Source organism: Ovis aries, chromosome 12 (assembly GCF_016772045.2).
Source record: "Ovis aries strain OAR_USU_Benz2616 breed Rambouillet chromosome 12, ARS-UI_Ramb_v3.0, whole genome shotgun sequence".
Lineage (NCBI taxonomy): Eukaryota > Metazoa > Chordata > Mammalia > Artiodactyla > Bovidae > Ovis > Ovis aries.
Genome location: NC_056065.1, coordinates 71,292,053 through 71,403,773, shown reverse-complemented (window position 1 = coordinate 71,403,773; position 111,721 = coordinate 71,292,053). Strand labels below are relative to the sequence as shown.

At 47.1% G+C, this 111,721-nt stretch overlaps 1 protein-coding gene and 2 long non-coding RNA genes across 6 annotated transcripts; 1 reads left to right on the top strand and 2 right to left on the bottom strand.

Moving 5' to 3' along the window:
* Positions 1 to 42,703: 42,703 nt before the first annotated feature.
* SLC30A1 (solute carrier family 30 member 1) lies at positions 42,704 to 50,316 on the bottom strand. The gene is made up of 2 exons (XM_027975969.2): positions 49,231 to 50,316; positions 42,704 to 47,463 (listed from the first exon to the last, which is right to left on the bottom strand). The coding sequence occupies exons 1-2, from the start codon at positions 49,844 to 49,846 to the stop codon at positions 46,559 to 46,561; spliced, it is 1,521 nt and encodes a 506-aa protein (XP_027831770.1). The 5' UTR covers positions 49,847 to 50,316; the 3' UTR covers positions 42,704 to 46,558.
* Positions 49,137 to 75,720, top strand: LOC121816105 (uncharacterized). Of its 2 annotated transcripts, XR_009595758.1 has the most exons (3): positions 49,137 to 74,078; positions 74,832 to 74,988; positions 75,187 to 75,720. It is a non-coding gene; the product is annotated as an uncharacterized LOC121816105 (long non-coding RNA). The 2 variants fall into 2 exon arrangements; XR_006055573.2 differs by having other exon boundaries at positions 49,137 to 74,988.
* Positions 75,721 to 83,075: 7,355 nt separating this feature from the next.
* Positions 83,076 to 97,383, bottom strand: LOC132657479 (uncharacterized). 3 transcript variants are annotated; one of them, XR_009595755.1, is made up of 4 exons: positions 91,851 to 97,383; positions 90,505 to 90,589; positions 87,761 to 87,952; positions 83,076 to 84,544 (listed from the first exon to the last, which is right to left on the bottom strand). It is a non-coding gene; the product is annotated as an uncharacterized LOC132657479 (long non-coding RNA). The 3 variants fall into 3 exon arrangements; XR_009595757.1 differs by having other exon boundaries at positions 87,599 to 87,967; positions 91,851 to 92,107; XR_009595756.1 differs by having other exon boundaries at positions 87,761 to 87,967; positions 91,851 to 92,094.
* Positions 97,384 to 111,721: the final 14,338 nt, after the last annotated feature.

The window sequence follows — 111,721 nt, the reverse complement described above, 5'->3', positions numbered from 1 at the left end:
TCAAAAAAGGAGGAGGAGGAGAGGACTGGACAAGGAGAGGAGGGAGGGCTGGATATCATCCCTGAACTGCCGAGCTAATCAGCCAATTAGAACTTAAGTATTTGGAGAATTAAATGCAAAACAATTGCCTCAAGCCACATGAATATTCTTTGGAAGGACTGATGCTGAAGCTCCCAACACTTTGGTCACCCGATGCGAAGATGCGACTCACTGGAAAAGACCCTGATGCTGGGAAAGATTGAAGGCAGGAGAATAAGGATGAGATGGTTGGATGGCATCATCGACTCAAGGCCATGAGTCTGAGCAAGCTCCAGGAGACAGGGAAGGACAGGGAAGCCTGGTGTGCTGCAGTCCATGGGGTCGCAAGGAGTGGGACACAAGTTAGCAACTCAACAGCTACCTGGAGTAGTTTCACAGACACAGGTTCTTTTAGTGAGCTGCCTGGGGCCCAGCCTGCCTTGAAGGGACAGCAGTGGAGCTCTGCCCCCTGTTCTCAAACCACCGGGCTGGGCGGGTCCCTCTGCCCCCATCCCTAGTCCGTGACTGACCCCTGTCCTGCCTCCTCCCCAGCCCCTTCTCCGAACTGGAAGAAAAGCTCTCACACCACAGTCTTCCCAAGCTTGGCTGAGACTCAGACTGGATCTGGCGACAGCTCTGGGGTAGGGAGGAAGCCCAAGGACCTGTTAGCCTGACGCTGCCCAGGACAGGAAAGACTTCAGGCAGTTTCAAAGGCTCCGTAACCAAGGGAAGGAAGCCACTTAGGGTGGATTCCAAGGGCAGACCAAGGTCCATGCAGAGCAGGGAATAAATGAGAATGCCAGGCCTGGAGCCTTGGGGAAAGGATCCCAGAGCCTGCCTGAGGCTGGACTATAGAGTCCAGATGGAGTTGGGAAGAGGACTAGATCTGCCCTTGAACCCAGCGCTCATGAACCATTGAACCCACGGCTGCCACACTGGCTATAGCTTCACGGCCTGGCCTCCAGGGTCAGGAGACCAGTGGCTGTAAGCAACTCCACCTCGGGAATCATTCCTGTGACTCCAAGTAGTACTCTATCCCCAAACCCCAAAGGGTGAAATTCTCTTCTCCATTCGGACTCTTATTTGTCTATTTATTTAAATTGGAGTAGAGTGGACTTACAATATTAGATTAGTTTCCGGTGTATAACATAGTGATTCAATATTCTTATAGATTGCATACTCCATTTAAAGGTATTATCAAATATTGGCTGTATTTCCTATGCTGTACAATACATCCTTGTAGCTTATTTATTTTGTACATACTCTTGGGGCTTCCCTTGTGGCTCAGACAGTAGAGACTCTGCCTGCAATGCAGGAGATCAGGTTCAATCCCTGAGTCAGGAAGACGCCTCTGGTGGAGAAGGGAATGGCATCCTACTCCAGTGTTCTTGCCTGGAGAATCCCATGGACAGAACAGCCTGGCCAGCTGCAGTCCATGAGACTGCAAAGAGTTAGACAGGACTGAGAAACGAATATAACACTTTGTATCTCTTAATCCCCTACCCACCTCTTGCCCCTCCCTGCTTCCCTCTTCCCACTGGTAATCACTAGTTTGCTTCCTAAATCTGTAACTCTGTTTTGTTATACTCATTCCCTTGTTTCATTTTTAAAATTCCACATATGAGTGATAACATGTAGTATTTGTCTTTGTCTGACTTCACTAAGCACTCTAGGACCCTAGAGGTCCATTCATGTTGTTTCAAAAAGCAAAATGGCAGTCTTTTTAATGGCTGAGTGGGCTACCATCATGGGGTCACAAAGAGTCAGACACGACCAAGCAACTGAGCATGCATGCAGTGAAAGTGAAGTGAAGGTCACTCAGTCTTTGGGACCCCATGGACTATATATACAGTCCATGGAATTCTCCAGGCCAGGATACGGGAGTGGGTAGGCTTTCTCTTCTCCAGGGGATCTTCCTAACGCAGGGATTGAACCCAGGTCTCCCGCACTGCAGGGGGATTCTTTACCAGCCGCAAGGGAATCCTGCACACATGCAGTATTCCATTGTATCTGTACACCACCTCTTCTTTATCCACTTGTCTGTTGATGGGCACTTAGGTTGCTTCCCTATCTTGGCTATTGTAAAAAGTGCTGCTATGAACACCGGGGTGCATGAATTTTTTCATATTAGTGTTTTCATTTTCTTCTGATATATACCCAGGAGTGGAATTGCTGGAAAGTATGATAGTTCTATTTTTAATTTTTTGAGGAGTCTCTGAATTGTTTTCCCCAGTATATGTACCAATTTACATTCCCACCAATGGTGTACAAGTGTTCCATTTTCCCCACATCCTTGCCAGCCCTTGTTACTTGTGGTCTTTTTGATGATAGCCATTCTGACAAGGGTGAGATGATATCTCATTGTGGTTTTGATTCGCATTTGTCTGGTGATTAGCGGTGTTAAGCGTCTTTCCACAGTGTCAAAGACTTTCAGAACAGTGACTCTGCAGCTTACCTCAGTATCCACCCTTTGATTTATGTCTCACTGTAGTACCCTTATGGCAGAAAGCGAAGAGGAGCTAAAAAGCCTCTTGATGAAAGTGAAAGAGGAGAGTTAAAAAGTTGGCTTAAAGCTCAACATTCAGAAAATGAAGATCATGGCTTCAGGTCCCCTCAATTCATGGGAAATATATGGGGAAATAGTGGAAACAGTGTCAGACTTTATTTTGGGGGCTCCAAAATCACTGCAGATGGTGATTGTAGCCATGAAATTAAAAGACGCTTACTCCTTGGAAGAAAAGTTATGACCAACCTAGATAGCATATTCAAAAGCAGAAATGTTACTTTGCCAACAAATGTCCATCTAGTCAAGGCTATGGTTTTTCCAGTAGTCATGTATGGATGTGAGTTGGACTGTGAAGAAAGCTGAGCGCAGAAGAATTGATGCTTTTGAACTGTGGTGTTGGAGAAGACTCTTGAGAGTCCCTTGGACTGCAAGGAGATCCAACCAGTCAAGGAGATCAGTCCTGGGATTTCTTTGGAAGGAATGATGCTAAAGCTGAAACTCCAGTACTTTGGCCACTTCATGCAAAGAGTTGACTCATTGGAAAAGACTCTGATGCTGGGAGGGATTGAGGGCAGGAGGAGAAGGGGACGACAGAGGATGAGGTGGTTGGATGGCATCACCGACTCGATGGACATGAGTTTGAGTGAACTCCGGGAGTTGGTGATGAACAGGGAGGCCTGGCGTGCTGCGATTCATGGGGTCACAAAGAGTTGGACACGACTGAGCGACTGAACTGAGAGGAGGATTGGGAAAGATGGAACAAGACCAGATTCTACTGTGGCAGGTGGGTTTCCAGACGTAAATTCATTCCAGAGTAAATACCACTACCCACCTTTTATTTCAAGGCAGATTGGACCTGTTACCCTGACACTAGCACAACCCACTGGGGTCTCAGGAGCCCCTGGGCTCTCCCACAGGCCAGTCCCTCAGACCCCCACCCAGCCCACTGGCAACCCCCAGCCTCCCACCCCCAGGCCTCCAGGCTCTACAAGCAATCCTTGATTCTCACTGAGAGTTTCACCGAGACATGGAGACCTTGATGAATACCCAATATTTACAGGAACTTCCCTGGTGGTCCATGGCTAAAACTCTGCACTCTGAAAGCAGGGGGCCTGGGCTTGATCCCTAGTCAGGGAACTAGATTCCACATGCCGCAACCAAGAGTCTGCATGCCACAACTAAAAAAAGATCCCACATCTACAACCGAGACCCAGGCAGCCAAATAAATAAATACATTTTTTTAAAGTTTATTTAAAAAATACCCAACATTTCCAGTCCTATATTCTGGGAAATGGCCAGGAGAGTTGGAGGAGGAGAAAGCATCAATCCTGTTGTTAAAACCTCTCCAATCTGTCGGTGGAGGTATAAATGGGTTGAACCTGGAAATCTTTTTTGACAAATCTACTAAAGCTAAATATAAGCCTACCCTAGCAAAGTCATTTCTTGTATATAATTAACAGAAATTAGGATTTATGTTCTCTAAAAGGCATATACAAGAGTGCTCATCAGAGTTTTTTTCATAATAGCTTCGAACTTAAAGTAACCCAGATGCCCATCAATAGGAGAATGGATAAATGAACTGAATACATGCTGTAGGGCAGTGAGGGGAAAATGAACAGCTACATATGGCAAGAAACATGAACCTCAGAAGCCAGACATAAAAGAGTGCTTATGATATGATTCCATTTCTGTGAAGGTCAAGAACCGGCAAAATAAAACGTAGCAGTAACCTCTGCCTGGGAAAAGAGTGTTTTCTAGGAGAGTTCTTGAGAAGGCTTCTGGGGGTGCTGGAAATGCTCTCCATGTTTATCTGGGTTGGGTTTTCACAAGTATATATATATATTGTGCATGTAAAAATCCATTTGGCTGTACACTTGAGGTCTGTAAACCTTGTTATGTAGGTTATGTCTATCCACCTACCCACCAACCACCCCAAAAGAAGGCAATAAAAATACTGGATGATTTTGATTTGATTTAGTTTGGTGGGTTTTTTTTTTCTTTGTTTCTGATTAATTTTCTCTTGGGAAAAATTAACGGGTTGTCTCATGTCTAACCTAAGCCCATCTTATTATACAATAGATGGATACTATTTCATCATCTATGGCGCAGGGAGAGACTAAGTGTTCCCTCAGTGTCTTGGCTGAGTCAGAGACTGGTTTCCTGTGAATGTGTGCGTGCGTGTGTGTGTGTGATGTTCAGTTACACTACAAACCGCTATAGGGCAGAGGTGGTATGTGTGAAATTCCCTTTAACACTGTGCCACCCACAGAGAGATTAATTTCAACCAAATGTATGGGGTGCCTACTATGCACTATTCTGGGAACTGGGGATATAACAGTAACACTGACAAAAATCCCAGTCCTAGTGATACTAATCAAGGCTTGTAGACAGCGGTAATGGGGAAACACAGATCCTGGGGGCCCTCACATCCTCGTGGGCCACACCTTTTCCAATAGAGAACCAGAAGCTGCTCCTCTGTGGGCTGAAAAGGAGGGCGGGACGTGTCCCAAGAGATCTGATGTCAACAGCGGTTACCAGTCAGTGCTGGCACATGGCTAGAGGCAGCTGGAGCCGGGGTGTAAGGTGGGTCACGCCCACGGATCAGGAAGGAACAGTCCCTACCACGTCAGGCCATCAGGGAGGCAGGTTGATTGGCACATTTTGGTCCACTCCTGGTCCTCCTGCCTCTTTGAATCATTGCAGGCAGGTCATTTAATCCTCGGAGTCTCCTTTTTCTCATCTGTAAAATGGGATGGTCGTACCTACCTCAAAGGGCAGGTATATATTTATCGTGAAATAAATAGTAGTTATTTAGATTACAGTTGACCCTGAACAACATGGTTTGAACTGCATGGACCCACTTATGAGCAGATTGCTTTTTCAATAGCAAACACAAGAGTTGTGCACAATCCACGGTTGGTTGAATCTGTGGGTGCAGAACTTTGGCTACAGGGGAACTGGGGCTACAGAGTGCCAACTGTAATATTCAATTTTAGCTCAAATGTGCAGAGGGTCGGCACCTCTAACTCCCACATTGTTTATGAGTCAACTGTAACTGGAGAGACAGAAGGTTCGCGTGCAGGTGGAGTCCTTCACCCATCTCCCACTCCAACCTAGAGCAGGCTTGGTCCCACGTCCCCAGCCTTGCACCCGGCAATTCAAACTCCTATACCCTCTGTCAAGTCAGCAGGCTTCCCACCTTAGGAACAGGAGACGCTTTCTTCAGCAAGCCTCCCACTGGTCCCTTCATGGCAAATATCCCCACTTCAGACCTCCATGTCTCTGCTGCCCAGGGCAATGCCGCCTTCATGGTTGAACTCCCGTGGTTTTGCCCATCAGACAAAGAGATGCCTGTGGGCAGGGACACATCTCTTGACCAGATTAGGATCCAGACACCAGCCCCTTTGGAATCTTCCATGCAATAATCTTCAGAAGTCACACTCCTTTCTAGCTCAAGATCTTAGCAGGTGCAACTCCCTGGCCCTGAAATGCTTGTCACTCAGCCCTTCTCATCCCCTTCTCCCAGCTATTCATCAAAGGAACTCTCAGAAACCCTCCAAAACTCAGCTTAAATACCACTTCCTCCAGGAAGCCTTCCCAGACTGAAATTCCTTATTTAATCCTCTTGTGATATCCAGTAATTCTCCTTCAGAGAACTGACAGCTAAAACTAGTTGAATACAAGCAAGTCTCCTCTGTGAAACTGAAAGTTCAATGAGGATAGAAACCACGGTTTCCCTGGTATATTCTCAGCCCTTAGCTCTGTGTGTAGTACACAGTAGAAGGGTAATGAATACTTTTTAAATGAATGAATGAGCAAGTGAGTGAGTGATGAATGAATGAATGAATATAGTCTCTCCCCACCATTCCCAGATCCTAGCAGGAATCTATCCACAGAATGCCCTCAAGGACCAATGAGAAGGACAGATTTAAAGGCCTTTCTCTTCCAGCTGAGGTCTATTTCTTCATGGGAACTTGCTGACCTTTCTTGGTTGAGCCTTGCATCTCCCCTATCCTCCCAAGGAACACATTCCGCAGTCTGAGGAAAAGGCTCCGAAGGGTTCCCCCACAAGGAGGGACTGGGCAGCGATTGCTACCGCAGCAGAAACCACAGGCTAAATATACCCTGTTTCGCATCCTGTTTGCTTTGAAGCGCACCTGGCAGACACGCATCACAGGCTGGGAATCGCATCTCACCCGCTCACCACTCCAGCTCCAAGAGGCAGCCCACTGAAAGAGCCCACAGATCCGTGGGTCCACTCCCAACTCCCACCCTGGGCTCTTATTTCCCTTTGCTCCATTCTAAGAGGTGGGGGTCACACCAGAGCCTTGAGCAGCAGCTTGAGCCTGGAGAATTACACAGCATGGGTCTGCAGCCCAGCACACTGTGGCCCAGAAGGTGCTGACCCAGGAGGGTCTGGTCACCGTCTGCTCCTCCAGCTGCAACCCGTCATGTCTCTTCCCTGAGCCTGGTCCCTCACTGGTACACGGGGCTGGGTTGTGATCACACCAGTGCTTCCTGCCTCCCCGGGTGGTTGTACAAGCCAACCAGGGACTCAGAGAGGAGGCCCTGCAGTGGGCTGGCCACCATACAGGGTGCTGAGAAATAAAGATGAAAGACGTTGGTCCCTGCCTTCAGAGAGATTATCAGCAGTAAATGGGCAAGTGAAGCTGAAAGTGAAGTCATTCAGTTGTGTCCAACTCTTGGTGACCTCATAGACTGTAGCCCACCAGGCTCCTCTATCCATGGAGTTTTCCAGGCAAGAGCACTGGAGTGGTTGCCATTTCCTTCTCCAGAAATGGGCCAAGAGACACTCATAATAGAGTGTGACTGAGGAGTGGGGCATGACACATACGAGAAGAAAAGACCCCTGTGGAGTGTGTAAGACTATCCACTGGGAACTCAGATCGACAAGATGGCAACTTTTGCCTGCTAGCTGTGCGACCTGGCAAGCTACCTACCCTCTCTCTGCTGTTCTGGACCTCACAGAGGTGTGGTGAGGATCAGCCTATGTAAATGAACCTGTGTAGAGTGCTCTGCAGAGAAGGCAATGGCACCCCACTCCAGTACTCTTGCCTGGAAAATCCCATGGGCGGAGGAGCCTGGTAGGCTGCAGTCCATGGGGTCGCCAAGAGTCGGGCACGACTGAGCGACTTGACTTTTGCTTTTCACTTACATGCATTGGAGAAGGAAATGGCAACCCGCTCCAGTATTCTTTCCTGGAGAATCCCAGAGACAGAGGAGCCTGGTGGGCTGCTGTCTACGGGGTCACCACGACTGAAGCAACGCAGCAGCAGCAGCAGAGTACTCTGAGGCAAAGTAGGTGCTAAATAAGTATTAGTTGTCACTGTTGTTATCATCATTAATTCATTCAACAAAGTTGCCCAAGGCTCTCTTTTAGGCATGGGGACATGTCAATAAAACAGACTGGAAAGACCTGCTCTCGTGGAGCTTACCTTCTGGAAGGGGAGCAGACAAAAAGAAGCACGTTATTTAACTGGGTGACGAAAGAGCTTTGAGGAGAAAAAGCAGCAGAAAAGGGGAACAGAGAGTTCCCCCAGGCGTGGGGGAGGGTTTCTGTCTTAGGTATGGTGGTCAGGGAGGGGCAGGTGGGAAGGTGAAGGTGCGCAGAGGCCCGAAGGAGGTGAGAAACAGCAGCGCCAGGAGGAGCCGGGGTCCAGACGGTGGCAGCAACGACTTCTATGCTGCTGTGACTGTATCATTAGCGGCAAGCACGTGTGTGTGTGTGTGTGTGTGTGTGTGTGTGTGTGTGTGTGTGTGTGTGCTCAGTGGCATCCTGCTCTTTGCGACCCTTTGGACTGTGGCTCGCCAGGCTCCACCGCACTGAACATGGAGTGGTGGCCCCGCCCTCCTTCCAGAACAAAAGCTCCACGAGAGCAGGTCTCTCCAGTCTATTTTGTTTACGGACATGTCCCCGTGCCTAAAACAGAGCTTTGGGCATCTCTGTTGAGTGAATTAATAATGATAACAATAGCAATAACTGATCGAGGCACTTTACACAGGTCTATTTGCTGCTGTTGTTCAGTTGCCAAGTCATGTTCAACTCTGTGATCCCGCGGATTGTAGCCCACCAGGCTCCTCTGTCCATGGAATTTTCCCAGGCAAGAATACTGCAGTGGGTTGCCATTCCCTTCTCCATGGGATCTTCCCTACCCAGGGATCGAATTTGAGGTCTCCTGTGTTGCCGGCGGATTCTTTACCGTCTGAGCCATCAGGGAAACCCACATGCCGTGTTTAGTGAGGATTAAATCAGATAACTCGTGAAGGGAATGGCAACCCACTCCAGTATTCTTGCCTGGAAAGTTCCACGGACAGAGGAGCCTAGTGGGCCACGGTCCATGGGGTCACAAAGAGTCAGACATGACTGAGTGACCCACACAACAACAACAACACAAATCAGATGACAAATATCAGGCATCTACGAGGTGCCGAGTACGTGTGAGCTCCTCCCCTCCCCCATTCTTCCCACAGCGCTCTCTCCAGCTGCTGGAGAAGCCAGGATATCCAGAGCAGAACCCGCTTCCCTCCCAATCCCTTCTGTCACCTCTGTGCCTCTGCCCGGGGGCCCTCGCCAGCTGGGATCTGAGTCAGGTGCTGGGGGTCCTTGAGAAGACTTGGGAGCCCAGACCCAGAGTTTGGAAGGTGAGTGGTGGCCTGTCACCTTCTAGATGTGGGGTCTCAGCCAGGGACACTAATAACAGCTGTCGCTTATACCAGCCACACTGTCACTTCATCCTCCCACCAGCCCTGCGAGGTGGATGAGGAACATGAATCCCAGGGAGGTTCTCACAGCCAGAAACTGGGGAAGCTTTGACTATATGGACCTTTGTTGGCAAAGTGATGCCTCTGCTTTTCATATGCTGTCTAGGTTTGTGATCGCTGTTTCCCTGGGTAGGATACAAAAGGTTCTTCCCCATTACAGCGCTGGTGGCACTGCTGGCCCTTGAGACACAATTGGAGACAGGAGAGGGAAGAGAAGGAAGGTGGGCCGCAGTCTGGGAACACTTTGTCCACGCTGAGCCCCATAAAATCCAGTGCACCCCGCTTATCTCTGCTTTCCCCATCCCTCACCTCTAGGTTGCTAAAGCTGAACCCCACAGAGGGGCTGAAGAAAGGGGCTGGCCAGCTCCTCCTCCCTCCGCCGGGGGTCCTCTAGGACCCCTCCCTCCCTATCCCACGACCACCCCTGAGGCTCCATCTGCTGCCTTCCCTGTGGCCTCCGCATCTTCACAAAGTTTGCTTTGCTCAAGAAAGCCCCAAGGGCACCCACCTCAGAGGTGGGCTGGAGAGATGGGCTAGTGTTCCCTCTGATCTAGAAAAGTCTGATCCAGCCAGCCCCAAGCTGGGATGGTGAAACACTGGCCAGCCAGGAGGGTAGGTCAAGCAGGAGGCAGACATGAGGGCAGCTAGGAGCTCAAACGCCCTTCTGAGCCTTTCTAGAACTCTGCAGAGAACACTGTTCTCTCCTGGAGGAGCTTCTTGGCAGGATTGAGGCAAACAGTGAGGACGGTAAACCCCTACCTGTGGGCCCCAGACTGCACAGGGGGCCCTTCTGTGGGTGCCTCCCAGGCCCCCATCAGTCCCTCAATCCTGATGCTGAGCTGGTACCTGCAAAGTGCCTAGAACAGTGCCTGGGACTTGTAGCATTCAGCATGCTGGCCGTTATCCTTGTCATCATTTACTGCACACGGCACCTGATGACCCATTTCTAAGCTCATCTTCCCCATGGAATGGTGAATTCCTACGGCTTGTGTTTTAGTTCATCTTAGTGGTCCCAGTGTCTGCCGTGAACCATTATGTGCTCAGCAAATGCTAGTTTAAGGAAAACGATAGTATTTGATCTTTCCTTTTTTTTTTTTTTTGGCTGTGCTGGGTCTTCCTTGCAGTTCATGGGCTTTGCTTAGTTGTCCCAAAGCATGTGGGATCTGAGTTCCCCAACCAGAGATCAAACCTGCGACCCCTGCATTGACAGGCAGATTCTTACCCACTGGCCCACCAGGAAGCTGATCTTCGCTGTTTTATGTGACGGAATTTCCCCCAGTCCTCGCGGTGTTTCATGCGCACGTGGACCATAATGTCACTGACGCACTCTTGTTGCGCTCCCTTCCTTTCATGAGGCCTCAAACCCCTGCCAGCTCTCAACACCCCCCATCCCCTGCCCCCACCCCGGATGCCTCCTCCAGGGTTTCTGCCTCCCCAGTGTACCCCGCTGGATGTCACCAGCCACAGCTGCCAATTGCTTGGAGCTTGGGTGTCAGCGGACCTGGACTGTGAGAGTGGACACGTCTCCCCTTGGGCTGCACTTGATTGGAGGGGCCAGGGTCTGCATGGAAATGGTCTTCTGATGTACACACTGCAACGTTTTAGATTGCTAACCAACAAGGACCTACTGTAGAGCACATGGAACTCTGCTCAATGTGGTGTGGTAGCCTGGATGGGAGAGGAGTTGGGGGAGAATGGATACATGTGTATGTATAGCTGAGTCTCTTTGCTGTGTACCTGAAACTCACAACACTGTTAATGGGCTGTACCCCAATACAAGATAAAAAGTTTAAAGCTTAAAAAAAAAAAAGAAATGGTCTTCCTGGTTTTTTGATTTTTCCCTCTGGGGCTCAGATAGCATCAGACTACACTGTCCACTTCTATGATGAGATGCAGGTCGCTTCTCCCCTCCCCTGCCTCCTCGCCAGGGTAAATCCTGTCCACAGTGGTTCCAGGAACTCGGAGCAAAATCTCTATAGGTCAGCGCCACCAGCCAGACACCTCTAAATCCTGCCTTAGGGCCCCTGCATGGGGGACCCCTGCCATGGCTACCCTGGGGAGTCACATGCACACACAAGCACTCATTCGCACACCCTCATCCCTACACACTCACACCCTTACCCTCACATGCACACAATAACACAGCCTCAGCTCTCTCACCCACACAGCGTCACCCTCACACACACAGCCACACAGCCATACACACAACACAGGCTCACAACCACTCACACACACACACACACACACACACACACACACACAGCTTCACCCTCACACACACAGTCACACAGCCATACACACAATAACACAGGCTCACAACCACTCACACACACACACACAGCTTCACCCTCACACACACAGTCACACAGCCATACACACAATAACACAGGCTCACAACCACTCACACACACACACAGCTTCACCCTCACACACACAGTCACACAGCCATACACACAATAACACAGGCTCACAACCACTCTCACACACACACAGCTTCACCCTCACACACACAGTCACACAGCCATACACACAATAACACAGGCTCACAACCACTCACACACACACACAGCTTCACCCTCACACACACAGTCACACAGCCATACACACAATAACACAGGCTCACAACCACTCACACACACACACAGCTTCACCCTCACACACCCCCGCTCACACACTCACACCCTCAACCCCTCTGAAATCCTCTACTGTCAGCAGCTCGCAAATGAGCTACAATGCAACCAACCCACAAAGCACATGCTGTAGAAAGAGTTGTTTACTACTCAGGAGCTCCCGTGAGTGGGGTCCACAGAAGTTCTTAAGATCTCTAAGTTTGCCCATGTCAAGATCAGCCCTGACCCTCTACACAGCCTCCTTCTGGACCCCAGAGTCCCTCTGCTCCCCCTTCTCTCTTGGCCCAGAACTTTCTTGCTGGTTGCACCCCATTAATGCCCCCAAACATCCAGAGCGGGGAGACCCAACTCCGCTCCCCAGGGTGGGCTGAAGGGCACAGACAGGCTGGGCCTGTCCCCCTGCCGCCTCCAGACGCGTCACCGGGTCAGTGGGAGCATCAGACGGGCACTTGCTGGGCACGCACAGATTTCTGGGTCCCTGGCTCAGCTGGGGCGCCGCTGCCAGCCCCGCATGCTGTCTCCCTCTTCGCCTCTTCTCCTGTCTCTGCCCAGGCCCCCCGCGGACCCTGCAGGTCCAGTCTTGCCCTGCTGACACACAGCACCCCACAACCCCCACTCCACCCCTGCCTGCACCTGCTCCTCTGGCCCCTCTGCTCCATCCTGCTGGCTCCTCTGTCCTCTCCTGGCCTGGCAGCTGGTGCCCCCTCCCGCTGGCCCTTTAAGGAGCTCCCTGCTGAGAGAGCCACCCTCAGGCCAGGGGATGGGAGGGGCAGGCGGGGGAGGGGTGGAGAGCAAAAATAGCTCCTTATCTGAGCCTCAGAGGGGCCAGAGCCCAAAGAGCAGGAGGGATTCCGAGACCCAAAGAGAGGGTGAAGGACCTGCCGCCTGGGTGTGTGCCTGGAGTGGGACCCTGCAGCCAGTCCTCCCGGCCTGGGCCTGGAATTCGATCTTCAAAGTATTGGGACCTCCTGGGAGCCTGGACTCAAGGCTCCTAATCAGGGTTCTCAAGAGCAAGATGATGGGCCCCAGGGACCCTGTGGCAGCTCTCAGAGCAGTCAGACCTGAGTCCACGTCGTATTCATTCCATTCCTCCATTTGGGACTTAAACCCACGGTCTTTTAACCAAGATCATACATCTGGTCTCAGGACTTCATGAAGTTCAGGTTCTATGATGTCTCCTTGCAGAAAGAAATCAGTGAGCCACAACGTGGTAGACGTGGATTTACTTAGAAACAGCCCGCAGTCAGAGTGCGGACCATCTCAGAGGGCGGCAGCAGCACCGAGGTACGGGGTGGCCAGTGTTTATAGGGCGGGTAATTTCACAGGCTAGTGAGCGGGAGCGTTATTCTAACTATTCTGGGGAAGGGGGCAGAGATTTCCAGAAATTGGGCCGCTGCCCAATTTTTAAAAATTAATTAATTATTTTAATCGGAGGACAATTACTTTACAATATTGCTATGGGTTTTGCCATACATCAACATGAATCAGCCTCAGGTATACATGTGGCCCCGCATCCTGAACCCCCTCCCAGCGCCCTCCCCACCCCGTCGCTCTGGGCTGTCCCACGGCGCTGGCTTTGGGTGCCCTGCTTCATGCATCGAGCTTGCACTGGTCATCTGTTTCACGTATGGTAATATACATGTTTCAGTGCTGTTCTCCCACTCATCCCACCCTTGCCTTCTCCCACTGAATCCAAAAGCTTTTGGACCTTTATGGTCAGTCTTGGAAGTGTCGTGGCACCTGTCATTTAGCTTGATGACAAGTTACAGTATGTTTTACTGAGGTTCAAGGTCTAGAGAAAATCAATCATCTGCCCTCTTGGACCTAGCTGGTTCTGATCCATTTATGTCATGTCCGCCGGCTGTGTCTTCCTTTTACCGGTTGAGCCCTACCCCCTTCCCTCCTGTTTTAATCTGACCCCACTCTACCTATCTTGCCGACCTCTTGCCCACTGTGCCCCCAACCACACCCCAGTCCACAGCTCTCTAATCAAGCTGGTCCCATTGGTCCCTGGGCACTGACCTCTGTGATGTCCTTCCCTTCATGGGATTGTCCTGTCCCTCCTGTCCACCTAACTCTCCACATCCTTGTGGACCCTCTGTGCAGGCCCAACTATGAGAAGCCCTCCCTGGTCCCCTGGCTTCTCAGTTCCAGCCCGTGTTCCGCAGGCATGGATGGAAGCCCGTTGGTCTACGAGCATCCTCCCCAGCTGCTGTGATGCTGCCCAACAAGAAGGACGTGCCTTAGATACTTTTTTTTTCGGCATCATCATCATGTTATTATTTTATTTAGATTATCATTATCATGTGTATGAACTCTCCCACAAAAAGAAACTCCCCCTTGTTAAGAGCTCTCAATGTACCTATGATGGCAGAACATGATTTCATCTTCACCACACCCCTGGGGAGTGGACATTGTAACTCCTGTCTTACAGGGGAGGGGAACGGCAGCTGTAGGCAGAGCAAAAACTGTGAGGTTTGATTCAGCACCACTTGATACAGCTGGTCCCTTCCTCCGCTTTGAAGCTCTCTCTTCACGTGGCTCCAGGGACACCCGTCTTCTTGGGTTCCCTCCTACTTTCCTGTTGCTTGTTCCCTTCTCCTCAGCTTCTCAGCACCGGAGTCAGCCCTTGTCCTTTGTCTGTCTGCACACACACACCCCAGGATCTCATTCAGGCTCATGGCTTCAAACACCATCCACGGGACAACACGTGCATTTGCAGCCATGACTCCTAAGCCCAACTTCCTGTCTGCCTGGTCCAGCAGGAGCGACAGATATCCCTAAGACTGGAGCTCTAAGACTTACTCCTGTCTTCCCTGCCCCTGCCAACAAGCCTGCTCCTCCCTCAGCTCCCAGTCTCAGTTGATGGAAGCTCCATCGATCGCTCAGGTGAGTGCCCTGAGGTTTTTCTCTGCCTCCTCTTTTTCTCTCACTCCCTAAATCCAATCTATGGTTGCTGTTGCCATTCAGTCACTCGGTTGTGTCCGACACTTTGCGACCCCATGAAGTGTAACAGGGAAGCCTGGCGTGCTGCAGTCCAGGGGGTCGCAAAGAGTTGGACACAACCAAGCAACTGAACCAAACTGAACTGGACTGCAGCATGCCTGGCTTCCCTGTCCTTCACCATCTCCCAGAGTTTGCTCAAACTCTTGTCCATTGAGTCAGTGATGCCATCCACCCATCTTGTCCTCTGTCGTCCCCTTCTCCTCCTGCCCTCAATCTTGCCCAGCATTAGGGTCTTTTCTAATGAGTCAGTTCTTCACATCAGGTGGCCAAAGTATTGGAGCTTCACTTTCAGCATCAGTCCTTCTAATGGATATTCAGGACTGATTTCCTTTAGGATTGACTGGTTTGATCTTGCTGTCCAAGGGACTCTCCTTACTATCCAATCTATTGAGAGGTCCTATTGGCTCTTCTCTTAGCTATATCAAGGATCAACTTCTCCTCCACCTCCACGGCATCTGCCCTTCTCCCAGCCTTCTCATTTCTCACTTGCACAGCCCACCAGGTTACAGCTGGGCTCTGTTTCCGCCTCCACCCTGCACAGCATCGAGAGGGGCTTTTACCTACCGTATAGCACGGGACCTCCACTCGATGTTATGTGGCAGCCTGGATGGGAGGGGAGAATGGATACCTGTATATGTACAGTTGATTCCCTTCACTGTTCACCTGAAACTGTCACAGCATTGTTTTTTTTTTTTTAACTTGTTTTTTTTTATTATTTTTAAATTTTAAAATCTTTAATTCTTACATGCGTTCCCAAACATGAACCCCCCTCCCACCTCCCTCCCCATAACATCTCTCTGGGTCATCCCCATGCACCAGCCCCAAGCATGCTGCATCCTGCGTCAGACATAGACTGGCGATTCAATTCTTACATGATAGTATACATGTTAGACTGTCATTCTCCCAAATCATCCCACCCTCTCCCTCTCCCTCTGAGTCCAAAAGTCCGTTATACACATCTGTGTCTCTTTCCCTGTCTTGCATACAGGGTCGTCATTGCCATCTTCCTAAATTCCATATATATGTGCTAGTATACTGTACTGGTGTTTTTCTTTCTGGCTTACTTCACTCTGTATAATCGGCTCCAGTTTCATCCATCTCATCAGAACTGATTCAAATGAATTCTTTTTAACGGCTGAGTAATACTCCATTGTATCACAGCATTGTTGATCGGCTATACCCCACGATAAACAAAAAGTGTTTTTTAAAAAGAGGGTTTTTTATACATAGACATCAGCTCTGTGACCTCTGCCTGTGGCCCCTCCTTGGTTGCCCTCCTGCCTGTCCAGATCCTGAGAGACCCAGAGGAGTCTGTCATGCAGAGAGATGGTCACTTCTCTACTCAGAAATGGCCTCCACTTTCCAGCCCTGGATCCCCCGTCCCTGCCTCATCTCTGTCTACTCTTCCCGTCACCCCACCCCTCCAGCTCCTGTTCTCCTGCTGATGCTCAAACACACAAGCTGGTGCCTCCTGCCTTGGTTCTCAACCTGGTGGTTCCCTCTGCCTGGAACACGCTTGCACTGGAGCTAAGAGATAGCTTCTCCACTTTGATGGCCGCCTGTTTCCATGGTAGTCAGGTCTACCCCCGACCCAGTCACGCATGCATTCCTGGCCCCCCTTTTCTGCTTCCCAGGGTCTTTATGTCACAGCCTTTGTGACCTGGTTGACTTGTTTCTCACGGGTATTACCTACAGTCTCCTCATTGCCCACCAGAAACAACCAGGGGGCAGGCTCTCCGTCTTTTTAGTCCTCTGCCGCATCCCAAGCAACGATGGTACCTCGCATACATAGGGGCTAGGTACCCTACCAGCCAGACGATTCCTTTCTTCCCTTCCACTTCTCTGCGTGTCGGAACCTTATGAGGCTTATCTGGGAAGCTGGCCAGGCAGACAGAATGCATTTTCTTAGCCCAGTAACTTAGGCACAAGGAAGAGAAGGTCGTAGAAAGCCAGGAAACTGCTGGGGCGAGCGAGTTTGGCTGGTCCAGCTAAAAACAACTGCTCGGGTTGGGCTGAGCTCTGTGACCTCTGCCGGCGGCCCCTCCCTTGTTACCCTCCTGCCTGGCCAGAGCTTGAGGGGCCCAGAGGAGTTTGTCACCCCACCTGCCCTTGTCACCCAGCCTGTGTGCACCCCACCTGTCGCCCCAACCTGCTTCCTCTCACTCACTCCTCACAGCTTCTCCAAACACCTCCCTGTCATGCGGAGCTGCCTCTCAAGTGCCACGCACACGCACGCCTGTTTGATGTGGACGCGCTCAGCACCGAGTACAGGCAACGTAAACACTGCCACACCCACACACATGTACACCCCTGCAGCGTCTGATACCACGGGAACTGCAACGGAGGCAAATGGACTCCATGCAAATCCCAGCTCCACCGCTAACTAGCTCTGTGAGTGTGGACACATCTACTTATTTCCTTCATCTGTAGGGAGGGAATCGCTGCTGTCCCTTAAGGTTGTTGTAAGGGACTTTCCCAGTGGCTCAGCCAGTAAAGAATCTGCCTGCAATGCAGGAGACCTCTGCATTCAATCCCTGGGTGGGGAAGATCCCCTGGAGAAGGGAATGGCTACCCACTCTAGTATTCTTGCCTGGAGAATCCCATGGACAGAGGAGCCTGGTGGGCTACAGTTCATTGAGTCTCAAAGAGTCAGACACGGCTGAGTGACTAACACTTAGGGTTGTTGTAAGAGTTAAAGAGGTTATGTTTGCAGAGACTCCAGTGCTGCACCCAGCACCTAATGAGTCTTTAGTAATGGCTACTACTCTCATGAATGCCCACTTCTTGGATGTCTACCGTGTGCCAAGCACTGTTAAATACATCTAGGAAAGCGCCCCTCTTAATGGGCAGCATCAAGATGACAGGCTGCAGCTCAGAATGGCTGCTGGAATTCTACCTTGGATGACAAGCAAACCAAAGACATGGTGTGTGTGAGTTGTGGCAGGGTGGGGAAGGACCACCAGAAACTATTCTGACTCCTTGATGTTGGCGAAATGAGTGACATTTAGTACGGGCCAGTACCAAGTGGGGCTAGAAAAAAACGTGTGGGTAATCTGCAAAACCCATGGAGAGAGAAAGGGTTTAGGGGTCAGGCAACTCTGGTTCAAACCTCAGTTCCACGGAAAAAAGACTGGAAGGATACGCACTTCTCTGGATAGGGCTTGCTTTCTCTCCCCAGACCTTTTTATCAACATGCCGTTGGTGATGGTGTCACAGTAGGCTGCCACCTCTGCGTCCCAAGCATCTTTGACATCGGTGGGCAGTGCTGCGAGGATGGCCGGTCACCAGAGAGTGACTGGGCATTGAGACCATCATCTGCAGAGGTGCCTTTGGGCTCTGTCTCTGCTTCCTGGCACCACACTCCACGCCTTGGTTATGCTATGAAACTTCCGACTTCCCAGCTAGCTGAGCTAGGTGAGCTCTGCCTAAAGGTCAACACTTCCAGATACCTTTAAAACAACAACAATAAATAAATAAATAAATAAAGGAAAAAAGCAAGAACAATCTCTGAGGCTATGAGCCTCCAGGCAAAGTTCTGGAGGCCAAGCTGCCTTCCCCATCCCTGTCTGGCTTCCACAACTCTGCTTCTCACTCTCTTCCTCCCCAGGATCTACATTTAAATCACATCCTTAAATATTCAGTTTGGCCTGAAATAGCCGAGAATCATGAAGCTTGTAATGTCTCCCAGGGATTAGCAAAATCCCTTAATCCCTTTCTTTCTTATAATATCATATAGGGGAACTGGTTATGCCAAACGCATTTTTGAATTGCACAAGCGTTCTCAAAAATATGGCTCTACAGTATGTCAAGGAACATTTTCTGAACCGAAGCATCAACTGTAGTCAGACTTTTGCACCAAATTGTGTGTGTGTGTGTGTGCGCGCACATGTATGTTTAAATCCCAACTGCCTCACTGATCTTGGGGCCTGGCACAGGTGCTCAGCACCCCTAGCCTCACCCATAACGGCCGTGTGACGTTCCTTTAAGAATCCACCGAGCCCCTTCTGTGGCAGGCACTTCTCCAGGCCTTGGGCACAGAGCAAACGAGACAAATGAGACTTAATCTTTTGTGTGGAGGGGCCAGTCAGTTATGCATCTCGGATCATTTTAAGCATTTAGAAGAAATATAAAGCAAAGTAGGGGCACAGCGATGTGCCTGATAATCTATTGTGTGGACCATGTTAGGGGGTCTAGTTTTCTGGTCTCACCGCATCACCCCCTGCAGCGCCCTGACCAGAGATGGAAATGCCCCACCCACGTGCCTCACGTTATGACATCTTTTTCCTTTTTCTCCTCGCTAGCTGACACCAAGATAGAAATGGCAGTGGGCATCGGTTTGAGCACGTGAAAAGACTTCAGGAATATTTTTCTTTCTTCCACAATTATTTATAAAGCCTACTGTGTGCCAGACAGCTGGTCTGCATAATGTTTTTTAAAAATCGGAATGCTTTACATAAACAGCCTTAGTTCTGGAACTTCTTGACAAATTGGAAGCCTCTGGCAGTCCTGGGCAGGCCTTTCCTTGGGACAACACTTAGCCATGCCAAGAGGTGGCTGCTTACTTCAGAGAGTGATTATTCTCTGGTTCACTAGCCTTTATGGTCTCTGATTCCTGGCCAGCTTCACTCCTGGCTGGCTCTGGCAGTCATTGATTTGAGTTTGCAAGCCCAGACTCAAGCTCTCCGCCTAATGAGGACATAGAAACTAAGATAAGAATACCGAAAGAGATGATTGTTTAAGTCTGTGACATTCGGTCCTTGGAGAAGTGAAGTCTGTGTCCCTCCCTTGAATCTGAGTGGTTTCTCTCTGCTTTAGCCAACAGTCAGTGGAAGTATTGATGTGTGACGTCAGAGGTTAGAACGTAAAAGGCCGTGCACTTCTGCTTACTTATTTATTTTTGGCTCTGCTGGGGCTTCACAGCTGCACGGGCTTTTCCCTAGTTGCACCAAGTGGGGGCTCCTCTTCGTTGCAAAGCTCAGGCTTCTCCTTGCAAGGAGTGGATCACAAGCTCTGGGGAGCGGGCTTCAGTCACTGCAGCACGTGGTCTTAGTTACTCCAAGGCATGTGAGACTTTCCTGGACCGCGGATCACACCCGTGTCTCCTGCATTGGCTGGCAGATTCTTTGCCAGTGAGCCACCAGGGAAGCCCCAGGCACTTCTGCTTTATTCTCCTCAACTCTCACTTCTGGAGCCCTGAGCTCTGGAAGGAAGAAGTCCAACTGCCCTGGCATCGCCATGCTATAAGGAAGCCTGAGCTGTGGGGAGAGACCGTGTGTTGGCACTCTAGTCCACAGTCCCAGATGAGCCCAGCTTGTAGCCTTTCTAGTCGAGGCAATAAATACATGTGTTAAGAAGTCTCAGAGGGAGAGGCTATATGTATACCTATGGCTGATTCATGTTGATGTATGGCAGAAACCAATGCAGTTTTGTAAAGCAATTATCCTCCAATTAAAAATAAGTAACTTTTCAAAAAAGAAGTCTCCAGCTAATTCCAGCCTTCAGCCATTCAAGTCGCCCCCCAGCTGTTCAAGTCTTTCGACCAGAGACAATTACCCCCACTCGGCCTTGTCCAGATTCCTGACCCCGCTAAAACATTGACTGTTCACATCACATTTGGGGATGGTTTGTTATGTAGCAATAGATTATTGGAACAATGTCCATTAGGAAGCAGCAGTTGACTCAGAGCTCAAGAATAACTGGGTAAGAAGTGGAAAATTTGGGCAGAGCATTTCAAACAGGAGGGACAAGAGGTACAAAAGTCCTATGGTGAGAGGAATCTGGTAAATTAAAGAATTAAAGAACCAAAAAAAGAGAGAGAGAGAGAGAGAGAGAGGAAACAACAACAAAGAAAGAATGCAACCAGAAACCTTTCCAGGCATTTCAAGCACAGACTTTTGTTTTGTTTTGTTTCCAGTTATTTACTTTTGGCTGCCCTGGGTCTTCATTGCTGAGAGCAAGCTTTCTCTGATTGCAGCGAGTGGGGGCTCTTCTTTGTTGCAGTGAATGGGCTAAGTTGCCTCATAGCAAGCAGGATCCTAATGCCTTGACCAGGGATAGAATCCATATCCCTTGCATTGGAAGGCAGATTCTTAACCACTGGACACCAGGGAGGTCCCTCCAATAATGCTTCAGTCTCCTGAGACTTGCCCGTCTTTCTTTTTTCTTTCATCTCTCCAATGCCCTTCTTACCCAGTTTAGATGACCGACTCAGTCGTTACAACCACTCATTTGCATATACCCTCAACTCCCTTGTCCCTCTCTTCCTCCACTGAACTCTTCCGGAAAAACACCAACTTTGGTTAATTCCAGCTCTCGATCTTTTCAACACCTGCCCTGCCAACAGCTGATAAGTGACCTTACTTTAAATTCACAGCCAACTGAGGTCAAGTGGATGCTTGCTGCTTCCAGAGCACTCCCATCTCATTTCCCTGGTCTATCCATCCTCCCATCCTTCAAGAGGGCTATTTTCTATGTTCCCCTCTCTTCCAAAAACTCCAACACCTCCTTCTCTGTCATCAACTCTCAACTGCTGCCTTTACTTCCCATTTTATGGAGAAAGTACAAGAAAACTTCCACGTGCTCCCACCGCGTCTGCTGGCTCATGTCTGGACCCCTTTATTATGCTTTTCCTCTGGTTGCTATGGATGAGCTGTTTATGCTTCTGCCTGCAGCCAAAGTCTGGGTAAACTAGAAACCATCCTCTCTCATCTATCCAAGGCCTTAGACTCCAACAGTTTCTCTCTCCTTCATCATCAAGTTCTTGCCCATCACCAGATCACTCCCATTAGCCTGTGACTATATTGCTATTTCTCCTCTTTCAAAAATAGCCCAGCTCTCTCCTAATCCCACATACCCTACCAGTGGCCGCCCCATCTCTCTGCTTTACTGCACAGCAAAACTCTTCAGAAGAGTCACCTGGACTGCCTTTGATTCCTAACCTCCACTCTCCCTTGATCCCACTTTGATCAGCCTCATCCCCCTCACCTCTCCGCAAAACACACCTCTAGGTGGCCAATTCCTTGCCAGGTAACTGAGTCCCACTTCGCATCTCACTTGGCCTCTCAGGACGTTTTAACCCCACTGAGCATTCCTTCCTTGAAACACTTTCCCCTGTGGCCTCCAGCACACCACGTGCTCCCCACCTCCCTCTTGCCTCACTGGCTGCTCCTTCTCTGTGTCTTTTACTGGTTTTTCCCATCTCTCGACCCCAAACACTGAAGTGGCCCAGAGCTCTGTCCTTGGCCTTCTCTCCTCTATCTCCTTAAGAGCCCACTGAGATTTGTGGTCATGATTCTAATTTAGGCTGATTTTCAGCCAGGCTCATGGCTTTAAATACCGCCTGTAGCTGCCGACTCCTAAATTTATTTTTTTCAGCCAGAATTACTCCACTGAATTCCAGACTTGAACATCAAAATACCTATTTGATATGCAACCCAGCAATGCCACTACTGGGCATACACCCTGAGACAATCATAATTGAAAAAGACACACTACCCCGGTGTTCACGGCAGCACTACTGACAATAGCTAGGGCATGGAAGCAACCTAGATGCCCATCGACAGAGGAAAGGATAAAGAAGTTGCGGTGCATACATACAATGGATATTACTCAGCCACAAAATGGAATGCATTTGAGTCAGTTCTTGCAAGGTGGATGAACCTAGAGCCTGTTATACAGAGTGAAGTAAGTCAGAAAGAGAAAAACAAATATTATATACTAACACATGTATATGGAACCTAGAAAAATGGTACTGACGTGCCTGTTTGCAGGGCAGGAAAAGAGACATAAAGAAAGACTTACGGACACAGCAGGGGAAGGGGAGGGTGGAATGAATTGAGAGAGTAGCTTTGAAATGTGTATATTACCACGTGTAAAATAGATAGCCAATGGGAAGTTGCACTATAATGCAGGGAGCTCAGCTTGGTGCTCTGCGATGGCTTAGAGGGGTAGGAGGTGGGAGGGAGGTTCAAGAGGGTGGGACACATGTATGCCTTTGGCTGACTCATGCTGATGTATGGCAGAAACCCACCCAACGTTGTAAAGCAATTATCCTCCAATGAAAAATAACTAAATTAAAATAAATAATTAAAAATACCTCGTCCTCCCAAATACCTATTTGACACCTTCTCTGAAATGTCCAACATGTCGCAACACCAAATTCCAGATCTGGTCCCCCAAACCTGCTTCTCCTGTACTTTCCATCTCTCTACGTGGCAAATCCATCCTTTCAGTTGTTGGGGCCAAAAGTTTGGAGTCATCTTTGACTACTCAGTTTCTCTCCTACCCCATCCAGTCTGTCAGACAATCTTGACGACTCGGTCAAGTGCGTCTGGACCCTGGCTACCACTCACCTCCAGCGCTAGGACAGTGTCAAGGTCCCATCAACCCTCTCCTGAATGGTCACCAGAGCTTCCTAACGGATCTTGTCCTCACCCTCCTTCATGCTATTCTCAAGAAAGTAGTGAGAGCGTCCACTTAAAACAGAAATCAGATCATAGATTACAGTACTCAGCTCAAAACACTCCACGTCACTCAGAATAAAAGTCAAAGTGCAAACGCCCTGGCACTGCTTTGCTTCCACCTTCTAGCTCCTATTCTGTTCTAGTCTCACCGGCCTTCTTGTCCTTGAGCAAGGAAAGTGTGTTCCCGCCTCAGGACATTTGCACTTGCCAGTCTCTCTTCCTGCCATGCCCTTCTTCCATATATGTCTGACTTGTTCTTTGTCTTCTTTTAGGCCTTTGCTCACACAGCTCAAACAATCAAGGAAAGTGAGGTTCACAAGGGTATCCTCAAAGTCTAGAGCAATGCCTAGTTCATGCTAGGCATTGGATGCTATTTGTTGCCTTAGTTTAGAGACCAGGTATGAAGGTCACAGGTGCTAGAAGAGGCTGAGAGGTGGGCAGGAGCCAGACTGGCAGGCTTGCAGGTCTTGCTAAAGATCTGGAGGAGGGCTGACATGATCACGAGAGTGTTTAGAAAAACTGCCCTGGGCTCCAGGAGGGGAGAACGCCCCTTCGAGAGAGTTGACTCCTGTCTTTGTGGGGAGATAGGAGGATTTGCTTTCTAGAAAGGCCTCTTCCACTTAAAAGGAGCAGGGGGCTCTGGGACTAAGGAGATCTCTGCTTTTTCACAAGACTCAACACTGCATGGGGCTGTAATTATGGGTAATCAGCCCTGTGCTTCTGAGTCAGCAGCTCAATCAAGCCCTTTACAGACACAGGTTGAGGCTCTGTCCCTCCCACCACCCTGCTGAGACCTCACTGCTCCAGGAAGCCTCGGAAACTGCCCCCGGCATTCTCCCCTCTCCCTCCTCACCCAGCCTCACCCCTCCTTGTCTTCCTGCACTCCTCGGCCTGGAGAGACTTCCGTGGTCACGTCCAAGGGTCGAGAGGCCAGCTGAACCGCTCTGGCCTCCAGACTGTAGGCGAGGAGGCTTCTAGGCACCAGGAAGGTGTGGGGTCTGAGCAGGGAGCAGATGCCGCCCCCAGACCCTCTGAGGATGGCGCCCCCCAGGGAGCCAGGATGCTCAGCCCTGGGGCAGCCCTCCGTTTAAAGCTCCCTCTTAACTACTCTCCAGCTATCCAAACAACTAGACTATTTATTCAGCTTCTCTTCAGCCTACTGGGCTCCTCAAACTCAATGTGCCTTCTGCACATTCCTTGAGGGTTTTTAATAACCTACCAGTAAGAACAAAAAGTCCATTTCTACTAAACTCAGAAATCAAGCCGAGGTGGAAATACCTTTCAAGGACCCCTCCCTTCCCAACTCAGCTGGACTTCGCTGCAGAGGGAAGTAAAATTAATTTTGACTTTGCTGCCAAGATGCACCTAATTATTTAACTTTGCCTAGGAAGCGGGAAGGGAAATCACAGTTAGTGAGGCAGAAAGTTCCACCTCCAAGTACCCAGGAGTCAGGAGTCTTTCTTACCTTCTCACATGCGGGGTTGCAGGGTTCTTGCCAGCGGCTGACCTCCCAGGGCCTGCTCTAGTCACCTTGCCAGGCACACACCAGCTCGTAAGGTTGCAAGGGCCTCATGGAGGGTGTCTGGCTGAGCCAGGGGCGGCCAGGTTTGCTCCGCGACCATCCGCAGGTCACAGGCCAATCCCAGATCAGACATCCTACGAGCGCAGGGTTACTGGCAACAGAGATCAGATGAGAGGGAGCTCCCTGGAGATGCTGGGCCAGACAAGAGGATCAGCAATGCAGACAGCCAACAGCCCCTCTTTGGGTCTTCCATCTCCTGGCTCAGAACTCACGACCATTCATCATTTCCACTTTCTCCTGAGAAAAGTTCCTCTTTCCCCTGTTCCTACTCTTAAAAGTCTAAGTACAGTGAAGTTGATTCATTGGCTGATAGATTGACCTGAGGGGAGAAACATTTCTGTCCATTTTTGGAGATGGGAGGAAGATGGCACAGAAGGAAATTAACAGCTGAGTGCCTTCTGTCCACTTTCATAGGGTTGCCTGGTATTCTGAAAGGTGAACTTAGAACAAGAAGGAGTTGGGTTTGAATCCCAGTTGCCTTGCTTTAACTATGTGGCTTTGGGCAAACTGCTTAGCTTACCCAAGCCTCTGCAGCTACAGCTGTCGCATACGGATAACAGTACCTCCCTTCAAGGGTGTTTGCAAAGACAAAAAAAGATGTTAAGCGGAAATAACAGAACTTAGAATTCCTTTTCCAACCAAACTAGAATCTCTCAAATTGTCTATGGAATTCTCCAGGCCAGCATACTGGAGTGGGTAGCTGTTCCCTTCTCCAGGGGATCTTCCCAACCCAGGGATCGAACCCAGGTCTCCCGCATTGCACACAGATTCTTTACCATCTGAGCTACCAGAGAAGCCACTCTGAAATTAAGACATATTCTAAAAAGAAGAAAAATGAATCCAGGAGGAATAAATAAGTTTCAAGAAGTAGTAAGCTGAAACATAGATGTGTGTGTATGTGTACATACACCAAAGTGTATATACATATATATGTGTGGGTATCTTTTGGTACATGTATTTTGTATGTTGCATCTATATTTAGGTATATACAAATGTTTACTCTAAAAATGAGCAAAATCAAACAAAACTTTCTAGAACTAGACCTTTGATAAATTTGATGATTTCTCTTTGTAATATTAGCATGGATGGCTTCACAGGTGGCTCACTGGTAGAGAATCTGCCTGTCAATGCAGGAGACTTAGGAAACGTGGGTTCAACCTCTGGATTGAGAAGATCCCCTGGAGAAGGAAATGGCAACCCGCTCCAGTTTTCTTGCCTGGAAAATCCCACAGACAGAGGAGCCTGGTGTGCTACAGTCCATGGGGTCGATAGGAGTTGGACACAACTTAATGAATGAGCACTTATGTGCCTGACATGGAAAGACAGCCACGCTCATGGATAGAAGACTTAGTTATTAAAGTTGGTTTGATTTCTCCCAAGGCCTCTCTCTTTGACCTGCAGGCATTCATCTCCTCGCTGCTGTGGCCTGTTCTCTGTGAAAACACATCCTGAACATCTCTTTCCTCTGATGTGGACATCAGTCCCAGTGTATTAGGGCCTCACTCTATCAGCCTTGTTTTAACTTAACCACTTCATTGAAGGTCTTATCTCCAAATATGGCTGCATTCTCAGGTACTGGGTGTTTGGACTTCAACACATGACTTTGGGGGAATGGGCACAATTCAGCCTATAAAATCATTTAATGGGAGAATGGACAGTCTTTTCAACAAATAGTTCTGGGAAAACTAGTTATCTGCATGCAAAGAATGAGATTGGATCCTTACCTTACACCATATGCTAAAACAATTCAAAGTGGATCCAAGACCTAAATGAAAGACCTAAAACTAGCTTAGGATTAAACATAGGTGAAAACTTTATGACACTGGATCTGTGAGGATTTCTTGAATATGACACAAAAAGCATAGCCACAAAGGAACAAATAGATAACCTGGACTTCATCAAAATTTAAAAGCTTTTGTACGTCTAAGGACACTATCTACAGAGTGAAAAGACAACCCATAGCATGGGAGAAAACCATATATCTGATAAGGAATAATATCCAAAATATATTGGGTTGGCCAAAGAGTTCATTCAGGTTTTTCCATACAGGAAAAACTAAAAGGTTTTGGCCAACAGAATAGAAAGAACTCCTAAAATTCAACAACAACAAAAAACAAGTAACCTACATGAAAAAAAAAAATGGATAAAGGACTTCAAAAGACATTTCTCCAAAAAAGATATACAAATGGCCAGTAAGCGCATGAAGAGATATTCCACATCACTAGTAACTAGGGAAATGCACATTAAAACCACAATGAGACGCTGCTTCACACCCATCAGGATAGCTGTCATTGTAACAGTGGAAAATAACAAGTGCTGGAGAAGTTAGAACCCTGGGGCCTCGCTGGTAAGCATGTGAAATGGTGCAGCCCCTGTGGAAACCTGCGTGGTGGTTTCTCAGAAAGTTAAGCATAGCATTACTATATGATGAAGCAATCCTAGTTTTAGGCATGTACCCCCAAAATTGAAAGCAAGGACTCAGATACTTGCAGATATCAATGTTCAAAGCAGCATTGTTCCCAATAGCCAAAAGGTATAAACAACCCAAATTTTCAACAATGGAACAGATGAATGGGTAAACCAAATGTTATAGATCCATACAATTCAACCTTAAAAATAATAAAATTCTGATATACCCTATAACATAGATGAGTCTTGAAAACACTGTGCTAGGTGACGTCAGCCAGATTCAAAAGGACAAATTTATATGAGCCCATCTCTGTAAGAAGTCTAGAATAGGTGAATAATTATATTAATAAAAGGAGCAATCTCTCAAGAAGGCGATGAATAGTGACATGCATAAAACACACTGAAATATGAAAAGTAAAACCTGATAGACTCAGAAGTAGATACTGAGAAATATATAGTTCACACATTTCTCTAAGAAAATGACCAATCAAGCAGGCAAAAAAAATTATAGATATGGAGGATTTAATAACACAAATTAACAAATTACTCCCAAGAAACAAGTGAAATACACATTGAATTTGTACAAAACTGATCACAAATTGACCACAAGAGAAATTCTGCAAATTCCAAAATGTTGACTTCATACAGCCTCTTTCACTAACCATGATACATTTAATTAGAAACCATGAAATAAATAATAGCTCCCCAAAGTTCTGCATACCTTTGGATTACATAGGAAGTCAAAATGGTGATGACACAGTCTTTGGAAATGATCCAGAATGAGAATAGCTCATATCAAGATCTGAAGGAATTCAGCCACATCAGTAGTCAGAAGAACATTTATCATCTTAAATACACATCAAATAATTGTAAAGTTAAAAAATGAATGTGTTAAACTTTTAACAAAAGAAGCAAGTAAAAAAGAAACTAAGTAAACCCAACTGAAATGGAATGAAGGAATAAAAACAAAAAATAATGATTGTAAAGCAAATCTGCAATTGTCCCTAGAGCTAACTGATGGTTTTTTGCAAAGTACAATGTAATGGATAATCTTTTGGCAAATATAATGAGAGAAAGAAAACATAAAATAGCAGCTGCAATATGATTAGAGAAACAAATTATATTTTAATAATTATGATAATCAAGAAATGAATAATTCATAGCTTATATAATGTCTTCCATGACACAAAAAAATGGTGGAAAGCTATTCAACTTATTTTAAGAGGCTGATGTAGCTTTGATTCTTAAACCAAATAAAGATATCAGAAGCAAAGAAATCCGTAGGCCAGTATAACTTCTGAGGGGCTTCCTTGGTAGCTCAGCAGGTAAAGAAGCCACCTGCAATGCAGGAGACCCCGGTTCGATTCCTGGATCAGGAGGTTCCCCTGGAGAAGGAATAGGCTACCTATTCCAGTATTCTTGGGCTTCCCTGATGACTCAGACCATAAAAAATCTGCCAGAAATATGGAAGACCTGGGTTCCATCCCTGGGTTGGGAAGATCCCCTGGCTGAGATCACGACAACCCACTTCAGTATTCTTGCCTGGAGAATCCCCATGGACAGAGGAGCCTGGAGGGTTATAGTCCATGGGGTCGCAAAGAGTCAGACATGACTGAGCAACTGAGCAGAGCACAGCACGTAATTTATAAGATAGATGCAAACATATTAAAGAAAAATTTGGGAAATCAAATCTAGCATGATATTGAAAGACTAAGTAAGGATTGAACTGAGAATTCAAAAATGGTTCAACATAGAAAATCTTCAAGTATAACTTAGTATAGTAATGATATAAAAGGAGAAAATCAGATGATCACTTCAATAGACAATAAACAGCCTTTGAAAAATTCAAAATCCATTCATCATTTTTTAATAAACTCCCAGACAGTTGATAAAGGTCAACTTTACCAACTTGCTAAAGTACAGTACTAAAAATATATAACAGATGTAGTACATCTTTGTAAAGTACTAAAGCATTCCCAACAATTGATAAAGACTAAATATCGCCTCTTCTCTTCAGCATTTTATAGGATGCCCCAATCAGTGCAGCTAACATATAAAATGTGCAAATGTTGGAAAAGAAACAAAAAGCTGGCCTTTTTAGCAGATGAGATAATGGTTTGTCTAGAAAATTCAAGAACATTAATTGACAGATTATTACAACTAATTAGACAATTTAACAAGATGCTCAAATACAAAATCAAGATGTACAAACACAAAATAGAACAAGACAAAAAAATAGTAGCTTTCCTACACCACTTACCCCATTAAACAATGTCATAGAGGCACTTGCCTGGTGGTCCAGAGGCTAAGAATCAGCTTTCCAATGCAAGAGGTGCAGGTTCCCTGGTCAAGGAAGTAAGATCCCATACACTGTGGGGCAACCAAGCCTGAGCACTGCAACTACTGAGCCTGTACATGGCAATGAAGGCCTGACCAGCCAAATCAATTAATTAATTTTAAAAAATGTCACAGATAAACTTGCCAACAAATTTGAGCCTGACTCTAATAAAGACTTCAGATATAACTATGTTCAAGAAATATCAGGGGCATTAAAAGACATCGTGTGGAGGCAGATACATTTTGAATGTGGGAAGCTAGATACATTTTGAATGTGGGAAGCTCTTCAGGACAAATGATCAGTTTTCTACCAAATTCAAGACAGAAAAGTCAACGGATAATGATGGATATGTGTCATTACACATTTGGCCAAACACATAGACTATGGCCAAATGCCAAGAGTGAACCCTAAGGTCAACTGTGGACTTCAGGTGGTTGTGACCTTTCAATGTCAATTCACCAATTGTAATGAATGAACCACTCTGGTGGGAGATGTTGGTAGTAGCAGAGGCTATGCATGTAAGGGGGTAGGTGGGAAATCTCTGTGCCTCCGTTTTAATTTTGCTGTGACCTAAAGCTTCTCTAAAAACATTGTCTTTAAAAAGAGACTTAAGTCTTTGCCTTCCATGGTAGTTCCGTAGTCAAGAATCCACCTGCCAATGTGGGGGACATGGATTCGATCCCTGGTCTGGGAAGATCCCGCCTGCCTCAGGGACTTTCTTAAAAGGCAGATCCATGTGCATGAGGAAACGTGGTTAAAGATAGTCATTAAAGCATTGCCTTCAAGAGTAAAAACTAGACCACCCCAAACATCTATCAGTAGGAACCTGACCAAATACAGTCATCACGAGGCAACATGGCCATGGGGTCACAAGAGAGTCTGACATGACTTACAGGCTAAACAACAGAACAACATTGTACATCAGCCACAAAAGGAAAGGTAGATCTTTAAGAACCATGTGTTGTGGAGTTGCAAAGCGTTGCAAAATGATTCAGTTGAGTTGCAAAAAGTTGCAAAATGATTCAGTTGGGAAACACCTCCACAGAAACAATCCTGCAGAAATTAAGACAGGTATTAATTATACATAAGTAACACATATATACACACATATATAACGTGTATATGGCTTGAATACCTATACTAATACTCATTAATTTAATATCTGTATTGCATATATATATAGGTATATATATATATTCATATCTATGTATTTGTTTCTATATAGATAGGAAAAGGTATTGAATGATACCAAATTGAGGATCAGGGGGAGGGCAATTAAAGCACAAAACCATATGGTCATAAAAATTTAATTAAAAAACATTTGATAAATTCAAAAGCCTTTACTTAAAAAAAAAAAGCAACTTCTAAAAAACAAATAGAAGGAAATTTTCTTGAGCCTTGTCAGTATTACATTAATGATTTACTAGGAGAATGCATCTGCATATAAATTGTGTAATTAAAACTTACTTTATTTCCTTAGCTCCCAGAGTTGAGTACTCTGCTTTGGCCACACTGACCAGAGGAGCCTTAGGACAGAAGCAGAGGCAGCTGAAGTGCAAGTTTTCATCTCTGCAGGCCTTCAATTGCTTGAGATGAGCATTAACTCAGTGACCTCCACTGCCCAAAGCAGGTCTTCCCCAGGAAACATTTACTCCCAGGCCAATGACCATCCTTCTACCCCCAACAAAACCCACTTACATGGGAAAAACTCTAGTAAAGAGCCTTTGAATCTGTAACTTCATGGATATCCACAGATATATTTGATAGAAAGCAAATAATTCTGCAAACACACACAGACAAAAACATTATCAAAATATGACGCATCTGAATTAGCAAGCCAAAGCCTTCGTGAATCTCCTTTCCTTTTTTCCCCCTTGTCTTGTTATTTATTTGTTTAAGTGAGTTCCACTTGGGCTTTCTGTTATTAGTAGACAAAAGATTGTGTATCTATATTCTTAAAACACATGCATGATAGATCTTTTTTTGAAATAGTGATCTCTCTTGCCACATTCAAAACAGGTTTCCACTCACCAGAATCCATTTGTAAATCTAAGTCTAAGGAACAAGGAGAATACCGAGGTCAAATGGGAAAGACACCTAACTCCTTCAGTACGAGGAAAGGGGAGGCAATTTCAACCTTTGATTAAATTTGTTAGCTTTTCTGACTTGGTGCCACCCTGACTCCAGGTCGAGTTCCTCCAGTGCGTGTTTATTTAGCACGTGGACATCCATTTTCAGTTGTGATTCTAGACAGGCAAGAACCACAGTTCTATCTATCTTGAGATAAGGATTCAGAATTGGAAGGAATTCCCTGATGGTCCAGTGGTTAGGACACAGGGCTTTCAAGGCAAAGAGCCTGGGTTCAGTTCTTGGTCAGGGAGCTAAGATCCCAGAAGTCACATGGCACAAACAACAAAAGCCAAACAAACAAACACAAACACATGGAAAAGGTTCACAGGGACTTTCAGTTCTGTGGCTAAGACTCTGCGCTCCCCTTGCAGGGGCAGGGGTTCCATCCCTGGTTGGGGAACTAAGATCCCACATGCTGTGTGGTGCAGACAAAAAAAAAAAAAGAATTGGACACGCTAGTGAGGTGGCTGTGTTGCTGGTGTGGGAGTGCTCAAAAATATAAAAATAATCATGATGACCAGTTATTGAGCTTCTGCTGAGTGTTAGCACTGTGCTAGCCACACTCCCTACTTCACCACCGTTGAACTCAATCTGCTAAGACAGAAGCACTCATGTCCTCATTTTACGGGTTAATAACTTGCTTACGGTTACATAACTCATTCTTGCCAGACTTAAACGAGTCTCCGGCTCCGAAGTCCACATTCTCGTCTGCTGCATTCAGCAGGCTCCTTTTTCCGGGGAGATCATATCACACTGGAGGCTCACTCCTTCTGGGATAAAGCATTTGTTCAGAACTCCAGGAGTTCAGACAGCAAGATGGCATCAGGGTCAGTGTCAGCGAAACGGCCCCTCGTTTCACCCTGCAGAGGATCCACGGGACCTGGAGGCCTTGGGACTAGAGCTGGTCGCCCAGCGGGTTGACTTTCACGCACAGAACCCTGCTGAGTCACCGAGCTTGTCACTGCCATTATGCAACAAATCAGAACGCCACGAAACCAGCCCGGCTCCTCAGGATTGCTTCAACCCCAGGCTTTAGTGACTCAACAAAGGGCCAGTGGCTGATGAAAGGGAAGGCCAAATGTTCAGAAAACCTGCTTTGTGGAAGTAATTTGACCTCCAGTCTGATCAAAGAATCAAGAAATTGTTTCCTGGAATGTGAACCTTCCCTTGGCGGCGTCCATTCCTGTCCTCTAGCTCCCCCTCGGGACTCATGCCCTACTATTTCCTCTTCCTGAAAGGCTCTCCTCCCAGAAGCTGAGGGACTTGCCTTGCCTCCCTCTTAGTCAACTCAAATACCTGTTTTTCATTCAGTCAGGCTTTCCCGGACTTTATATCTAGAATATCAACAACAACCTTCCTCTCCAATATGTGGTTCAGTCGCTAAGTTGTGTCCAGCTCTTGCGACCCCATGGGCTGTAGCCCACCAGGCTCCTCTGTCCATGGGATTCTCCAGGCAAGAATACTGGAGAGGGTTGCCATGCCCTCCTCCAGGGGATCTTCCTGACTCAGGGATCGGACGCAGGTTTCCTGCATTGCAGGCGATTCTTTACTAAGCCCCAGTGAAGCCCAATACAGACACATGTAAATTCATATTCACTTAGCCCTCTTCCCTGCATTATCTTTCTCTCCTTAGAATTTAATCTGATGTCATTTTACTTCTTTGTCTTGCCTCTACTCAGACTTCACGAGAAGCTTCCTTCTGCAAGCTCCACAAGGATATGGATTCTTGTTTACTGCCTTAGCACATAGGACAGGGCCTTCTGCATAATAGGCACACAGTAGATGCTTTTTGGATGGAAACAATCTGTGCTTCAGAGAAAGGTGAAATCCTGGAAAACTCCCATGGGTTTAAGAGAAAAATCAAGAGTTTTAGAGGCCCAGATTGGAATCTAGACCTAGCCTAGATGAATGTTCAATCTGGTTTAATAATTAATCTCAACTGATAATCTAGAGTACTACTTGGACGTCCCTGATGGCACAGTGGATAAGAATCAGCTTACCAATGCAGGGGACATGGGTTCAATCCCTGGTCCAGGAAGATCCCACATGCCAGGCGCAGCTAAGCCACAACCCACTGAGCTGTCGTGCTACAGCTACTGAAGCCCACGAGCCTAGGGCCTGAGCTCCACAGCAAGAGAGACCACCACGATGAGAAGCCCATGCACCACACCTAGAGAGTAGCCCCCCACACCCCTGCTCTCTTCAACTAGAGAAAGCCCACACAAAATAACAGAGACTCAGCACAGCCAAAAATAAACAAATAATTGTTTAAAAATCTAGAGGTAATACTCAGTCTCACTAAGCCTCATTTTATGATTGGTTGAGGGAGAATGTTTGCCTCCTGGGATTATAGGGAGGACCAATAATAATTTCCTGAGTCCCGTGCCAAGGACTGTACATGCATTATTTCTTTAATCCTTACAACAATCCCATGAATCTATACCGCTCTTGTCTCCAAAGAGACCGAAGTGATGTGCCCAAGGCAATAAAGAAAGGAAACAGGCCACAGGACTTCAACTCTCTCTCCAAAATCCATGCCTTAATCACCACCCTGGATGGAAAATGAAAGTGAAAGTTTGTGTGAATAAAATGCTGGGCCCTAATGGACAAAGGGCTTTCCTGGTAGCTCAGCTAGTAAAGAATCTGCCTGGCATATGGGAGATCTGGGTTTGATCCCTGGGTTGGGAAGCTCCCCTGGAGAAGGGAAAGGCTACCTTCTCCAGTATTCTGGCCTTGAGAATTCCACGGACTGTATAGTCCGTGGGTCGCAAAGAGTCGGACACGACTGAGGGACTCTCAGTTTTGCTTTCAATGGAGAAAAAAGGGGCCAGCAGTGTCCCTTGATGTCTCCTCCACCCAAGCCCCTCAGCAGAGCTGCTGCAAGCCAGCAATGCTCCTATACTGCCCCGGGCTCTATACTGCCCAAGGAATGGCTCACCCCTGCACTTGCCCCAGCCTGGTGACTTGCCTTGTCTTTCACATTCAAGAATAATCTCACTGTCTCCCCAGCCACCACACCTGCCCCTCCAGGATCGTCTTTGGCACCAGACCCTGGGACTTGGTCACTTATGCACAGAGTAAATAATATATAAGGAAAAAATATTTTAACTTCAGATCAATTGCTGTTCAGATATCACTAAATTTGTTCTATAAGCTTCTTTTAAATGTGATTTCACCCTGGAGTAAGAAGGAAATGGTGACCCACTCCAGCATTCTTGCCCGGGAAATCCCATGGGCAGAGGAGCCTGGCAGGCTATAATAGTTCACGGCGTCTTGAAAGAGTCGGACATGACTTAGTGACTAAACTGCAACAACAAACCAAAGGAAATCTAGAGAGCAATACTGATAGCAGATAAAATGGAAAGTAAGGCTAAAAGCATTAACAGATAAAGATCTTCACTTTAAAATGAGTTTTTAAAAGTCTTCAAGAATATATAACTATCATGAACTTGTATGCTTCTACTAATACAGTTCAGGCATACGTAAATGAAAAACTGATAGGATCACAAAGAAAATTGGATAAACTCACATTTATAGTGGGAGACTTTAACACAGCTCTCTTAGACAGTGATAGACAAATCAGACAAAGTGATGAACAAGGATGATGTATTTGACAGCTATATTAACAGAACCATACACCCCCCTAAAATAGACATCATACATTTTTTGATATTTACGTGGCATATTTACCAAAAAAATTAAGTCACGAAGAAAGTTTCAACAAAATTTTTAAAGATAAATAAATGTGATCTCACAATTCAACCTAGTGCTGTTTAACAAGTGGCACAAATTGACTTCTTTTTAAACAAGAAAAATATTTGTAGGCACATATATATGCACATATATAGTTTTAAAATATAAGTTGATATATTATTGATACCATGTGTTCCAGCATCAAAAAGGGTCAAAAAAGTGCTTTCAAGACCTAATTTATACACAGAATAAAATTCACTGGGTTTTTTATTTTTTTATGCACACAAAATACTAGTGTTTAGCTTTAAATGATGAGGTAAGAGAGTTTCAGGTTGCTCTTTGCAAGCCCTTCTCCACAAATCCCACACTGCGGGCAAGAGCAGTCTTGACTTCCAATAACCGAAAAACCACATGGGGTGGAATCTGCACCGTCTTTTCTCTTTAGTATCAATATATTGGATTTTGGAGGAGGGTAGACATTTTCATGTCCTATTAAATGAGTTATCAAATGAATGTGACACGGTAATCTGGGGAAAGCAGATATTGAAGCAATTCTGCAGAATCTTTTTTTTTTTTTTTTTGCTGCTTATTAATTTATGTTTCAAATAGCCGCCTCTTCTGTGACTTGTGTCTAAGTTATAATTAAGAGAGCAAAAATCCAGCTGAAAACCCTAAGACAGCCAAGGTCCCAAAGCAGCTAATGATGTTCAGTAAAAATGCCTGAGCTGCTGACTCAGAAGCTAGCTCACCAGACCTACCCAGGCATGTTCACCGGCAACGCACTCAGAGGTTCTCAAACAGTTCAGTTCCAATAAAGGGGGGAATGTGAAAATTATATGGTCCGTTGATTTAGAAGGAGGTGGAGAAAGAGGAAAAGAGAAAGGAGAAGAAGAACATGGAGAAGAAGGAGGAGAAAAAAACGAGGAGGAGGAGAAGGGAAGTGGGTGTTATTGCCTCCTTTGGGTCTGCTTCTCTGGAATTGCAGAGGGTGGCCCAGGCCTGTTGGGTTAGTGCAGTGGAAAAGCACAATCAGGACTCTCCATTCTGTCATGCCATCGTCCCTTAAAAGGATTGAATCTCAGCTGAAAAGTTCTCAGGTCCAAGCTTTGCCCTTTGCGGACATCATCATCAGGCTACCCAACAACATGAGGGCAGAGAATGCACGCTCAAATCCATCACTGACCCTCCACAGCCTGCGTGAATTGTTGGAACTGTCTCTTTTGTTTTGAGCCTCAACCATTTTCTTCCTCCCCAACACTGCCTCCCCATAGCAGTCATAGGATCAGTCATCAGGTAAACAACTGTTTGTCCTCAAGATACTTTACTATCCTGCAGGTAATGCTTGTCGCAAAAGTTGCCTGGAGGGGTAAAAAGAGTCTAATGATTTTGAAAAAGAGAAATGTGGTACCATTGAAAAGAGGAAGAGGAGTCCAGAGTGGGATTAATCAGGGTCTTGTGTGCCTGAGTGCACATTAAATCGCATCTGTGCTGTCCTGTACTGTGTTTAGTTGTTCAGTTCAGTTCAGTCGCTCAGTCGTGTCCAACTCTTTGCGACCCCATGGACTCCAGCATGCCAGGCTTCCCTGCCCATCACCAACTCCTGGAGCTTGCTCAAACTCATGTCCATCGAGTCAGTGATGCCATCCAACCTTCTCATCCTCTGTCTTCCCCTTCTCCCCCAACCTTTAATCTTTCCCAGCATCAGGGTCTTTTCCAAGGAGTCAGTTCTTTGCATCAGGTGGCCAAAGTATTGGAGTTTCAGCTTCAGCATCAGTCCTTCCAATGAATATTCAGGACTGATTTCCTTTGCGACCCTCTGGACTGTAGCCCACCAAGCTCCTCTGCCCATGGGATTCTGCAGGCAAGAATACTGAAGTGGGTTGCCATGCCCTCCTCCAAGGGATCTTCCCAACCCAGGGATCGAAGCCCTGCCTCCAGCATCTCCGGGATCGCAGGTGGAATCTTTACCACCGAGCCACCAGGAAAGCCCAAGCAAGGTGTTAGGGGGCACTAATTAGGTTAGGAAAAGAGAGAAGACAGAAAGAATGGAGAAGAAGGAGGAAGAAAAAGAAGGAAAAAGGTGGGGAGTAAGAAATAAGGGAATAGAATGCAAACTGGCTAATGTTTATTGAGCACTGAATGAAGGGCAGTAATTGTTCCAAATGGTTTATTTATGTTGATTCGTTTAATCTATAACAACCCTATAAAAAACACTTCTAGTAACCTCATTTTTCAGATGAGAAAGCTAAGGCAGACATCTTACCAAATGTTACACAGTCAGTGAGTCTGGGATTTGAAGCCTGGCAGTCTGACTCCACAACTAACCACTTTGTATACCATGTAATTTGAAGAGCCTCCATCACTCAGTTCTCCTACCCTCGTGTCATAGAGTAATTGGCTAAAACATTTAGCATAGTGCCGGAACACAGAATGTGGTAGAGAGGCTTCCCTGGTGGCCCAGTGGCTAAGATTCTGTGCTCCCAATGCAGGCGGCCCGGGTTCAATCCCTAGTCAGGGAATTAGATCCTGCATGTCACAAGCAAGAGAGCCCATGAACCACAACTAAAGATTCCATGTGCTGCAACTAAGACCTGGTGCAGCCAAAAGTAGGGGAGGAAGGCACATGCTCATTTTTGCCCCGTGTGGTCCTCACAAGAACCTTATAAAGGATGTATTATTCCCATCTCACAGATCTGAAAACTGAGTCTCCAAGAAGTACCAAATCAGCCAAGGCCATATTCCTAATAAGATGTGGAGGTGAAGAACGGGCTAGAGAGAAAAGAGAGAGGAGGAAGGAGGTGAGGAGGGGGAAGCAGGCTCTAAGTGGAGCGAGGGGAGACAGGCGAAAAGAAAACGGAGCCTGCGGTGGTGAGTGCTGCTCTATAGTCACTTCAGGGGGCCTCCAGGCTTTCCAAGAGGACATCTCTAATCCACACAAAGCTGATTCACTCACCCTGAGCTCTTTCTTTCATTCAGCTGGGTCCTGTCACAACATACGAGGAAGTCTGGACTCCCACCAAACCCCTTAAGGAATTGCTTATCCCTGAAGCTTGATATCACCCACATAAAAACTCAGACCACATGCATAAAGAAAACCCCTGATTGTATTTCACGTATTCAACCTTAGCATCTTCTTCCTACGTTAAAACCATATATCAATGTTTCATTAACTTACTTATCCAAAGAAAGTGATTGCATAAGCATGAAACAAAAGCTATACCATCATTTATGGCATCTGGCTCTTTTCTGATAAAATTCTATTTATAAGTTAGTCTGTACTTTAACTTCATGATAGCAAAGGTTTGGTAGTAATAAATACAGAAGTTTAATGTATCAATCATATTTATGCGCTAATAAATGTATATTAGTTTCTTATTGCTGTTATAACAAGCTACCACAAACTTAGTGGCTTAAAACAAGACAAACATACTTTACATGTCTAGCGGTCATAAGTCCAAAATGGGTTTTATGAAATAAATGCAGGCATCAGTAGGCTGCACTCCTTCTGGAGGTTCTAAGAGTGAATTGGTTTAAATTAAAGTCTCACACCTCCCAGTTCACACTGGGAGGCTATTCTGAGACTGTTTAAATCAAAGTCTACAAATAACAAATGTTAGAGAGAATGCAGAAAAAAGGGAACCCTCATAAACTGTTAAGGGAAATGTAAATTGTTAATTGGTGTACTCTTATGGAAAAAAGTATGGAGGTTCCTTAAAAGACTAAAAATAGAACTACCATATGACCTAGCAATTCCACTCCTGGTTATATACACTGAAAAAGCAAAAACACTAATTTGAAACAGTTAGATGTGAACCCCAACATTCGTAATGGCACCCCACTCCAGTAGTTTTGCCTGGAGAATCCCATGGACACAGGAGCCTGGTAGGCTTCAGTCCATGGGGTCGCTAGGAGTTGGACACAACTGAGCAACTTCACTTTCACTTTCATGCATTGGAGAAGGAATGGCAACCCACTCCAGTGCTCTTGCCTGGAGAATCCCAGGGACGGGGGAGCCTGGTGGGCTGCCATATATGGGGTCGCAGAGTCGGACACGACTGAAGCGACTCAGCAGCAGCAGCAACGTTCATAGCAGCACTATTCACAATAGCCAAGACATGGAAGCAACTCAAGTGCCCACCAACAGATGATTGGATTAAGAATATGTGAGATATATATTCAACAATATATATATATAACCCTCTCTCTATATAACAACAGAATGTTAGTCATAGAAAATGATGAAATTCTGCCTTTTGCAGCCATGTGGATGGACTTAAACAATATTAAGTTTAGCAAAATGAGACAGAGGAAGACAAATACTATATGATATCACTTATATGTGAAATCTCAAATATGATACAAATGAACTTATTTACAAATAGAAATAGACTCACAGATATAAAAAAATAAATTTATGGTAACTAAAAGGAAAAGGAAAGAAGGAGGGACAAATTAGGGGTATGGATACAAACTACTATAAATAAAATAGATAAGTAACAAGGACACACCATGTAACACAGGGAATTATGCTCATTATCTTGTTATAACCTATCTGTGCTCACACTCAGTCCTGTCCGACTCTTTGAGACCCTTTGGACTATAGCCCACCAGGCTCCTCTGCCCATGGAATTTTCCATGCAAGAATACTGGTGGGTACCATTTCCTCCTCCTATAATGGAACATAATCCTCAAAAATACTGAAAAACTATGTTATATGCCTCCAAGTAACATAATACTGTAAATCTATACTTCCAAAAAATAAAGTGCAGATAAATTTTATCTAGAATTGTCCTTGACGTTTTCACAATTAGAAGAAAAATTAGGATCAATCCTTAAAATTTCTATTTGAATATTCAAATCCATACTTTAAGGGCACTGGTTTTGAACCCCTTTTACAATGCCAGAAATTCGAGTCTTATACTCCAAAAAAAGATATGGTTTCCATGACCAATTCAGTTGGCGACATCTGCACTGCTTCCTTAAGCAGAACAATCTTCTTAACCTCTCAGAGGAGTTCCTGTCTACCTGGTCTTTTCAATGGCTGTAAGTCTCAGAAATCAAATCTTCAGGTTGTCTATTTGACTCTGTAGGAATGGAACCTTGGTTCTTGGACTTTAGGATGGGACTGAAGTTCAAACAAAACACAAAGAATCTATGATACTCGGTCTGTGTAAAAGGAGGAAAATAGAGATAGCATTTGGATCATGAGGGAGAGACTGGAGGAGTCCCACTGGGTCAGTCCTTCATGGTGGTCCAGGGCCAGCCTGCTGCCCTCGGAGACATTTGAAAAAGTTGGGGTGTATTGATTTTGAGCCGGGGGAAGTGGAGGAGCTACAAACACTTGTGTGGAAGGAGGTTGGGTTACTAAATTCAGCACATGAGACACTTCTGTACTATGATACATTTTCTCACCCAAATGCTAATAGCATCTGTCGAAAAGCAAATCATCTTCTACCTCCATCTCCTCATTCACATTTAGTTCAATCACCTCTGCTCTCCAGTTCTCCAAATGGCCAGTTTTCAGCATAAAAAGTGATGTAGGCTATAGGTGTTTGTGCTTCAAGGGGAGCAGTCCCTACCTTAAACAACACTTGTACTAATAGTGGCTTAGCTGACTGCTTTGTAATGATGGCCACTGTCTGCAAGGCTAGACTGAAACCAAGAGACATTAACTTCTAAAAAATAGTTATTCCTCTGCCACATGTAATTTGAATGACACACCATAAGTTCTGATTTTTCATCTGGTGACTATGCTGATGTTTTTTGTAAATATCATATGCTGTAAAATGTATTTTTTTTCCCCTTTGGCCCATCTATTGCTGCTTGTTGCATGAAAATTTAAAAGAATTCTTCATTCTGAGTTTACTTATGAAATAGGTTGTTGACAGTTCAAAGTAATGGGAAAGCATGCGACTTGATGCGTTCTAGATCTCTTGCTCCATTCCAGTTCTGGCTCCATCACTATCTGGATGCCTTTGGGTAAGGTACTTGATATCCGTTGGTCCGCCAAATGGGAATAATGGAAATGTGGCTAACAGTTTGTAAGGATTAAATGAAAATGTATGTGGCTGGTAGGTAGTAACTGCTCAGTATACTTTCGCTGTTAATAGTGTTATTGCTATGTCCTCTTCCACACCTGTCATTCCTCAATATTCTTTCAAACACCTTTGAATGCTTAGTGTGCTAGATTCTGAGCAAATAAAGAAGATAGCTCTGACCTCATAGAATTTATAATCTTTAAAAAGGAAAAAGGTTTGTAAATAAGCAAATGCAACAAAGTGCTACACTACTTGATTTAAAAGAGAAAAGGCTATACAGGCTATAGTGAGGAGAGGGCAAAAATGGTCAACTCGGAAGGCTCAGAAATGTCTAAGGGATTTCTTTAAAAGCAACACTGTCATTGACTTTCTTAAGCATATTTTCATCTAATTCAAAAGCAACAGCTCTCATCCAGATGTGCAATGCATAGTACATAAGGTTTTAGGAAATGTTGGCAGTACTTCTGGAAAGACCTGGTAATTCTTTCTGAATGATTAATTGTAAGATACATGCCAATAAGAAACACAATGGGCCAAAAGGAGTGGTTAAGATACCACCGATTGTATTGATGCACTGATCTCAGAAAAGTTCAAGTATGAAAAAAATGTGGAATCAATTGTAGTAGTCTCCTCTGGTGCTGTAATTCAACACTGGATCTTACAATTAATTGTTTGGAAAAGAATTACCAGAAAACACAGTCCAGTAGTCTTCTCTTGGGCTTCACTGGGGGCTCAGATGGTAAAGAATCCGCCTGCAATGTGGGAGACCCGGGTTCGACCTTGGGTCAGGAAGATCCCCTGAAGAAGAAAATGCTAACCCACTCCAGTATTCTTGCCTGGAGATTTCCAGGGACAGAGGAGCCTGGCGGGCTGCAGTCCACAGGGCCGCAAAGAGTTGGACATGACTGAGTGACTAACACACACACACACACACACACACACACACACACACTTTTAGTCTCCTCTTATCCAAGTCCCCCAGTGGTTGCCTGAAATCATGGGTAGTATGATATTGGTTCAATCCCTGGTCTGGGAAGATCCCCCATTCTCCAGAGCAAATAAGCCTGTGAGCCACAACTACTGAGGCCATATGCACAAAACAATGAAGTAGATATTAAAATTAGTTTATTTTTCTACTTAACTTTTAATAAATGAGAAGAAACACAGTAGTCTGTCTCATAAAGAACATTTATAATACATAACAATCCATAAAGCCTCATGGTGAGGTAGGAACAGCTTTGGAAAATAACGCACAGTCAGAAACATACAAAAAGTTAGGTAAAATGTTGCAGCACTAAAGACATTTTATCTGCATCTGCTTTTCATGAGATGATAATTGCATTTAACTGTGCCACATCTGGCCCAAAGGACACACTGTGGCAGACACAAAACAACACAACATAGAAGTTTCATAAAGAATCACAGAATAATACACTGATACACTTCATTGTGCTGTTTCAAGGCAGAACCATAACATGGCAATTTGTGTCTTTTTATATATAACCACATATTAATTGTATGTTACATTCCCTTCAGTATCTTTTTGCCAAAGACACTGAACCATAAAGTTTTTGGTTTAAAAGTTTAAACTGAATGACATACAAAAGGCTCCTGTGCCAGTGAAAATGACTGCTAAGTATTTCAGAACTTGTTAGTAAAACTAAATAGCATTGCCACATAATAGCAGTAAAGTTACATCAAAATAGTGCTATTATAATTCCCGTTTCAGATGGTCAAACACTGTATGACAGTTTCAATTTAAAAAACAACGAACCCTCTACCTTCCCAAGTTTTAACACTGTTTTATGACTTAACTGAAACTCTATTAAAATAAATATTTCTATATTGTAGGATTCTTCTCCATATTTGTGTATGTGTGAACATCTTAAGACAGCAGGTAAATGACATTTCATCAAATGATATTTGTTTATAAACAGTAAAAATCTACAACTCAATACCAGTTAGCCTACTAAATACTTCATATTAGGTTCCATAGGCCTTTTCCTTCAGAACTTTCAAAAATTCAAAATTAACTGAGGATGTTAACAAGATACAAACATTAATAGTCATCTACTTGTGATTTTCCAAGGTGTTCTTGATGCAAATTCTTCCTGGTCAAATTACATACCTTAGTTACTCAAACATACTACTTTCTAAAATGTTAAAATACACACAACAAAGTTTCTGAGTTTTTTACTTTTCCTTTAGGTTCTAGTTCATACTTTATACAGGGCAGATGCTCTCTGAAAAAAAAAATTTTATTAAACAATCATATAACTAAAAGGTGACAATGGAGAATTAAATCTCTCTCATCACTAAGGCGGAATTTAGGTTGGAAAAAAATGTCTGGGTTGGTTTTAATTCAGGCACATGCAGCACCTCCATCTTACTAAATTGAGACAACAGACACATTTCTAAACACATATTCTAAATACACTGATCTTGCTCAAATATAAAAGAGCCAGCAGGAGAGATGCACCTCCTAAAACTGATGCAGTGTTATAAAACAGCATTTAAATATTGGGTTTAAGTCTCCTAATAATTAATGGAATTTCCCTCATTTTCTTCCAGGAAAGAATAAACTATTTTGGAAAAGACACTTAAATCCCACAATATTTAAATATAAAAGCATTTCTAAAAGATAATGCTAATATAGCTAAAAATGGGTTAGAAAGTGCATTGTAAAGAAATAAATAATTCTCTGCTAAAACTGAAAAGGTGGGTCAGTGCCCACTGATTTTGCTATTATGACAGAAATCCTTTGAAAAAGAGAATCCTATGGTACCACTTTGTTACTTATGAGCTACTTAAAATTATGAAAAGTGAAATAACTAAAATTTAAAGGCTGTTACTTTCAAAGCACTTTGAAAAAAAAAAATAGCCCTTGTCCCATGCTTATACACCATTAAAAAAAAAACTTATTTCAATTGATGTCTTATGCCTTATGCAACCTTTAATTGACCCAATAGAGCATTGTAAAGAAAACCTCATTGAATGTAATATATATTACCAGTTATCCTTTTATATCACTACTGAAATATTTCTGTAACATAAATTATTTTGAGATCTTCAAAAAATGGTAAATCAGGAATGTACATGATATAATTTGAAGCTTTCTCTTGTTCATTCATATGAAATTCCAATTTCATGTTTTAAAAAAAAGTTTGCAAAATTCCAAGTAACTACCAGTTTAGGAATTGAAATATACAATATCAGAAGAGTATTAAATGATAAAGATGTATTGCAAATTGGCAGGTTATGGTTTTCGCCCATTATAGTAAATATGAACTTACAAACTGTGTTCCTAAAATTACCTCATTCTCAATGGAAAAATCGGGTGTTCTTAAACAGGCCCATTGCCAGCAACAGGCTTATACTAGGAAAAAATCACACCATCTACCATAAAAGATCGTCCCTTTAAAAAGTTAACTGTCAAATGCCAACGTTTTCATCTTAAGACCCACTAAACAATGAATTATTTCAAATCCCAAAAGGTAGCCATCCCCAAAGTAGTCAGCTATAAAAGGTACTAAAGTAGTCAGGATACCTCGTTTCTAGAAAAATAGAGCTATACATGATAACTGATATTAATATTCATCCTTTTGAGGACAAAAATCTAGTTTCTTCACAAAGCATAATCCCTCTATCAGAAAAATATAACTTAAATACCGTTAAATAATATTTGTGTATGGATTTGAAATCCATACAAAGAAATAGCCAAAAACAGTTTCCTGTATAGATACTATGACATCTTGCAAAATAAGCCACTATTGGAAGGTCTGAGCAATGTCAAGACAGAATGACTTATAGAATCTCAATTATTAATTTTGTCTTAACTAATTTTGCTTTTTGACAGTTTAATATCCAAACCGCATTAACCTTCAGATTTTTCTCTCAAGTCAATGGCTCTTGGTAAAGCACAAGCATTGCTGGTTGGGCTCAAAAAGCTATTTGAATCCATTCATAATTGGTCACTGTGAAATGACTCAAATTATTTTTAACACTCACAATTTAAAAGATTAGATTAATAAGCTTTCATTTAACATGTAATTATTAAAGTCTTAAAAATATTTATTGTATATATTTTATGAGTAAACTTTCAACTCTGTTTCTAATGCCAATCTTTCAAAGAAAGTAATGCTGGTGAACACATTCATCTTTTAGGCTACCTTTGTTTTTTGTTTTTTTTTTAAAAAAGTTAAAATTCTCAGAATAATTTAGATATGTAGTCTGATTATTAACTTACAAGAATCTAAATATTTGATTTGGTAAAACTTCCTTCCCTGCTCTTACTGTCCATATGCCCTATTATAGGTATACTAGTTCAATTTAATTATCTATTAGAATAATACTCAGCAACATAGGATACAGAGGAGTAACTGATCTTCAGTATCATAAAACCCCATGTGAAGAAAAAAAAGAACTTTTCCTAATAATATTCATGAGTCATTCTTAAAATATGCTGCCATTATGCTATGTAATGATCTCAAAGGGCAAGTAAATATTACATAAAACATCAAAGGAAACAGACCTGTTAATTTTTAGAGTTCTAGCAATTATAATTCTAACAAACAAAATATAACACTGGGGGAAAAGAAAAGCAGAGAAATTCCAGTAACAATTTAAATTTATTTATCCCCCTAATTAGTTTTTTACCATTGAAAAACTGGAAATCAAATAGCATTATGTTATATAAGGTTTATACTTAAACAAAAATGTAACATAGTGTTAAAACTGGCTTTCCAAAACTGTTACAGCATAGCTGTACTCTGCACTAATAATCACAAAGTTGTAATATAGAACTCTGTTAAGCAGTCCCATTATGTTCTTACAAAAATAGAATTAAACTGTGTGACCAGACAAGGACTTCAATTACACTACTTGGCAAACATAGAATTTCAATAGAGTCTTTTTTCCTCTTGCAGTTTAAAGCAAAAGTCAAACATCACATCTTTTTCAAGACTCACAAAGATGATTCAGGTTGTTTGTTTGGCATTTTTTTAATCTCTATCACAACAGCAGGGATGTTTTCAACTTTAGTCCTCTTGGGCTGCTTCTCTAGATTGTCACTAAGTTCTAAACAAGAAATGCTAACTGATGGGGCCTTTTCTGCATCCTTTCCAGACTGGGCTTGTGGCCGTGTCCCACAACATTGCTTCAAAGCACACTGAGTTCTGCAGGCAAGTTCACACGGGACTACACTTGACTTAGAGCCTACACTAGCAAATTCAGGCTGAATGGTGGTAGCGTGAATTCCGTGATTATGGAAAACGTCTTTAATGATCTTAGCCACCTGCATGTATGATGTCGGGTCTTCACATTTTATGTGAGCAGTGGCAATGATTCTGCTTCCAGCAAGTTGCCAAACATGTAATTCATGAACTTCCTCAACTCCTTCAACATTTCGAAGTTCTTTTATCAAGTTTTTGATATCAATTTGTTTAGGAACAGTTTGGAGAAGAATAAGAGCAGACTCCTTAAGCAATGGATAAGTTGTGTAAAGAAGTATACAAACCATTACAATACAAAGAGTTGGATCTAAATACAGTACCCAGCAAGGACCAGCCTCTTGAACTGTTGCCTGAGTACTATTAACTAATTCTACAAATGCTTTGCAGGGGTCAGGTGTACATGGGTTCACACAAATCTCCCCTTCAGGACAACCTTTCCAATTAAAGTAAAAGACTAAGGCATTTACTACCACAATCACTGAACCCAAAGCATCTCCAAAGACATGCAGAAAAACTCCACGCATGTTAAGTTGTCCAGTCTTATCTTCATCCTCTTCCAATTCCACCTCTTCGGGTTCTCTGATAAGATTCCCATTCACTTGTACTTCCATTGCATCATTTCTGGACTTTTCTGGATCTACAAAGAAATAAAAATTCTGTATCAAACACATCTTAAGTGTTTATATAAACATTCTTGCCTAATTCCATTTAAGAGATGGAGGTGAAAATTTTTCATAAAACATACGAAGAAATGTGCTCAGAGCAATTTAATATAAGTTGACATACTGGGTACAGGCCAGGATATATGGTCAGGGGTAAATTAAGTATCATCATTAAGATGATACTCCTTTCTCATACTCCAACCTCCTACCTTCCCACTTCCAAATGAAGTTTACCTTTTCTGTGGGGTCCTGGGAACATTCTATACTTGTTGGTATATATCAAAAACAACAAAATTGAATGCTATCACCCCCAAATCATATGCAACTATGGATAAGTCTAATACAAACAGCTGACCTGACACAGAGCTCTAGTCACTTTTCATCATTAAAGCGTTAAGGTTAACTTTTAGACTTTTGTCACTTATAAATGATAAGAGTCCCTTGATAGAAGGGGTTTAGAAACTGACAAATCAACCATATAAGCCTATCAACAATCACACAGAGACTTCACGAAAAGTTGGAACTAAATGATCACTATCTATCCTACTAGCTCCTTTTAAGGAATTATACACACCAGAACAGCTTAATATTCTTTGGAATAACTCCTTGCAGAGTAGAAGTGAGAGGAAATTCAATTGTTTATTAAACGTTTTCAATGTACAACTTCAATTTCATTAACATGATATCCTGAATCCTAGAAAGAGGAAAATTGTCTATGTAGTGTCATGCGTGTGTGGTTTCACACAAATAGGTAAACAGAAATTGATATTTCCATATAAATGGAAAACAGTGGGAGGAAATACACCAAGCTATTAAAAATATCACTGAGATTGGTTAGTAGGGCATTAGGATGATTCCTTTTCCCATCTCCTCTTTCAACACCTATTTCCCAATTTCCTTCCAAGAGCACTTAATGTTTAGAATGAAAACTACACATTAAAAATATAAGATGAATAAATTATCATCACTTTTACCTTAGTACAGAAACGACAAATCCTAAGTGAAATGTTAAAACATGCCTTCCGCAAAAAAAAAAAAAAAAAAAAAAACCCAAAAAACATGCCCAGACAGGTCTTAAGTCTAGGATTTTCAGGATTGGGTTTAGACTTTAGAAAATTAACCGAAACATGCATTGCTGTTCATAACAGAAACCTTTAACCAAGATTTTGAGTTCAGGAAAGACAATCACTAAGATCGCTCTGAATACAACATTAAGAAACTTGTTTGAAGGGCAAAAGCGCTACTTGGACAGAGCAAGGTTCCAAACATCCAACAACTAAGGATCAAATCGAGATTCTCTCCGGTTTTCCAAGAGGGCCAAGAAATTTAATTAGGAAGCATTGCTGATCCTGCTAACGCCAAAATCAGACAGTCTCTTGGAACGACAGCCCGTAAGAGACTGCCAAGTGCAGCTGCGGACCGCAGCGGGCTGAGGGTCACCTCCTGACCTTTTGCCCGCTCTCACCACCGCGGTGCCATCTACACCCCCATATGGGGGCGGAGGACGCACTTCCCCGGCTCCTGACACCCGGCTGACAGCGGGGAGCGGGGGTGGAGGGGGTCGTCTGTTTCGGCGGCTTCCCCGCAGGTGCGGGAGCCCGCCCGGCAACGAGCGGCCCCGAGGCGGCGCGGCGCGGTCGGCTCGGGCGCCAGGGGGCGTGCGGGCCACCCCGCCCGGGGCCATCCCGGGGTCTGGGCTCCCCAGGGCCAACCACCTGCGGCGGCGACTTTTCTCTCCTCACCTGTCTGGTCCAATTTCAGCCCGTTGGAGTTGCTGCTGTTGGCCACCAGGATGTTGGTCTCCTCCTGGTCGGGACCCTGCTCGCCCGGGGTCACGGCGTCGTCGCTACCCCCGGCGCGGCTGCTCTTGCTGCGGGCCCCCTTGGGGAGGCCGTGGCTGTGCCCCCCGTGCGAGTGGCTGTGGCTGGAGTCGTCGCCGAAGCCGCTGTGGTGGTGAAAGAGACAGAGCCCCAGCACGTTGACCACCAGCCCCGCCACGCCGACCCCGAAGACCACCAGTGGCTGCTGCATCTCGTGCGGCTCGATGAAGCGCTCGATGGCCTCCAGCAGGATGGCGAAGCAGAGGCCGGTCAGGAAGATGGCGTTCACCAGAGCCCCCATCACCTCCGCCCGGATCCAGCCGAAGGTGTTCTTCTGGGTGGCGTGGGTCCGCCGGGCGAAGCGCTCGGCCACCAGCGCCACCACCAGCGCCAGCACGTCCGACAGCATGTGGAAGGAGTCGGAGAGCATCGCCAGGGACGTGGTCACCCGGCTCACCACCACCTCCAGGACCATGAACATGAAGGTCAGTAACAGCATGCAGAGCAGCCGGCCCCGGTTTCGACCCCAGCACCCCATGGCTGCGGCTGAGGAGCCCGCCCGAGCGCGGCCCGGACACTCCTGAGGAGGCGGCGAGGCGCCGAGGAGCCGGCGACGGAGGGAGGGAGGGCGAGCGGCGCGGGGCTCGGGAGTCTGCCGCGGGGCCTCGGTGACTGGACAGGAGCGGGCGAGCCCGGGGTCTAGCCGCCGAGCCCCCGCGCCTGCGGGCGTCCCCGGCCGGCCAGCGGCGCGCAGCTCCTCCTCAGGCGTCCGTCCTCGGAGCCGGCGCCGAGGCCCGGCTCAGCCCCAGCAGCCCCCCACACCCACAGCGGGGCGGCGGCGGAGGCGGCAGGGAGCTGGGGCTCCCGAAGCCCGCCGACAGAGAGCCGGAGAGGGAGCGGGCGGGCGGGCGGCGGGGGCGGGCGACCGGCAGCTCAGCGCTGAGGAGGCTCCAAGCATCTGCGGGTTCTCCGCGCAGGTCTTCCCCTCCGGCGGTCTTCCTCCGGTGTGGCGCGGACCGAGGAGGCGACGCCTGAAGAGCTAAAGAGGCGGCGGCCACGGCTGCTGCACTCGGCCCGGTGTCGGGCGCCTTCTTCGCCACCCGCCACCCCCCCCGCCTTTGCAGACGGTTTACAAAAAAACTTTGCTTTGCACTCGGAACCCCCGTTTTCACACGGACCCGAGCGTGACAAGGCCTCGCCGCCCCGCCCACCAGGCCCGGCACGTCTTCTCATTGGCCAGAACCCCCTCACGACAGCCGCCGCGTCCCGCCCACCCGCGCTCGCTATTGGGCGGAGGCTCAGAGGGGCGGGGAGGAGGCGGTGTCGCGGCTTCAACAGATGGGGGCGGGGCCTTTCCCTTCAGGAGCCGGGCGTGGGCCGGGGGCCGCGGCCGGGTGCAGCGACGGGCGTCGTGGGGGAGGGTAGGGGGCGCGGGCCGCGTGCAGCAGGAGGGGGAGGGGCAGGGCGAGGCAGGCGGGGTCCCCGCGGCGTGGCGGGCCTCTTGTCCAGGCGCTGCGGGTCCTAGCAGCCCACCTCACACCTGCCGGGGGCCAGCCAGCAAACAGACTTTGATCCTCCCAGCCGGGTCCACGTGGGGCGGGCCGCTCGGCCGCCGTGTGACAGTCGGCAGCCTGGGAGGGGCCAGGAGGGGGAGCCCCAGTGTGAGGGGCGGCGGGAGGCTCGGGGACGCGCTTCTGTCAGAAGAACCGCGATTAGGGCCGACAGACTCATAAACAAGTGCAGCACGTAACTTGTGACTGCTCAACACCGAGTTGAGGAGTTCGTCCAGGACGGTCCTGCGAGGCGTTGAATGGAATCTTTGTAAATGTTTCAATAAAGCAAATCACCCCCTATCGCCACCATCGCCCGGAGACCTTGTGTGAAGTCAGATATTTCTGTCACTGATTATCTAAGGATCATTCAGGGTGCAGACTTAGAGCAGGAGAAACCTGGGTTCTGGTTCTTGCTTTGCCACTAGCCAGCTGGGTGACTTTGGGCAAGTCAGCCGGTCTCTCTAGACCTGTTTCTTCGTCTATGGAGAGTAAAGGACTGAACAAGAGGAGATCTTAAGATTCCCCCTGACTTTAAAATTCTAAGGCTCTAAGACTTAAACATTGTATTTATACACTACAAACAGCAGAACCCAGTGTTGGTTGCTATGGGGAACGGGAGGGGCAGTGAGAATACGGAATAAGCTTCTGTCCAGGTGGAGGTGAAATATATAAAATTTTAAATTACGGTGAAATACTCCTGATAAATTGTGCCAACACTGCTTCAGATTGGATACATACCTTGCTGTGCTCTGAATGAAGACTAGCTAACTTGAAAGTGAAGGCTTCTTGAAAGTGGAGGGGTGGCTAGAGTCAGAGTGGCCTGAACTGGACTCCCAAAGGCCTCACTCGGCCCCTCAACAGCGAAAAGGACCTCCAACTGCTCTGGATTGCTGGGAGACAAAGACAGTGCTAGCCAGTGCCTCAGGGTCTGTATATAAGGCTTGTTTGGGGCCATGTATTTTTGCATTTAAAAAAATATTATTTCTAGAAAAGTTTATTCACTTGTATATGGTGTTTCTCATCTCACCATCCAGACTAGAGAGCCAGATCCTCTTCTATTTCTGTTCTTCCAGAATGCAAAAGAATGGAGGAAACTTCCTGAGATATTTATTGAGCAAGAATTGACAGGACTTGATTAATTGGGTATTGGGAGAGTGAAAGCTGATGAGGAGAATTTTAAAAACATAGTTTTTAACCCAACAAGGAACATATTGCTTAAAACAGGTGGAGAAGTTGGAAAGGGTGTGCAAGGAGCTGCTCTTAAGGAGAAAATACTGAGCCTGTTTTTTAATGTGCTGAATTTTCAGTGAAGTCTGGATGGTGGCACTGCTAAGGAGTGGGGAGATGGGATTGGGGACTTCCATAATCTTCTCTCCCTTGGTGAAGACAATGGATGTTTGTGAATTCATGTATATGAATACAGCCTCAAACCTCCTCCAAATCAGGTCCTCCTATATAGACACTGAGGAGCCACGTGTGGGTCAAGATATCCCACGGAAATGGCCAGGAGGCAGTGGAAGACCATTTTGCCTCCTATTGGGAGCTGCTGGGTCCCTTTACTTAAAAGATAGATTCCTTCAGGGAGTTCCTTGGTAGTCTAGTGGTTAGGATTCAATGCTTTACTTCTGTGGCCGTGGCTCAGCCCCTGGTTAGGGGAACTGAGATCCTAAAAGCCATGTACTGTGTGGGCAAAAGCAAAAAGAAAAGATATTCCTCCAAGTGTAAGTATTTAATGTCCAAAAAGAAACCAATAAGACGATGCCGAAGGCGAGGATGCTCAGCAAACAGTAGCAATCCTTTCAGTAACTAAGCAGACTGAGTTGGGAGACGTTCAGACCCACGTAAAAGGGGCTCTAGGTTCAAGCCAACTCAGTAGTCACTTAGGAGAACCTGCGTGGTGCCACATTTTCCCCCCTCTTGCAAGCCACTTCCCAGACAATGTGCTTTATGCGCTCACAACCTAGAAGCGGGGAGGGGTGTCAGAGATGCATTTTCCAGATTGGAAAAGTTATAATCATGCATTCCAGAAAGAGTAATATTTACCTCTCAGCAAACCATTTCAGTCAAATAAACCTTTTTCCCCTCTAGCATAGTGTAGTCAAAATACTTTGGTAGCTTGACACAAAGTTGTCCTTTTTTAGCCGATTGTCTTGGCATAGCATTAACACAGCCAGAAGTGGGTTAAAATGAAGGAAAGCCATACCATTATTCACCAACACTCCTGGAGTTTGTGGCCCCAGGTTGAGTAAGATATATTGGCTTTTTCTTCCTAATTCTTGAGAACTCTCCTGACAATTTGCTTAGTGCTCAAACTGACTAAACTCAGCATACTTTAAAGATGAGAAAATAATGCTCATTTTGGAAAGAGACTGCCAATTTGAGTGAAAGTCAAATGTTGAACACAAACTTTGCAATTTCAGAGCCCTCTAAGACATCTCCCTGCTTTATCAATGCCAGGCTTCTCCAAATTGGATCTTCTTAGCTCAATGAGCTAGCCTGAACCTTATCAACCCAAACTGTAGGTTTAAAAGGATTCTTATAAAAAACAAACAAAAACTGCTAAACACAGACACACCTCTGAATATTGGTTTTCAAAAATCATGAGTGTTTGAAGCTGTGTTAAGGACAGAGAGATGAATAAAACCATGTGAAAAGCAGATTGCATTTGACTTTGGTTGATGGCCAATCAATTCTAATGTTCAATCTTAGGGCAAAAATGATGGGGGAAGTCAAATATGTTTGTCTTATTTTGGAATGTATTGACTAATTACTAAAAATATAAAATCTCTACCAACAACATGAGGGCCAAGGTTTGAATTTGTAACTGCTCCCGGAGGGAACAGGCAGTATAAAAAAAGAATAAACAAGTAACAATGCAGTAATAAAGTCCAGAAACATCACAAAAGGGCTCAGAATTATAAGGGAAACCATATGAAAGAAAGGGTCAGAGCTGGAAACCCTACTGGGAAGCAAACGGGAAACAGGAACGGGGTAGGGAGTAGAATGTCCAGTGAGAGGCCCCAGACAATCACGGAGCTTTTTGTATGTGTTGGTTAAGCTAAAGAATGGCAGGTGAGAGTGAATAGCAAAGGAAAACTCATTTTTCTTAGAGACTGAAAACTGGGTCTAAGATCTTGTCATGCCTGGAAATTAAATCTAGAAATAAAGACCCTGACACCTATATAGCTCGGCTCATGAAAAGCATTTGTGAATTTCTTGGGTGCAGTGTTACATAACACTAGAAATTGTGGAAGGCGTAGTTAGTCAGTTTTAAGGTTTAGGCTGAATGCCCATTCTTTCTTTAGCCCTTCTAACTCTAGGGGTGGGAGATTGTAATTAAAGTACAAAGTACAGAAGTCTAAAAAAAAATTTAATTTAAAAGCATATTTTTATGACTCTCTTCGTTACTTGTCTATAAAGATGATGTTGACCAGCAGAGTATGTTGAGAGTTTTATATACCTGATGACTTTTAGAAAGTTCAGGGAACTGATCCTTAAAAATGACAGATTTTGGACAAGTTATTAAAACTCTGTAGGCCTCACTTCCTTATCTTTTTAGTGAGGGGTTCTAAGGGATGGCCATTTAACTGGACATGTGTGTGTGTGTTGGTTGCTCAGCTGTGTCTGTCTCTTTGCGACCCCATGGACTGTAGCCCACCAGGCTCCTCTGTCCACGGGGATTCTCCAGGCAAGAATACTGGAGCGGGTTAGCATTTCCTCCTCCAGGTGATCTTCCCAACCCAGGGATGGAATCTGCATCTCCTGCATTGCTGGCAGGTTCTTTACCATCTGAGTCACCTAAGATGTGACTGCAGAAGACGATACTGCCTGCCTCCTATTCTCATGAGGGGTGGGAGTGAGAGCCTTTTAGGCTGCCTGTACTTGGGGTCACCATGAATCCAGGACTGAAAATTTTAACCTGCAGATTCAGAAACCACACTTTTGTCATTTCACCTGAGGGGAACTGATTCACATAGACTCGAAACGGATTGAGTTGCTGACCAGAATCCCTACTTCATTTACTTACTCTCAGGGGGAGGAATCCATCGCCCAGAGCCTGCCTCCCTCTTGTGGGAAGGGCCTCTCAGAAACAAGGCTGTATGTGGAGAGAACTGGGCCAGAGGAGTTGGGTCTTCCGTGGAAGAGACGGTTTCAGCTCTATCTCCTGAGCTGTGAGAGTCTCCTCCTTGTGTCTCCGCATGCACCCAGCCCTCCTGTCCCTGAGTCATGCTCCATTTTGCTGCCAGAGTGATAATTTTGAAACCCAGATCTGATCGTAACAAAATACACGTCCTTCCCCACCACCTCCACCAACACCATCACCAGCACCGTCACAGCTGCAATCCCTCTGTGGCTCCCCAGCGCCCAGATGGGATGAGCCAAGCTCAAGCGCACAGGGCTGGCCATGGGCTGGCCTCCCCAGCCTCATCCCATCATCCCGAAGCTAACGGGCCTGGTCTTTCTGACCACCATGCCTCCTTTTGCCAAAACACCTGTGCATACCCTATTCCCTCTGCCTGGGACACTCTTTCCTCCCTTCTTCCCCACCTTAGTTCTTACTCAGCTCTCTGCTTAAGAGCCACTTCCTCAGGGAAATTTTTTGTGACCTCTCTGACCAGGTCACATCACTCTAGTACAAGTTCACTTGGCTCCTGGTCCTGATTTTTGTGGCATAGAGCAAGGATGCCATTTACATTTATCCATTTGAGTATTTGATTAGGCTGTAGGCTCCATGGTGGCCTAGTGGTTAAGACTCTGCACTTCCAATGCAGGGGTCGTGGGTTCCATCACTGATCAGGGAACTAAGATCCCACAATGCCATGTAGCACAGCCAAGAATAAATAAATAAATTGGGTGGCTCTGGTGATAAAGAACCTGCTTGCCAATACAGGAGACAGAAGAGACAGGGGTTTGATCCCTGGGTTGGGCAGATCCCCTGGAGGAGGGCATAGCAACCCACTCTGGTTGGTACTCTTGCCTGGAGAATCCCATGGACAGAGGAGCCTGGCAGGCTATAGTCTATAGGGTCCAAAGAGTTGGACACAACTGAAGTGACTTAGCACGCTCACACACACGCTGCATGTGGGCAAGAGCAGTGTGTGCTTTTCTGTTCACCATTGTGTCTATCCCCAGCCAACCTGGGACTCACAAGTGTTTGTTGAAATGAATGAATGAGTGAATGTTGGTAAATTACCTTTCTCAAGTTTAGTAATTCGGGCATTTGTTCAACAGATTCTGACTGGATATCCTTGTTTCCCTGTCTACACTGGAACTTGAGAATCAGAGAATCCTCTTCTTCTAGACAGTGTAGAAGCCACGGTGACACAATCTTATTAATTAGCTCATTGTTTTCCTTACTTCAAGCAGGCTACCACAGTTTTGCCGTGATATTATCTCACACAAGATGCAGTTAATTGGATGAAACTAGGACCCACCCTTGAAACCCGCCATGGCAACATTCTAGGTTCTCCTATAGTTTTCACAACACGTCCACATCCCCTATTTAAGGTGCATGATGACCCTATAAGGTTTGCAGGACAGATTTTACAGATTATGGGATGAGACTCCAAGAAATGAAGACATTTGCTCAAGGTCCCTCTGCTTGAGAGGCCCTAATCGCACCAGCACTGGGTTTGTTTTTAACTTCATACCCCAAATTGGGAGAAACAAACTCAGTTTGAGGCTCCAGACTTCACACACACTGATTACTACAAATTCTATCATTCGTCTCGGTTTTAAAGGTCTCTGGTTCCATGGTTTTCTTATTAATTTGTAATTACTATTTGTATTACTAAGGGGAGGTGGCCTACATGTGAGTGACATCTCTTTAACAGGTCACTCCCAAATCTGATTCTCTAGTGGTGTGTTCCACAATTGGGTTCTGATCACACAAGACTTTGTAGAGTGAATTCCTCATTTTTTTGCCTACTGTTTTTATGTACCTCTTCCTTTCAATTTCTTCAATAGTTTGGATGCCTTCTGAAGGACTAACATTAGTGAAAATAGTGACCCCTTGCCTGCGGTGCCTTGTTAAAAGCAGATACTGATTCAGTGAGGTCTGTGATGGAGCCTGATATTCTGCATTTCCAATAAGCTCCTGGGGGATGCCAATGGTAGTGTTTCCCAGATCACACTCTGAGGACCAAAAGATACTAGAAGCTTTTTTTTTTTAGGCTGCAGCAAGTCTTACTTGTGGCGCATGGGATCTTCTATCTTAGTTGTGGCATGTAGGATCTCGTTCCCTGGTCAGGAATCAAACCTGGGTCCCCTGCATTAGGAGAGTGAAGTCTTAGCCACTGGAACACCAGGGAAGTCCCAGAAGCTTTTTATTTTTAACCTTGCTGCTGCTACTGCTGCCAAGTTGCTTCAGTCGTGTCTGACTCTGTGTGACTCCAGAGACGGCAGCCCACCAGACTCCCCCTGTCCCTGGGATTCTCCAGGCAAGAACACTGGAGTGGGTCGCCATTTCCTTCTCCAATGCATGAAAGTGAAAAGTCAAAGTGACATCACTCAGTCATGTCCAGCTAGTAGCGACCCCATGGACTGCAGCCTACCAGGCTCCCCCGTCCATGAGATTTTCTAGGCAAGAGTACTGGAGTGGCTTGCCATTGCCTTCTCCAATTTTTAACCTTAAGAGGAGGCTATTCTGTGGAGTTAATCTGTTCCCATGCAAAAAAAAAAAAACCCTCAAATGTTAAAATGTTTTTATTTTACTTTTTATTTTATATTAATCTGCATATTCAAATTTTACTTTGCAATAAATGATATCACTTATATTAGAATTTTTAAATGAAATCAAATGTCTTTTTCTTGTAGATAAAGTGAAAGTGAAGTTGCTCAGTCGTGCCAGACTCTTTGCGACCCCATGGACTGAGGAGCCTGGCTCCTCAGTCCATGGAATTTTCCAGGCAAGATTACTGGAGTGGGTTGCCATTTCCTTCTCCAGCGGATCTGCCCAACCCAGGGATCGAACCCCAGTCTCCCACACGGCAGGCAGATGCTTTACTGTCTGAGCCACCAGGCAGATCCAAGCACACCTTAAATTAATCAAGCTCCAGGTGTGAATGCATTTCTGGTTTTGCCTTCACTGTGTCAGAAAAAAAAATTCTTGACAGTTTTTGGAAGTATTTGTTATTCTGACTAACGTTAATGGCTCCTGAAGTCTTAATAATGGGTTGGGCTGAGGAGTCAGAGTATGACTGGGCGTCTCTTGCACTCAAACTTTTCATCATCCAAAGTGAAAAGCCTTTCCTATCAATTACTGATCAAATCCTCATTAGGAGCCAAAGAGACTTAAAATGAAAAAGAAGTGTTTAATAATAGGAAGCACTGGAAATGGCAATATACACCAAAAAGGGTAGGTGGGAAGTGAGGCTAGAAATGCTTCCCTCTAGCCTGTCTGCTGATTCTAGAAGACAGCCAAGATCTAGCCTTGTGGTAGCTGCAGCCACAGACCATTCCCATGAGCCCTTGTTATTGACTTTATTTATGCTTTGCATTGAGCTTCAAGGTTTTCCATCGTAAGGTCAGAGTTGACCCTCTCTTAAACTCAAGAGAGACATCTTTCAGTCCCCAAAGTGCCATTGTCTTAAGAGTGAGCACAATCAAGACTACTGGGATTGCGTTTCTAGGCATTGCTCAGGTGTCTTCAGATTTGAGAGCCATCCTTTAATGGAAAAACCAGTGTCTGCTAAATTGGGGCAAATGGAGACTGTTTTATCTCTCAACTGCCTCCTGGTGTGGAACCAGGAGGAAGATGGACGAGCTGAGTCTAATGGAAAAGACCGCCTGGCTCCCCATGCTGGGATGAAAAGAAGGATGGGCTATTAAGTATTCCTCTCTGTTTCTGTGGCCAGACTTTCAGTCCCGGCCGACACGTCTCTCGGAGCAATTATGTGAGCACTTCTAATAGGGATCCCACTCCTGCCCTCCTCCAGTCTGTTTAACACAGTGCTTTCTGATCAATATTCCCATATATCAATGCTCACATGACACTCTTGTTCAAAACCCTCAGTGACTGCCCATTACCCACAAATAAAGGCACACTATTTTATCTAGGTATTTAAGGCATCTTGCATGTGATCTTAACTTGTTTATCTCTCATTCCTCCTCCCGAAGCCTGCTGCTCAAACCAAATTATCCTAAGAAATGATTGCAAGTTACCTAATGGCTCTGTGCCTCCTTCCCCCAATATGGACCAAAATAATATCCTATATCATTGGGTTGTTGTGAAATAGATGGGTTAATGCATATAAGATGCTTAGGACAATACCTGGTACATGGAAAGGACCTGTAATGGGTGGCTCCCAAAGGATATGCCCAATATCCTAATTCCTGGAAACTGTGAATATTCTCCCTTATTTGTGAAAAAATCCTTTGCAGATATAATTTAAGTCCCAATATATTTCCAGGAGGGGCTTCCCTGCTGACTCAGCATGTACAGAATCCACCTGCAATGCAGGAATTACAGGCGATGCAGGTTCTTTCCCTGGGTTGGGAAGATCCCCTGGAGGAGGGCATGGCAACCCTCTCCAATATTCTTGCCTGGAGAATCCCATGGACAGAGGAGTCTGGTGAGCTACAGTCCATGGGGTCACAAAGAGTCAGATGCAACTGAGGTGACTTAGCACGCATGTACATATTTTCCAAAAAAAGCAAAAGGAAGATGAACTTAAACAGACTAATTCTTCTACTAGGGAGATTTGTGTTGAAATAAGTGGGCTATAGTCCCATGCCTGAAAACCTTCCCTCACATGTACGGTGATGTTGGTTATCTTGGTATTTCTCCCAGTGGAATTATTCCATTATTTGCTCACACTTGAGCCTGTTTTCTGTGTGATCCATATAACTCCTTGGATTGGTTGATGAACCCCTAAACAGCAGGGAGCCAGCTCTGCCTTAAGCTTTTTCCATCTGATGACAATTGTTCTCATGGCTCAATGTGGATCATTCCTTTATTCCCCCTCACCCCCCCACACACAGTTTGAGAATTTAAGAGATTGACCACTAATTACTAACGTGATGCCAGACTGACTTTTAAAAAATTCTCCTTATTTGGGCATATTTTCAAACTTAGAAAAACTTTCAAGGACATCCCCCCACACACACACACACACACACATCCTTTACCTAGATTTTATTAACTATTTTATCAACTATTATTAACGTTTTATCCCATTTGTTTTAGTGTTTGAACTTTCTCTCTCTCTTTTGAACCATATGAGGCTAAGTCCCACACATCAAGCTCCTTCAGCACCAAATTCAATGTACTTTTCCTGAAAATAGGAATTTTCTCAACATAACCACAGGGCATTTTTACCAACTTTATACATGAACATCATCCACATTCCAATTTTGTCAGTTGATCTACTAATGTCTTTTGAAGTATTATCATCACCACCCACTCCTGCACAGCATCACGTTTTGGGTCAAACGTGCATTTAGTTGTCTAACCCCTTTAACTTCTAATCTGGAACATTTCCACAGCCTTTGTCTTTTATGACGTCAGCATTTTTAAAATAATACAGTTCCCCTTGCCTTTTTTAAAGAAAATAGAATGTTCACATATTTTTGTTTTTGTTTATGCATTCTTGGCTAGAATATTGAAAATGGATATTCTGTCTTTCTAAGGGTATTACAGCTGAAGGTGCATGATGTCCATCTGCCCTTTATTGGTAATGTAAATTTTTCTCACCCATCAAGTTGTTGATCAAATTGTTTACGCTATATAATCTTTTTCTCCCTTGAACTAATAAGAACTCCCTGGAGAGATACTTTAAAACCATGCAAATATCTTGCTCATTTACATGCCCCCCTTCCCTTAGATTTAGCATCTATTGACAGTTTCTGCCTGATCCCATTTTAATTCGTTAATTAGTTTATTATTTGGGGGCTGTGCTAAGTCTTCATTGCCGAGTGCGGGCTTTTCTCTATTTGTGGCGAGCGGGAGCCCCTCGCTAGCTGTGGTGCTCAGGCTCCTTGCTGCCGAGGCTTCTCTTGCTGGAGAGCAGGGGCTCTAGGGTGAGCGGGCTTCAGTAGTCGCTGCTCCCAGGCTCTGGAGCACAGGCTCAATAGTTGTGGCGCGTGGACTTAGATGCTCTGCGCCACGTGGGATCTTACTAGACCAGGTATCAGACCCATGTCTCCTGCATTGGCAGGTGGACTCTACCACCGAGCCACCGGGGAATCCCTGACCCCATCTTTATTTTGATGATTACCAAACAATTTTCCGGCTCCAGTAGTCTCTCCACGTCTACCAGGCAACCCTCAGTATTCTCTTATGTATGTGTGTACTTATCTGTCCATCTATCTATCATCAGTAAGGCATTCCTGAATCCTACTTTTTCAGTGGTTTATAATTCATCACTCTACTTAATTCTGGTGCTTAATTTGTGCTAAATCCCCAGTGGGATTTAGCCAGTGGGACCCCCTTCAAACAGGCTCCTGTGTCATATATTTAATAAAGATTTCTAGATTTTGATTGAAAGGTAAAATATATGACTTTAATGGTTATTTTCTGTACCTTAGCATAATAAGTCCATTACTCTTGCCTGGAAAAATCCCATGGACGGAGGAGCCTGGTGGGCTGCAGTCCATGGGGTCGCTAAGAGTCCAACATGACTGAGCAACTTCACTTTCACTTTTCAATTTCATGCATTGCAGAAGGAAATGGCAACCCACGCCAGTGTTCTTGACTGGAGAAACCCAGGGATGGGGGAGCCTGGTGGGCTGCCGTCTATGGGGTTGCACAGAGTCAGACATGACTGAAGCAACTTAGCAGCAGCAGCATAATAAGAGAGAATGTAGTATGGTTAGGTTTTAAGAGTCAAAATAGATCCTGGGTTGAGTTTGACTTTCTGATTTATTGTCAGTGTTCCTTGGGTAGATTACTTACCTCTTTCTATACCTCAGTTTCCTCATGATAGTATGATAATATTAGAACCTAATTCATAGGGCTGTTTCGAGAACTAAGTGAGATAGTGTATGTAAATTGCTTACTAAAGGAATGGATACATAAGTCCTTGATGCTTGTGGGTTATTTCCCGTATGACAGTTTGGCCATGGGTTGGCTTGTCTCAGTTCCTCCTGCTACTTCTTACTGCTAGTAGCCCCGATCCAAAAGTCACCCCCAATTCATATCTATCTATCCTTTTACAACACATATCAATTAACAGAATTGTTGAATATTATGGGTTTCCAGGGATCCAGAGATAATCTCATCCCACTTTCCTTTTGCTGAAAAGGAGGAGTCTGAGACCCTGAGACTTTAGATAGCTTGTTCCAGGTCACCCAGAAAGAGAGGAAGAGCTCAGAAGCATGCTCAGTCTTCAACTGTATACCCTGTAGGCCATCGCCTATATCTACCATATCAAGAGCAACATTTAGGGGCTTCCCTGGCAGTCCAGTGGTTAAGACTGTGCCCTTCCACTACAGGGGCCTGGGTTCTATCCTTGGTTGGGGAAATACTGTGGCAAAAAGAAGTAACATTCATTTGGTTTCTTTTCCCAGTCAAAGGGTATTATTCAAAGCATCAGTGGGAAAGTATCTCATTTTCTGTATGACTCATCCTCGTTCCAAGATTAACTAACATGCTCCACTTTCATTCTTTGCCTCCCACTCAGTTTCACATCCAGGCAAAGCCCTAAGAGTCTCCTTGCCTTCTCTGCCCCCACCGCCCTCCCCATCCTATCCCCTCCCCAGCTGCGCTGTTACCTCCTGGCCCCAGACTGTCCAACCATCCTCAGATTCCTCTGACCATTTTTGTTGGACTCTGATTTAAGAAAAGCATGTCTTCCTGAAATACCACTCTGAGCTATGTTGAAAATAGACTAAAGAAATAGACTTACATTGAAGCAGATGTACAGGGACAAGTGTTTGTTCATATGTTTCCAACATTCCATTAACATCCCAGCATTATAGCAAAAAGCATGCATTTCTGGACATATACATTTTATTTTAACCTCCTCCAGAAAGAAAAAAGAATTAGGGATTCTTCTGATGTGTTAAGATGTTGTTGAACCAAGTAGAACTGGGAATAAATGTGCTATTAGCTGCGGCTTGGGGGATCTTTTTATTATGTCAAGATTTTCAATTTGGGGTTTGTTTTTTGAAACACGCTCTGACCTGCATAAGTTGATCCTGCTTACATTAAAATGCTAGTAAAAATGCTGCTATATTTACCGATGGAATGCTACAATGTCTGGGTTTTGTTTCTGCACAATCCATGATGTGGGGAAAGTGGGTCGGGGTATAAAGGAAGCAAGATTGGCCATGAAATGATAAGTGCTGAGTACACAGGGGTGCTGTATCTTTCTATGTGACTGAAAGGATCTATATTGAAGAGTTTTAAAATCCTAGTTTAAATGTTCATAGTTTGCTTTCTACCTCCCCCCCCCACTTATTTCTATTTGTTTGTTTTGCTTTGCTTCTCCCAAATCTGCTCTTTCTTTAAAGCGATCTCTAGCCATGCACCCTTTAGTAAAGCCTTTCTGAATATCTGACTACTTCCTTAATCCACTAAAACACTAATACCATTCTGGCACCCTAAATGAGTGAGTTAAGACTTGTAGCCCCCTAGCTTGGGCAGTTTTTAAGGGCAGGGACTAAACCTGATACTTTGGGATAAAGCCTACACTGCATGGCCTCAACCTGGCCTCAGTCAGGACATGATGGACATGCTTGTTGGTAGATTGGAAGAGACTGGTGAAAAGTGTTACAAAAAGTGTCAATGTAAAGAGCAGTCTATTGATTTGTCATATATATTTTTTTTCTTTAAAGCTCATCTCCATAGAGTTTACAATATCTCGTTTCATCTTTAGGGAGAGTTGGCTTAAGAAAAATTCTCCTTGCTATTGAAGCCTTTCAAGTTAGGCAGGGATTCAAGAGCAACTAGTGAATAGTTTACCCCCAAAGGAGACTTAACGAAATCAAATCCTATGCGTGGGAATAAACCTCGAACTCTGTCTGTCTCCTGCTGCACAGTCTAATGGAAGGAGGCAGGAGGGGGAGAACATATCAAGAAAAAAAATGTCAGTTTTAAAGCTTGCAAACTTTGCCCAGGGAGCCATCTCGGAACCATCTCATTTTAGGCTTCTCTGTGCTGGTTTAACGCAGGGTGAGCGCCAAACTCAAAGGGCAACTCGTGGAGGTGCCCTTTCTTAGTTCCCTCACACACGCAGATCCTTCGAAGTCTTCAGAACTGGTGCTTTCTCAGAGCAGGGGAAGAGCCCCTGAAAAGTTGGAAAGAGTCCCAGTAAAGTGCCCCTTTGTTCCCCCAATGGGGAGCACAGCGAAGTCACCCCTGTGTTGAGACCATCTCCTGTCTGTAGGTCCTCCTGGGAAGGACAAGCCACAGCCGCGCTCTGGATCAGATCTGACTTCAATAATAGCCCTCAGAGTGAGGAAGACCCCTTCCATCTGCCTAACCTGAAAGCCGTCACTCCACAGTTTCCAAGGCTGTGGATATCGTCTCTTACTATCTTCTGTCTTCGCGTTCTCACTGATTCGCCTTCAGCCTTCTCTTCTCCAGGGAAAATAATCCTTGAGGAGGATGAATCGGGAAAGCGCAGTTGCCTGGCATTCAGCCAAAGTATAAAAGAGCCAAAAATACAGACCAGTGTGCCTTTGGCGGCAGAAAGCTCCCCACAGGGCCTCTCTGAGTGGGCCTTTCAAGATTGCCCTAGAGCCGACTCTTCAATAGAACAAATGAGGCCTCACATTAGAGAAGCCCTGTTCTCTCCATGAAACACTGGTTGGGATGATAGAAAGAGTTGCAGCAAGAAAGCATTCGGTTAGACTTAAGGAGAACTATAGGGAAGAACAAACTCGAACCCAGAGGTGAGGGGGTGTTATGAAGCCTACACCCCCAGACAGTCGTTAGTCTCGGCCGCTTCCGCTGGTCACCTGCAGTGAAGCAAGTGAGCCAAATGACCTCTTGAAATCCCTTCCAGCTTTCGTGTCCTTTGATTCTAGAAACCCAGCAAGTTTCCCTTCTGTTGGATTGTACTCTGAACTCCATGTGAGTGACCTTGGCCGGGCTTTAATCACTCCGTCTCTAGATTTCCTCAACTGTAAAACAGTTGCAAGTGGTGGCAAGTCCAAGGGGCCAGGGAGCTGTATGACATGCAGCTGCCAGATTTCTTCTGGCAAGGTGGCACTTTTGAGACAGTCGATAGCGCTGTGTGGCTGAGTCCCAGCAGATAGGCCTGGCGGAGAGAGGTTGACGGAAGCTTTCTGGGGTATCCAAAGGATGTTTTTCTGTAGGAGTAAAGAAATTTTAGTGCACTCTTAAGTGTGCTGTGAATAGGGGACCTTCTTTGTCTGAAAGAGAGCCCTGAGGTGTTTACGTTCTCTCCCCGCAACACCCTGAAATGCCTTCTAACTATAGCATGAGTTAAACACAGGCATGATGCTGGGTGTATACTATCTCTCAACTAATACTTCTTTTGTTGTTGTTAAATTTTGGCTGCACAAGTCTCCCTTGTAGCATGAGGGCTCTTCATTGGGGAGCACAGGCTTTCTCCAGCTGCCAAGGTGGGCTCTGCAGTTAAGGTGCACAAGCTTAGTTACCCTGTGGCATGTGGGATCTTTTGGTTCCTCCACCAGGGATCAAACCCCGGGCCCCCTGCATTGGGAGTGTGAAGTCTTAGCCACTGAAAGTCCCTCAACAAATTCTCCTTTCTTGACTGTTGTAGGGTATGTCTCCTGCATTCAATGAAAATGCCCGCATTCAAACTTTGGGCCTAGGAAAGGCCAGCAGTAGACAGGACCCCCTGGGGCGTGATAGCACAAGTGGTGTTTCTTCCTCAACAAAGACTCTAAGCAGACCATGGCTTTGAGAGCCAGGCTTTGTAAACAGTGACCACAACCACAAACCACGGGGCATTAAGGGTTCATATACCAGGGTTTCCCTGGTGCACTGGTGGTGAAGACTCTGTGCTCCAAACGCAGGGAGCACAGGTTCAATCCCTGGTCGTGGAATTAAGATGGGCACACACCCTGCAGGAGAGTTCATGTACGGAATCAGGAGACGTGTCTCACATTTCCCTATCTTGTCTACCACAGTGGAATACAAAAGGCCAGTGGCCTTGTCTTTGGAAATGAGGGACAGATTTGTCTGGCAGCTGTTACGCAAATAGCACAGGTCCGTCTGCTTGGCAGAGCTAGAAGTCACTGATCAGCGCTCCCAGGGGCAGACTGAAGCCACACTCCACTCTCCAAGGTGGCCCCTTGGGTAACGGAAGCCAACCAGGTAGTCTGGGTAAGAATACCCGTGTGTTTGTGCTTCTACTTACGTAGTGAAAGGAGCAGTGGGTCAGTCAGGAAACCTGGCTGCTAGGCCTGGCTCTGACCAATAGTCTTTGCCACCTTAGACAAGTGGCTTTCTCTCTTTCCGGGTCTCAGGCCTCCATCTACTAATTTAGAGACTCATCGGTGTAATTCAGGTGCTGGAGGTCTCCCCACCCTCTCACACCCAGACCTACAGGATCAGTCTCCAAAGGGGAGTACTGGATACGTGAAGCCTGCCAAAGCTCCCCAGAAGGTTCTGAAGTGCACACCAAGAAAGGGACCACTGGACTGAGACTGGTTCTCCAGGCCCGAGAGGATACAGGAAGCCAGCGGGTAGCTCCCACAGTGGACAGTGTAGCCCTTAGCCCAGTTTAGGTCTCTCCATCTCCAGGAGCGATCAGGAGGCTCACTGCCTGTTTGTGCAGTTTCTCCAGAAATGTTTGGGATTGGTTTCAAAAGTTTATACTGTCTAATGAAAATGCCAGTGCACTCAAGCCTTGAATACATTAAAAAATAATGAAGATAATTCTGTAATTACCAGACATGACCTCACGAGTTACCCTTATCCTCATGGAATCTGCTGAGGATGCTGCTTCTCCCCTTCTGGATGTATAATCTACAGCCTCCTAAGTTCTCTAACAGGGACCTCTGAGAGAGCCATCTGGCTCAGCTAGATATGTTGAAAAGGATTACACTCCCCACAAGTTTCTCATCTGAGCAGTTTCCTTTGAAGGTATTACGCACGTCTGTGGGTGGTGAGATGAAGGAAGCATTTGGCCAGGAAGCCCAGGAAGGCCCAGACCCTGTCCTCTGGCCACCAGCCCCTCGCCATGAAGTCACCCACGCTCAGAGAGCAAGGTGGCAGCAAAGACTGTGACTCTGGGACATGGGCCCCAATCGGTCCCCAATGTGGAGCCGGTAGTCTAGGCTGGGCCGAGCCCCTGCAGAACCCCTCTGACTTAGGCATGAGGCAGCTTCTTCCTTTATCATTTTTCCATAAGTGCACCCCCAGGTCTAGATCTCACCGTGTCCAGAGGAGAGGAAAGTCCAGCGACAAGAGCACAGGGACATCCCTGTTGGCTAAGACTCTGCACTAACAGCTCAGGGGCTCAGGTTCAGTTGCTAGTTGGGGAACTAGATCCTACACGCTACAGCTAAAGGGGGCTTCCCAGGTGGCGCTAGTGGTAAAGAATCTGCCTGCCAATGCAGAAGAGAGAAGAAACACGGGTTCGATCCCTGGGTTGGGAAGATCTCTTGGAGAAGGAAATGGCAACCCACTCCAGTAGTCTTGCCTGGAGAATCCCATGGACAGAGGAGCCTGGTGGGCTATAGTCCATGGGGTCACAAAATGTCAGACGCTACTGAAGCGCCTGAGCACTCTGGCACGCCACGGCTAAGACACAATGCAGCCAAATAAGTAAAAAATGAATAAGTTTAAAAAAAAAAGAGAGAGAGAGCACAAGGAGCAGGACTCTGGGGCAGAAGGGTGTTTGTGTCACTACCAGGACTGCCCAGCCCAGGCCTCCCAGTCTGCAGCCATTCTGACTTGACAGACAGCTGGAAGAGTCCAAAGGAGGAGGGCCAGAGAGAGCCAGAGAGAAGGTAGACACTACTTCCCCAGCAGGAGGGAGTGTCCGTAGAGAAAAAGAAATGATGGCCTACCTTCTGCTTAGAGGAGGCTGGGGTTGAGCTCCCACCAAGAGTGCCCATCCTGTTAAGATCAGAGACTGTGGCTTCCTCCCCTGTTCTCCTAGGATCAGCATAGTTACTAGCACATGGTGGGTCCTAGGTGCGTATTGAGCTCAATGTGTCTCTCTAAAACTCGTGTGTTAGAGCCCTAACCCCAGTGTGATAGGATTTGGAGATGGGGCATTTGGGAGGTCATAAAGGTTAGATGAGGTATGTAGGTGGGGCTTTTATGTCTCTTATAAGAAAAGTCACTGGAAAACTGCCTTCTGTCTCAGCAGGCAAAGAGAAGAAGCTGTGGGAGCACACAGCCTGATGGTGGCCCACAGGCAAGCCAAGAGTAGACGCCTCTTGTAGCAGTTTGAGAACTGCTTGCTTTCAAACCTACCTTGTAGCAATTTGATCCTGAACTTCTAGCTTGCAGAATTGTGAGAAATAGATTTCTTGTTTAAACCATCCTGTCTATGGTATTTTGTTATGGCAGCCTGAGCTAAGAGAATACTCCACACATTTTAATTGAATGACTGAAAGATTGAACAAAAGAACAGGATTTTGCTTTCCTTGAAGTTGTAGTAGAATGAGTATCATACCACATCCTCTGAAATGCAAAGGATGCCCAACTCAAACAGGCTTGAGCAAAACTGGAGAATGTGTTGATTCGTGTAAGTGAGAAGTCCAGGAATTTGTCTTGGAGCGCAGCTGGACTGAAAGGCACCAACACTGTCTTCAGGAATGTTCTCTCCATCTGTCTGCTCTGTTTCGTTCTGTGTTGACTTCGTATTCAGCAGCATTTCTCCAAGCTTCTCTGTGACCAGCTTAGCAGCCCCAGCTCAGAGCAAGTATTCCATTCCCAGGGGCTTCCCAGGTGGCGCTGGTGGTGAAGAGCCAGCTGCCAACGCAGAAGATCCAAGAGATATGGGTTTGAACCCTGAGTCAGCAAGATCTCCTGCAAAAGGGAACCACTACCTACTCCAGTACTCTTGCCTGGAGAATCCCATGGACAGAGGAGTCTGGTGGGCCACAGTCCATGGGGTCCCAAAGAGCTGGACACGACTGAGGCAACAGCACACACACACTTCACACTGCATTTCTAACAACTGCCACAAAAGTCCGGCAGTTGACTCTCATTGGACTGACTCAGAACACACACCTCCTGAATCCCTCGTGGCTAGAGGGGTGGAAGGTGTGGGTGGGTGATGTGCTCTTCCATGGGAGCTGTAGGGTCAGCCTCACAGGAACCTCTTGGCTTTCCTAGAGGGAGGGTAGTTTCCCCAAAGGCAAACCAGGCCTGCTGCCTGAAGAAGGAGACTGGGGACTGCTCAGGCAAAACAAACATGGAAACAGCAGGTGTCTAACACAGGTTGTGTGTGACTGTTGTGGGTTAATATGGATAGTAAAGCCAGAAATTAAGATTTTTGTTTATTCATTGCTGTTAAAGTTAATATTGTGGCTAATTTGCTTTAGTTGAAAAAATTGGAAATGTGAAAATAAAAACATGCTTGAATTTCAATCAGTGTGCTTGAATTTTATACTAAAGTCTTATCCAACAGTATCCTTTTAAAAATAACTTTTATCTCATTATGCAAGTTATACATTATAAAAGATTTTTCAGAAAATATAGCAAAGTACAAGGAAGAAAATGACAATCCCTTATAATCCTAAAAAATACTAACTACTAAAATTTTCTTCTGAAACTTTTCAGATCATTTTAAAATTTTTATTTATTTACTTCTGGTGGCACTGCCTCTTCATAGTTGCACGGGCTTTCTCTAGTTGCAGAGAGTAGAGGCTGCTCTCTAGTCACGGTTTTGGGGCTACTCATTGCTGTGGCTTCTCTTGTTTTGGGGCTTCCTAGGTGCCACAGTGGTAAAGAATCCGGCTGCCCATACAGGACGCACAGGAGACCCGGATTCGATCCCTGGGTTGGGAAGATCCCCTGGAGGAGGACATGGCAACCCACTCCAGTATTCTTGCCTGAAAAATTCCTTGGACAGAGGAATCTGGCAGGCTACAGTTCATAGGGTCACAGAGTCAGACATGACTCAGCACGCACACAGGCTCTTGTGGAGTGCAGGATCAGGGCCCTCGGACTTCAGTAGCTGTGGTGCACGGGATTATTTGCCCTGAGGCATGTGGAATTTCCTGGTCCAGGGATCGAACCTGTGTCCCCTGCATTAACAGGTGGATTCTTACTCACTGTGACACCAGGGAAACCCCCCGGATTAGTTTTAATTTTATATATGTGTTATGTATCCTGCAATCTATTTGACAGAATGTACTTGAAGAAGAATATTTGAATGTTGAACATTTTTCATGTTTATAAATATCTAAATCATTGTTTTTAATAACCACACAGTATGATATTTATTTAACCAATTGGTGGGCATTATTTCCAATTTTTCCCTATTAGAAGCAATGCTCCTGTGGACAGCCTTGACCATATAGCTTTACACACTTATAAGATTATCTCTCCATGAGAAATTCTAGAAGTGAAACTGCTGTGACAAAAGGCACAGGTAGTTTCAATTATGGTGCATATAAAAAATTAGCTGTTTATGTCTTTTGCTTATGTATCTATTTTCTTGTTGATTTAGAAAAGTTCTTTACATATTAAGGATATTATTTGGAATTAAAATTTCTAGAAACAGACCCTGAGACAGATTGCCATGAAAGAGTCTATTGGGGAGTGCCCTCGGGATCAAGACCTAAGAGAGGGTGAAAAAAAGCAGGAGTGGACAGAAGGCCCCACTTAGCTGACCCCATGGGGAACTCTTGAGCTGGAGTGACCTTTCACAGTCTGTCTTGAGACAACAGGGCCAGTCTTCATACTCCTTTATCAATCAATCATTGCATGAGAGCTGCCCTCAGGGAGAGGGGATGGCCATGCAAAGTGGCTGTCTTCAGCTGAGGACGGCTGTAGGAGAGGAGCCTAGCTGTGAGCTATTTGACACCTACACTCTCTACAGCTAGGGAGACCCCAGGGCTGTTGGTGGGATCTGACCAGTGCACCCCAACATTCGCTACAGATCTCTCTGACTGCCACATATATTATAGATGTTTTTCCCATTTTGTCATTTTTCTATTGACTAGTTAATAGTTATTGCTTGCTTGTTTTACTGCTTTAAAAAATGTTGTATAGAGTCATATCAATTTGGGTTTTATTTCTTTATGGTTTCTGACTTTTATACCATTCTTTAAAGTCCTTCCCCACTCCAGTATTAACAAAAAATATTCATTTTCTCCACTAGTCTCATTTAAATCTATAATCCTTCTAGAGTTTATTTTGATTCAAGGAGTAAATTAGGTATCTTTCATAATGATAAGGACTAATTTTCCTAACACCATTTATTAAATAATGCATCTTCTCCCCATGGTTTTTAAAATGCCATCTTTAACAAAAATAATTAACTATTTATGTTTCACTTCATTTCTAGTTCACTATGATGTTCTATTGATCTATCCGTACTTGTACTAGTATAACACTGGTCTATTTGATTTTATATTTCAGTTGTCATACAGTAAAACCCACCTCTTGAAATGTACAGTTCTGAGTTTCACCCAGTGCGTGGAGTTGTGTAACCATCGCAATCAAGATAGAGGAATTCCCTCATTCCCCAAATTCCCTCATGCTGCCTTTCTGCAGTCAAACCTCACCTTTCCCTTTAGCCACTGGCAATCACTGATGTGACTTCTGTCCCTGTTGTTTTGCCTTTTCCAGAATGGCATATAAGTGGAATTATTCAGCATGTAACCTTTTGAGGCTTGCTTCTTTCATTGAGCATAATGTTCATACAATCCTTCCCCATAGTTGCATGTATTGACAGTTCCTTCCATTTTGCTACTGAGCCGCAGTCCATTGCACAAATGTGCCATAGTTTGTTTATTCATTCCCCAGCTGAGAAACATTAGAACTGTTTTCCGCTTCTGGAGATGATGAATAAAGGTGTTATCAATATTCAGATACTCAAGAACCTAGGCCTTCATTTCATTTGGATAAATACCCAAGAGTGGGATTTCTGGGTCATACTTTTTATTTTTTGCTATGTGACTTGGCTGTGGGATCCTAGCTCCCTGACTAGGATCAAATCTATCCCCTCATTCCCTCCACCCCCTGAAACCAGTGGAAGCAAGGAGTCTTAACCATATAGACCACTAGGGAAGTCCCAGGGTCATACTTTTAGCTACCACATATGTACTGAACATCACAATGCATATTCATATATGAAAAGGAAAATGACTCTTCCATTACCTTATTATTCTTTTTAGTCTTTTCTTTTTCTCTTCTTCTTCTTCCTTTATATCCCATTACGCTGTTGGCTGGAGTTACATTGAATTTGCTGATATGCGTAGAAAGCCACCTATTTTAGGTCATGTTACCTCCTACCAGGACTTCCCAGGTAGCTAAGTGGTAAAGAATCCACCTGCCAATGCAGGAGATGTAGGTTCAATCTCTGGGTGAGAAGATCCCCTGCTGTAGGAAATGGCAAGTCGCTCCAGTGTCCTTGCCTTGAAAATCCCGTGGACCGAGAAGGCTGGCGGGGTACAGTCCATGTGGTTGCACACAGCTGAACTTGACTGAGCAACTGAACACACATACACACCTCATAACAAGGCAACAAATTCCTAAAACTAAACCAAGAGCAGCCTCGAAATCTGATGAGCAGACAATTTGTAACTTTGCTAATTGTTCCACTGTTACTGTTACAGACAAGAGCAAATACCTCTACCCTTAATGTATGTGTGCTACCAAGTCATTTCCTTTGTACGCAAGCCAGCAAGACCCAGGTGGGCCTAGTTCCTCTAGATCAGGTGAGCAGAATCAGTCGGTCGAGTACCCTGGAGTCAGGTCACCAGAAAAGCATAGGTGATCCTCAGAAGCACCACTGATTGTTCTCAAGGGTAGTCCATCCTCTAGAATCTCCTCACTCTGACACATAATTCACCATAAATCACAGGGAAAGCACGTCCCACTAGGACGCTGGAATTTCCAGGTAGGAAGACTCCTGGGAATTCCCCAGGCTCTTTGCTTGGAGACAAGACTATATTTGAGATGCGAGGAACAAACATTCTCTGACTTCCTTCAGCAGTTATTTCCAATAGGTATCAACCCTCACCATCTGTGTCTAAACCAAAACTTTTTGTTTTCAACACATTTCCTCCTCAACTTTCCTTGAAAAGACAGTAGCTAACTCTTGCAAAACTAGAACTGCTTGTTCAAAGCTAGCCCTGAGAGTGCCGCTTTCATTAGGGAAGGCGATGGTAATTATGTTGTTTATCCACTTAGGCACACTGGATCTCAGCCACCTCAGGGACTTCCTTTTAATTTGTTTGTCTCCTTTTGTTAATTGGATAAGATCAGTGAAATGAGGTGTCTCTTATGGAAGTGCCTGCTCACTGCAAATGTACCAGTGTGGGATTCTCTGGGATTTGAGATACAGAGAAGAATCCACACTTCTCACCTGCCCATTGCACTGGAGAAAGCGCAGCTGCTACTCTACGTCAGGAAACAATCCGTTTCTTTTAAGGGCTCACAAGGTGCTCTGATTTCCTAGTATTTTAATCCATCCTATGTTTTTCAACCTACGGTAGTGATCAATCTACAGCATGGTTATCAAGTAGGACGTTTATTCGGCCATCTATGACTTTGGTGATGGACAGGGAGGCCTGGCGTGCTGTGATTCATGGGGTCGCAAAGAGTCGGACACAACTGAGCGACTGAACTGAACTGAACTGAACTGATGACTTTATCTTTTGGGGCTCCAAAATCACTGCAGATGGTGATTGCAGCCATGAAATTAAAAGGCGCTTACTCCTTGGAAGGAAAGTTATGACCAACCTAGACAGCATATTGAAAAGCAGAGACATTACTTTGCCAACAAAGGTCCATCTAGTCAAGGCTATGGTTTTTTCCAGTGGTCATGTATGGATGTGAGAGTTGGACTATAAAGAAAGCTGAGTGCTGAAGAATTGATGCTTTTGAACTGCAGTGTTGGAGAAGACTCTTGAGAGTCCCCTGGACTGCTAGGAGATCCAATCAGTCCATTCTAAAGGAGATCAATCCTGAGTGTTCATTGGAAGGACTGATGTTAAAGCTGAAACTCCAATACTTTGGCCACCTGATGCAAAGAGCTGACTCATTTGAAAAGACCCTGATGCTGGGAAAGATTGAAAGCAGGACGAGAAGGGAACGGCAGAGGATGAGATGGTTGGATGGCATCACCGACTCAATGGACATGAGTTTGGGTAAGCTCCGGGAGCTGGTGATGGACAGGGAGGCCCAGCATACTGCAGTCCATGAGGTCGCAAAGAGTCGGACATGACTGAGCAACTGAACTGAACTGAATGCTTTGATTCTGCCCTGGAGTTGAATTGAGCACCTACTTTGGGTTGGAAGTTAGATAGTCCTTGATATTCAGGTTATTTATGATTGGTTAGAAACTATAGTTTGGAGATTAAAAATGAAGGCTCTGAAGTGAAGCCAGGGATGGAGCCCGGAAAGAGAAGGAGAATGAAGTCCAGTTTCATACATTCTTGTTAATCCAGCTTCTAAACTGTGTGAGCATGAAGTTCAGCCTTGCTGGCCACAGCAATGGACAGCAGGCATTCCTGCCTCTGTTTTAAAGTCTCCTTGCCCTGAGAGCTGATTCATTCTGAGGTCACAAAGCATTTATCTTCCAAAACAGTGTATTAATATCTAATTGTGCAATTAAACCGGACCTGTCTAGTTCTGCTTTCCTTGGGTTAAATATGTTCATTCAGCAGAAATGAAAAGGATAAATACAAACAAGTCTTTTTTTTTTTTTTCTATTTCAATGTGCAAGGAGGGGATGGGTGATAATAAAACAAGAAAGGCCACTTGGAAACTATTAAATAACATCCTGTGTATTTGCACAGCACATTCCTCTGATTTTGATGCCACGATGTCCATATGAAATAGGTGGATATATGCTTCCGTGTTGCCAGTTTACAGATTCATTCTTTTCTTTTCCTATTCAGGGTCCCAAACTGCCCTTCCCCTTAACCCTCACCTGACAAAAATAAGTACTCGAATATGCTCTATATCATATCTTGTCGTGGATGTCAGCCTTGACAGTCAAGTTCTCACTGGTGCCTTCCTATGAGAGAAGCAGCCTGGGCAACTGGAAAGTAGTTGGTAAGTCATCAAAGACCACTGCTGCTTTCTCCTTTTGATATTTTGTTTTTGAAATCTTAGTGGATTTTGAAGCTTGGGATATATGAAATTCTTAAAAACAAAATACAATTATGCTTCAGTTAACTAGGATCAGTGGGAGTTCCAAGGGGTAGCTAGGAGGAGGCAATGATTTAATTATCCCACAATTTTTTTTGATAGCCACCTCTCGCCATGCCAAAGAGCCGTGCAATCGGAGCAGAATCGGCATGCTTGCTGTGTGAACATGATTTCAAGACAAGCTTCCAGCCTTCCTTCCAGCAGACTGCCAGACCTTAAGTCTCTCCCTTAAGAGGAAACTATTACTAGAAACAATGACTAGAAAACTATACAAGAATGTCCTCCTAGCAACTGAAGTTTATTGAGTTATCTAATGGTTAACCAGAAAAGCTTATTTGTTTTAGGCTTTGTAGTAGAAAACCATACTTATGTGTTTATTCAGGTCTTGCTTTAGTAGCTAGAGCAGCCCTAACACATGTTTGTGAAACGGAGCCAAGTCTGATAGCCCAACCCTATTGCTGTTGCAGAGGAGGCATTCAACAAATGTTTGATAATATAGTTAATTAACAAGGTAGGGAGTGAAACAAAGACAGTGTTTAATTAGTTCACTAGTTTTCTCTAATCTTGTCTTTAACTATGTAACTGACATGAGGCATAAATTACTTGAACATAATAAAAATACATAAATTTTTATAAGTCCCATTGCTTGGACTCTATAAGCTTTCAAGGCATTCCTTTTTACTTAGGTTCATTTAAAGTCATCATTCTTTTGGAAGAAATATTGTTTTACAGAAATATTTACATTCAAGAAACCTCCAAAAATGTCTCAGGGGCTTAAAAAGACAATAGATGTGAATCAGAAAAAGAAGTGGTCATCACATATTCCTCGAGCTTCTGCTGTGTGCCAATCTTGGAGGGTTCATTGGTGAGCAGAACAAACATGGGCCCTGCCCTACAGAAGTACAACTGAACATAATATAAACGTAATTACAATTTGAAATCTGATTCTAGTAGCCACCTAAGGGGTGCTAATTTAGTTAGGAGGATTGGAGAGATCTCTTTAAAGAATAACATTTAAGTGAGACTTGCTACAAGAATAGGAATTAGTTAAGGCAACAAATATTGTCAAGTATTCCCCATAGGGCTTCTCTGATAGCTCAGTTGGAAAAGAATCTGCCTGCAATGCAGGAAACCTGGGTTTGATCCCTGGGTTGGGAAGAGCCCTTGGAGAAGGGAAAGGCTACCCACTCCAGTATTCTGGCCTGGAGAATCCCATGGACTGCATAATCCATGGGGTTGCAAAGAGTCGGACATGACTGAGCAACTTTCACTCACTCAGTCATTCCCCTTAAAGTGATCAGTCTATGAGAAGATCATGAGGGAGGAAGAAATTTGGTACATCCTGGGAATTTTACAAAGCACAGAGATCAGGAGCAAGGTAAGGCAGGGCCAGCTCATGCAGGCCTTCTGGGCCACTTGTTGGGGACTGTTCATTGCCTTTGATGCCTCCAATCCCCTCTCTCTGTCCCCAACATGACCCTGAGCATGTTCCCTGGAGCTGCAGGTGGGGCTGCCAGCCTCTACAGCAAGGAGCTACACGGGATCTGATCCCACCCCTAGCTCAAAGAGTGGCTCCTGATTGGTCCAAGCCAATAAGTAAACCAGTATTGCTCTCAGTTCAGTTCAGTTTAGTCGCTCAGTCGTGTCTGACTCTTTGCGACCCCGTGAATCGCAGGACACCAGGCCTCCCTATCCATCACCAACTCCCAGACTTCACTCAGACTCATGTCCATCGAGTCAGTGATGCCATCCAGCCATCTCATCCTGTCGTTCCCTTTTCCTCCTGCCCCAATCCCTCCCAGCATCAGAGTCTTTTCCAATGACTCAACTCTTCATATGAGGTGGCCAGAGTACTGGAGTTTCAGCTTTAGCATCATTCCTTCCAAAGAAATCCCAGGGCTGATCTCCTTCAGAATGGACTGATTGGATCTCCTTGCAGTCCAAGGGTCTTCTCCAACACCACAGTTAATCTCAGCTTTCTTCACAGTCCAACTCTCACATCCATACAGGACCACTGAAAAAAATGATAGCCTTGCCTAGATGGACCTTAGTCGGCAAAGTAATGTCTCTGCTTTTGAATATACTTTCTAGATCGGTCATAACTTTTCTTCCAAGGAGTAAGCATCTTTTAATTTCATGGCTGCAATCACCATCTGCAGTGATTTTGGAGCCCAAAAAAATAAAGTCTGACACTGTTTCCAATGTTTCTCCATCTATTTCCCATGAAGTGATGGGACCAGATGCCATGATCTTCGTTTTCTGAATGTTGAGCTTTAAGCCAACTTTTTCACGCTCCTCTTTCACTTTCATCAAGAAGCTTTTAGTTCCTCTTCACTTTCTGCCATAAGGTTGGTGTCATCTGCATATCTGAGGTTATTGATATTCCTCCCAGCATTCTTGATTCCAGCTTGTGCTTCTTCCAGCCCAGCGTTTCTCATGATGTACTCTGCATAGAAGTTAAATAAGCAGGGTGACAATATACAGCCTTGACATACTCCTTTTCCTATTTGGAACCAGTCTGTTGTTCCATGTCCAGTTCTAACTGTTGCTTCCTGACCTGCATATAGGTTTCTCAAGAGGCAGGTCAGGTGGTCTGTATTCCCATCTCTTTCAGAATTTTCCACAGTTTATTGTGATCCACGCAAAGGCTTTGGCATAGTCAATAAAGCAGAAGTAGATGTTTTTCTGGAACTCTGTTGCTTTTTCCATGATCCAGCAGATGTTGGCAATTTGATCTCTGGTTCCTCTGCCTTTTCTAAAACCAGCTTGAACATCTGGAAGTTCACGGTTCACGTATTGCTGAAGCCTGGCTTGGAGAATTTTGAGCATTAATTTACTAGCGTGTGAGATGAGTGCAATTGTGCAGTAGTTTGAGCATTCTTTGGCATTGCCTTTCTTTGGGATTGGAGTGAAAACTGACCTTTTCCAGTCCTGTGGCCACTGCTGAGTTTTCCAAATTTGCTGGCATATTGAGTGCAGCACTTTCACAGCATCATCTTTCAGGATTTGAAATAGCTCAACTGGAATTCCATCACCTCCACTAGCTTTGTTCATAGTGATGCTTTCTAAGGCCCACTTGACTTCACATTCCAGGATGTCTGGCTCTAGGTGAGTGATCACACCATCGTATTGCTCTAGTGAGTCTTATTGGGTTAGGAGTGTTCACATGATCTAAAATGGCCCAATCAGATTGCAGAGAGAAATTTAGATTCCTTGACTGGGAAAACCTTCACTCTTCTGTCCTTCCAGATACTAAGCCAAGGGAGGAGTCTACCCTTACTTAGATGCATCCAGTCCCCAGTGCAGCAGAGAATAGAAGTGGACAGAACCTGGACTCTAAGGAATATTACTGAGCTGCCCAAATTCAGCCTGAACGCATCCATGTTTCCTTGTTGGTTAAGATCCTTGAATTTACCAATTCTTTCTTTCTTTTCTTTTTTCTTTTTTTTTGCCAAACACTGTGACTTTTCTGTATTTGAGGATCTTATTTTGTAAAACTATGCTAATATATCTCACACTTGCCTCAAATTTAATTGGTTTAACAGCATTTAACTGAGAATGATTGTAAGATCAATTTGACATGTGTTTTGTCAAGATGTTCTTGTTTTTCAAAATTGTATTGGCTATTCATGAACCTTTTAATTAAAATTAAAATTTGAATCAGAAAGTAAATTTCCATCAAAAAAAATTCTCGAATTTACTCTTCCCTTAGTGTCCCTTGTTTGGACACTACCATCCTAGCTGCCCCATCTCTCTGGTAAATCCTTTGCTGTGCTTTGCTCAGTCACTCAGTCGTGTCCAACTCTTTGTGACCCCATGCACTGTAGCCCACCAGGCCCCTCTGTCCTTGGGACTCTCCAGGCAAGAATACTGGCGTGGGTTGCCATGCCCTCCTCTTTTCTTTGCTGGATCTCCTTAAACCATGATTGTTTTGGAAGTTTCCTCTGAACTTCTCTCCACATTTTCTCTCTGGGAGATCTCACCATTCCTACGGTTTCCCTCTTCACTTAAGAGTCTGCTCAACAAGTGTTAGCATTTCCTTATGACATCTCCGCGTGACTGATGGTACAATTTGAATCCCTCCAGCACACTCGCTGGTAATGCAGATAAGTTCCCCGCTGACGTAGTTTCTCTTTAGACTCCACAGCTACTCCTGATTTCCCAGTTTCAGAAACACTTCCTCAAAATGTATATAAAGAGCCAGTGGGTGTCTCCCAGAGCCCAAGAACAGGAAGTACAAGCAGAACGCTGACAGCCTTCAGGGACCCAGGCTGTGGCTCCCAGGCACTTTCTCGGAAGCCGTATCTGCACTGGCTGTGTTTCTTCACACTGCAGACTTCTTCCTGTGTCCCTTGGTCCGTGTAGAAGAATGAGGCCAGGAGCAGGTCACAAACTCGCCTATCCTATCTTCAACCTCCCAGAGAGAGACAGACCTCACTTTCTCAGTTCTGGCGCCAAGCTGAGGAGAAGTTCTGATGGACCCACCTCAGGTCAGGTGTCCCTAGACAGGGCTGGTATGTGAGCACAGTGGCCTCCACAGTGACTGTGGAGGGATGGTGAGGAGACAGCAATTCCCAGAAGGAGGGAAGTGTCCATTCCTAGAAATGGGAGGAGGGCTAGGCCACCAAAACGATGGGGCTCCGGGACAAGGGCCCCTCCCTGAGAGTGAGGGGACCGCTCGCAGAGAAGGGTTAAGGAGATGGGGCAGGAACTCCAAAATTTTCACCAGGTCAGAGACCTTGTCATTTTTGACTCCTTCTCTGCCACCACCCAACCACTTCCCTCATGTCTAATGAGACACTCTGTTTACTTCTTTCAAAATACTTCCTAGTTGCCCCCTGCATCTTTCCTCTTTGACTTTGGTTTCCTGGCTTCAGTCCTCATTGCCTGACCTCCTGCATTCTCTAATGACCCTGTTGGTTTGCCAGACTTTCGCTTCTCCCAACCGTTCTACAATCAGGCTAATCTCCCTAAAATACTGCCTGGAAGAGGTTGCATCTCAGGGCTGAAACACTCCAGTGTCACCTGGCTGCCTGGGCTTCCCAGGTGGTGCTGGTGGTGAAGAACCCACTTGCATGATGCAAGAGACACGAGTTCGATCCCTGGGCCGGGAAGACCCCCGGGAGGAGGGTATGGCAACCCACTCTGCTATTCTTGCCTGGAGAACCCGCAGACAGAGGAGCCTGGTGAGCTATGGCTCCTAGGGCTGCAGAATTGGGTGCTACTGAAGCGACTTGGCACTCTCGCACGCACCTGGCTGCTTATAGAAGAAAGTCCAATCGGCCGGCTCGTCAAGACGGTCTCCAGCTGTAACCAGCATCCTTGATGACTTCTCAGCACCCGTGACCACCAGAGTCTTTCCAGGGCATCTCCCAGCCACATACCCAGGGCGTGCTTTTACCCACCCCCAGCCTCACGAGTGGGGCGCAAGTGGCTTAAGCCCCGAAATGATGCCCCATCAGCACGGTCCTAGTGACTGGTTCAGGAAAAGCTATGGAGATAGGTCCACACCAGCGTCATTAGCTCAGGAAATGGTCTGTGGGCCCAGATGACCCACCAGAGTGACCCATGTCAGGTGGAGGCACGGAGGCCCTTTTTGTTCCTCTTGGACATAATTAGAGAAGCTAATACAATTCTAGGTGCTGCTGCCAGCCACCTCTGTTCTCAAGAATATCTGAAAGCAGAGCAATTTGCCTAAAATCAATTTCCTGGAAGCCAATTTCTGAATAAAATTTTTAAATATACGCATTTTCATTGACTGTTTTAAAAGAAAATATTCCTTCAATTATGTTTATGGCAGATTGCCTTGGAGCCAGGCCTGTGGGTTTAGGATGATGCTTCCTTCAGGAGAAGAATGAAAAGGTGTTGATGTAAGGTTGTTGCTGTGGCCTCTGAACTCTGGATCCAGCCTTGCCTGAAGTCTGCGATGGGGTGCCAGCTTTTCCCAAACATGAGCCAGTCCAGTCCTGCTGAGTTTAACCCAGATTTGGCAGGGTTTTCTGTTAGGAGCAACTGGAAGCATCCTGATACAACAATTTATCTTTCTGAATGTTTCCAAATTCTGGTCTATGAGCCTTCTGGATCCTTGGCTCCAGTCACACCTGTCTTCCCCTGTTTCCCCAGGTATTCCCCAGGCTTTTCCGTTGCCAGCACTGTTCTCACGACATCCCTCCCTCCTGGCGCTCACCTGTCCCGGCTCCTCCTGGCCTTCCAGAAAAGAACCTCTGTCCTCTCCTCGGGCTGCTCCAGGCCCCCCAAGCCCGATCCTCTCCAGCTGTTCTGGTCCCAAGAATCAGAGACTCATGGAAATCCCTTCGGAAGGAAGCGAGGCCCTCCGCCCCCCACCGCCCTCCACCCCAGCATGCCTTTCTGTCTTCTTTCGAGCGCCCTCCTGGTTGTTTCTCCTGATGTTTTCTGCTCCATGTATCCACTCTGCTCCTATCCGTTAGCACGGTTGTTGTTCCCTTGTAACATCCGCGGACACATGCCCTCCCCGCCGACCCGGGTCCAGAGCCCTGCTTCTCCCTTGGGGTGAGGTGGGTATTCTTTCTGCTTCTGTTCCTTCAGCCACTGTCTCATTTTCTCCATGGGTCCAATCCAGGTTTCCTAGAGAGACTCTATTGGAGTAAGTAATCGTACTTCCTGGGGCATGCTGGGTCCCTGGCTAGCCTCAGCTTGGCCGGTTACTGGTCCTGATGCTGTGGACCAGCAACAGGTTGTATAGTCCCATTGTTCCCTTCCGTAGCGGTGAATAGTGTTCAAGTACCTGGGGGCTGGGAACTGAGCTGTTCCCATCCCAGCAGTTAATCCTGAACCCCCTGCTCCCACAGGTCCCCAGTGATACTCCCCTGTCCAAGGTGACGGTACCCTGCGCCCCACCCCCCCAGCTCCCTGCTGGGGGCCAGCGAAGCAGCAGGCTGTCTAAGGGCCACGTGAACACTCCCAACCACCTCCTGAGGCAGAAGGGGCAGGTTGGTCCACTTGAAAGATGGCGAAGTGAATGCAGAAGACTTCTTTGGGGGTCACACAGGTCTTGCTGATTGCTGGGAGCTGGGGAAGCACCAAGGTCACTTCCAGGTCCTCGCCTCCCTCTGCCTGTCTCCCATCACCCCCACCCCAGTAGACCAAGCGCCACCTTCATTACCCAGACCCCTGCTCATCACTCTCATTCCATCCCTAGAGGCTTCTGAGTCCTGACTTGTACAAAAAAGCGGTGGAGGAAAGGGGAAGAGCTGGGGGCCAGAGGGAGGTGGACGGGGAAGCTGGCGTTCAGCTGACAGTGCCTGAAAGCCGAAGGCTGCCTCCGGCCCATAAAAGCCACACGCTGGCCTGTTTCCCCCAGGCAGGAAGGCACCTGCCAGCCAGTGAGAGGAGCTGTGGGCGCGGCTTTCTAATGACAAGGGATGGGGAAGGCTCCCGGGGAAAAGAAAATCCCCTCTCCTCCCCTCTGCCCCTGTTAGTCCGCCAGTCCATCTCCTGACCCACGGGGCTCCGCTTCTGTCTTCTCAGAGCTGCGCTTTCTGAGCAGGCACAGAGCGTGAGCTAGGACAGTCAGGCCCGCAAGAGCCCTTGGATCTCATCTTGTCCAACACGATCTTTTTCAGAGTTGAAGAAACTGATGCCCAGAGAGGGTCATGTGTTGACCAAGTGCACACAGCTAACGAGCAGTGAAGTTGAGCCAAAAAAAAAACACAACACACACACGCACAGTGCTCTGGACTGCCTCTTATTCAGCTGCCCCGCTAAAAGGCACCCTCAGAGAGTACACTGGCCACGTCTCAATACCGTGTCCAAGAAGCTGGACCTCCTCTGAGCTCCTCAGGCCTGCCTAGGGGCCTCCGTCTGCCCTGCCCTGCCGCAGATTCTGTTCTACCCAGGGACACCCTTCACTGTAGCAGACGATGTCCCCAAAGCAGACTGCGCTGTCTGGCTGTGGTCAATGTAGGGTAAGGGAGTTAGAGAAGGCGAGGCTCAGAAAAAGAGACCAGCACTTTACAGGAACAGATCACCTTTAATGAGGCGAGAAGTGGCAGCAGTCAGATTAGTGAGCTGCTGCACTAACCCAAGGAAAGAGTAAGTACATATAGGCATAGATGTGGAACTCTGCTGTGTTAAGGGGGCCTGTTCTTCTCCAAGGTGGTTCAGAGTAGTTATCTCCTAAATGGCTGGGCAAGGAATTCTGGAGATGGGCCAGAGGCTGGACTGGCTGGGAGCTGGGCGTAATCAACCTTAATGTCCATTTTCTTTCTTCAGGTGAGAGACTCCTTTGTTTTGCATAGAATGGTGGGGAGGACTCAGAGGGAAGTTTTAACTCCAGGCTATTTTGAGCTGTGTAACTTTCCTTCAGTCGGGGAGGCCACCTCGGGCACTGGGCACCACAGCCCGCATGCCACGCACGGGCTGGGTGCCCTCTGGGCTCGGCAGCCTGTGTGCCAAGCGAAGCCCACAGAGCCCCTCCACAGGCAAACCCAGCCCTGCTTGCTGGCACTGCAGCCTTCTGCCCCCGTGGCTCCCTGCCCTCCGCCGGGGTTCGCCCTGCATCCTCTCGCTCACCTGCTCCATGTGTGGGGTGCCTCAAGGAGCCCTCTGTCAGCCCCTGCAGAGGATCACTCCCACGCCTGGCTCTCTGGCCAAAACGGAAAGGCCACCATTTTGAAATCTCGACAAATGTAGACGGGACAGAACAGGCCTTCCAGAGCCTGCTGGGCACCCGCCCTCCACCGGCGCCTACCGCTATCATGGCTCATCTCCGGGGAGCTGGCTGGTGGGGTAGGGGGCAAGGATGAGGGGCAGGGCTTCAGGGCTGCCTTCACACGGTCTTAGAAATAGCCGGGATGAGTGTCCCAGGAAAAGGCTATTAATAGGCCTCCTTCAACACGCTCAGCTTTCCGGGGCTGGAGCGGTGTGAGAATGAGTCAGCAGATGGAAAGGGCTAATGAGGAACGTGGGGGAGCAGAACCATCGCTCAGCAGGGGAAGGGGAGCTGGGAGCTGTGACACTGCGCTTTCCACCAGCCTCTGGTGCTTCCCGCCCGGCCTTCCTCCGAGCACGTGATCCGTTCAGCTGGTGCCTGTGGGCAGACGTTGTCAGTTTCGATTTCTGAAACCTGAAAATTTTTTTTTAATAATTTTTATTTATTTACTATTTATTTATTTTTGACTGTGCTGGGTCTTCCTTGCTGCTTGGGTTTTTCTCTAGTTGCGGCGAGCGGGGGGCTCCTCTTTCTTGCTGTGTGCGGGCTTCTCATTGTGATGACTTCTCTTGTCGGGGAGCACGGAGCTCTAGACCACGTGGGCTCGATAAGTTCAGTTCCTGGGCTCTAGAGCGCAGGCTCCGTAGTGATGGCCCATGAACTTATTTGCTCTGCGGGCATCTGCGATGTCTTCCCAGACCAGGGGCTGAACCTGTGCCCTCTGCATTGGCAGGTGGGTTCTTTATCACTGAGCCACTTGGGAAATGCCTGAAAGCAAAATTTAAATCAGCAAAAACATCCACAAAGTCCATCTTCCCACTCCCCCTCCCATACTTTCCCTTCACTGGCTAAGTCAGTGACCAGGGAAGAATCCCCTCCCCTGGGGCACAGAGCACTGTGTGGGCAGTGTTTATGACCCTCTGCACACCTGCCCACCTGCCGGCTCACCCTGGGACGAGCTCGCATTGTAGACTCAACACACGTTGTTGAACCCCAGTCCCTGTGACAAGCCATTTTACGGATATCTTCCCATCCTCACAATAACCCTATGAGGCCAGGGTATTGATATCTTGCTCTCACAGATGGAGAATCAAAGCTGAGAGATATTAAGCTATTTGCCAAAGGAGCCACAGCCAGTATCACTTATCAAGTGACTCACGTAAGCCAGGGGCCTACAGTTTTCTAAGATAAAGATCCTAGTCTACAGATGAGGCTCAGAGGAACAGAGGCAACCCAGTAAGTGGTGTCATGATTTGGTCCTGGGTCTGGGGCCCCCTCTAGACAACAGGGCAGCAAGGGCGCCAGCTCCAACTCTGCCTCTAAATCCACCACACCTCCTGCCTCTCCAGGAAAGCATTCACTGTGCCCTGACTGAAAGCTCTTTAGTCTGGCGGCGCCCGGTATCAGCACTGGCTGGCTGGCCTCCGGACAGACCTTCTCGTACCACAAATCACACATTGCCCTCCATCCTCCGGAAAGCCAGGCACCAGGCAGGGCAGATCCCAAAGTGTCCGTGTGTACTTAGTTGCTCAGTCTGGTCTGACTCTTTGCGACCCCATGAACATGGACTGTAACCTGCCAGGCTCCTCTGTCCATGGGGATTCTCCAGGCAAGAATACTGGAGTGAGTTGCTACACCCTCCTTCAAGGGATCTTCCCAACCCAGGGATGGAACCCAGGTCTTCCGCATTGCAGGTGGATTCTTTACCATCTGAGCCACCAGGGAAGTGGGAATCTTCCCAATCCAGGAATCGAATTGGGGTCTTTTCACTTTCATGCATTGGAGAAGGAAATGGCAACCCACTCCAGTGTTCTTGCCTTGAGAATCCCAGGGACAGGGGAGCCTGGTGGGCTGCCGTCTATGGGGTCGCACAGAGTCAGACATGACTGAAGTGACTTAGCAGCAGCAGCAGCAGCATTGCAAGCAGATTCTTTACCAGCTGAGCTACCAGGGAAGCCCCCAAAGTGTCCATTCAGGAGAGCAAACTTTAAAAGGTTTCCTGAGAATCAAATATTCTATGTCCAAATTTACTAACTGTAAGCCACTCTTTTGGGTGGCCTAAATCCTGTGGTGATTTGAGTGGAAATTGCCATCAGCCCCAAGTTTAAATGAAGTGGCCTTAAAGGTAACAGATACAGCATCAACCTGCCAATTTTTATCACATCGTACCAGTTCTATGGCTTATGGTTGGTAAATTTCGATAGAGGACTGTTTGATTCTCGGGAAAGTTGTGTGCAAAAGGGGTAGTGAGGGATCAAAGAAGGGGTCTCAATGGATACTTTAACCTCTGCTTTCTAAGAACTTTAAGTGGTGGGCACCATGACAGATACAGAATGCTTTTAACATCAGGGAAAAGGTGTAATAAGACAGCCCTTCTTGAGCCAACCACCCTGTCAGAAATAGCCCTTCTCTTTCCCGTCTTTACTGTGCCTTAACTTTATCATAGCCCGTTTCTCTAACTCACATGACATCATGTATTAGCATCTTTACTTCCTACCTCCCCTCTCTCCCATAGGAATGTAAACTCTGAAAGAACAAAGACTCTGCCTCCTGTCCACTACTGTTTCCCAGAGGCTGGAACACATATGAAGCGTTGTGTTGAAGGAGAGAGTGAGTGAGTGAGTGAGTGAGTGTTCCCTGCAGGGTCATTCAACCACGAAGAGGTACTCCATGCCGGCTTCTCTGGGAGTGGGGATCAGAGTCCCCTTAACCTGGCCTGCCCTCGGCTCAGTGTCAGTCAGATGAAGCATCTCCCCAGGCTCCACTCTTTGAGGAAGAGACAGGGAGCTGGTGCTTATGAAGAGCCCCCTACTGAGACCTACTGAGCTCTGTGTGTGTGTGTGTGTGTGTGTGTGTGTGTGTGTGTTTTAGTTGCTCAGTTGTGTCCCACTCTTTGTGACCCCCAGACTGTAGCCCGCCAGGCTCCTCTGTGCGTGGGATCCTCCAGGCAAGAATACTGGAGTGCGTAGCCATTCCCTTCTCCATTTTAAGCCCTGAACGGAGGATTAAAAAAGTATAGTTCCCACCCCATCTAAGGGAATCCCCATTCTTGAGAGTCTCCCCTTGTGGAGTGTGGCAGTGTCTGAAGCTGGCTGTGGAGAGCAGGGAAACTTTCTGGAAAGCACCACCCACCAGATGACTATAGGCCCTTCAGCTACCCACCCCCAGCCTAAGCCATGCTCTCCCTCCCCCAGCAACGCCAATCCTGTTTTGTCCACCAATTCAGATTTCCAGAACCCCAACCAAATGGCATGTACACAGGGGTACATGTAGTCTGCCCAGGCCTCACGGACAACAAGACACTTGGCAGATGAAGGGAATTCTCCTCGTAAAGGCCCAGGTTGCACAATCCCACTGAGCGCCCTGGAGTAGGAGGCTATTCCCTCTGAACTCGCGATTACCACCGTGGAGATAAAAGGCTTCCTGTGGGAGAGAGCCGGCCCCGGAGCCAAACAACACTGGGGGCTGGCCGGCTGCCATCTTGTCAGGGCCGTTCTTGGCAGCCGGGCCGGGTGACTGGCTCCCTCACGGGCCAACCCGCCTGGGGCAAAGTTAAGGCACCTAGGCCAGCCATCGCTCCTTGGTGAGCGCAGAGCTGTGGCCTGAGCGCTGTCTCGGCCTTCCCAGCTCCAGCCTGGGCCACTTTGGCGAGAGCAGCTGCCTTGGCACATCCAACGGGAACAGACTGAAGGTTGCAGCTTGCTCACCTTTCCCAAGGCCCCCTGAGGATTTCTGATTCGACTTAGAGGCGAAGGAAGGGCATGCTGGGGCGCCCAGCTCAGGGGACTGTGAGGGCTGGGGAAGGTCACCGCCCGAACTCACCACACTTTTCCGACCTGGTCAGTCCCTGGTCTCCTGGCCCTGTGCCCGCAAGCTGGCTCAATAGCAAAAGCGTCTGGAGTTCCCAGTAAGAAAGCGGATCCCAGGCCCCAGCCTGTGAGCTCTGACTCCATACATACGAGGTGTGCAGGCATGCTAAGTCACCTCCGTCGTGTCCGACTCTTTGCGACCTCATGGACTGTAGCCCGCCAGGCTCCTCTGTCCGTGGGATTCTCCAGGCAAGAATGCTGGAGTGGGTGGCCATTCTCTTCTCCAGGGCATCTTGCTGAGCCAGAGACTGAACCCTTGTCTCTTGTCTGCTGCGTTAGTAGGCAGGTTCTTTACCGCTGGCGCCACCTGGGAAACAAGGGCCTGGAAATCTGGGTTTTTACAAAACAGTTCTGACACAAGGCTTGGTGGGCAGCTGTCCTCACCCTCCTTACATGGAGCTGGGAGGAGCAGAGGCCCCAGTGACTAGGGCTGTGGAAGCAGCCCCCAAGGGGCCGACTGCCGTCTGCCACGAGTCTGCAACACTCCTGCCAAAGGTTCCAAAGCCACGTCCAGAATCCCCACACGATGAGAGCACCTTCATCCCGAGAGGCAGAAACCACCTATGCCCAGTGAGTGGTGTGTCCCTGGGGTCGGCTCCATGGAGTCCCCCAGAGTCCCACGATGTGCAGTGACCCCCAAAGTGTGCTATGTGCCACGGGAACACGCACACTCAGGGGATGAGCCAGAGAGGGGCAGACAAAGGCTGGGAGCTGTGCGTCCTTTTAACCAGAAAGGATTCTCTCTCTAGGGAACTGAGAGACAGCTCCTGAAGCTAAAAGCTGGATCTGCTGGAAACACGGCCTCTCTGTCTCATCAGCCCTCATTGTTCCAGGATGGCATGAGGACCAATTCAAAACCCGACAGGCTGCTGGGGCCTCCTTACACACTCACACCCACCACTCATAAAGAGCACACACAGGCTCACAGCCTCATTCACCTGCACATACATCACACACTGGCATACACGTTCACGTGCTTGCACTCACTCACACCACAGACGTACACACGCACACACGCACTCACAGACTGAGCAGGGGGCGGCGTCTAGAGCTGAGGCAGGACCTTGTCCCTGGTGGTTTCCAAGCATGCGGAGAAAGTAGACCCTGCCCTCTCCTGCCCTGGGAGACAGCTGGAGACTTGGGAGGCAGAGGAATTTTCCTGAGGGCCACCCCACTCCGGCAGGGCAGGCCAGCCTGGGCCCCCACCAGAAATCTCTTCGAGCCTCCCTTTCTTCCCCTTGGCCTCCCCTGACGCCCCCTGGGGCGCCCCTGGGGCTCGGGTTGGGGTGGACACCCCTGCAGTCCTCAGTCGGGGGTTGCTGGGCAGGGAGAGAGGGAGCTAGGGAAGGGGGAAAGGCAGCCTTCTCAGGGGAAACTGCCAAAGCGGGCAGAACCCCCCAAGTCAGTGCTCTTTTCTTGAAGACAATTCTTTTCATCACAAGGACAGAAGGTCTGGGTCTCTGGGGAGCTATATCCCCAAGTCTCCACTGCGGTCCGTGCTGCCCACACCCGGTAACCTCGAGCCAGGTGGAACTGTCCAGCCTGATTAGCCAGAGACCCAGGTCTTCCTGGTGTTTGGGAAACAAGCCCCTCCAAGCTTTTCAATGAGGAGGCCCAGGAAACCTACACAGCCACCCACCCTCCTGGGTCCTCCCAAGAGCCTCCCATAAACAGAGCTTTGTAACCTTTGTTACTGCTGGGCCTCCAGGTCCCCGCCTCCACCCACAGCTTCCTAGCCTGGGCGGCTCATCCACCCCAGGACCAGGGCTTCCTCCTGGCACGCCCCATGGCCTGGGCCACAACGCCCAGGCCCAGCAGCCTTGGCCCCACATACAGAAAGCCTGCTTCTGAAATGGTTCCTGTATGCTCGCAGGGCTGGAGTCCCAGCCTCGGACTCCGGTACAACCGGGCCAGCACATTCTTCCGTCCTCCCATTGTCCTGCCCAGCCGCGTTCTTGCCAAGAGCCGCCCTGGGGAGCTGGGAGGGGAGGTGTCTGCTGGGCCTGGGCTCACTTGGCCCCCAGATTCTGCCTCCCCCTTCCCCGCCCCACCACCGTCTCCCAGAGCCCCTCTGCATTCCACGGTTTCCTGCAGCTTTCTCCTGCATCCTGGACAAAGAAGGTCCCTCTTCTGAATTCCTGGTCTGAGCTCCAGATTGCACCATGACTGCCTCACCGAACTCGGGGTCCACAGCTCGAGCCCACCACCCAGAAAAAAGACTTCTTTGAGCAAAGGCATCCCGACTCCCTGGAGGATCCTGTGTCTGACGGACCAGGGCCGATGAGGGCTGTCTGACCGATGAGGGAAACCAGGAAAACGGGGAATTCCAACGTCACTCCTCACTGACTGGGGACTCCACAGCTCAGTCTGGCTCTGGGACCACACCTGGGCTGAATGCCCTGAGGAAGCCTGGGATTCCTTCTCTCTGCTGACTCCTGACCCTGCTTTGAAACTGGTGACCCAGAGGGCCCTGACCCTAATGCTAACACATGTTTTTTTCTTCCTTTAACCCTGACACTTGTTAGTAGCAACTCCCAGCACCCTAAAGCCTCCCCCGCCCTGCCCTGGCCTGGCTGTCTGGTTCCTCTGTTAATGAGACTCTGCATTCCTCTTTGTCTCTTTGATCCAGTTTTTAACTGGCCCAGCCCTCCCCGGCCAGGCGCCTAGGCCACGAGCCAGGCCCTCCCCCAGGGTGGCTGCTGCTAGGAGGCTGGAGGCTGTGGAGTTTTGGTCTCTGCTTTTCCAGGGTCTCAGACTCTCATGGGGATTCCCTGCTCCTTGGTTGGCCCGGCGGCCTCCCAGGTGAAGAAGCTGGACATATCCAGGGATTTCTACCCATTTGTTTGTTCATTTACTCACCCATTCATTCAATGTGGCCAGGACAGGCTGCTCCCCCCCAGGAAAGGTCATACGGCTTAGTCTCTTACACTGTGAGCTCCTGAATCTGTAAGAAGGGCCCCATATTATATTTTTAAGTTTCTAGAGCCCGGTACTAAGTCTAATATATAATATTTCCTTAATAAAGAATTATTGGCTGAATGAATGAAGGCGTCCACGAATGAATGAATGAATTGAGGTTCTGGCTCCGTGGCCCATTGTCCTATAGAAGGAGACTTCCAACTCTGGGAGAGCAGTAGAGACCCCCTGGTAAGTGCGTTCCTGCCCCCCTCTCCCCTGACCCCCACTGTCCTTTAATGTCTATTTATAGAAATGTGGGTTTTCGGGTTTTATGAGGCAGAAGGTTAGATGCTGAGACACTGCAGAACAGAAATGACTGTTGTATCCACTGAAGAAAGAAGTGGCAATGGTGACCTTAGTGTTTGTTTAGAAAGTGAGTGGGGATGGATGGCAGTGGGCTTGGGGTTACTCTGATTCCCCATGTCTCTGCAAATCCTTCCAGAGGAATCCCATTTGGTTATGGTCTTTTCTATCCTTCCAGAGCACACCTCTATAGCACCAGCATATGTGTGTGTGTGTGTGTGTGTGTGTGTGTGTGTAAGTATATCAACAATCAGGGGTCTCCTTGGAACCTTGGAATAAACATAGAAAACATGAGTCCTTGCTCAGTCTAGTTGAGCTGACAGACAAGGAACCAAAATGTGAAAAATACACTGTGGAGTATGCAAAACACAGGGTGGGCCAATGCTTAGTGAGTCTGGTGTGTTAATATCATGAGAGTCTGCCGTGAAGTGGGAACTCATGAAGACAGAGACTTCTTATCCTCAAATTCCCAGCCCAGGCCCCGTGCCTCACGTGGAGACACAGGGTAGGGCTCGGTGAGTATAGCTGGGGCAGATGGATCCTTAATGTGAGCAAGCTTCAAAACCCAGAAAAACCGAAATGTGGAAAAATCAAGATAAGAAGGCAGAACCCTTGGCTCCCCAGGAAAGGGTAACAAATTCACGGAACTGTAAGATAATTCTGACTTGTAACTTCAGAGCAATCCAATGTGGACTAAACCCCAACCAAGTGATGTGGGAAAGGAATGATTAAAGAAGAAAAGTTCTTGGAAATTAAAATCATGATTGCTAACATAAAATACTGAATAGGGCCTAGAAGAAAAAGGTTAACCAGTCTTCCAAAATGTGAGTCCCAAAGAAAGAGAATCAATCCAAGAAGCCCAACACCCAAGAAAGAAAATAAAGGGAGAGAAATCATCAAATAAATAAAGTTTCCCAAATCTGAAAAAAAGATTAAAACCTTACAGTTTGAAAAGGTCCACCACGTGCTGTACAGGATGAATGGGTGGGAAGAACAGCCTGCATTGTAGATGTAGCTTCATGGAAGCACCTGGGTCTTCATACGCAAGTGTAAACGCTCTTTGGACCTCAGACCTTCAGCAACTTTTGCCTGCCATATTTCTAATGGTGGGCAGGGCCCTGAGCCATTCCAGCCCAGTCTACCTGAGAGGGCAGGGACAGGCTTGTGGAGACATTACCCTTACCCTGCCTTGCTTACCAAAAGGGCAATAAAAGCAAATAGGTCCCAGCTTGCTGATATATGTATTTTCCTTTGTTCATTCCCCCCCCCACCCCAAACTGTTGCCCCTTGCTAAGCTTCCCCACGTGGTTTAAAAGCATGGACTCTGGAGCCACCCTGTCTGCATTTGAATCCCATCTCTGCCTTTTACTAGCTTGGGCAAATTACTTAAGTTCTCTGTGCCTCAGTTTTTGCATCTATAAAATGGGAATGAAAATAGAACCTCTCCCAGAGGGCTGTAAGCGTTCAATCATTAATATGTGTAAAATAGGTCTAACAGTACCTGTCCTGAGAACAATACACTAGACAAGTGCTGCTATGATTATTTAAAGACATCAGTTCAGTTCAGTAGCTCAGTCATGTCCAGCTCCTTGCAACCCCATGGAATGCACCACCACCAGGCTTCCCTGTCCATCACCAACTCCCAGAACTTGCTCAAACTCATGTCCACTGAGTTGATGATGACATCCAACCATCTTATTATCCTCTGTCGACCCCTTTTCCTGCCTTCAATGTTTCCCAGCATCAGGGTCTTTTCAAATGAGTCAGTTCTTTTCATCAGGTGGTCAGAGTATTGAAGCTTCAACTTCAGCATCAGTCCTTCCAGTGAATATTCAGGACTGATTTCCTTTAGGATTAACTTGTTGGATCTCCTTGCAGTCCAAGGGCTTCTCAAGAGTCTTCTCCAACACCACAATTCAAAAGCATCAATTCTTCGGCATTCAGCTTTGTTTATAGTCCAACTCTCACATTTATACATGACTACTGGAAAAACCATAGCTTTGACTAGACAAACCTTTGTTGACAAAGTAATGTCTTTGCTTTTTAATATGCTGTCTAGGTTGGTCATAACTTTCCTTCCAAGGAGCAAGTATCTTTTAATTTTATGGCTGCAGTCACCATCTGCAGTGATTTTGGAGCCCCCCAAAATAAAACCTCTCCTTGTTTCCATTGTTTTCCCATCTATTTTCCATGAAGTGATGGGACCTGATGCCATGATCTTCGTTTTCTGAATGTTGAGTTTTAAGCCAACTTATTCACTCTCCTCTTCCACTTTCATCAAGAGGTCAAGAGGCTTTATAGTTCCTCTTCTCTTTCTGCCATAAGGGTGGTATCATCTGTGTATCTGAGGTTATTGATATTTCTCCTGGCAATCTTGATTTCCGCTTGTGCTTCATCCAGCCTGGAATTTTACATGATGTACTCTGCATATAAGTTAAATAAGCAGGGTGACAATATACAGGCTTGACGTACTCCTTTCCCAATTTGGAACCAGTCTGTTGTTCCATGTCTGGTTCTAACTATTGTTTCGTGACCTGCACACAGATTTCTCAGGAGACAAGTTAAGTGGTCTGGTATTCCCATCTCTTGAAGAATTTCCCACAGTTTATTGTGATCCACACAGTCAAAGTCTTTGGCATAGTCAATGAAGCAAAAGTAGATGTTTTTCTGGAACTGTCTTGCTTTTTCTATGATCCAACATATTTACATCAAGGCAATCACAAATGCCGCAGGCCACGGCCTCTTACTCAGAAAGGTGGGTTATCAGCACACCACTAGATAGCCCAATTGTCCCCGTGGTAATTTTTAACCCTTTTGATACCTCCTGCTCAAAATTCCAAAGGTCAGAAGCATGGTCAGCCCTCTCGAGGTCTGTGTTCATCCTGAGCAGAAGTAAAAATTTGCCCTCCTTTCTTGAGGGTGCCTCAGGCCTGCCTGAGCCCCTGAGGAACCTGGCGTTGCCATGGCAGCCAAAGTGTCATCCTGGTGACAGTCCCCTCCTGACATGGTGACAGAGATGTGAACCCTGGGTACCAGATATTCATTATCCAAAATTCATGTATTGTGTATCTATCACATGCCAGACACTAAACCAGAGAGCCCTAGTCTCAGCCCCAAGCCCCTTATGGCTGTCTCCTGGCCATCAGTAGAGCAAAGGACCTAGAAATAGCAGCAGCTAGAAAGCATAAGTCCTTTTAGAATAGTGGCTCTCAGATTCGAGGGAACATCAGAAATACCGGAGCGCAGCAAGTGGCTGAGCACCAGAGCTTCTGATTCAGTGGCTGTCATCGGTGGGGCCAGAAAATGTGCATTTCTTTTCTTTCTTTCTTTTTTATATTTTGGCCACACCAAGCAGCCTGTGAGATCTTAATGCCCCAACCAGGGATTGAACCCGTGCCCCCTGCATCAGAAGGCCGAATCTTAACCGCTGGACTCCCGGGGAAGTCTCAGAAAAACGTGCATTCTTCCAGGCTTCCCAGGTGGCTCAGTGGTAAACTATTGCCTGCAGTCTGGGAGACCCAGGTTTGATCCCTGGGTCAGGAAAATCCCCTGGAGAAGGAAATGGCAACCCATTCCAGTATTCTTGGCTGGGAAACCCCATGGACAGGAGAGTCTGGTGGGCTACAGCCCATGGGGTTGGAAAAAGTCAGACATGACTGAGCGTACACACGCGTGCACACACACACACACACACACACACACACACACAAAACAAGCTCCCAGTTGCTGGGATGCTGACGTGGCTGGTATGGGCACTGCATTCTAAGAACTACTGCCCTAGAGACTGCAAACCAGACAGTGATTCTCCAGGGAGCAAAGAACAATGAGGGAAAGTTTGCATCTCCAACTTACAAATAATTTACTCGAAGTCTCCTGGCTTAATCAAGGTCTTCCCTTGTGGCTCAGCTGGTAAAGAATCTACCTGCAATGCAGGAGACCTGGGTTGGGAAGATCTCCTGGAGAAGGGAACAGCTGCCCACTCCAGTATTCTGGCCTGGAGAATCCTGAATGTATTCCATGAACTGTATAGTCCATGGGGTCACAGACAGTTGGCTTAATCAAAGCCTTTAACCAGTGAGAGGGCTGGCTGAGACCAGTTCCCGGGTGTGGATGCAAACTCACTTGTGGAAATGCACACACATTTGTGTTTACTCGTGGGCAATTCCAGACCTCAGTGCACAGACCGTCCTCCCAGGTCTTTAGTGTTGTAATTACATTTGGGGGGGTCTGCAGTCTTGAAGCCCCGACTTCAGACCTGGCTCTGCCTCTTGCCAGCTGTCGAACCCTGGGCATGTTTCCCACTTTCTCTGAGCTGTCATTTCTTCAGCTGCCAAGAAGGGCCAATAATAGCATCTACTATAAAACAGGACTGTGTCGGCGCAGATGCTAAATGGCATGAGAGGTGCTCAGAGCATGTACAGTACACGCCTGACACTTGGAGGCCATCATTAACCTTGGGAGAAATAATGGTCCTATTGTTACCAATTTGTGTTTCTAATTAAGTGTCTATTAAGGTGGCTGGGGACTGGGGAGAGAGCAGTGTTTCTGTCTGTCAGATGCAGTCCCTGTCCCACATCAGCCTAGCAGCTGGGGTCTGGGACAGTCACCTTCCGCCTATTCCTTCCAACAATGTCCTGCTTCCAGGGCACGTGAAAAATGCCAGGGGGAGCTCTGAGCGCTCAGTTGTTCCAGCTCCACGCTGGAGACGCAGGAGTTAAGATTTCCAGGGGAGGCCTCTGGCTCAGAAGTTTCCTTTCTCTGAAATAGCTATTTCTTTAAATAAAAGGATAGGAGAAATGGTGTTTGTATGTTTTTACATATACATTTTTTACTGCCTCCTCCCACTCACCCCTTATACCGTCAAAAGAGGTTTTACAAAGGCGTGCGTTGTAAATTTCATTTATCCAAGGGCTTTGTCTGTTCTATAAGTGCATGCATCCCCAGGGCCAAGCACAAGGCCTGGTGCGGGACTGGTGGTCAGTAGCTTGACTGACTACTGACCCAAGGGAAGGGGCTTGGTGCAGACGCTTGGGAAAGTAGAAAAAGCAATTTGGCACCGGGTTTCTCCAGCTGGTGATGAGGTGGTCCTGGGAAGACAGAGCTGGTGCAGCAGCTAAGAGCAATGGCCAAGTGTTGGCACTTGGTGCAGGGGGTCTGTGCTCCTGAGCTAAGTCAGTCAGGGCCTGTGAGTCAAATCCATCACGGCCGCTGAGGCCCAGAGCCCTGGGCTCCCGACCAGGCTGGTCATCACTCCTGTCTTTGCTCCCGCTGCTTCCTGAACTGCAGTTGCTTCTTTTAGCAAGTCAAAATTCAGGATGTCCCGGTTAAATTTAAATTCCACATAAATAACAAACTCCGCTTTAGTATACACTTGTCTCAAGCACTATTTGCGACATGTACTAAAAATGATTTTTCTATCCGAAGTTCAAATGTTCTATCAAAAGTTCTGCATTTTTCCTGGCTACCCTGCCTTGAGCTCATCCACTTGGGGAATCTCTCCTCCTTTGAGGCCCAGTCCTGATGTCATGTCTCGGAAGCTTTCTCTGATGCTTCACTCCACCCTAGGCAGATTCACTGTTTAGTCCTGTGGTCCCACTTCACATCTGAATGTCAAGTACAGGCTGGCCATGCCCCCTCTCTGCCCCATACCCTTGGCCCCTGAGGACATCCAGAACATTGGAAGCACTTGTGTTAAGAAGAGGAATGGGGAAAAGTCAGAACAATAGACAGAGGGCTTCCCTGGTGGCTCAGACGGTAAGGAATCTGTCAGCAATGCAGGAGACCTGGGTTCGATCCCTGGGTGGGGAAGATCCCCTGGAAAAGGAAACAGCAATCCACTCCGGTATTCTTGCCTGGAGTATCCCATGGACAAAGGAGCCTGGCAGACTACAGTCCATGGGGTCACAAAGAGTCAGACGTGGCTAAGTTTCACTTTCCACTCTCGGAGGGAAGAGAACAAGTCTCTGACTGTAGACGTGACGTCTCTGGCGGGCTACCCCATCAGAACTTTGTTTCCTTACCCCATTCTTTGCAGACTCTCTAAACGGTGAAACAGAGAACATGGTTTGTTTAAAACTGACACAACTTTCTTTCCAAGCAACTCAAGCCATCATTCAAGGGTCCTTTCGTAGGTGTTCTCTTCCCTACAGAAGATCTAAATCCCCTGAGTGATTTGTTTGAGCAGAAGCACACTCCATGGAAGCAGAAAGGAAGCTGAGGACCCACGCTGCAATTGATTAGGCCATAATAGAATTTACAGCAACAGTGGAGCACCTGCAAGGCGGGGCGCGGGCGGCCCCTCCTCCACACCTCGGAATCCCGGAGGAGTCACACGGTTCTCCGGTTCTCCGGGCTGCCGGCACTCGTCCTTCCCAGGCTCTCAGGCCTTTCCTGGACTGCGGAGCTTCCTGGGATGTGTTCATACAGAAAGAACTGCAGGGGCCCTCCCTACCCTGCCTCTCTCATGAGTCATCTCCTCCAGAAGGAGAAGAAGGCAACTGGTATCTCGACCAGTGGGGCCGCTGGGTGGGGAGGCATTATCTTATCTCAGCAGCCCTGGTGCCTCACTGACTGCACCCACGACAAAAAGGCCAAGAAGCCAGTGGGTAACCAGACCACCTTCCCTCCCCACCGCACCACTCCCTGAAGAACCTGCAGCCAGACTTCCCGGCCAAGGCAGCTCACAGTGTTGGGGGCTGTTGACCGAAACCGCTAACCCTGGCCAGGCCTGCTCGCCTGAGCTGCCTCACAAAGGAAGCTCCAATAAAGAACAGTGTTGTTGCCAAACGCAAACCCGAGGGAGTTCAGGAGGCGCCAAAAGAGGAAGGAGACAACCAAACTCCCTGATTCCTCCTCGCTGGAATCCATCTTGACTGAGTGATATGCCTGAGACCAGGAGGGAACCAGAGGCAGACAACCTGCAAACTCATCCTGTCCCCATAAAACCCCAGCCTTCAGGCCACGTGGCAGAGCAGTCCTCCTGGGCTCACTTACCCTCCAGCTCTCTGCCCAGGTGCACCTTCCCAACAAAGTCTCTTGCTTTGTTAGCGTGTGTGTCTCCTCGGACAATTCATTTCCAAGAGTTAGTTGGACTAGAGCCCACTCTCGGCCCTGGAAGGGCTCCCCCTTCCTGCAACATCAGGGCTCTCTCAGTGCCTCCACCCCGCTGGAGGACCGTGGTCAGAGGGAGTCTCCAGAAGGGAAGTCCAGTCAGAGGACCGACTCCAAGACCCGCTGCACGCCCAGGTCCCCGGACCTCCTCCACCCTCTGCACCCTTGACTCGGGTCCTGTGGCTGCTGGGCCTCTGCCTAGGCCATCCCCAGCCTGAGGATCCAGACCAAGGTCCTTCCGACCAGTGACCTCAGCTCTGGAGGCTCCACCCCCATTTGCCCGCTGAGTTTGAACCCAGTGGAGTGCCAGTGTTAGTTGCTCAGTTGTGTCCTACTCTTTGCAACCTCATGGTCTGTCCATGGAATTCTCCAAGCAAGGACACTGGAGTGGGTTGCCATTCCCTTCTCCAGGGGATCTTCCTGACCCAGGTATTGAACCTGAGTCTCCTGCATGGCAGGCAGATTCTTTACTGTCTGAGCTACCAGGGAAGCTGGAACTAAAATTAGGGCCTTTCAGAGGCAGCAATGGAAACAGTGATAGACTTTATTTTGGGGGTCTCCAAAATCACTGCAGATGGTGATTGCAGCCATGAAATTAAAAGAAACTTGCCTTTTGGAAGGAAAGTTATGACCAACCAACCTAGTCAGCATATTAAAAAGCAGAGACATTACTTTGCCAACAAAGGTCTGCCTAGTCAGAGCTATGGTTTTGCCAGTAGTCATGTATGGATGTGAGAGTTGGATTATAAAGAAAGCTGAGCGCCAAAGAACTGATGCTTTTGAACTGTGGTGTTGGAGACTCTTGAGAGTCCCTTGGACTTCAAGGAGATCCAACCAGTCAATCCTAAAGGAAATCAGTCCTGAATATTCAATGGAAGGACTGATCCTGAAGCTGAAGCTCCAATACTTTGGCTACATGATGCGAAGAACTGACTCCTTGGAAAAGACCCTGATGCTGGGAAAAGACTGAAGGTGGGAGGGGAAGGGAACTATAGAGGATGAGATGGTTGGATGGCCTCACCGACTCAATGGACATGAGTCTGAGTAAACTCTGGGAGTTGGTGATGGACAGGGAGGCCTGGTGTGGTGCAGTCCATGGGGTCTCAAGGAATCGAACACAACTGAGCAACTGAACTGAACTCCAGGAGCAGTGGGGAGTCGGCAGGGAGACAAAGTGATCTCTCTGGCCCAGAGGCAGAGAAGTCCCAGACATGTCTGCGGGGGTGCGGCTGGAGGGGGAGATCGGAGAGGAAGGAGGTGATGAGGCAGGAGGACTCCAGGATGTAATTACAGCCCAATTTCCCCAGCAGCACAAAGGTGTGGGGGCTTTGCTTCGGGAGGTGCTATAATTATATCTCGATTGGAGTAATAGTAATAATGATTCCTTTCTACGTGTTGCCGCTGGAGCAGGGCTGTTGAAAGGGTGGGGAGAGAAGGCCATTCTTTCTTCCAAACCAGCCTCTCTTTCTGCCTCCTTCACCTGCACAGAGGAGGCCTCAGGGGCTGTCATCACTCGGGTCCAGGCACTCACTGCTCGGCTCTGGAGGCGGGAAGCCTGGACTCTCTGGCCCCATCAGTATAGGTAGCTGTGAGTCTTAAGCTCTCCACCCTCTTTCCTGGTCTTCCTGGGGACCCAAGGCTGGTTCGTCTGTGACTCTGAATCAGAGGACAGATAACCAATGCACATGAGCCTGGGAACCCCAGCTTCTCCTGCGACAGCCTTTTGCCCCACGGTCACCCCCAGAGAGTTAGCCACCACCAAGAAGACAAGCAGGAGAGGGGCAGTTGGTGATCATTCTGACTCCCCGGCTGGGAAGGGGAGGCAGCCGTGGCGCCTGAGCCTGCTACCTCTCACGAGCTCAGGTAATGCACCCTCTTATTAAAGGGGAGGTCAGCGTTAAGCTCTTGATGTTTGGCCCATCTCCCGTGGCTAAGGCTCCCTGTAACTGAAATGTCACCCAGGAGAAGGGACGGGATGGATTAACAGGAGCGAGGTGATGCTGGATCCTCAGGTCTTGGGCTGACAATAACAATGTGCTTGCTCAGCTGTGTCCGACTCTTTGCCACCCCATGGACTGTAGCCTGCCAGGCTCCTCAGGGTTTTCTCAGACAACAATACTGGAGTGGGTTGCCACACCCTCCTCCAGGGGATCTTACTGACCCAGGGATTGAACCCACATCTCCTGCATTGCAGGAGGATTTTTTGCCGTCGAGCCACCAGGGAAGCCCGACAACAATACAGGCTCCAATATGGAGAGCACAAAACCCGTGCCTGCGACTGAGCCCTTCCCGACACAATCTCACCCATCTTCATGGTACCCTGAAACACAAGTGCTAAAATTAGGCCCACTCTACTGCTTAGGGAGGCAAATAATTTGCCCGAGTCCTACAGCTGCAGTGAACTCAGGGCTGCCTCTCTTCAAGTCCACCCTCTGAACGTCTGCACTGTGTCCACTTCTGGGGCTCTGTGGTTCCAAACTGTCTGTTGTTCCTGGAGCCTCACTGGGATGATGGCCCTGGGCTAGGGGGGAGGGGAAGGACGTCAGTGGCCAGAGGTATTGATAGAATCCATGATAATCGTCGTGTGCAGTGTGACTCAGAAATTACCCAAGCCTCTGAGCCTTGGTTTCTTCAGTTGTCAAACTAGCATGAGGACGTGTGTGCCTTAGACAAGCAGATGAGGATACAGGAGCTGGTGTACATAATCTAGCAACTGGGTCAGGCTTTCAATCTTACTCTGCAGGAAGGCATCCTACTGCTCAACCTCAGTTTCCCTGTTTGGAAACAAGAAGAATAACTTCCAACCCCCTTCAAGGCTTCTCCTTCTCCAGGCTTATCCTTAGCCCATGCATCCCTCCAGGCTGGGGAGATGTGGCAGGCAGCAGGAGTGAAGACCACGAACTTCATTCATGCCAAGTACACAATTGATTTTTGACTTTGGCCTTGAGAGGCGTTCCCACCGTGGGTGGTGATGCCTTGGCCAGAAGTGGGCTGAATGACGGTTTATAGCTTTGTTTAATGGGAGCAAACAGCCTTGCTCAGTCTCTGAAGACTGTCCAGTGACCTGTAGCTAGGGAATGGACACTTAGGAACATTTTTGGCTTTGGGGGAAAAGCTTGATGGGAGGTTTCTGCAAGGACCTACCGCAGAAGCAAATGTTGGTGGTGCCCAGATGTACTTCCCTGAGCCGTACACCCCTCCCCGAACCCCACACATACTCTCTTCCATTTGCCACTGCCAAGCCATGCATCCAGCCCCTATACTTTTGAGAGGCAGATGTCAGAGCACTATTACCACCGCCAGCCAGCCCCGGGGGCCGCTAGACTGATGTGGGGCCTGCAGTAGGGGCGACTGAGGGGCCAAGGTTGGGGGGCCGCTAGACTGATGTGGGGCCTGCAGTAGGGGCGACTGAGGGGCCAAGGTTGGGGGGCTGCTAGACTGATGTGGGGCCTGCAGTAGGGGTGACTGAGGGGCCAATGTTCGGGGGGGGCGGCTCCAAGTTGTCTCAGGGTCAAGGCAACCATAGCCAGGGACTTCCCAGCTGCCCCGTGGTTAAAACTCTGCACTTCTGCAGCAGGGGGCATGGGATTGATCCCTGGCAGGGATACAAAGATCCCACATACCTCTCAGTGCAGCCAAAAACAAAAAGAAAAGGAAATGTGGCCGTAGCCTTCCCCCAACTCCCGACCTGGCTGGTGGTCAGCAGAGTAAAGCAGGCTGCCTAGTCACGCTTTCCTGTTCCTCCTCCTGTGGAATTCCCCTCAGTGGGGGTAAACCAGATGAGTCTGTGTGCCTCCGTCTCAGGGTCCATGGGGGCCACGATCCTGCAAGGGAGACAGCTAGCCAGGAGGAGGACCTGGGAGCCAGGGAAAGGCGATGGGCGGGTGCACGGTGACCTCACAGACAGGCAGAGTGCAGCCCTTGCCAGAACTCAGGGCTCCTGTGGCTAAAGCCCCGCACATTGGCATGGGATGTGGCTTGGTGCCAGCCAGAGCGGGAGAAAGGATGTGGCAGTCTTCCGGGATGCCCATCCTGGGAGGGAGGCTCAGCCTCCTCACTCCCCAAAGGCCCTGGAGCGGGGGCACCAGGAGGTATGAAGCACGCAAAGATCTCAGCATGGGATGCGAAGGGTTCAGAGAGGACCATCCCACCCCCACGCTCCCCAGGAAGGGCTCTGTCCTGGGTGCTCAGAGGGAGCCAAGATGAGTAAATAGAGTTGAGAGAATTTGGTAGTTCCAAAATAACACTGGAATGTGAGGAAAGAGGTGAGTGAGCTTTATGGATAGGCTTCTGGTTTCATCTCCCTTCCAACTCCCTTCCAAACTGCCTCCCAAGGGAAATGAAAGCAAATGTCTATGTACAAAAGCCCACAGCCACATCATTCATAAAAACCAAAAGGGGGAAGCAATCCATGTACATCCATGGATAAACAAAGTATGGTAAACGTACACAGTGGAATAATGATCCAACCATGAAAAGGAAGAAAGTACTGACGTATGTCACAACGTGGATGGGCCTTGAAAACATTATGCTGGGTGAAAGCAGCGGTCACGAAAGCCTACACATTACATGGCTCCATTTTTGCAAAACGTCCAGACTAGACATGTGGTTGCCTGGGGAAGAGTGGAGGGGGGACTGACAGCTACAAGTTTCCTTGGGGAGCATGCTGAAAATGTTTTAAAATTGGATTATGGTGATGGTTGCACAATTTTGTGAATGTATCAAAAGCCCCTGAACTGAGCACTGTAAGTGGGAGCTGAATCTCAATAAAGCTGTGTTTCTACAGCAACGTGGATGGACTTAGAGATTATCATATTACGTGAAGGAAGTCAGACAGAGGAAGACAAACATCATGTGACGCCACTTATATGTGGAATCTAAAATATGACACAAATGAGCTTGTTTAGGAGCCAGAAATAGACTCACAGATACAGCAAGCAAACTTAGGGTTATCAGAGGGGAGAGGAGGTGGGGAAGGCGTAGATCAGGAGTCTGGGATTAGCACACGAAAACTATTATATAGAGACAACAAGGTCTTATTGTATAGCACAGGGGACTGTATTCAATATCTTGCAATAACCTATTATGGGAAAGAATCTAAAAACGTATGTGTGTGTGTGTGTGTGTGTGCGCGCACGCACGCTTGTGTGCTAAGTTGCTTCAGTCACATCTGACTCTTTGTAATCCTATGGATTGTAGCCCAACAGGTTCCTCTGTCCATGGGATTCTCCAAGGAAGAATACTGGACTGGGTTGCCATCCCTTCCTCCAGGGGATCTTGCTGACCCAGGGATCAAACCCGTGTCTCTTATGTCTCCTGCTTTGGCAGGCAGATTCTTTACCACTAGTGCCACCTGGAAATCCCCATATATCAATAAAAAAAACTTTTTTATCAAAGTATAGTTGACATACAATGTTGATTGTTTTCAGGCATATAGCAAAGTGATTCAGATATAGGTATGCTGTTGCTGCTGCTAAGTCGCGTCAGTCATGTCCGACTCTGTGCGACCCCATAGATGGCAGCCCACCAGGCTCCCCTATCCTTGGGATGCTCCAGGCAAGAACACTGGAGTGGGTTGCCATTTCCTTCTCCAATGCATCAAAGTGAAAAGGGAAAGTGAAGTCGCTCAGTCGTGTCTGACTCTATATGACCCCATAGATGGCAGCCCACCAGGCTCCTCTGTCCATGGGATTCTCCAGGCAAGAGTACTGGAGTGGGGTGCCATCACCTTCTCCGAGATATATGTATACATTCATGTAAATATAAAAATAAAGCTGTTTTTTAAAAAAAGTCTCTCAGTTGGCTATACTCCCAGTCTCCAGGCCCTCTCCCACTCTCCCCTGACCCCAGTCTAGTCAGGCTTTTGCTCACTGCTGACAGGAGCTACCATCAGGATCATCATAAGCTCCCATGGAGCCCAGGGCAGTGGTCAGGTCTTACCCTTGTCTTCCCCATCAGCAGCATTTGACGACTTGCTCCCTCCCGCCTCCCGGGAGGGCTTCCCTTCCTTGCCCCCTTGGTCTCCTGCGCCTGTGCCTGCCTCTCCTGAGACCTTCCCCCTCCCCCCTGCCTCTCATTTTCCTTGCCCGGTTCCTCCTCATTTTGCCAACCTGTGGCTGTTGGGGCCACACCCAGTCCTTAGTGCCATCTGGCAGTGTCAGAACCTTACCCACCATCCCTACAAGGAAAGATGGCCTTAGAGTCTCCAGCGCAGCCTCTCCCTGAAGTCCACACTGGCTCGACATCACCAACTGGACATCCGATGGGCACCTCACACTGACCTGCCCAAGGATGTGGAGAAATCAGAATCCTCACCCCCTGCTGGTGGGAATGTAAGCCAGTACCGTATGACCCACCAATGGCACTCCTAGACATACCCGAGACAGGAAAACAGAGGTCCACACAAAAATGTGTGCTTGAGGGTGTTACCAAAAATACAGTATCAATGTTCATGAACTATTTACTTTTAAAAATCAGTCCAAGTAAAATCAAGGTGATGCTTCAAGCAGCACCACCCGTCTGGCATTCCAGTATGCATGGGTGACGAGAGCTTGTCTCACGCTTGGTCTGGAAATTGCTCAGGGTCATGGGTTTGCTATGGGGGCAAGAAGGTGAGACCCACAGATCAAGATAGCAAGAAGGTGCGGTAGGCAAATGGATGGGGGCGGGGGGGAGAGGGCTGAGAAAGGACTCCTGAATTTTGTCTGAATTTCGCTTCTCTCTGGACACACCCTACCGCCCTCATTAGCTCAGAGTTTGCTCTAGGGGTCTTCTTGGAGACGGTGTGCCTCCCCCCTCAGGTTAGGAGCCTCTCTAGGGTAAAAACGTAAGTCTGTGCATCATGCCAGGAGTCTGCTGAGGGCAGAGCTAGAAGCCCTTTTCCTCACTATCCACTGTCACGCCTTCCCCCCTCACCAGCATTCCCTTCAAAGGGCTGCCAGCAGCACAGACACCTGCTTCAGGGGTTATGGACAGACAGACAGAAGAGCTAATGGGCATCAGAAGGTGCTGCCAGGGAGGTCTTATGCCAGCCTAGGTACTGGCGCCCAAGGTACTCCCAGGCCACACCCTGTGTGGGAGGGAATGTGGGTTTTGCCACCCTGAGCTGAGTCTTCTGTGGTTTCCCCCGAAGAAACCACAGGCTGTGTTACTGGCCTGAGATTTTCCCCTCCTGCTACATAATCTTGGGTCGGGGGGGGGGGGGCTCCCTTGAAATCCCCGTATCCCACCCCCGTAGTTAGAACCACACATCCTGTTCCCTGAGGAAGAGAGTGAGGGATGGCAGTCTTCATGGACTGGGATTCAGGGAGCATCTTTCCAGGCGGGAGAGCAGGAAGATCCCCGCTGGCAGCTTACTCAGCCCCAACAGCTCCTCTCTGCCCACACGGGAAAGCAGCCAGGGCCGTGGGCCCGGCCAAGGAGCACTCAGGGCTGGCAGCAAGCTCGTTAAGTTCTGGTTGTTCCCTTCCCTCCATGTTATGACAGTTCCAGGGGAAAATGAATCCAAGGGAGCCGCTCCCCAGACTAAGTGGCTATCACACAAAAATGGCTTCTTTACTGATGCTGAAGCTGAAACTCCAATACTTTGGCCACCTGATGCGAAGAACTGACTCACTGGAAGACACCCTGATGATAGGAAAGACTGAAGGCAGGAGGAGAAGGGGACGACAGAGGATGAGATGGTTGGAGGACATCACGACTCGATGGATACGAGTTTGAGCAAGCTCTGGGAGTTGGTGATGGATAGGGAAGCCTGGCGTGCTGCAGTCCAAGGGGTCACAAAGAGTTGGACACGACTGAGTGACTGAGCTGAACAGAACATGGAGTTCTTGTCCCAGCTCTGCCACGTCCTGTGCGTGACCTTGCGCAAGCCAACCTGGCTTTGTGGTCTGTGAGTTGAGGCTAAAAGAATGTCTGCTTGTGAGGACTGGGGGCTTTCCAGGTGGCTCAGTGGTAAAAGATCTGCCTGCCAGTACGGGAGATGCGGGTTTGGTCCCTGGGTTGGGAAGATCCCCTGGAGGAGGAAACGGCAACCCACTCCAGTATTCTTGCCGGGAGAATCCCATGGACAGAGGAGCCTTGCAGTTACAGTGCATAGGGTCGCAGAGTCAAACAGGACTGAGCGACTGAGCACGGCAGGCTCTCGTGAGGATTAACTAAGATGATGCCTATAAAGCAGCTCTGGTGCTGCAGGACTCCGCGAGGCACTCCCTACATGTTATTTTAATATTGTTACTGCTTCTACTATCCCCTCCCACTGTCCTTCTGGAAGCTTCTGGTGAGCTGGGTACCACACAAGCATAAAGGATCTGTGCAAACAGGGGGTATGTATGAGGCCTGCTTTATCAGAAAGGAGAAGAATGGTGTCCCAAGGACATCCTCCTAGGCCCCAAAGGGAAGGAGCTGGCAGCTGGGAGCGTCCTCACCGTGATCCAGCCACCCAGCCTTCCCCATGGGCAGCACCCTGCTTAGCTCTGTTCGGGTGAAGGGGAGTGTTAACCAGCACAAGCTCTGGGAATTCCAGAGAGAGCGCTCCCCACTTCTCAGACCCCAGAGGGGCAAGTTTCCCTAAGAACCCAGATTCTTGGCTTGGAAAGATGAAGTGCCGGGTCTGCCTTTATGTTCTTCAAGGCAATTGAGGATTTGAAATGACATATCTTGTTTGCTCTAGTGACAGGCTCAGTGGTTTAGAACCTTCAGTTCAGTTCAGTTGCTCAGTTGTGTCCAACTCTTTGCGACCCCGTGAATCGCAGCACACCAGGCCTCCCTGTCCATCACCAACTCCCGGAGTTCACTCAGATTCATGTCCATCAAGTCAGTGATGCCATCCCGCCATCTCATCCTCTATCGTCCCCTTCTCCTCCTGCCCCCAATCCCTCCCAGCAACAGAGTCTTTTCCAATGAGTCAACTCTTCGCATGAGGTGGCCAAAGTACTGGAGTTTCAGCTTCAGCATCATTCCCTCCAAAGAAATCCCTGGGCTGATCTCCTTCAGAATGGACTGGTTGGATTTCCTTGCAGTCCAAGGGACTCTCAAGAGTCTTCTCCAACACCACGGTTCAAAAGCATCAATTCTTCTCACTCAGCCTTCTTCACAGTCCAACTCTCAGTCCAACTCTTCACAGTCCAACTCTCACAGTCTCAACATCCATACATGACCACAGGAAAAACCATAGCCTTGACTAGACAGACCTTAGTCGGCAAAGTAATGTCTCTGCTTTTGAATATGCTATCTAGGTTGGTCATAACTTTTCTTCCAAGGAATAAGCATCTTTTAATTTCATGGCTGCAGTCACCATCTGCAGTGATTTTGGAGCCCCCAAAATAAAGTCTGACACTGTTTCCACTGTTTCCCCATCTATTTCCCATGAAGTGATGGGACCAGATGCCATGATCTTCGTTTTCTGAATGTTGAGCTTTAAGCCAACTTTTTCACTCTCCTCTTTCACTTTCATCAAGAGGCTCTTTAGTTCCTCTTCTCTTTCTGCCATAAAGGTTTAGAACCTCAATGCTGTGCAATAGAATTTTCTGTGATAATGAAAATTTCCTATGTGTGCACTGCTCAGCAGGGTAACTGCTGTCCATGTGTGGTTAGCGGGCAGTTGAGATGTCCCAGTGCGGTTAGTGTGCTCAAAGCACTGAACTTTTCTTTTTCCTTAATTGTAATTCCTTTCAATGTCAGTAGCCACGTGGAGCACAGGCGGGGCAGAGGCCCCGGTCTGCGCTGAGCAGGTCTGAGGCAGGCTGGGTGAGATGTTCACCTTTCCAGAGCTTTTCTCTCTTCTGTGTCATGGAGATCATGATGGCACCTGGTTCACAGGACTGACTTGAGGATTTTATTTTATTTTTTTATTTTTTTTTTGACTTGAGAATTTTAAAAAGAAGTGGATATAAAACTCTGACTACAATAAGAATTCAACAAAGACCAGCTATCATCATTACTTTTGACAACCTCTAGGCTTCAGAGGTCTTACTCCTTCAGTCACCAAGTAGCTAAACAGGATGTGCCAGACATGATTCTAGGCACTGGGATGCAAAAATGAGCCTTTGAGATCCTGCTGTTTTCAGGAGTCTCTAACTGAGGGAAACTAGGGTAATCAAGGGCTGCCATGCAGTGATGGTAGACACTGTTGTGGGATCCCAGAGGAGACCTGCCAAATAGTCTCAGATGGAAAAGAGGGTCAGGAAAGGCTTCCTGGAGGAAGCCATGTTACTTTCTCTACACTTATTGGCTTGGTAATAACTTCATGTTGCAGCTCCAAAACTCACGCCACATGACCTTGTCTCTGTAACTTTTTGTATTAGTTTCCTTTGCAGCTGTAACAAATTACCACAGGCTTAGCGGGTTAAAACAACATTATTAGTGTCTTATAGCTCTGGAGATCAGAAGTCTGAAATGGCTTAATCTGGGCTAAAATCAAGGTGTCCACAGAGCAGCATTCTTTCTGGAGGGTCTAGGGGATAATTTGTTTCCTTGCCTTTTCCAGTTTCTAGAAGTGACCTTCACTCCTGGCTCATGGTCTCTTGCCCCCATCTTCAAAGCCATAGCATCTTCAGATCTCTCCTCCCTGTGTCTCTTTCTCTCTTGCTTCTCTCCTTTAAGGACACTTGTGATTTCATTAAGCCCACTCAGAAAATCCAAGACAATCTCTTCATCTCAAGATCCTTAATTCAATCCCCTCTGCATAAGGTAACATATTCACAAGTTCTGAAGATTATGACATGGACATCGTTTCTATTAATTCTTTTAACATCTTGAGTGACATATAAATCACATACCATACAATTTACCCATTTAAAGTGCACAACTCAGTGGTTTTTAGTATATTCACAGATATGTGCAATCATTACCACAGGCAATTTTAGAACATTTTCATCACCTCAAGAAAAAACCCTATTCACTTCAACTCTCACCCACCTTCTCTTCTCCACCCTAGCCCACAATCTTAAGCAACCGCTAACATACTGTTGGTCCTTATAGATTTCCCTATCTGGACTTTCATACGGATGGAATCACACAATATATGATATTCAATGTCTAATTTTTACTTAGCATGATGGCTTTTAGATTTATCCATGTTGTAGCATATTAATACTCTGTTGTATGGATATACCACATTTTGTTTATCCATTCATCAGTTAATGGGCATTGGGGTTGCTCTCATCTTTTGGCTATGGCGAATGACACGCTACAAACGTTCATGTACAGGTTTCTATGTGGACACCTGTCTCCATTTCTAGCAGGTATATATCTAGTAGTAAAACTACTGGGTAGGACACAGACATCTTGCAGGGTGGGAGTCGGGTGGTGTTGGTGGATTTGTCTGTCTACCATGTTCAAAGTCTTCAAAGAATCTGACAGCTGAGCCCTGCCTGTAAATTCATTCACTTGGGTCAGGACTGCAACTGCTGCTGCGTGTGGAGGCAAATTCATAGGCATGCACAGGGCAGTGCGTGGCAGGGAGCAGTGCCAACCAGAGCAGAGACCAGTCACTGTGCCTCTGCACACTCCTCCCTTCTCAGATGTTCGCAAGTTGTTCGGCTGTGCCTCATTTTTCCCTTGGAGCCGCTGCAATGAATCCTCTCTACAAACCTCTCCTCCTGCTGGAGCTGGTCTGAGTGGGTTCCTGTTCCCTATATGAGACATGAATACCACTGACGAGGTGGCCTTGAGAATTTGGTGAAGGCTCAGTGAGAAAACTCATGAAAGTGGTGGAGACAGGTGCTCAGCAAATACAGGTCAAGCTAAATCTGTTCTCCTAACTATGTTCTCTTAACATGTTCTCTTAACTATTTCAGAAATAAAGGTTTGAGTTAGGAGGAGACCCAGGTTGAGCTCAAGTTCTGCTGGAGATGAATGCACACATTGGGTGGTCAGCAAGACCTCTGACAATCGCACGCTCAGCAGAAGCGGATGCTTCCAAGCCCATCAGGAAGTGACAGGAGCTGCTCGGGGGAAAGCCCTGGAGGGTACAGCCATGCAGATGGGACTTGTCAGGGACACAGACGAGGCACTCCTGGGACCTTCGGGGATAATCATGGGAAGTTCTCAGAAAGCCAGGGGCCCAACCAGGCAGGAGTGCAGGAGGCCAAGTGACAGGAAGAGTTACTTTGCAGGCTCTCATGTTCCATGAAGCTCTTCTGCACACTGCCACTCAGATTTCCTACCAAGGAGAGCAGAGTGCCCGACAGGCTGCCTCCTGGAAACCACCAGAGGAGGGACCCATGGCATCTCCTTCTCTGGATGAGGCTCAGGGTCACTGCATGGACAGTGTCTTTCATTTCTGCTTCCTTGGGACAGCTGACACCCAAAGCCTCTCTCTGGGAGCTACCTTACATTAAGGGCTTGGATTTAAGAGAGTTTATATATATATTTATTTGCAAGGAGGACAAAGGTTGGGTCAAATCGGTCAGCCTAGTCCAAGTCACAGGGTAGGGGAACTCAGCAGAGGCCAGGAAGGAGATTATCTGGGCACAGGCAGCTAAACACCCTTATCACTGAACAGGCTACCGGGAGGAAGGGAGGGTGCATGGGGAGGGACAAGGGGAGGGAGGTCAACTCAGACAGGTCAGGAGGGCAGAGGTGGAGATGAGAAGGAGATGTAGCAGGCATCCCGAGGAGCAGGGATGGTGCAGAGGGACAGGAAGTGAGGCAGGCCTGGGAGATCACTCACCGCCCTCGTCACTCATTCATTCATTTAACAGGAGCCTACTGAGGGCCTGCTGTGTGCCAGGCCATCTGGCAGGCTCAGGACAACGAGGAGGAGGAAGGCCTGGACCTGCTGCTACAGCCGAGGCTGTGTATGTCCATGAGACAGGAGGCAGGCGGCTCACTCTTCCGACTTCTTTTCCCCACTGACACCTGGTCTTACCTCCAGGGTAGTCTTCTATCTTTGGGACCAGTAAATGGAGAATTATTTCACTGAAAAAGTCTCATGGTCCCCAACCTCTTGGGTGTCAATGTTTATTCCTAGAGGCAGCCCCAAAGGCAGGGCAAGAGTGAGGAACGTGAATGCAGGGCCGCAGCCTGTGAGCTGACACGTGTCCTGGGAACCCCTTGTCTCTACGCTGAGAGCCCCCACACTCCTCCAGGATGCCCCCCATCAACCAACAACATGCACAGGATCATAGACTGGCTGGCAGAGGAAGGAAACCCCCAGAGACATGGCAGGAGAAAGTGTCCAGGGCCTGGAGACAAGGGCAGCATGGAATAGCAGGGCAAGCTCCAGAGACTAAGACAGGCTCTGGGTGCAAATCTGGACTCTGCGGCTCACGAGCTGTGTGACGGGGTCCGGGGCTGTGAGCCCTCTGAGCCTCTTTGCTTCCCCTCTCAGAGGAGGCGTGTCCCCCTGGGGTAGACATAGAAGCTTAAACCGGACAGCATGCCTGAACGTGACCAGCCTCAGGGTCGGGACCCACCTGTTCAGGAGGCAAACCGGGGCTGGGTGCCCATCTCCTCCTTGGGAAAAACATGATCGGGGGCTGTCGCGGGCATCTGGCAGCTGGGTTTCCACAGTAGTCTAAAGGGCAGGCCTGGCTGTTCTAGAGATTACTGCCCCGCCTTTGGGCAGCTGAACTTCGCACAGAAGATGGGTTCACTGGTTTCCCCCTGGAACCTTAAATCTGCCTAGTGCTTCTCAGTGTCACTACCAACCTTGTTAGGCGAATAGGAAAGACAATAAGAAGCCCATTTTACAGATGAAGAA

Bases quoted from the DNA above. Each gene is read 5' to 3' on its own strand.
- SLC30A1 (XM_027975969.2), bottom strand. From the start codon at position 49,846: ATGGGGTGCTGGGGTCGAAACCGGGGCCGGCTGCTCTGCATGCTGTTA. The intron at 47,464-49,230 runs GTGAGGAGAGAA...ATTTCTTTGTAG, and splicing joins GCTGAAATTGGACCAGACAG to ATCCAGAAAAGTCCAGAAAT.